Source organism: Sceloporus occidentalis, unplaced genomic scaffold (assembly GCF_023333645.1).
Source record: "Sceloporus occidentalis isolate IW3139 unplaced genomic scaffold, rSceOcc1.0.p SCAF_56, whole genome shotgun sequence".
Classification (NCBI taxonomy): domain Eukaryota; kingdom Metazoa; phylum Chordata; class Lepidosauria; order Squamata; family Phrynosomatidae; genus Sceloporus; species Sceloporus occidentalis.
Window position 1 is genome coordinate 1658289 of NW_028317036.1, and position 144179 is coordinate 1802467.

General features: G+C 36.2%; 1 protein-coding gene across 1 annotated transcript; it reads left to right on the forward strand.

Moving 5' to 3' along the window:
• The first annotated feature begins 920 nt into the window (after positions 1-920).
• Positions 921-102805, forward strand: LOC149287803 (cadherin-2A). The gene is made up of 17 exons (XM_089492416.1): positions 921-926; positions 2364-2423; positions 4069-4180; positions 67632-67858; positions 71232-71375; positions 71835-71990; positions 72362-72506; positions 73077-73249; positions 74896-75033; positions 84093-84278; positions 84419-84672; positions 86145-86287; positions 87606-87839; positions 88428-88661; positions 91265-91404; positions 94590-94754; positions 102599-102805. Exons 1-17 carry the CDS (start codon positions 921-923, stop codon positions 102803-102805), a joined length of 2724 nt encoding a protein of 907 aa, XP_089348542.1.
• Positions 102806-144179: the final 41374 nt, after the last annotated feature.

The window sequence follows — 144179 nt, forward strand, 5'->3', positions numbered from 1 at the left end:
GCACCATTGTTTAATTAAGATTTAAACAGATGCACTGCAAGGGAGTTATGCTCCATAGTTTAAGAACAAGAGGTAGATAATATGTGTAAGATATATATAAATATTGTATAACTATAATATAATATGATACTTTCTATTGACCATTGTCATTAACAGGTTTGTGGCGTTGCCTAATTGGCCATTAAAACAAGGGCACCTAGATTCTACAATCTCATGTAAATCATTTTAGGGCAGCACTTGTCACAGACTGTTCTGCAACATCCACAATAACTACTTTGGAATGGTTGTATGGTTGAATTATTTGGTTGCATGGGTTCCTTGCACATTAAGGCAATTATCTAAAAATACTACTAAGAGCTTGTAAGTTTGTGATCTCCGTTGGTTGTACTGAAATGGGGTTATGCATTTACTTTCAGGCTCACAGTTTGAATGTTAGGATCAATTCCATGGATTCATTATTTTTCAGTTTTGAATCTCCTTGAAGCAAGCCCGCTTCATCTTCATGATCTGCGGAAAATCCAGAAGGCAGCTCTTAAAATCTGCATTCATTTGTTTCAAAATAAACAAATGAGCCAAAGTAGACGTGTGTTTGGAAGCGTAGAGCTGTCTTTTGTGGCCCGGGTTGCTGAAGGCTTCCTTTTAGACATTGACTGCATCAGTAAATGTTAAATGCACTTTCCCTTTATTTGCGCTTTATTAGATTCCTAATGCTGTTGTGTAACCTTCAAATAAAATCCGTCTTATAGCACTTGTTTACCTTAATTTCCTCTAGGTTTCATGAGACTTGAAGTCAGGAAATGGGTAATACTTTCAGGAATCTGTCTCTTCTTTTTTTCAAACTTTCTTTCGGCTGGAGGAGCCTTAATGAGGGATTGTGCGAAGACTTAGTACTGTCTTTTGTTTTCTGAAAGCTTGAAGCAATGCCGGTATTAGGAATGAGGGAGAATTGTATTCATGCGCACAAGCTTTTGTTTTGGTGGCCATTGTCCAACCTAACAATGGTAGTTGTTTAGAATATAGTGGGGTGCAAATTTTGTTGCAAAGGAGAAAAATAGCTAAATACCCCACAAGGCTCCCATCCCAACTATGCCTAAATGAATGTGAATCAGCTTCCTAGATTAGGTACAGGTTTGTTTTTCCTGGATAATTTATTTGACATTTCTTACTTTGTCTCTTTTGCCTAAATCTGAAATCTGATAGGTTTGGATAAACAGTGGTTGTAGTTTAAAACAAAATATTAAAATACCTTGGTACAGATTGACTTTTATTTTTGTGCACCTTTATTAAACAGGCATGTGGTGATCACTTCAAGGTGCTGAAGTTCTTAACGAGATTTAATAAACCATATTCCATGTTAGAGTAGACAGGTGACCACATTTGATTTAACACATAATCCTGGTTGGACTTTTCCATGTACTGTAAACTGTTCTCAGCGTTAATCTAGTATTAGACAGCTTGTGTATCCATGTGGCAATATAACTTTTGTTTTATCCTTAGAATTTGCTCTTTGAAAGAGGGCCTCAAATTCCATGCTGGTGGAATTTAATCACCATGGTCCTATTTTTTTATGCATTCCCAGCGGGGAACCTAACATACTAGAGCCTCTCAAATCAACTTTGGCAGGAAGGAGACAATCCAGGCTGCAACCTGCCCTCTCCAGTTAACTAATTCCAAGGCTTTTTGTCCACTTTCACTAGTTATGAAGCATGACACAAAGGTCCTTTCTCAAGGCATGTTCCATAGAGAGAGATTTGTTCATGTGTGTCAAACATTTACATGAATAGTAATAGAAAAAATGATTGTCTATATCAATAACTACAGAGCACTAATGCACATTTCTGTGTATTTCTGTCTATAGTATTGTATCCATGGTACAAAACTGTGTGTTGAAATGCTTATTTCAATTAAAAACATAGGATTTATATTAACCAACTTTTTAATAAAAATCAATAAGTTCCCTTAAAAGACATGGAAATATTATCTTCTTATTGCACCAGATACATTTTTACTTAGAGTATTAATAAGTTTATATTTTCATCTAAAAATATTGTATACATATCAGTATTTTGACACCTAGTTTGGCAATTTCCCCCTACCCCATAACACCAGTTAATGTAATGGGGCAACAGATGCGGACTAAACCATTATCGCGGTATAGTAGTTGCGTTGTAAGATGTATCCATACGAATTCTGTGCATTTGGTTAGCATAATGCATGAAGTGGCTGACTATGTTTTTACTCCTACAAGAAGCAGACATTATTATCTGCTCATTTGTAGCCGAGAAGCCAATTTTAGGTTCAGTTCATGGCGATGATGTAGTAGGTAGTTTTAGGGTTAATTAAATGTTGCTTCTTTGTGACAGTACTGTGCTGTCTCAGCGATTTCCAGAGAAGCTGCTCATTTGAGTGGTGATATACAAAAGGTAAAGAGTTAGCTATTTGAGAAATATTTTCCTCTCGATCTAACCAGTTGATTGAAATACTGCAGTCTCGATATGCATATTCTACATACATGCTGTTTTTCATTTTTTTTCAGCGGTAGAACTATTTTGAAGATTAAAATAAAAACACAAATATGATATTCTTTCCAGTAATGCTGCCATGGCAGAAAATACACCTTTAAAACAATGATGCCTGGGCATGTGGAAATTATCTGCAAATACACTCAATACAATTTGTACTAGTATTTCTATTAAAGCTTTGTACTAAAGAATTAGCGGTCTCCATTTATGGTGTTCAAATGCAAAAGGGATAGAGTGGTTTGTGGCTTTGGCATGTAGGACCAGAAACAACCGGATTACGTTGAAGAAATCAGATGACAATGCGCAGTGATTACAGCCATCATCAAAACAATCTTGCGTCTGTGCTCTTCGTTCCGTTTACCGTCCCTCTCTTTCATTGGTATTACCTGCATTCCTATAAAAGTGAAAATGTGCAGATGGAGCTGTATTGTCTGCTGTCCCTGCAACAAAAAGCAATACTGTCCTCTAGTTTTCAGTGTGATTAATTCTGGAGAATCTTTTACATACCCAGCATTCTAACTCCTTACTTGTAACTTACCCTCCATAATCAATGACACTTTGAATACGTAGGTTAAGTTTTTTTTTTTCTAAAGTAGAAAATTGCCAGCTTGTTCTCATAAGGGCATCATCTACTGAATTACATTTTTATTGACAATGCTCACCACTGTGTTTCTATAGATCTTAAGCTCTTTTCATGGTGCATACATTCTTTTGTTGTAGTACATTGTTTATCCAATGAAAAAAAGAACCATTAAAAAGCTTTTACCATTTATTGCTGTTTTCACAACCCACTTTTCAAGGCCAACCTTCATTCCGCTATTTTCTGTATTATTACTTTGGAATGGCACAAGAAGCAAACGCATTGATTTTTGATCATTATTAACAACACAAAAGCATAGGTTTTTTGGTTTTTTTTACACTATAAAAGGCAAATGTTGCAAAAATAAAACAAAAAAGCCACAATGGGTTCACCTTGAAAATGTAATAGGGTTGAAATAACCCAGACAGTATGCTGGTATTCTTAATGCTTTCAAAATAATGTAGACCTTATCCAGAAGTGTTGCTGTAATGTGTTTTCTACAATTATCAAGTTTCATTTTGTCCTCTAGTTCATTACCTTTTATTGAGTCGAATTATTTTATTTTTTTTAAGTCGAATCTGTGTCCAGAGTCCTTGGCTGAGATATGACATTTCGAGAATCTTTGTCTGAAAATAAGAGATGGTGAAATGGTTTCTACTGCCTTTATCTCCTTAGAAAGGAATGTTTCTCTTCTCCCCAATGATTCCACTTAAGGCTCAACGACTGTTAAGTTCAATTGTTAAAAGAAGCAGTATTGTTTAGCGTTTAGCGCTTACCAGACAAGTGGGATTTGTTCCTTCCATTCCAGTTATCAAAAAAGTTTAACCCTTTGCCCTGACATTTCTAATTGTAAACATTTTAGAGACAAACAAGTTTCTTGTACTAGGTTGTTGGGAAAAAAGGGCTTGAGCCAAGTGAAATGTCGGTTGTTAGGAGTATAACAGACAATATTCTGTTGCATTTCAGGGACCAGCTGAAGCACTCGCGGGATCTAGATTATGCAAGACAGGATTTCTCCAGGATGTTTATCACGCCAGAATCTACAGAAGCATACATGAAGGGCAACCTCTCCTAAATGGTAAGGTGATTAAAACATGTGTGCACAAAAACATTCTAGAAAATTTACACTAAATTTGGATTGTACTTATATGATGGTGCTGGCCGCACTTTCAAAGTAATGGTAAGTGTCCAAAAGTCAATTCACAATGAAAAAAAGAATATTAAAATGCCTGGTATTTTCAATACATAACGTATAAATCATCAATAAAAGCTATGGGAACGCACTCATACATGTAATCAATTCATTTGAAATTAATTTACAATTTAAACATATTTTCTTCTTCTGTGACCTCATCATGAAGAACCACTGTATCAACTAAGTATGGCAGTTACAGATCCTATACAGCCATACGATGCTTTATTTATATACATTCTAACCATTGGTAGCACATTATTAGTATTGTAACATCTTTAAAAATATATTGTAATAAATACCAATGTAAAACAAAATCAAGTAGTTGGTCGAAAATTTCACTAGTCCTTGCAGCTCATGTCATTGTGTTAGGTTTATTCTTTATTACGCAAGCATATATTATGGTTATTTTGCTTGTGTCTAAGAATGTTGAAGCTTAATTAATTTAGATGTAGGTTAGATGATAAAAAAGGTTTGGTTTTTAGTACTTCAAAGTAGACTATAAGGACCAGTCTTCCGTCTTTAGTTTCCTATCTCACAAATAAATCTCAGTAGATGGATTGAGAAGGTGCCAGAGGAATGGATTTTTGAAACAAAAAGCTATAGACTTGATTTACCTTGACTGTGTATAGCTATAGCTCACAGTAATGATATTTTCACAGTGCATTTTGCATTTTTCATCTGTAATTGAAACTTAAATGCAGGAAGAAGTGATGAACGGAGATTCTGAATTAAGGTACTCAGTTCCTCCACTGCTTTAATCGCCTAATGCATACATTTATAAAAGGTGATGTGTTTAGTAAAAGAACAGGATTTAAAAAAAAACAAAACAATCTGTCAGTTTTTTGTAGAATTAAATGTAGTTAATTTAAACTTAATGCAACAGTCTGTCCTCGTTTTATTTTCACTTTATCCACATTAGTGGATAATACACAGTTGACTTTTACTAATTAGATGAAAGAATAGTATGTCGCTGAACTTGTTGGTAAGAACATTTGAAACAAGTATATTCTTCATCTGTTTTATTAAAGCATTTTTACTCTTTGGCAACATATACGTTAGCATTTGCACTTTAGTTTTATGAGTAGAGCAATTCTCAGGGGTTTAAAAGCAGTGCTAAGCAACAAGCAGATAACCAAATAATTAATTCATTTTTTAAATAGAAAGGCCACTGGCAACTTAATTTGAATGACGAAGGAAGAGTTCAACTACCGTACAGGCAATGCTACTCTCCCTCTATATATATTTGCATGCATTCACAACACATCTAGAAAGTGAAATAAATATATTTGCATATTCGGTATATATATATAATGATTTAATATAATTCATTTTAATTTTGAACATAATAAACATGGCTGGGTCGTAAGCAAATCACACAGCAAGTTGTTAGGTGCTACACTGACCATTGATGGACAGCAGATGTCTGATCTGCCATATGTGGCCTTTGAGGAACTTCGATGCGCCTCACCATTACTAGTACTTTAGCACACACTTTTTAAACCAAAAATAACCAAATTGAACTAAGTGAAATCATGACACGTGCCTTTACTCCTGCTTCAAATAAAAATGCGTATTTTTTTCTTAATAAACTGATAAAAATGGGGATATTAATCTGACGGAGTTGGAAATCAGCATTTTGTCTTGTCACTATTAGATGCATCCTCTATCCCTTACACTTTTTACATGAAAATCACCAAAACCCATAAAAAAAAACAATCTAGCAGTTGTATAGCACATACCATACTAGCAGAAAACCCTACAATGTTTTAAACATAATGTTTTAGTTGCTTTACAATGAAATAAAATATATAACAGAATATTTACATAAAATGTGACTATGAAGCCTGATGGTATAGCACACATATGTAAACTGTGTATTTCTTAACAAAACAGGATATGCATTTCAATGATTCACTCTACTATAGCACAGTTATTAGGATGAAGCTTCCTGTCTATACGAATCTGAAGACGCACTGACATATTTCACACTGTGCCATATGTTACATGCACATATACGTTCGACTCTGGGATACATTTCTGTTCTTTAGCAAGATTAAAAACGCATGGCAAAAGTTTTTCTTGAACTTCCTGTTACAAATAGTGCTTGGCTTCGGTGCAGTGATGTTCTTGTGAGAATTTTCTGTTGTGGTATTTGTACAGTAGCCTTAACTTCCCAAATATTTTTTTGACCCAAGGGAAATTGTTATGATGATTCAAGCTTTATGTGGGTAGAAAACCCCCCTGAAATATGAATATTTAAGATTTAATATTTAATGAATATTATTTAGTCATTCATAATGCATACATTTCTATAATATAAATATTCTTGATCAGGTCAGTCGTTGCCTTTTTTATTTTGTTTGGCTCCCATCTTTTTTTAATGTACAATGCTGCAGAAAATGCCAGAACTTTAGATATCAGAAATAGCTTACATTTCTTTCTATATGGTGCTGCTGAAGCATAAATATTGATTTTATCAAGCTTGGGTACGATCTTATTAAAGAAACAGTTCCATGTCCCTCACGTTTGCCGGGGGACTTTAATACACACTTTGGAAAGGTGTTTTTATCCCCTGGGCAATCTATGGAATGATCTAATAAGCAGGAACCTTTAGGTAGTTGCTATGGTTATATGACTCCTATGCACAAAATTACTTTTTATACAGACTAGTGAACTATAATATGGCGATATTGTTCCAGTTATAGGACTGCTGACGTACAACTGCCTCGTAGCTCACCATGCTTGGATATGACCCTTAGCTCACAAATTACAGTCTGCATTTTCTGCAGAAAATCTATTGTTTACTTAAATATAGCAGATATAGCATTCAGTATTAGCTGTACACATATATCAATAACGTATAGGATAGTGCAGTACAGCATAATTAAGGAAATGGGTCCACGTTTCTGTAAACTTCAGGTCCTGCACTTAGAGCCACCCTCTGTTACTTTTAGGCAAAGTAACAAACATAGGCCTAAAAATAACCATAAAATAAGAAATTCATATTGTTCAAACTTGTATAGGTGGCAATTATATTATTAGATACCATTTTCTGTTTATGGCTATGAATTCTTAGCATACAAGACCAGAATGCATTGTTTAATGGTGATTACTGGTCTGCTGGTGTGTACATGCGTAGTTATCTTGGGCATATCAAGCTTCATGTAAAAATACATATTAAACTATGTACTTTTTCAGCAATATGGCCAGCAAATATGTGCATGGGTTATTTTTCCTACATGTAGGAGACCTTGTCATCCACTAAATTGTAGATGAAAGGATTGGTGATTAATAAATCAAACAAAAATGAAAAACCAGATGAAAAGGTTTCCTTTTAAAGTAGATTTTAAAGAAGCAATGTTTTACGTCTCTTTTATGGCATTTGAAATTATAGTTGGGTTCCTCCCTGATTTTACCACCGCCAACTCATTCAACTTTTAAGTCTGTGGTCATATCAGTTCTATATCCTGTCATTTTAGCGGAGGATGGCAGTCTCTAAGTCTGAATTAAAAACCAAGAATGTTCTTTTCAAAAGGAATTAGAATTTACTTATGAAGAACCTATCACAGACAGTCACACATGGGGAAGGACACATGTAATTAGACATTTCCCCCTTATATGCCATTTGTAATGAGTTTGAAAAAGTGTAGATTAACATGCGAATCTTGAATCTTGATTAGTCATTTCCTTAGTACAAATAATTGAGATTGTCTAATAGTAGAAACTTTGACAATAATTAAGTTCATTTAATAAAACTGTCAATCAGATGTCTAGTTTTAAAGTTTATCTCAAGGAAGCTGAGCTGTTTGGCAGCCTGTGGCAGGGCCAGCATTATTGAATCAATTTCCTGCCCTGAAGTTATCGTCCTTCTCCTCACCCCGCCTTTCCCAAACCAATGAACAATAATCAGAAACTTAACAATATGGGGACTGATAACATTATAATCATTGTAATAATGTATAACCTAACAGGAAGTAATTGTAGCTGGATATATATATATATATATATATACTGAATATTGAACATTACTTTACTTCACACCTCGGAGGGTTAAGCCAGTTATACATTGTTCCGATGTTCATTCCCTCCAAGAATCTTAGAATCCAAATGCTCTAATCCAAAATGATTCATGTATTCCTCGGCCTGTCAGAAAGATATTTGCATACAGCCTGCCAGGTGAATTTCAGTTTGCATCTATAATCAACAGATACTGACAAACTGGTGGCAGAAAGCGTTATATAAAAAAAAAACAACGACTGAAGCTAAAAATAGGAATTAGTGTCAAATTGTATTGTGTATTGAGTTACAGTGGCATTATGGATAAAGACTAGTTGGAATAATACCCTGGCCTCTTGTAGACTCGGGGAAACTGGCAGTGATTTTGGTAGCTTTAATTAGCTTTTGTAATTAAGAAATAAAGTTGTGAATGTTCAAGACAAAAACAACACAATATGCCAATTTGCCTTTCATTTTTTTTTGATGAAATGTGTTGCAAGAGCTAATACATTTGAACATTTTAAGCATGAATTTTAGAGCAGCTGAAAGTGTTATCTCAATATTATTTCCTTCGTTCCTCTGTAGCTGACTCTGCAGCAAAAAGATATTTAGAAGATATTTAAAGGTTAGCTCTGTATGGAGGCTGTCAGGATACAGAGTCGTATATAAGATGGGGTAAGAAGACCAGATAAATGTAAGGTGTCTGGAAGGGAATTCTGGAGGATAGAAGCGATCGACCCCAGAAAGAATTATGGTGGCTTACAAGGTACAAAAACATTAAGGAGAATGCAGGAGATGGACCAATGAGGAGTAGAGGAGCTGGCAGAATGCAAAATCGTCTATGGAGAGACGATCCACATAGAACTGTAGGGAGAATGAGTAGATGTAGGAAAGCATAAGGGAACTCAGTATATAATAGAGAGGGTTGAGCGCACACAATGATTAAATGAGAAGGCATGGTGTATTTCTCAAAACAGTTCAACTTTTGACAACACCCACTCCTTAATTCTAAGACTTTTAATAAAATGTGTAAACGGCTGCAATGCTTTTTTATTACATAATTAATAATAAGCCAAAAATGTAAAGTCTGACACATTCTTTTTCATGGTGGGGACGCATTTATGCTTGTTTCATAACACTATGAAATATAACATCACATCACATGTTTTTAAGCTATTTTTATAGCAAACAGAAAAATGTTGGATTTTCACATACCTTTCGGCCAGTTTGTCTTGTGATATCTTCTCGCTGAAACTGAAATACCATTTCACTGGCAATGTTCTGCCAAGAATCTTACCGTGTGTCTTCTTATATTATTTTTACTATAAGTATAAAACATGGCAAAATATGTGTTATGTTTACAGGGAGACTTATTCTTTTGTTAACTCTTGGCATATTTCTTCTACTGAATGTTTTATTTGCATGTACTTTTTGATAGTGTATAACTCTAGGATACCTTGGAATATATTTTCTTCATTTTACAAATCTAATCACTCAAAAACTATTTTATCTATGTTGTGGGCAATACTTGATTGATAATACATTTATTATAATGAGTGCTGGACTTCAACAAAAGTTTCCCCACCTATACAAGGATTTGGAAAAGGGCAGATAGCATTAAGGTAGGAGGTTGGGGTGAACTTAATGATGTTAATTCTGGGTGACATATGCTCCAGATATATTTGGGCATGGAATGTTTTGTAAGTTAAACCCCGTGCTTGAAGCTTACTAAGGAGGAGTGATGTAAGTAAGACCTTGGTCTCTGGCACACTGAGGGTTCACACGAAGTGGAGGTTGTCACCCAGCCTCCAGACAATGACCCTGAAGTTTGTTGTCTGTTTGAATGAAATGTGGCTTAGCCATCAACCCTGACCTACATAAGCAAGTCATGAACAAGGCTCTTCCAGCATAAATGTTTGTCATTTTCATTACTTTCTATTGATCTCAGTTCATAAATTGGTTTTAGAATATTGATTATCATATCCCCTAATAAATCACCGCAACTTGATTTAAGTACTGCCAATAAATGATGGCTCTTCACAAACAGTGAAGCAAATTAGATGTAGCCGCTATTGGCAAGTACGGAGCTCTACACCAAGAAATCTGGAGCAAATGTTAATGATCAGGTCGATATGCAAAAGAAGAATGGAAAACTGTTTTTTTTATAAATGTGAACAACCATTGAAGCATTGTGAGCGCAACAAATAGACTGTCTTGATAAGGGCAGATCATTTTTGCGATCAAATATCAATTTTAACATAAATTATACAGTGTAGGACCATGCTTACTCTGTAGTCCACAGTCATATTGCAGTGCTAATTAGCCAGGGATGGAAAAAGGAATACCTTTTGTAAAAAAACAGGAGCTCATTGACCTCTAGATCAGTATGTTGTGCTTATCAGGCTTATTTAACGTTATTGCCTCTGTATCTATGTCTTTCATATTAAAGGTCAACATGTGCATGAAAATCCTGAGAAAATGCCTCCTACTTAAATGCTTTGTTCAGTGAAATTTTACATTTCAACATATCTTCTGAAAATAACTTTTTCCAGTAGGGAATTATTTGTATCTTGTTGGAATGTTTATTTTTTATTGAAATAAACCACATGTTTTCATAATTGTGTGTAGTGGTGTCTGTACTTCCCCTTATAACATCACCCAGTAATTTATTTAAAGGCTTGAATTGTATGGGTCATGGGTTAAGTAAACAAAACGTCAACTATTAATACTTTATTTAATGTTTAGTATTCAACTGTTGGTGTGGGTGGATTCCCTTCTCTAGTCTTTGTTCTAGAAATCCAGCATCTATGTGGAGACTATATTTAATGGAAAACTTAATTTTATGTGTTTTATGGTCTACATATTCCACTGCTCCTTAGCATGTTACATCTTAGTTACTGTATGTCGATATTATTAGGGCAGTATTTATACATTTTCTGTTAATTTCTTTTTTTTTTAAATGAAGTATCAAAGTTTAATTTGATTTCCCACTGCTAAGTATTTCAGGGACTAATGAGTTCCCTAGAAACACAAAGATAATGAAAGTATTAGATACAGTATGTCCAGACAAAATACTGTTAAAGGGACATTGCAGTTTAGTATACATTCTTTAACCCTTTAAAAAATAAGTTGCAGCTCCAGAGCTAGAGTGAAGGCCCCTTGTCCTGTTTCACTCCACTCATTTGCTGCCTGAAGTAGCCAATCAGTGGCAGGAAATCACTTTCATGGAAATCAGTGTTACGTAGTTAGATGCCCCTTCGGGAAACTCTCGTCAAGCCATCTTTGGCACTGACTGGTCAGTATAACACATGGGCATAGGTAGCAGGAGATATTTTTAGTTATCTCCTAAAACTCGAAATGCAAATTCATATGGTGGATTCTGCAGTATCCTCAATGCACTTGCAAAAAGAGAACACTGCAATGGTTGGAGTGTGCTTTTAACCTAGATATGATTTTGAACATACTTGTTATTATTAAGACTATTTCTATAGTACTTTGCAGCTTTAAATACTTCCTCAACTGTCTTTACCATCTGCCGTTCTCATACCTTTCCTTAGCAAAGTCTGATTTCCAATGACAGGATGTGGAAATGTGGTTTGGTTACACATTGTACTCACTAACGTTTGCAGCTGGTTTTATCTCTTCAAACTGTATCCAAACTATTTTGACACAGTTCCTTGTAGAATAACATTTCAGCACCGCTTCAAGTTGTTATCAGTAACATTCCAAACTTTCTTTCTCTCTTTCTTTCTCCCGTCTTTCTTTTCTTACCAGATTTCTAGAATTTCGCAATATAACACAATATACCGTAACACAACAAAAATTCATATAAAGATTTGAAAAAGCAAATGTTCTATGCTGAAATAAAGTAATAAATATCTATAAATATTATGTTTCTACATAATTTATTTTGTAATTGAATTAAATAAATGCTGCTAATATCCACTCTTAGATGACTATGAGTTCCAATTTAAGTGAATTAAAAAAATAAAGTTGGAGCTTTTTAGTGCATTTAAGTCTGCCTTTCATTGTATTCTGTGAGAGGATAGTGGAGTGATCATGAAAGCATGTACCATAATGCAGCTCTAATAACTATCACCTTTATTTCATTCTGCTTTTTGCTTTTATTTTAGACGTAATATTAAATAACTCAAAATTGAATGTTTTCTATGACCTTGTTGATACTATTCTCTCTATTAATGTTAACCTGCTCCATTATCTTAAGCCATGGGATCAAGTAATGTACTTGTTGGAACCCATTACCTGGGTTGTTCTGCTATAATTCATTATATGTTCTAAAATAACTGCTTTTGTTTTTTTGCAAATTGTTCTGTGCTGTTAATGCCAGTTCCTTTATATCAAATTAAAAGTGAAAACACATATAACGTCTTTTTAGGATCTATTAAAAGAGGCAAAGGCAAAAACATGATGCAAGGTGGTAATTAGGTGAGTGCTTGTACAACCACTGGTGTATTCATTCACATACATTGTTTTGTATTCTGCAATATCTTTAAAATGATTATAATTACAGTAGGTGAGGATTTTGCTTTACCTGCATAGATACCTGGTTGCAGACATGCTGCACCTTTATTTCTTTCATACTATAATAAAACATTGTGAATGCGTATTGTATTCATGCCCTTAAAATATATTATACTTGATCTTTGAGGGAATGTATTAACGTTCTACGGTGTCAGTGATATTATAAGAACAAAGGCAATGTAGGCGTCCCATAAAATATTGTTTTTTTTTTTATATAATGTGCTTATTAAATTTAAGATTCTAGTGTTCTAGGAAAATGGGAGTACATCTGTGATACATATTTTGATATCCCGTAATATTTCACTAGTTTCTGATGTTGCATTGCTTTCATTTCAATGTTATCTTCCACTAAAAGCTCCACTCTTGACAGTTGCTAAAAAATTTAGATTATGTAAATTTAAGGCTGCTAATAGGATTGAAAATAGACTAGGATAGCTCAGGCCTAGTGATTAATGCCAATTTCCATTTTGTTTTTAACCCCCGAAAACAGTATTTGGACTATATAAGCAAATTAAGAAAAGGTTTGAATAACATAGGCTGGATTTAAAAGTAACAATATAAATATTCTTTAGTATGTTTGAAACCACCTCTGGTAGAATTAGAATTGTAAAGATACAGAACTCTGCAAGGTGCCTACTCTACAGCCACTCTATAGATAATAGGCGACGCGGTAAGCTATCTACCCCACCCCCACAACCGATACCTAATCAATTTTCCAGACTGTCAGTTGCCAGCATGCCGCAGTCAACAGGGAGTCCTGTTGACTGCTGCAAGACCTCCCCAGGGCAAAGCATCCTGAACAATTTGATCTTTAGCATGTAGCTGCTTACAGTAGCAATAGCAATATTTTACATATTATATGCTTGTTGTTTAAGCGGATTTAACAAAGACGTATTACTACAGATGAAGCTCTATGCTACTGAATATTACTTTACATAGCACATTTACTTAAGGGTACATTTACTTAAGGCAGCCTACCACCAATTTCAACTCATTACACATGACTTGCCAAAAAGGGCTTTTGTAAGAACTAATCAATTGAATGTGAGCTCTTTGTTTGTCAGATCAATAATCTGTAATGAAGTATACGCTTCGCTTCCCTAGCTTGGATCGCTCCAAGGGACAGTGCTGTGTCCATGCAACTGATGAATATAAGGAGTTATGTTAAATATAACCAGTCCTCTCCTTACAACAACTCAATTTACTTTAACATAATCCTACATTATGTCCCTATGTGAGCCATATTGTCTTCTTCATCATGGTTTAAGAGCATATAAAGGGTAATACCTACACGCTCTATGCCATTTAAGCAACATCATCACAGTATGGACTTTCTCAGATAATTATACGGGGGTTTTTTTGTAAATCAGTGCCATTTAAATTTACTGTAGTGTTCAATGAATAGCATTATCTCTTATACTATTAATACAGAGGATTTAACACTGAATGGATGTTCAAAGTTCTTTAGGAAAATTATATAACACAGCTATGGCCAGTGAACATAACCTCTTGTATTATTGATTTCTATGTAAGTGTCATTATTAGCATCCTATTATCTGACATTGGCTAACTTAACCAGATGTAGTTTTTAAATACCCCCTTATCATGTTCACTGCATGTGATGAATTATTATACATGCAATTTACACTGTAATAGCGTTTAAAACTAGGATATTGTCAGCATTGCTTAGTTACCCTTTGGGTACATGTTTTGGGGCGCAACCGTATTCTGATATCATATCATGTTCTCTGTTTTTGCTATTATTTTGATAAACTTGCAGTTCAGTGATGGTATAAATTATATTTACTTAATAGACGGGTTGAAATGGAACACAATGAAGTACTATATACTCCAGCTGCATTTCTTGTGATATCTAAGGAACGTCTTCTTCTTTGTGTTCTTCACTGTAGACTCAGGATGCAGCGAGCACAGTTAATTTTGTTAGGTCACTTAGCTTCCCCAGAAAGAAAAGGGCATTAAGCAGCCGAGTTAGAATCAATTGAGACGCTAAACGGGTCACTGTTTGAAATAATGGGGAGGCACTCTGCATGTGTGCATTGCTTGTCTAACCTGCGTTCTTTCCCACTGTAATTTTTGTGTGAAATAAAAAGCACCAGAGCTTTCCTGGCTTGTCTGCTTTTGCTCAGAGATGATCCGTTACTAGTCAGCTATTGTTTCTAAAGCTTCTGATGAATGGTCTCTGCCGGCTTTTTAGCATTATGCCTGGAATGCTCTGATTTGCCTCAGTTCTTTGTGAAAAGCAGGTCATGTGAATAATAAAAAAAGAATGAGAAATCTAAGTGATTTATACAGGGTTGTTTGGCACTAGTGACGTCATCTCATTTTGTGTTGAACAGGCTTCATGTTTTGCTGAGTTTCCGAAAGTATCTGACAAAATGAAAAACGTCAATATGCGCATAGCATGTTCAGGGAAGGCCTAGATCCTTGATCTGTGCTGATGTCTTGTTTCAAGCAATGTTGTTTTATGTACTCTCTCTCTCTCTCTCTCTCTATTCATTTCATTTCAGCCATAGACCAAGTTTTGGGACCCTGCACATTAAGCTTGCTTAAGATGCTTAGCTTGTGCTCTTTTCTCATTGAATATTTATTCCATACCCAAAGTATCACATTTAAAAAGTTAACATATTTCACTCTCTCCCTGTTGGTAGAATCCTCTCTCTCGGGTCTGACAAAATGGACTGGCTTTCAGTATTGTTATAGTTTGGTGTCCCTGCTATAGGAAATTTACATTCAAGGGGCTATCAAGAATATGTTGTTTTTTTCTATTAATATGCATTTTAAAGCACTTGTGGCACGTTGCTATTTATAAAATCAATAAACAATTTACAAAAGAATTGCACTATAAAGAAAGTGTCCGGAGAAATGAGCAAACTATCTTCCATGTTCAATGATATTGACAAAAACTAGCACTGATCACCAATGAAGGAAAATAGTTTCAGAGTAAAAACCTTCCATTCAGTTGTTTTGTGTCACTTTGACCCTTAGTAGACAAAACATTTTATTGATCTGTTCAATCCAATATGTTCTATTGAAGGTCAATACTAATTGCCTATTCCTCTAGTTCAAAATGTTTAATGGAGTTTACAGAGTTTATAATCATATACATTATTTGGCTTGTTATCATGAGTATTTCGATGTTCTTGCTTTGGGTATCAGGAGGTTCTGAGTGCCATAATAAATTTACAGATTGTGGTTCATGCTCACACGATAATGAAAATACTGTTATTTTTAAGTAACATGTTCAGGACTGTTCTTTACTTCTCTCAATCTAAACACTTATGGACTAGACATGAGCTTATATTTAGACCTAGACTTTAATTTGATAATTATTGGTACTGTCCAATTTTTTCACCAGGGTATAGACCTTCTACAGTCATATACTGGGCACTGTGAACCTGTTAAAACAATGACATTACAGAATACTGGCTTACATTAGACAAAAGCCCATGTGTCTACACAAAGCTGGTCAGCCTGGAGCTAAATGATCTTGAAGAGGTGGAGGGCAAAGTATAGGATGTCCGCTGGATAAATGACCCTCTTCCGGCACTAAAACCAATTGCTGACAGTGAATGGCTAGCACTCATTTTAATGCCAGAATAAGAACTTTACGTTTATACAGTTCAGCGAGGCAAATTAGCATATGATTTGCTCTATCAATTGTTTTAAGTTCTAGTTGTAGAATGCATGCTTCCCGGACCTGAAACTGCAGGTTAGGTGGATGAACCTTGGGATTGCCCAAATTAGTTTTACCATTAAACCTAGCAAACACACCAATATATAATTTGCTATTATAAGAAATAACTGGAAAATAAAAAGAAATAGGGTTTACAAATAAGTTTTGAGCCTTACCTTTAGAAAATGTTTTAACCTTCAATCACAATGACCACCTAGATTTTAATACGATTGGAACGCAGAAGGCCAAACACCATAGGGCTTTTTGACATTTCCTCCTCACAGGTGTGAAAGTGCTGTGCTTATGCTTTTCAGATAACATAACAAGTTTGCAGGAACATTTCACGGCATACCATGGCTTACAGGTGTTCTCAACAATATCTTTTCTGACTTTGCTTGAATTAGCATAACTATTATTTTCTGTCACTTTCCGATTGTAAATTACTCACTGCAGGCCAAGTAACGGTGACATTAAGAATGAGTACTTTCATTCCCCGTGCTTAATTCAGTTTTCACGATGTATCTATGGTCAATCAGTTAACTAATGTGTTTTAAGACAAATGTTAAGAGTTGCGTTGGTGAGCCCTGACCTAAGTGATCGTTGTCGTGGAAACAAAGTATGTTCTGGGAACACCATAATAACTGGTTTTTAGGTTATTGTAGCGTATTAAACAACTGTATTTACCATGTGTTAAAAGTAATTATGAGCTGTTAAAGAGACTTTTCTTCCATAGCTTGTAACCTTTAAAACTAAATTCACTGCACATTTAGTTTCAAATAAGTGGGATACCAAAACTCTTTCCACTACAGCATAGTTATAAATAAATACATGTTATTAGGTCATAAACAAAACTGGTAGTTTCCATTACCCTATCAAAGTTCTAACTTGTTCCTCAAACAAATGAGAGGCTGAGAGACAAGTAACTAGTGGATATTCCATGTGTGAACAAGAACTATACTCTCACCCGCAATAAAGCAAACTCCGCTGGAGCATCGGTACTGACACTTGCAAAGACCAAAATCTTGACTTAGAGAAAGAGTTTGACGTGACTGGTGCTCATCATCTCCTCATGAGCCAGGCCAAGCCTGGTGTTACAACTCCTCGGCCAGATATGTTGTATTCAATGACTTACTGAGCAAAAAAACTGGGTATTGGTCACATTCAGAAAAGGCAAATGTATTCAAAAAGATAGGCCTTGGTATTTTTATTGAGACATCAACATTGAGCCACCGTAGGCCATACTGTACTGTGTTCAGAAGAGAACATTAAGTTGATACAAAATCCAAATTTCTTTGTTAAGCATGAGTGTTTATTGCAAGTAGGGTGTATTTATAGCGTTAGAAGGGTAAAGGCCCAAAACTACTGAAGAGGTGCCTGTTGTCTTCCCCTGATCTGACTGTTGTATTATGAATTATACACTTTGTTTCTACGCTGTGCTCTCCTCTGTACTATAACCAAAAATTAGAAATAATAGCCAGGTACAAATGTTCCATTTTATATTTTATGTATTTGGATAATTTATGATTGCATATAATTCTCAGGGATATTTAATTTCCACAATGTCGTGTATCCTGTTTACCATTTTTACCAGTGTAGAAATACATTAGACAGCCTTGGCAACAAGAAACCAATAAAATGAGAGATGGATTGCAATACATAATAAAGCAATACATCAGTAATCATTAGATTATATGGAGCTTGGATTTCATTAGGTACACTGTTTTGGTTTCCATTCCTCAAATTCTAGACACCGTAGAAATTGGCAGGAGATCATTTCTCTAACCAACCTGAAGTCAGCACAAAAATATTATCAAAGTTTTGAGGATAAATGGCAACAAAAAAAGATGCATTTTAATCACAAAGACATGACCTGTGTTATAAAGAAAATCCTCAAGTCCTTAAAACTTTCTAACAGCACAGAAGAGTGTTTGGAAATCTGTGCTATGACCTGGAAGAAGAGCTTGGTTGACCCCTTATTATGTACAATTCACTTGGTAATATTTCTTGCTTTAGCTAATCTTCCCCCATAATACTAAAAAGTTTATGTTTTCAACGTAAATTAAACGTGCCTGTGCACACAATGGACTGTTTAAAGGAGCCTCGTCATGTTGTTTACAGATGTCCTCTGCGAAAAAAGACATAGCTGGAGGATGTTTTAAGCCATTTGCTGTTTTAGCATTATTCTGGACATGTAATTCAGTAGAGTCATGAATTGACTATTCATGATTCACAACAATATGTCCTCTTTCTCAGATAATTTAGCAAGTCCAGTACTTTTGAGGTCACTGGCTCACTGCACAACCCCCATCTTCTCATGACCCAAAACCACTACTCAATACTGTCTGAGAGGTTACAAAAGAATTGTTGTAGGTCACAGCACACATATGTATGCAAAACACAGCGTTAAACACTGGTCGCTGAACCAAGAGACTTCATTTACTTCTGTTAAATAAATTGGTAATTTACATGCTGGATCGGGTAGTATAATTAGCTACCAAGGAAGAGATTTGTCATTTTCCTTGGAAACATGTATAATTTTTTTGGTGGCTGGGAGATAAGCTTGTAGACAAAAAAGTAAGACAATAATAAATATGTTATTTTAATATTTAAGGATCATAGAATATTTAATGCATTTTTTTAATAAAAAATAAATTTCATGTTTTTGGTACTCTTTATGCCTTATTTATCCCCTTGCTAGAAATAAAAAAATATTTCACCATCAGTAATTAAATTATTTTTTTAAATACAAAAAATTTACCCATTTGTGAATGAATAAAGCTCACAAGGCAGGAAAGTCATGATTTATCATAAAATATTTATTGAGGAGCAAAAGTTGTTTGTCAGTGGAATGCGAATAAAACATTTTATTTCACTGGTTTATTCATGCAGTACGAAGGGCCAACACAGTGAGTTAGATTTTCCTGCTAATGCGGCCATGCCGACCTAGAATAACACATGGTTAATGTGGTGAGACTGCCAGAATTTCATGTTACCTATTTAACTATCTTCCAAGCCTGGGTATTTTTGCAGGAGAAACCCACTGATGTAGTCCCTAACTAATGTACTAACATGCATATATCTGGCAGGCTATGAAATATTTCTTAAGCATTCGATGTGATTAATTTTTAAGGCCGAAAAAAAGGTTTAAAATAATAGGCTGTAAATAAACAAAATAACTATAATGAGAGTGCGGCGGGTTTGGTGCGCCATGGAGGCCGATATATATTTTAAATGGAATAGTATATTAACCTGACAAGGTAATTATGTTATATCAGAAGAAGCAACTACCGCAGTTTAAAAAGGCTAAACTATAAAGTACAGAAGGAACGCTGCCCCGCAGGAGACAATATGGCTACAAACCACAGTTCATTTGAAAAGGTCAGCAGGCTAGTCAGATAGTAGCCTCACTAATATTTTTTTTAATTGATTGTAAAACTGTGTATTAATCCGTCTTTATCGAAATTCAAGGTTTTGTTTTCCCGTTATAAATTTACAGTCAGATGCGTTAAATAAGAAGCCTTTTTCCATATACACAGCAGTTACATATGTAAGCTGCCTTAATGTTGTGTGTTTCTATTAGAAAATGTTTTATTCGTATTTCTTTGCCTTTATGCGTAAAATGATGTGTCTTGCTACCACACATTAAGTTCTAAATACTTTCTTTCAGTTGATTTTTGTCTGTAAAAATAACATTGGGTGTTAACTCCCTTCACTTGTAAATCCATTATGTCTTTAACACCCAAGTGTAACAGGATCGCTTCTTTGCTCTATTTGGAAGACTATGTACGCAATCTTTTTGTATAACCGTGTAAAAGAGGAATAAACAATTTAGGATCGTTCACAGTCAGCTGTCACTAAATTCCTGTTAATAATACCAAATGCCAGAAAATCAATTTCTATATAGGGAGAAAATACACTCGCACAGCCTGAGCCCCTGATGTCTATAGTAGTAGCATGCATCCGGATATATGAATCACTGTTTACTTTACAGTTGTTGGTTTGTAACGTTGCTATGTATTATTGATAAAATGTACATTATCGTTATTATTATCAATATTTATTAAGGGCTGATATATGCAGCAGTGCTGCCTAATTTAAAAATGGGGTGGTTAACAAATGCATAACAAATCTAAACTTACACATACAGATACAACAAGAGTTGAGAGCCCTGCCTGTGAGCTTGCCATCTATCCTGCAGCATTTAATGCCCTGCTCAAGGGCTTATAATCTAGAAGGTGTTAAATGGGTAATTGAGACATTTAGCTGTTTGTTCCATTAGTATGACATAACTTTTTTTTAGCAGGTAATAAAGCCTTTTCTTTTATTTCTCATGGAAAATTTGGAAGTTGTTCCCAGGGTTAAGACGGAAACGTTTCAAATGAGAAAAACAAAGGTTGTGCATTGCTTCCTTCTCAATGGGGGAGTGGAAAGGAGACAGCTTCAGTAAACAATGGCTGTTGCCATGGAAACATAGCATGGTAAATTAATGAGCCCTATGCTTCATTTCTGCGCCAGGCTTTCCAATAGGTGGATATCTCTTAGAGAAAGACATACTTTCCTAAACATACATGTCTGATTTTGATCTTTTTTACACGCACATCTTATCCGTCTAAAACAAATGTTAGACGTGATCGAGAAGTTGCTATATAATGAAGAGCTCTCACTGTATTTCATGCTTAACATGTTGTGAAGTATCACCCTTAATGATAATTGTCTTGTGGGCTGCTAAGTGGCCCTTCTGCTGGAAGTGAATGCCCTAGTTGGTACTTATGGTTGTGATCCATGTCAAAGGAAAGGTCACCGAACCTTAATCAATTGATTGTACAAACAAATATTTGAGACCCATAATGCGGTTTTTATTCTGTCATATCAAATAACAGTTTAGATTTGTGGCTTAGGTCACGGAAATAAACTACAAATCCAATGAAAGTAGGAATGCATTGCTGTTGGCCTTTTGTTTTACTCTCACAAAACTAATATAACAAAATGCATTGCCGTGTATGATGAAATATCAAAGACATAAAGAAAAATACTGTCATTTTCTTGCACATAATAAATGAATAAAGCCCTTTTAAATGTATTTCTATGTGCCTAGCACATTAAATCTGCACATTAATATAAAGGCTCTTTTTTTTATATACTCTTAGTTTATGACATCTAATGTGGTTACCCACTCACCAATCCATGACACAGCAGCCTTTGAGTTACCTTTAAAACGATTGCCCAAAGAAACACGTGTCAATAGCCATACAGCCACATTTCTTTGCAACTGCGAAATAAATTATTATTATAATCGGGGGGGGGGCATTAGGTCTTGGGTCAACCTGAGAGTCTCTAAAAGAATAATAATAAAATACTGTGTGCAGCAATTTACAAAGAAAATACTTATTGTCTAAATTGGGGAAGGACAACGTTTCAACTTAAAAACGTCTTCATCCGGGTCAGCCCAGGTAATCAATAAATATATTTATTATTTTACCTTTCTTTGCAATGGCATACAAGACTGGGACCTCTGCTTTCCTTTCTCTTGGATGTCGGTTGTTTTTTCATGGTAGGTAATGCTGTTTTCATGGCGTATAACCACAACTACTGTAGGGTTTATGATTCCAGCAGGAGATACGTCTGAGTGCTCGTTTAACCATAATTGCATTATGGCAACAGCATCGGCCCGTTCGGTATTTTATTCCAGCTGCAGTTTGATACATTTTCTTTTGAGGCTACAATCCAACTACTTTGTTTATTTGTTTGCTTTTTGCAGGGAGTTATATTTTCTGTGTATCTGTCATGTCTAAGAGTTCTTGGGCACTTCTGAGGTCACATCACTTGATTTTAAATCCATACCAGACACTGAACCACATGGATTTCAATTTGCTAAAACATTTACTAAAGACTGCAATCATATTTCAACTACCTACTAAGGAGCTAAGTTGTTTACTCGTACCATTCATTTATTTCCTGCATGGTAACTCTACTATTACCCTCTCATCCACCCTGCTGATGATCTTGGTAGCTGATATGATTACTTTACTGAGGGGTGGTAGATAAGCGGAATAGCCTCCCATCAGGGAATTGAAGCATGCTTGGGATAGGCATATGATCGTAAATCTAAGACAAACGCAAGGACTAATTAAAGTTCGAGTACTTACATTAGGAAAAATGGGCAGACCAGATGGGTCAAATGGTTCTTCTTTTCTGTCAAATTCGATGTTTCTATTAAAACAATATTTTTGTATTACCTTGAATTTTACGCGATTACAATGCTAATTGAGGTCTAACTGTTATATTGCATACATTGCGGTTTATTAAACAGGGTCTTTTTTGCACAGGTGCTATTTTTATTTTGTGATCAAAAAGCAAACAGCGTAAGTTTTGCTCCAGGCTCCTTCACTATTTTATATTTTATACAGTTGATTTGTGGTTTATATGAACCTGCTATTTTTTTCATAAATATGTATTAGTGAGCATATTTGAACGGAACACCAGTTTTTTTTTTATGAATATAGCTCTTGCTGGAGTTGAATTCCCCAGCTTGTGCCTTTAATCTTTTACTGGAGATTCTATTTAAATGGCACATGTTTATTTGTTCAATGATATTTTAAGGTGTATTCAATATGTTTTTGGTGTATTATTTTTAAATCCCGCCACTGATTCTGCTTTCTTTTTGTATATAGAATATACAGTAGGTTATTATGGACCAGTGTTTTTCATGCAAGACCCAGTACAAATAGAGAGTTTGAAACATGGTATGTCAAATTCCAACCTTTGAGGGCACCCAACAGGTCAGGAATTATGATATATCTGCTTTAGGTCTTGTGGCTTCTTAAAATGACAAAAACTGTCAAGCAGGGATATTCGGAAATCCTGGTTGATGTATGACATTTTGAGGCTTGGTCCTTGGAAATTATTAGAATTCGTTTGATGAATTAAGGCCTAATGGGAAGGAAATGCTATACTGGTTTATAAATTATATACTGGAAAGGTGCAGTATAAGTAGAGGTGAGACTGTAAGACTCATTCTTCAGGCATTCAGCATAAAGTAGATACATTTGTCATGTAGGTGTCTCAGATCTGAAGAATGCTTAATGTTCTACATTTACAAGGCCCCCACTGCTTTTGTGCCGGGGTCAGCAACTGCTTGGCTCCATGCTTTCTCTCTGCTATCTTCATGTGAAATTCTTTATGCATGGTTCAGTGAAGGCAAGCAGACGTTGTGCCCTGGCTAAACTCATAGTTGAGTGTTGAAATCATGAACTCCAGAGACGATAACGCTTGTGTAAGTGGTGGAATTCGACAGAGTTATCGGTGTGGCATGATTTTAGAAATACTTTAATGTAAAGATAATAAATGCACTTAAAGCCTTCCAAATTTATCGCGGCACTCTGGAATGTTAGATAGCTAAGTTCTAACCTTAATGCAGAATGTGATACGTATTAATTGTTTGCCTTTTATGTGTCCTCTATTCTTAAGTAAATTGAATAATGATTGAAAAATAAAAGACATAATTATTGCTGGTAAGCTTTCTTGTATTGCCTTTGAGTGAACCAATAAGAATCACCAATCAAAATGTACTTGTAAATAACGTGAATATTATTCATCAATATAAGATATTGCTATCTTAATTTGCTTTATTTTCCCTACAGTGCCTAACTGTTGTACTAAAAATGGTCACAATAAGCTTTATGGAGCTCTATGTGCATCATGGATTCTTGCTTGTTCAGCAGTCCAGCTTCATGGTAGCATGTGACTCTTTTAGCTGACTGCCTATTAAAGTGATACTGATTGATGTGACATAGCCATCCCTGGGGCTGTAGGGTGCAGCAAAGCAGACACAAAGGAAACAAAATAGTGACTGCTTCTCTTATGCAGAACACCACTGTTTGCCATATTTAAAGACAAAAGGAGCTGCAGCGTCATATAAGAACAGCTATGATAGTGAGTGGACGCTTGGAGATATTCTGAATGCTCTTGTCTAAGGAAAATCTACTTTCAATAGCTATAGAAACTAAAAGGGGGGGGGGTGGCTTGGGGAGATAAATGGAGTCCATTTCCATTGATGTTAGAGGACATTTTTTCCCCCCAATTCTTCTTCTGTTAAACAGTGCTACATTTCAGGAGTTGTAGTGACTACACAGACTTTATCAGGATATTAACCAATTTACAGTAACTGCTTGCGGAGTATAGGGAGCCAAGGAAAGAATAAATGTCTTGCAGTATGTTACTATTTTATCAGTTTTCTACAATTAGCAGTAAAGGAATACGTTCAGAAGGCGCATACATACATCTAGTCGGTCTCCAAAGAAACATTACCAGAGAAAGGGGAAGAATTCTGAATATGTACCGTAAGCTGTTTTTAGTGCACAAACATCCTGAATTATCTGTGTAAAAAAAAAAAATCTACATTTTCTGCAATGTTGATGTCTTGCTGGTCTCCATGGCAACACATTTTGCAATTTTGATTTTTTTCCCCCTAATCCTATGTAAAGGATATTCTGTCTGTGATCTTAATCCTTTTGAAATAGGGAGAAGGATTCTCCAGTCGAGGAAATGTTAAGGAACTACCTACATGCTTAGCACTCTAATAATGTTGAATATGTATGTTTTAGATATTGCATTGCTATTTCTAGGTTTCATATGAAGCCAATTTTGAAATTTCATGGCTTTGCCTATGCTAGATAAAACTAGTTCAGATTGATACTAAACATTCAAAAGTTGTTTGTATCTACTGCACAGAATGCATTTATTATTCCAGAATACTTATCAATACTGTACTGTGGAGCAGTAAATTAATTGATTGTATTAATGGAATATTACATACAAAAGAATAGCTTCTGTATGTATTCTGAGAAGAAAATCTTTCGTCTATGTGTATGAAGCATATTTTATTGTTTTCTTTTCTTTTTTGTTTAACGCTTATGCAGTCAATAAAAATAATTTTGACTTTATTAATTTTTACAGTAATAAACATAGTCTGGCAATAAAAAGAAACAAACGTGTTTTGTACAAAGAAAAACAGTTTTAGTCCAAGAGCTTAGAGCAATCTGGCTGAGATGTAATCATTTTATGAAAATAAATATATCAAATAAAAAATATTTTTTATTTGTAAAAAAAAATAAATCAACAAATAATAACCAAAAAAAATGATATTCGTTAGGACATTTTGCTTCCACAAGGATCACCCCAGCAAGGACACTTTAGGACAGATTCAATTTTTGGAGATAAATCTATAACAAATAACTGAATCTTCCTATAAATCTCAACAAACTGCACTGGGTAAATGTGGGATAAAACATATTGGGCTAGATACTTTAACAAAAATGAAATGTATCTCATTGTTTTTTATTACGTGGCAGTCTATGTTTAATTTCTTGTGAAACGATGTGTCGTTAGCAGCTAACATTGGATGTTTAAACCTCACAACACATAAGGTAAAACCTGGAAAATAGATGAAAGCAAATGGTTGTCATTTGCTGCTGGTCAGGGGCAAAACCTGCAAATTTGTTGACAAGTCCTTCCCTGTCCGCTGTGGGTTCTGCTCTCGCTCTAGATAATGGTAAGTGATAAAGTAATGCATAACAGAAGCAAACTAAGCCAGCTACAGTAGACAATTACCTCAGTTATTCATAAATAGACTCCTGGTTTATGTCAAGTAACAATTGATAACACCCAACCCTGTCAGTTTGAACTCACCGAGATACAACAAAAGGGAAATGAGGTCAAACAATTAACAGGACCCTAAAAAAACATTCAATTCACAAGTGCTGAGCTATACCATGTAACAGAATTAAGTCAACTTTAATGTCAAGTATTAGCATTTTGATGATCTTGTATGTGCAGCACTATGACCCTGCCAAGTATTGTCTGTAAAGAGGGACTATAACATTTACAACATATGACTGAAGCATCCACAATGTATATTTTACATTAAAGCGAAGTTTAAAGGGATACTCTAGCCATCATATGCAGTTTAATGCATATGATAACTGAGATTGTCCTTTAACTTTACTTGGTGTCCCTCTCGCAAACGCATGTTGAGGTTTTGCGGAGTTCCCTATACAAATTTGGCCTTTAGGCCTCCTCCATTGCCCTATTTCAGGAGATATGTTTGAATGAAAACATCCCCTGCCATGTGATACATTTACCACTGGTCAGCTCCTGTCGTTTTTTCTACATTAATGGAATAAGAGAAGCAAGTATTCAGAACCATTGTCAAGCAGAGCATATGACATTGGTACCTGCTCTGTGGACTACCTCGACACTGGTAACTCATGATTGATGTTCATGTGAATTCATTATAATTTGTTGGCTTGTGAGTTTAGTTGTTATTGGAAACAGCCTTCTCTTTCTTGGAGGTCAAGCTACAAGTTGTCATTTGCCATGCAGTTGAATTTATGACAGTACACGGGCACGTTTAATTTCGATAACTCATGTCTAGTCATACTGTTGCAATTAATGAGCTTTGGGTATGTCCTGAAGCAGCTGTACTTTCCAAATAAATAAATAAACACCAGTCTATCAGGATGTGTCCATACTGGCTCTGCACCAAATTTGTGTAATTACATTTCATCTGTACGCTACCTCGACAGCTGGACCTGTTAAGTTGGACACTTGCACAGTTTGTCCTTCAGCAGTGACAGAAAATTCCAGTGGCTTAGATTGCAATTAGTGGATACAGTTAATGAGGACATATGTTGCAAACTAGTAAACACTCAGAAAGGAGTTAATATTAACAGACCTGATGAGTCCCTGTTTGACCAGGTTGACCTTTCCTGTGGGACTATAAAAATAGTTTTTTAAGACCCCCCAACACCAAAATAAGACATCTAAATTTTAGACCATTATGACAAGGTATGTTTTTTCTTGTAACATGGAAGCGGCCAAAGAGTTTTCACTCGAATAGCCAAAACCTCCAGGAGGGAAAAACATATCTACAGTGCTGAACACACCAAGCTGTGCTAGTCCAAGCTGTTTCCACACTAATTGCTGATTCGGAGAAGAAATACCAGTGGAATGAAAAAGCAAAGTTTCTTTGAAGACAAATCTACTATTGAACTCTGGGAAGTAAGTGGAAGGTGCTATTTTTATAGCACTGGTGGGTTAAATCATTTTCTACTTAACGGGAAGAGTCATTCTCTCGAGATGGTGTTAATTGCCAACCATCTCCTGCTTCCTTTACCAAAAAGAGTACTAACATTTGTGTGTCTCTATTAACTGCTCTCTGGTAGTAAAGCAAAGATAACAGCTGGAACTCTCTTTCTTTTATGCCAAAGGTCAAGTGGACAAAGTCAGAGTTTTAGAAGTATTTTATTTTGAATGTTATTTTTTTTTCATGATATTCACAAGTGGCATTGCAAAATTACTTTTAAAGTCAGGTAAAATGATCTAAACTGTAAAATATGTTTTCACTGCAGTTTTGCATAAAGTTTTCAGACAGCTGCTCATTAGTTATTTTTACGTGTTCTAGCTTTGTTAACTTTGCTCAATGACAATGACAATGAATCATATTGCCTTATGGTAAATAGGATAGCTTGGTCTCAATCACCGAAACCTGAAACTCTGGCTAATTAAAATTTATGGAGAAAAGGATCTCATTCAGAAAGGTGGGCTTCTTGAGCATTGCTACAAAGACACCTCATTGTGGCTTTATAACAAGGGAAGGTCTCTCAAAATATCACATGGCTTCCTATAATGCCAGACTACAGCTCTTCAGATAGATAGAGTAAATGTTATTTCAACAAAAACATAAAACCACGTTTTCGGCAATGCTAAACTTTATTGCTTTATAGAGCATCACATTTTACAGTAATGCTCAAAGAAAATTATTTATATTTCCATGGGATGCCCCCCTTTAAGTACATCTAGTGGTGGTCCATAAAGGGGAATAATACCGTATTTTTCGCTCTATAAGACGCACCTGCTGATAAGACGCACCTAGATTTTAGAGGAGAAAAAAAAGGAAAAAATATTTTGAGCTAAAAAATGGGCTATAAAAAAAGGACATCATCCTCCCGTCATGCCTGCACAGAAAAAAGCTGGTCAGACATGATGGGAAGTGTAGTTGGACTACAAGCGCCGTACTGCGCATGCGCCGGCGCCATACGTGACACGGCGCTTGCGTCAAATCCCCCCGTCCTCTCCATCCAGTCCGCCCTTAGCCGTCGCAACGGACCAGAGAAGAGGAGAGGCGGCGACAGAGGCGGCGGTCTCCAGATGAAGACCTCCCCTGGACGGCGAAGCGAGACAGAGACTGTCCGGGACACTTTTGGTGAGTACCGTATTGGCTCGGATATAGGCCGCCCCCGTATATAGGCCGCACCCTAAAAGTTTGGTGCTTTTTTAAAGAAAAAGTTTTTTTCTTTAAAAAAGCACCAAAAAACATACTGCCACTCTGCCCCCCCCGCCCCCCGAGATATGCTACCACTGTCCTCCCTCCCCGAGATACGCTGCCACTGTCCTCCCTCCCCGAGATACGCTGCCACTGTCCTCCCTCCCCGAGATACGCTGCCACTGTCCTCCCTCCCCGAGATATGCTACCACTGTCCTCCCTCCCCGAGATACGCTGCCACTGTCCCCCTCTGCCCCCCCTCCCCAACTTACCGGAGCAGACTCCCGGGTGTCTTGCGGGGCCGGCGGGGGACATCTACGCAATACAACTTCCGGTGCGGCACATCCGGCACCGGAAGTTGTATTGCGTAGACGTCCCCCGCCGACCCCGCAAGACACCCGGGAGTCTGCTCCGGTAAGTCCGCGGGGGGTGCAGAGGTAAAACGCATCAGCACGATGCGCTTAGACAACCTCCCGTGCCGGCACCCCCCCCCCGTGGGAAGTGCTGGCAGGGGAGGCTGTCTGAGCGTATCGGGGAGTAGGATGCAGGTCCCCTGCACCGCTGCGGGGGATCTGTATCCTAACCCCGCTGCCTGCCCGGCGCCCGGGACTGCATGTCCCGGGCGTCGGGCGCTAGACCCCGAATATAGGCCGCACCCCCACTTTAAAGTCTTAAAGTGGGGGAAAAAAGTGCGGCCTAAGTGCCTGCATCTTCGCTCCATAAGACGCGGCTGATTTTTCATCCTACTTTGGGAGGAAAAAAACTGCGTCTTATGGAGCGAAAAATACGGTACATAAAATATGTTCTATTTAGTGAGGGAAACAAGTGTTTCTTATGAGGTGTAGGTTGCCGGCTGTGATGATGCAAATGTTATCTTTGCCTTAGATAAGCCTTCACCCTGCCTCTTCCTCCTTCCACCTCCATGTGATAGTGTCAGTCATCAGGAGGAAGTTGTGTTAATCATACCAAATTCCCCAGTGTAGTGTTTTTTTTTTTCTCTTTTCACAAAAGGGCCAGCTTGCACGTGCTATGTTTTCTAAAATCAACAATTTATTTTACCAATTCAAGAATATTTGAACCTTTAAGGTATAGGAAAAGTGCAAGGAAGACACTTACTGTATAATGTGTGAAGGACTTATTCCCCTCATTTACCTGCCGTCAAATTTCTAAGGTCTCGTTGTTCAGCATATGCTGTTGCTTTTTATGTGATCAAATAATTATATTATCTACCCAAGCATCATATTAAAATAATATTGGGAAATATAGTACGGCTATATATTTAAAGATACAAGACAATAGAAAAATCAGCTCTAACTAGCTCTGCTACGACTTTAAGACAAAGGGACATTGCAAACACACCTGACCCTATACCTACGTGCATTCATTGTACTTAAGCTAGTCTGGGCCTTAATGTAGGAAATGCAGAAACGTCGTATACTCTAAGAAATGGTAAATCAGGCACTCTTCTATTGTAAGATTAGCCGTACAATTGAAAGTGAACTTTTCACTATTTTGAACATCCATTAAACTGGACTTTAAAAAGGGTAGCCTGACTCTCAATTCATTATATATGTGAGTTTAGAAATATATATGATTCATTCTTGTTCATGTCCCCTCAACTTGTTAAAAAGAGATACAGACTAATTAAGATAATTGCTGTGAAGTCAGAACCGATTTCTCTTTTTTACTCAGATATTCCACTTTTTTAGTTCATGATTTGGAGATGACCACCGAGAGGCTTAAATTGTCGGCCTTGTGTTGTTAAGTTAGTGTATATCATGACACTTATGCTGAGGTTATCCTAATCTTTATGACCTTATTTTGTACTTTTGAGGTTGGAAGAGCCAAGTATCAATAAGGATACCCACAAGGACCAAAAAAATGTGATCGTAAGGAGTTTGGATTGGCGTGGTTTCCTCCACTCTTGGTGAACCATCTGAGTCAAGTGTAGGATTCAAGCCAACACCAGCTTGCATTGCTATAGTCAAATGCATATTTTATTTAATGGATAAATAAGCAGTTTGTTCAATGAGGAAGCACATCCTATAACCCTTCATATTATTAAAATCCTTATGCTGGTACATCAGTGAGCTAAAAAAAGAACTGCAAACTCTGTGACCATTATGCACATGACCGTTATTCAGCAATCAACAGTATTGGCATGACTCATTTTTCACAATATATAAATAAAACGAAAAGTTGTGTTTAGAACAATTTGAAACAAGAAAGCAAAAGTCAACAGTTAACTTTGGAACAAAAAAACAAAAATCCCGCAATGTACTAAAAACCACAGGGCTGCAACATAGTCCTCCACAAAGAGTTCTGTTATGCAAATAGCATTTATTGTCACTGAATTCACAATCGTAAGCACAAGGGGAAGCGTAAACATTAATTGGTGGGAAAGGAAATAGAAGGTGAAAGTGTCAGCAGCAGTAATGCCTCCTATTCCCATCAACATTTTTGATATGTCCTCGGGAAGCTCCAAGTGAAATCGAGCTGTTTAATGCAAAGCATCAAAACTATCTTTTAAATATATTTTAGTATTCATGGCAATGACCAATAATGTAGAGTTTATTTAAGAGAAGCAGTTGCTAGCTGGAAAATAATGGTCTCATGTTGTATGATGACAACTCCAGGGGAGATGGGGAAATGCGATCTACAAACAGGAGGTGGTAAAAACTTTGGTTAGGTCTCACGAAACAGTAAAAAAAAAATCATACCTGATATTGTAAGGCATCCATTGATTTATGATGTTACAAAGATGACATGGCATGGATTTTATTTCTGCCAGCTGTAAGTATGGAAGTAGATAATTAAACATGTTTTGAGATAATTAGGAAAGCATCAGACTAGGTAGTTTGAATGATTTTCAATTACCATAGAACTCACATTTTTTTTTCAAGTTTAAATCTGATATTGTTAATATTACATTGCCTCATTTATGTTGAAGTGTTTGCCTAGTAGAAGAGAAGTGTGTGTTTATTGCAGACCCTTAGGTGAGGTTGTCCCTTAGTTCAGGGAAGTGTGTCCATCCCCTGGGTCAGGTATAAAGCATCAACCACTATAGCCATGCATTGCCAGCACAGCTTAGCTCATTCACATGTTGGATTGGCCTAGGTTCCAAGAATACTTATTTTTTTTCTAATTGTTTATCTCATAATTTGAGATAGGGGTAAAACATGCCGTTCTAGTGAAAATAAATATGAAATAGACAGGATCTAAACCCCCCATTGTTGACTTTTTTTTAGAAACAATCAAAATTTCAAATTACACAAACTGAGATTGCTGTCCTAGTGCGTTATGTATGCGACCTGTATACATTACTGTTATTACCCTATAGATTGATTTATAAAGTGCCATCATATTCTGCTGTACAATGGGCATAAGAAGTACAATATAACATAACAATTTTAACTTACAGAAGAAAAGGTAAGAAGGGCCCATTTTCGCCGGTACATTTGGTGGGGTTCTGGATAACATGAAGGTAAAGGAAAAGTAGCTTACTGTGTTTAGAAATCCTTAGAGATTGTTTTGTGGGGCACATGAATGTAACATAGATTAGATTGCCCGGCTGGCTAGCTGATAGACAGGCATGTTGATTTAACCCAGCAGCTATCGGTTGTCTCTCCAAAATAAATAAAATGAACAAATATGTTAAAAAAAAGGTTTTGTTTTTCCATCAATTAAATCAGTTAAAGGCATAGTTGACTTTGAAAAACAAATACTGATTCTTTTTCACAAAAAAAGTATAGCGTATAGTTTGGATTGTGTGGTACTAATGATTGACAGATTAATGATTAAGTAAAAGCCTCTTTCTGCATCAAAATCTCAAGTGGCACAGAAATATTATAGACACGTTCTCACTGTAAACGTAGAAACTGACATTTGTCAGAAAACTGTTCTTATATTTTTAAGTTGAGTTTTTATGACAGTGATTGTACTTCTAGTGTGAACAAATAATGCAAATGTTGTTTTCACCAACATGACTATAATCCTAATGTTTAGAAGATTAGTAATTGGAAGGGGGTTAAGAGAAAGCAATACATATTGCATCACCCCAGTTACCATGACAACATGTATACACATCAGCTGCTTTATTGCTCCCTACCATCCTCCAAACCCACAGTGTGCAAGTATCCATGTTACTACTGACAAACATAAAGTTTGTAAGAACCATTTGGTCCATCTAGCCTGCCCATTTTTCCTGATGTAATGACTCAAACCTTAATCAGTCCTTGGTTTTGTCTGAGGATAGCTTTATGCCTACCCAAGGCAGACTTTACCATTGATCTACTACACTCTCAGTAAAGTAAAATGATTCCTGCAATCACCATGGAAATTGCACGGTTCCTGCTGTTTGCCGCATATTTAGCACTGCTATGCAGGATTCTGCATAAACATGGTACCAGTAGCATGCTAGATCTGATGAAGGGATGGGGGTGGAAATGTAATTGTCATGTGACACAAAAGCAGGCACCGATAGGTTGTTGCCATGGGATCTCAAAAAGCTTCCTAAAAAATGTCTGTGTTATTTTTATGTGCTTAAAACTTCAAAGCAAAGAATAAAAGGCAAACCTGCTTAAGATTATTTGCATAACATTCTATAGTATGCAGTTCATGTGATAAAGAATATTTCAAATGCATGTCTACTAAGACAAGAACATTTTTGGGACCTTTAGTATAAATCATCATCCTTTTTAGCTATATAATGCATTTTCAACAATTAAAGAAAGAATAACTAAGGGAAAATTTATTTTATTAACTTTTATATATTAAATAAACTTTAATGCGTATAATAATATCAGATAAGCTTGATATGTGGCATTGTTTGAGAAACTGTTATCTCCAAAATCTGAATTAGAAAAACGGTTCTACTGTTCATGTTGAGATGCTAGGAGTGTTTACTAGTTAATGACAAAAAAGTAGAGCGCCCAAACATAGGAAAAACACATCTGCATTTTTCTTTTTTATTTAGTTATTCCATCAAATTATGGCAAAATAAGCACAGTTTGTAGTGTTGTTATACAACATAGCTTAAACGAATTAGACAGTCATGTTCAGCCGATTACTCGGTAGGGTAATAGTTAGTTGCTGCATTAGTCATTTCCATAACTACATTATATATGGATAATTTGATTTGAAACAAAATGTGAAAAGCTGCATCTAAAACTATTCACATTGCGACAGCTAAACTTTTAGCTGATGCATCTCATGCTATCAGAAAGCGACTTTAAGGCTGCAACATACATTGACAGTTTATCTGCGGAAGACTTCAAGACATAAGGCAAGGACATTGCCATAAGAAGGACAAAACAATGTTCTCATCGTGAAAGTAAACACATCATAACTCTGAATCAAAGGAGTTCCAGCAAAAAGCTAAATGAAACTTGTTATCTCCTTGTTTAGGAATACAGCGTTCCTTTTTTACTTTGCAAACGAAAGTAGACGAAAGAGAATAGTAATTTTGTTTGTACAAGGCAGCCCTTTTGGCAAACGTGCCACCATGATTAAGTCATTGCATCTGATTTGTTCTTGCAGTAGATTAGGGCATCTGCAAGACAATACGTGAGCTCTCTTTAACCTTTACGACAAATTCTTGAATGAATGAAAAAACTGGGATGCATATATTTTTATACTGGTAACAAAGTATACATATAAATAAATATATATATATATATATATATATATATATATATATATATATATATATATATATATATATATATATATATACTTTTATTGGCATAGAAAAAAAAAATTATATACTTATTTTTGTTTCCATGCACAAGAAAGGCCAGGTAATATTTTGTCTTGTGTTTGGTAATATAACACATTCGGTTGGAAAATCTAATAGAAATTACACCTTTTACAGTGAAATGCATCTGGACTGTTTCAGGACGTTACTTAAAAAAGAAATATAGGTTATTTATATATTGTTCATAATTCTTCAGGGACAGTCACAGATCCTAAAATGAATCACCTGTGCTTGTACAGAGCTTGCAGAGAATTACAGTGTGTAATACAATATAACAGACACACAGGAGGAAAAACAGCTCCACGCACCATTTTCCCATTAAATTTCTGCAGACCTTGAAAATAACAGCATTCGCTTTACTTAAGGGAGGAAATATGCACTTGGATTGAAAAATAATGTACTCTGTGTTTGAGTGCCTTGGATAGGGGTCAAAACTAGGCCGTGCCTTTAGATCTCATAGATGGAGAATCTTAACCCTCCCTTATCACCCGTATTTTCATTACTCACTAAATAAAATGCCAAGATGCCCCAAACAGACATCATCAATTTTGCTCTGTAGGTTGTTGAATCTTAAAAAAAAAAGGAAAAATAAAAATCACTTGTGAATGTGCTATTCTACAATAGAACATAAACATGCATTAAGTAATTGAGAATGTTGTAATGAAGCAAAGTCACTTAAGACCCTCCTAATCAGAGGCATATTTACCTTGGTAACTGCTCTATGCCTGTCTAAGTGCAACTTCCCCAGCTGCCCCCCGCATGACCCTCATACACACTCCAGAGCACCTGGGTATCAATGTATATCCCAATGATATATGACTTTTAATGCAGTTCATGGAGGCTGTGCCAGCTCTGCTGTCGGCGTAACCCGGAATGTATCATTGCTCCCAAGCATGGATTTTAATGTTTTTTTTAGACCCCTGCTTTCCAACTACACCAAAACCAATGAACCAGTTTTACGCTTTGTTTGTATAAAAAAATGTTCCTATTGTGCGTGTAAATACTGTATATTATCTGCCAATGTTAAACTTAGATTTTTTTGATTCTGCTTTGGCTCTTCTTGAATGAAGTCAGATCACCAGGGCTCTTGCACTGCAAACTGACTACGATTTTATTAACTTACCTTCATTCAAGCATGGCTATCCATACGCCTGAATTGTTGATGAATCTTAGGACCAAAATGTTGACACTTTTGCACTAGACCATTAGGGGCAACCCCTCAAAACAGAAAGCTTAGAAGCTCTGCAACTTGGCTTCTCTACCAGCACGCGCATAAGCCACTAGCCAATTATACTACCACAAAAATATCTCGGAGCATATATGCTTCATACTGTTCTTTTTTGTCTATAAAACACAGCAAGCCTTCTTAATTACAAGAGGATAACACAACTAAAGGCTATTTTTTGTGGATCATGGAAGTGGACATGACACATTGCTCTAATACATGTAAAAAATAGGTGACGCATTGTGATTTTTGAAAGGATGTGTTTTAGCGCTATTCTGTTGCCTATGCCCCCACCCCAGTGCATGGAAAAATTGCTGGAAACCGAGGTTCGTCCCACTTCCATGACCTCTTGTTCAAACCAGTGTGAGGCAACCTTTTATACAATACGAGGTGCCTTCAAACCAACCTGCTAATTTGTGTAATGCGTAGTTTCACCTTTCTAACTACTCACTTTTAAATACCACGTTCCTGAAAGGTGAGAAAATCTCTCCACATCACGGCTAAACCCAGTGTGACTGACTTAACAAAATGTTTTCAGCTTCAGATCGAAAGACTTGGGCTTTTGTTGTTTGCTGATCTAGATTTTCTTGCAACAGGATTCAGGAAACCCTTTAAAATTTGGAATGTGCTTTTTTTTCTTTTCAGAGTAAGGTTCCTTTCTGCCCGCTGGTGCAACTAAGCTCAAATTATGCAAGCTGGCTAGCGCTGATCGATTTGACACAGTTTAAGGGCTTGATGATTAAAGAACGGGGGATGGGCAATGCTTTGTTAAACCCAAGGGATGTCACGCTGCAGAATCTCACCTTAAGTGTACTTTATTGGACAAGATTGTCTTACAGCATTTTATTTCCAGGTGGATGAATAAATGCCATGTAAGAAGATTTTATTTTCATGTCAGTTTATAAAATTCTAGATACAGACGGCTTTAGTGTCGGGAAGAATTGTATTATTTTACAAGTCAGTATTAACACAGCTACAGGTTGCATCAAATATAATATAAAGATGTGCTGCTTTTTTTAGTGATTTTCCTAAATAAAAAAGTATACAGTTGCTAAGGATGATAGATGTATGTTCCATGCACAGAATGTTGAAACGGATGGAAACAACTCTGATTTTAAGAAAGAATTGCACATTTTGATTTATAGGGAATTTATCCTTTTTAGTCCCACAAATAAGCATTGTACTGGTGTTTGGCACTGAACTGGTATATTTCTATGTTTTCTTTTCTTTTTACCTTGTAAAATGGTAAATCTAGCCACTTCGTGCCTCTGTGTTGATATATTATTATAAAAAATATGTTATGCCTTCTAATTGAAGGTATGTGTCCCGCATGCATTAATATGTAGCTATTTAGAAGCGGCTTAAACATACTTAAAGCTAGTTCTATTTCTCTCAGTCTCCTTAAAGTACATTCCATCACTTAGAAAATGGTAAAAAAGCACCCAGAAAATCTCATAATCTATATGTTGAAATAGATTTTTCCAAAATTATATTTTTACGACCGTGCTATTTTGTAATTTTCTGTTCAGTGCTAGCACCTGTTTTCATTCCAGTGTTCATTTTTTAGCTGTAGAAGGAAATTATCCATGTCATCCACTTGATGAATTTACCATTCTCTGCGCCTGAATATATCCCATTTGTAACACTCACTTGCATTATTGCAAAAAGAACCTCCCAATCATTGTTAGAGCTTTGGAAACGGCTTCTTCTGATGTAAGAGAATTACTCCATGGACCTGTGTTTGATACACACTTGCCTCTTTTACTGTTACCTTTACCTTGCTCACATAACTTAGTTGACTGTGAGATAATATCAAGTCCCAACTTGGTGTTTTATTTCAAAGCGTTGACAGATAATTGCCTTTTTAAAAGCAAAATTTATTCCCCCATGCAGGAATACCTCCAGGTACTGCCTGAGAATAGAACTTTAAGGAAGAAACAGAAAAAGAACGAATGCTAGAAGAAATAGTTCTTCTATGGAAAACTATAAATAATAAAGCTAGAACTGCAAGGACTACAATGTTTTACAAAGTACAAAATATTTTTCTTTGAAGCAGTCACTGTTTATACGTTTCATAAATTGCGAATGGTAACTTGTGTCGAATATGTTTGCCAGCACTAGAGGCATTACAGCAAAATAGGGATCAAAAATTAATTAAGTATACTTATTTTGGTTAATTTGCCGATTACTTATTTGCCAGTTAGTTTATTATTTAATGGTGTTGGTGCTGCGTGGTCTGACTATTTTAGAAATACTGCAGTCTGAAAATACACAAACTCTGTTTTTTCACAGCAGAATTTAACTTATTTTGTTATTGTTTCATTTGAAACATATTTTCGTATATACAAGTTTAGAGACATAAATTAGCTATCCCATTTTGGTTTAGAGTGGCAGAGAGGTGCTATTGACCTAAGCTGGAATCCAAAGAAAGCAGACAATAGCAAAATATTAACCAAGCTTCTCTTAAAAAGGTTGGTTATTAAACCAGATGGGAAACATACAACATGGGAACTGAAAATTCAACAAAACTTGTTTGATTCTTGTTGATCTTTAATTGTTTAGTTAAATGCACAAATGGAAGCATAGGGCAAGAGAGCGGAGGTGTTTATTTAAAGCCAATAAAATATTTATTGACATTTTCTGATGGCATTTCTCCTGTAATTGGTGACAGTTTAACAGGATCCCATTAAATAGCACGTTGCGTAGGTTCTGTGGAGCATGACAAGGATGAATGGAAAACACCATTGTAGGGTTATGAGGCTGTTTTTATAATAGATTAAAATACATGTTTATATCTTTGTTTATTTAGAGCAGGGTTTGGCACATTTCTGGAGAAGCGATAGATCATTTTTGCGACACAAAACAATGGTTTGTAGACTACCTTGTTCCTAAACAGTGCCCAATCTCTGCATCATTATCTACAGCTACCCTTGGAAAGTCAAGTAGCCATGAGTGGCCATTCTGCTTATCAAAATATCAATGAAGATTTTTTATTAAATATTCAAATCATCTAAAAGTCTCTAACTTTCCAAGCATTAGATCACCTGAAATACTGCATTTGTTTACTCCTTACACAGCTTAAACTGTATTCATACCGGTTGTACTCATAAATGTCTGTATGACCACTATATAACTGCACTTATTGTAGTATTTATTATAGTATAAACTGTAAAGTGCCAAGTACATTACTAAACACATAAAAAATATCCATACATAAAAAATGTGTTCTTATATATGCATTAAATAGAAGGACTTTGCTGATTTGTTAATTACCAGCTTAAGAAAAAAATATTGTTCCCCAAATTATAGTTATATTTTAAATAATAGTAAGTTTGAGGAAATTGATTTTTCCTGGCGAGAGCATATTCTGATTAGTTACTGAAATGTCAATTGATTTTCTAATTTTGCTTTATTGCTTTTGTATTCAGAATGCTGTTGCCCAAGAACATTTAAAATGTTCTACCCAGGAAGGGGGAGGCAGTCACATTTTTATTGTTTAGATTTAGTGTATCATTGTATTGACTCCAGGGTTTGAATTAAATATGTGGGTAGTTAATTTGGGTAGTTTGGTTAGAGACATTGTTATGTTAAGATATCTAGTTAAATGTATATCTGCTAAATGCTTCATAATATATAATTCATGACAATTAATTAGCAGCTATAAAAATTTCAGTGCTTTAAAATCATGTCTCATTAAATTCCACATCTTACTTTCTGATAGTCAGAAATGGATCCATTAAGTGGCAGCATTAAAAAAAAACTTTGAATAGGAATAGTCGATACCTTTTTTTTTATACAAATTGAATGTCAATTAATGTCTTTTCATGATTTTCCTGTTTTGAAAGAAAATGTTGGCCTTTTATTAACAGGTTTTGTTAATGATTTCCATTGGATAGGTAAAGAGGACAGTGATCTGACTTGGTCCTGATACTACAATAATGCCCAGAGGGTTCACTTGGTGGATATTATAAAGCACTGTATTTATTGCCCAAGGACACTAATATTTTTGCCTGGGGACTCTGTAATAAGCAAGGTATAGAGCAAAGCAAATTTATTCTCACCCAGGTTCAGTGCTCAGTAGTAAATAACGTGGAGCTGTAGCAAGTTAGGTTCGAGGCTAGGGAACAATTTGTAGATATTGGGGAGGTCCATCAGCTTTTATCATACAATTTTGCATGGCATAATAGGGTGTAATGAGAAAATGGATTGTCAGCGTAGGGGCTTTAATGATAACAAATGTTGTCAGGAGCAGCGCTCATTACATTAATTACAAAACTGTTGGGTTTACCGGTCTGAAGAGGAATAGAAGGAAGGAGGGAAGAAAATGAGTTACATTTGGTTTGTGGGAGTACAAACATTGAAACAACAAGAATTCATCTGGATTAGAAGATGTAGATAATGCAATTGCATAACCATCTTAAATGTGCTATTCACGAATGCAATCTCTGGTATGCTAAGCAAATCAGTCTTAACATTTCTGTCATTTTAGTCTTTCATCGGAAGGCTTAGTCACATAAAAACAACACAAAAATGTTAAGATTCCCTTTCGGTTTCTATGACAGCGACCAATCAGTGCCTGCTTGTGTGTCACATGACAGGTGTCACCAGAAAATAAATATGAATGAGGAACAATTTTACATAATTACAACAGAGGAAAAAAAAGGGGAGAAACCCGTGTATAGGGTCCATAGGTTTCATCACTAATTCCTTTTTAGAAATAGAAGAATAGCTATATAGTTGCCTATACTCTTGTCTGAGATGGACCCTCCTAAAAAAAAATTATTAGGGCCCTTATAAACCTAGAGCTGTATCAGTTTTAATAGACTGGGTAAAATGAGGTTACTGCCATAGCTGAAAGCAATATAATGTTAATATTTGTAACTATTTTTCCCCAATTACAAGGCATCTAATAGCGAAGGCTAGAACTTTGCCTAGAGGGAAGAAAATATTGAAAATTATTTTGACTTCCCAAGTGACACAAAATTTCCCATCACCTGGCACTCATAGTAATAATTATCCTAGATATAGGTTAAGGTGTACCAAACCTTAAATAAACACCATGGAATAGACATCCTATAGCAAGTCCTAAAATATTGAAATATATATAATGATATGCCTCATCCTGCTTTGTTTTCCCCATTAGTATCACATTATATTGTGTGTAGAAATATTTAATTTATGTTGAAGGGGAGTCATTTTGTGTTTGGTTATCTGTACATCATAATTTTATAATTTACCTAGGCCAGACGATGAGCGAACGTTTGATTGTAAGAAGAATACCCTGCCCGGTATCCTTTTAAAATTAAGGATACTATAATAGCTGCAGTGTTTATAAATCCAACACAAAAAGTAATGGTTTCTGACTTACTGCTGTCAACCTTCATATTTTGTCCGAGCGACCAATTTATGTAATTGTGTGTCAGAATTACTTTACATTTTGACAGATCCCGTGTGTCTTGTCTTTTAGTTTCCATTGTGTGGAGTCTACTCAATCTGTCCTCTCTGAAGGAAAGAACATTTTTCCCTAGCTCTGTTTGTCTTTGTCTCCCGCCCTCACAGCTGTCACCCTGTCCTCTACAACTCTACATAGACAGCTTAGTAAGGCTTCTTTTAATTCTCTGAATGCCAAAGCAATGCGCATGCTTTGCGGTGTGTTTTTATTCTGTTTGGTACATAGTGGGTTAAATCACCAATGGACTATGGCAGTAAGGGTGTCCGTTCGATGCTCAGTCTCCTGAGTTCACCAAAGTGAAGTTTACATCTGAGTTTGCTGAATATTCAATTTTCTGTTTTTTTTTCTGTTCTTCTGACAAGTTTCTCAGAGCAAACCCTGCATAATGCATAATTAAATGAGTGGAAAATCTCATTGATTTAACTATGCGTTATCCAGGACCCACTAAGTGAGCTTAAAATGCAACGGTCCTGTAGACTTACCTACCAGTTCCCTCGTTAATGAATAAAGCCCTAAGTCTAGAAAACTGCACAGTATATGCGTTATAGTTCCCTTTGCTTAATGCATTTTGGAAGACATTAATAAACCCCACGGCGTTTAGTAGTTCCAGGGAATTCACTAGTGGTGATCTATAAAGGTACCACTAATCACAATGCATTGTTCAGCACCATGGTATTTGAATGGTTAAAGGAGGAAACGCTAAGTGTTTTTCAGATCTTTTTGTCACAAAAGCGGTAAAAATGAAATGAAGAGTGCTGCATTGTACGTGTAATCATTTTGTTTGACATTTTCTTGTGATGCTGAAATTAACTGATATCCATCATGAAATTGGTTGTTTGTGAGATATTAAAGATACCGCTAAATTTGATATATTGTGTGCCAGCCCAGCAGTGAGAATGCACTGGTGTTTATTAAATTCCCTTTTGCAGTGAAGAATTAGAAATGTTTTACTACAAAAACAAGAATTAATTAAATGGGCCATGTGTCCTAAGCAGTACAATGCACCTGTATATATAATATACTATAAATACAGGCTTTATTGTAGTGTATAAATACACTATAGATTACTTTATATTCAAACATTAATGGGTAAACCTTTCATGCCTCTCTATGGTAGGTTAAAGGTAACTAATTATATAAACAAAAAGCTCCCACAAAGAAAAACTGAACAACACTAGAAGACAATTCCTTTGAATTTCGTGAATTTACATTGATGATTAAGTGATGATTAATTTTGAATGAATTGATGAATTTAGATTTATGGATCGTGGATACACATGTAGGCATGTTCTATTAGAACTCTTCCCAAATCGTACACTTCACCGATCTTTATTCTATATAAACCCATGTCTTGTTTCTATTTATAGTTTATATCCACAATGTAAATGTATTCAAAATCCACAATAAATGTCATCTTAACTTTTTATAAGATCAGCATGATTATAATTCCCGTTATCTTATATATGCCTTATTGGTTCAGGTAGCCTTTGCACAGATAGGTGAGAGAACCTCAGGACATGCAATTGATTAGATAGGGTGGTCTCTGCCCATCCTAGAGCTCAGCTTCCTGAGGTTAACATTTAAGCCAAATATCTTCAAACAAAAAAAAGCATACAATATTGTTTCATTAATGATTAATTCTATTATTATTAGTAAGCCTGAAACCTATTAGGGCAGCAATTCTTGTTTCCATTGAGTGGCATTATTATTTTGACTCTTAAGAAAATAATTAAGTAAAGTGAGGTCTGCAGAATTGCTTTCATTAAAAGAACTTAATTGCAGATACTGACTTCTGCCTGCTGTCTTATCCCTGGTATCCCTATTGTAAGCCAGTATCCACCAGTACATGAGCCGTGTCACTTATTCTGCAAATCTGGACAGGATTAAAAATATGATTCCCTTTGAAACTATTCACGGAGAGCATCTCCTAAATATATATTAAACATATTTCATCTTAATTTTGAATCATCTCTTTAAAAAAAAACGTGTCCTGGATAACAGGATGCTGTATGCAAGATAAACAAGGGGGTCTAGTGTTGGGTCGATAGTGGTTATGAGATGTCAAGTCTTAGCTATGGTTTCCTTAAATACTTTAACCTTAACCTGGCACCCTATTTAACTAATATTTTATGAATTATTTTATCCACAGCATGGCACCCCTATGACTATTAAAAGAGATTAGACTATTTATTGCAAGATGTGGTTTCCTAACCAAAAGGCTTTGCCGTTTTGCCATTACGTGCTCCTTTTTTTAAAATTTGCCTTAGCAGCAGAAATGCTTTGTCATGCTTTCCTTTACCAAGATGCAAAGTCCTTTCTGTGCTCTGACTTGTCTTTCATCTCGGCTTTTGTCTCTGCTGCATGGAAATTGATCCCTTATAAAGCATGATATCAAATTCACCGACAGGCAAAAGGATAGCATTTCAAAGGTACAGTAGGGGCTGTGGAGAAGACTCTGAAGGATGAGAAAAGTTGTCTTGCTGACTTAAACATAGCTGTTTAGCTGAAATATTAAAGCTTGATAGCATGCTGTTAAATCCTATTGTTCATCCTGTCTAAAGAATTTCACATTGTGGATAACCTCAAGACCTCTGACTGTATGCAAAGCAGGATGCCTCAATGACAGCATTGTGTTGCCAAAGCCTAAGAAGAACAGGAGTAAAAAGCCCAATCTTACTGGTTGTTTCAGACAGTAAAATGGGGTCTGAAAGAGAAAAGGTCTTTGTGAATCAGTTCCGTTAATTAGACCTAAATTACCATCCTTCGTGAATAAACACAAAAGATGGAAACTGGACCTCTGCAAGGCCACAGAAATCAAGAATTCTGATGTGATGAGAACATTTGTAGAGGAACTGAAACTAAATACTGCTAGCGCTGCCAATTGCCAGTGCCATAGATTTTTTTTTTTGTGCTAAGTGGTATACTATTTTTTTCTCTTTAAGGAAATAAAAAAACTGAAGTGTTTATTTCTTTTTTTAGATTGGTGCTCCACAGTAGAATCGAGGTTGTTCATTTTTCACTTAGTGTTACTTTCTTACTTTAATTACAATCACAAGGATTTTAACTGTTTTGTGGTTTGTGACAAACATAGGACTATGTGGTTTCGTTGAATAACACAGTGCCGTTTAGACAGTCAACCTTTTTTGGTAGAATTTGCCGGAAGGCCCTTTAATTTTGGCATCTATATTTCAGCATCTGTTAATAAAAATGCTTGAGGAAACAGTCAAAGACCACACGAGTGCTCAAGCAGACACTGCAAGCCTATAATATATTTGTGGGCAGGTATATATATATATATATATATATATATATATATATATATATATATACGTTATCTATCTGTTTATAGATACACATATAGATAGGATAGACACAATACAGGACCAGGCTAAACGCTTGACGCATTTCGCACTAGATATACTTATTTCAAAGCAGCCTGGCTATCTAATTATTCAGGCCGAATGCGTCAAGCGTCTATCCTGCTCTATATTTTATTGTCCAAGGATTGCTTTCTTGTCATCTTTCCTTGACATCTTGTTATTCCCGAAGTTACCGTTGGTGTTCCTTTTGCTTTTTTGGGGGTATGGATTTATGAAATCATGAAGTTGAGTGGGTCCCGCTACACTACAGCTCTGGGGAGGAGGTCATCATTTACATCATACACAAGTATTTTGAAGATTTGAGCTACTTGTTTTGTTTTTTTTTAGCTTTTTACACGCACAATAAAATATTTGACATGAGTATGAAGCAACTTCAGGAATCTTCATCCATTTATCTGCATAATAAACCCAGTCAATTTATGCTGGTGCATACACAGTCTCTGTTCATCCCCCTGTGTAGCATCGTTTAGCCAAGCAGGGCCTTATCTGCGTTTCTGGCGTAGGAAGACAAAGCCCTGCGTAGTGTTTTTTTTTTTATAGAAATATTGATTTCAAAGATTGCCCTGACCGATACCAAAAAAAATCTATATGATGAAAAAATGTGCAGCTTGCACTACACATAACATTTGAAAAATGTCACAGTATATCAATAATTAAGCTTTAATTACCAGATGCTTTGTCAAGAGGTTAAAACATACAACATATTATAACATATAAGACGTGGTCTGGCTGTAATTCTAATTTATTGACTTCGTCGGAGGGTTTTGTGTTACTGGCAGCATTTTAATGATGTTAGCATTTAGGTAGGAAGAGCAAATCTTTGGTACTAAACTCCCGCGAAGATTGAAAGGTGGTGTCTTCAGCACTATCTGAGTCTTATGTGTTTGCAGACTCCGCATGACAGTGGCGCATTGATTTAGCAGTGTGACAGCAATCTGCGGCTGCTGCAGAAAGGACAGCAACCTGGCATTCTCAAAAAAAATACCAAAGTCATCAAAAAAGTGACATTTCAAAATATGAATATCATAAGAAATGATCTTTAGGTATACCGTGGAATTTAAATGGCCCTTCTGTTTGTATTGATGTAAAACCAAACCGTGGCTTGTTAATATGCTTTTCAAAACCTGATTTCCTTAAATATTACATCAATAGAACATAAGGACAACAAGTATGCTAAACAAAAGGAAGCAATTTAGGTGTGTGGGTATTGACTGTGAGATCGTACTTGCCAGCTGTCATCATTTGGCCAGAACAGTCCCACTATTGGCACCTGTTTCATCACGGATCATCTGACGCAACAGTTGCAGTTGCCATGACTTGTGCTACGTGGATTACTCTCTCAGCATTCAGCAACAGAGCTGAACCCGTAAGCAAGCATATCTGCCCCTGTGTGCAATGGTTGTTCACATTGCCTCGTACTGTATCAAAGGGAAAAAATAAATAATAATAATAATAAAATGATATACTTGCCACCAGTCTGATCCGGAGCAGGCTCTGCAAAGGCTGCAGGTGAGGATCTAGTGAGCCCCCCGTGCACATGCGCAACACTCCCATTGATTTCAAAGGGACACCTTTCCTGACAACAATTTAGATTCTGTACATGCATATATTTTTTGCAGCCTGGTATTTGTACATAGGTTACATTGTTTCCCCAAAATCTGGATAAGAGTATTGTACAAAGAGAATATCCATAGCAACAAGGTACCGATAATTCCCATATAAACCGAGCATCGAGTCCTGCCTGTACTTGTTTGGCATGCAGATCATTTCGTAACCCGGTATGCCACATATATCTGTGATACATAATTTATGATTTTATATACTCAATTTCAAGCTCTGCTAAGTGAACAGATATCATAAACTTAAAAATTGACTTGTCTTTTAAAATTTGCATGTTTATGTGTATCTGTGATAAATTGCATGCTGACCTTCATATGAACCCTGCTCATATCGCCAGTAAGAATAGTAGTTTTTTATGTCTAGTTAGAGCAGAGCTGTATTATAATATGAATATTATCTGTTCGGTTTGATACTCACCATTGTTCTTCTTACTAAATTTGTTTACAAAAGTGAAATGTGATGATTTAACAATGATCTATGGGTCAGTGCATATAAAAAATCTATGGCTGGATGATAATATGTTTCCTTCGCTCTATATTTTGCTTATTAATATAATTTGAAGTTAAATGTAATATTAATGTTATAATATTTACCTTATATAATGTTTTTCACAGAGACACGTCTCCATGGAAACTAGCTGTACGCATTATAAATTAAAACCATGGCAAAGGCAGGAAACTGACCATCATAAAGGAAACCAGATTTAATCAGTAAACGATTATAATTCACTGACTGACGCTGCCTTTAGTAAAGGATATGCTAAGTAAGGTATAGGGAGCTATAGACTGAGGTCATAGCAACATCAAAATCAAAATTTATGGACCTTGCTTTGTGCACTGGGTCACATTCATGCTAGAATAAAAAAGGGTCTTCCCCAAACTGTTCCCACAAAGTTGGAAGCATAGCATTGGCCAAAGTGTCTTGGAATACTGAAGGGGACAAAATCTTGGGGAAAGCCTTTCCAGAAGAGTGAAAGCTGTTATTGCCACAAAAAGGGGCCAACTACACGTTAATGTATTTAGAATACAATGTCATAAAAGTCCCTGTTGGTGTAATGTCAGGTGTCCCGATACTTTTGTCCATATGGTGTATAAAATGATCTTATTTAAGCAAGGCCCTCACAACCCATTGTTTCACAAAGCGTATCTAATCTATAACTTAATATGCCTATTTTACAACATTATGATTGCTATATGTAAATCCTTAATGTATACTGTATATTATTATTTATCACTTGGGACCTATGGTAAGGCCAGCAATATGCATGTAGACACAACTAGTTATATCCTTTCAAAATTCTGTTGTTATACAAAGGAGGGGCGGTCATGTCTAATATTAGTTACAAAGGCAATAGGGATACTTGGTAATCATTTCCTGGGAGGTTAGTGCTACATTCTGTGATGGTCCGTTCTGGAAGTTAAGGAGTTTGTATTATGCTTTCAGGTTCTGTTAAAGCCAGTGAGAATGTTATAGTTCCCCTCTATGTCTATTCACTGCTGCCATCCGTTAATTAACAAGTCTGAGCTATAGCTCTTTGACTTCCTGGACCCCTGTTGTGTCTTTTATTTTTTAACTGATGAGAATGACTCGTGGAAATATATGCTTGCATTTTAATTTGTTAATGAAACGGTGTAATTGAATGTGATAAGTGGCACTGCATAAAAAAATGCACTACACATCACATGGGTAACTTGCAAATCCTTGCTGTATCTATATATAATAGCATGTGCTAAATGGAATAATAGAGTGAATTCATAGACATCATGTTTATAGTTTTACATTATAGGGGAAAAAGTGATCTGTCCATTTTTTTGTTACTATACAGAATATGTACACATCTGTCTGTATAAAGAATATATCGCTTTTCCCTAAATTGTATATGGGAAACCTTATTTGTCTTTTAAACCTGCAAAATATTAATTACTAAATGCTAAATGTTTACCGTTTTTGCCGTTTAAAACAATACCTTTTGATTTTATAGTAATTCTTCAATAGCTTTTGCAACAGTACTTTAAAGGATCTGTATGTCAAATAATAATGTAGATAGTCATTCACTGTAATTGTTTCTTCATCAGGGATCTTGTTTGAGTGCTGATTGCAGTTTATGACTTTATGCTCCTCTTTTCTGTGTTTTTTCCACTTAATCATGAGCTATACGTCTAAGCCTGCTTAACATCTAGGGTCCTCATATTTCGTATAAAATCATTATTTGTTAAGTCTTATCTCGAGTAACCACCAGCACTTATGGTATTCTGTAGAGGAGAGAGGCTTACAAATGTGTCTCTCTAGCAGTACATTTGTATTAAAGACACGGTTATGTCGTATTATTTAAGTTTATTTCAGGAGCGAGCACTCTTCAGGGGTATAAAGCCCTTCTTTACTAAAGATGGCACCCTGCTCTTTCTAGAATAATGTGTGCCAGAGGCACAGATGGAGCTTCACTGGGTTTATTATTGAACCTAACAACGGAGAGGGAGCTCCAAGTGCGCTTCTACATAGTAAGCTCATTTGAAACCTCTTGTTCCTATAAGTGAAATTGTTATGTTATATATTACTCGTTGTGTCCTGTTTACCCATTGTACGGCGCTGCAGAAAAAAACCAAATAAATAATGAACAATAAATAATAATAATACTTAGCCAGAGACTTAAGACTCCTAGCAGACAAGCAATAGGCGCTTGCCACCAGGTGATGTAAAAAGTTCTCACTGTCTGGATAGCAAACAGTGATTGAAAATAAGTAAAGCGAAAACATTCTGTTTGGCTGATGCCTCATATGATTCACTGATCCTAGTTGGCATTCTGTTATCATTTACTGGAATGGCATCAGCACACAAACATTTATTTTACTTACATTTTTTTTTTGGTATACAAAATGCATTAAAACGTACGATTTTACTTTATTATTATTCTGCTGCTGACTTCAGGAGTGTACATCCAGTCTGCAGAAATAGTTAGGAATTGAAAATAAATGAACAGGTTAAACTAGAACTGGATAGAAATGATTAGTTTTTTTAAAGGTAGATAAGAATGTCACAGATGACCTTTACTGGATACATATTCAATTACTGCTTTTATTGATACGACCTTAAAGAGCGCATTTACATTTAAATATATGTTTGAAATATAACGTGTGAACCACAGTTGCCAAAGACATTTTTCCTTTAAGTTGAGGACCTCAGAGTTAGTTCTTCTATAACATCCCTGCCGAGTTACCAAGTGAAAATATTTAACCCCTTAAGGACAACAGGTGGTCCTTAAACCCGTTAAGGACGATGCATTGTAAGCCCACACATGTACAGGCTTTGCAGTGAGGGGGTAGCAATAGAGCTGCCTTACCTTATTGTGGCAAATATATTTATTTTCTATCCGCTAATAACAGTAATATCCTGTATGAGCTAAATAACCTTTAATTTCCTATTTTGTATCCTACTCATTTCCTTTTGTCAATGATGTCACTGCTGCCTGCTTCTTCTATTTTTATATTAAATGATTTCAAGTAAGAATTTTCAAATGTCAATTTGTTAAATATTGATGACTGAATAATACTTGGGTGAACGGTGCATGGCATGAGGCATACACTGGTCATTGATGTTTGTAACAATTCTCCTGATTTTTTAGTAAAGGGTAAATATGTCCCATTATCCTCAGAGTCTTGGAAACATTGTTGACACCACAGGGTGCTGCCACCGTTTACAGTGAATTTATATTTGTAAGTCAATTATAACAGGGAAAGAAGACAGGAAACATGTGTATAGGCAGTTTGCTTAGCCATCTGTATAAAGAAAAAAGCTGAAAAGCTATGCCAAAAAGAACAACACGATTATTTTTCTTTAACCCCTTCGTGACAAAGGCTGATTTTACTTTTTGTACCCTTCGTGACAATGGCCGTTTTAACATTTCTGCGCTGCTCGTGTTTAGCTGTAATTTTCTTCTTTCCCGTTTACTGAACCCACACACATTAGATATTGTTTTTTTCAGGACAAGAAGGGCTTTCTTTAGATGACATTGTTTTGATTGTATCATATTATTTACTATTAAAAAAAGTATAAAATATGGTGAAAAATTTTGAAAAAAATGACTGTTTCTAACTTTTAGTTGAAAAATCTTTTACTCATCTATAAAAGGTAATAAAAAAACCTGCTAAATAGATTCTACTATTTGTCCTGAGTTTAGAAATACCCAATGTTTTTATGTTTTTTTGCTTTTTTCTGCACGTTATGGAGCAATAAGTACAGGTTGCGTTTTGCTATTTCAAAGCCATTTTTTCCAAATCTGGTAATTCTTCCCCCCATGTGCCATTTCGGGTATCTTTGAAGCCGGCCAATGCAATTTACCCCATCAAGTCATATATTTTTGAAAACTAGACAGCCCAGGGTATTCCAAATGCTGGTATTTTAACCCTTTCCAAGCACTTATTCTACCATCAGCCTTTGTCAAACTTTATGGTAGTAATTTTTTTGCATTTGTTTTTTCACACACATTTTACTTTAGGTATAAATAAACAGGTTCTGGTATATGTCACTATCAAAAAACACCCCAATATGTGTTCAGCAACATCTCCTGAGCGCAGTGATACCCCACATGAATGATTTTGCCTGGCTGTTCGGGGGCAAAAGAGCCACATTTGGGGCATGCACATTTTTCAATGTTGAACTTTGGCATTTGGGGATCCACTGCCCGTGCCCTATTTGGTACATCTTTGAGCTGGGCCATTTCAGTATGCCCAACAAAACCATATATTTTTGAAAACTAGACACCCCAGGGTATTTTAAATGCTGGTATTTTAACTCTTTCCATGCACCATATCTACCACCAGTCTTTGTCAAACTTTGTGATAGTCATTTTTTTCCATTTGTTTTGTCACACACATTTTACTTCAGGTATGAATTAAAAAGTTCTCGTATATGTCACTATCACAAAACACCCCAATATGTGTTCAGCAACATCTCCTGAGCGCAGTGATACCCCACATGAATGATTTTGCCTGGCTGTTCGGGGGCAAAAGAGCCACATTTGGGGCATGCACATTTTTCAATGTTGAACTTTGGCATTTGGGGATCCACTGCCCGTGCCCTATTTGGTACATCTTTGAGCTGGGCCATTTCAGTATGCCCAACAAAACCATATATTTTTGAAAACTAGACACCCCAGGGTATTTTAAATGCTGGTATTTTAACTCTTTGCATGCACACATTTTACCACCAGCATTTTTTTAAAGTTTGCAGTAGTATTTTTGTGTGTGTATTTTTCCCACACACACCTACTTTATGTATGAATTTACAGCTCCTGGTATATGCCGCTGTCACACGACACCCCAATATGTGTTCAGCAACATCTCCTGAGTACAGTGATACCCCACATGCATGGGTTTGTCATTTTTTGGGGGAACTAAAAGGCCACATTTGGTACGTGTGCATTTTTCTAATTGGAAATTAGATGTGTGGCCGTCCTTCCCCCCGTGTTAATTGGGACCTTGTTGAACCCGGCCAATTCAATTTACCCCATCAAATCATCCATTTTTTAAAAGTAGACACCCCATGGGCATTTAATATGCCAGTATTTTAACTCTTTCCATGCGAGAATTGTTTTAAGCTAATATGCTAATTTTAGGACTTGCTCACAAAAATATATTTTTTATATATATATATTTTTTTTTGCCTTTTTTTTTTTAACATTTTTTTTCAACTTGAAGGTTCCCCTGATAGTGACATCAGTGGGAAATTATTTTTACATTTTACTGTTTTTTTACTATTTTTTTTCTAATTATTATTAATTTTATTTTATTTTATTAATTTATTTTATTAATTTTATTTTATTTTATTTTTAATTTATTTTTTCTAATCACACTGTGATTAGAAAGCTGAGCTCCATTGACTTGCATGGTTGAATGCAGTACCTATATTCAACCTGCAAGTGGAGCCAGATTTCTCTAGAGGGTCTGGAGACCGTCTAGCGAACTTTTTAGACTTTATTGAATTTTCCCGGACCGCCGCCATCTTGCAGATGGCGAAGATCACCGGCAGCTGCGGCTGTGACCGCTCTCCGGAGCGGTCACAGCCCATCCAAAGGTAAGTGTTTGGTGTCGCTGGATGCCTCCTGATCGAGGCATTCCAGCGACACCATTTAAGTTTAGGAGGCGATCGTTGATCGCCTCCTAAACGCTTTTAAAACGGGCGTCCGCCGCCATACAAAGTATGGCGGATGTTGACGCCCCGGGGAGGGGCCAGAGATGGCCCCTTTGTGCCGATAATGGCGTTGCTGAATGCCTCGAGGTCGAGGCATTACAGCAACGCCGTTTCGGTGCAGAAAGCGAAAATAGATCGCTTTCTGCACCCGTTTAATGACGTGCCGGTCTTGGCACGTCATTTGTCGTTATCGACATGAATTTCCGTGACGTGCCCGGACCGGCAATTGTCATCAAGGGGTTAAAGGAAAGTTAAAACACCTTGAATCAAACAATATTGACATTATTGGAAAAAATGACATCTATTAGGGTGTATAGTTGATTAAATGGCATTCTCGACATTAAAATATTAAAAACCTTAAAACCATGGAATTCAGCAGCTGAAAGTCATACAAGCATAAAATCAATATTTTTTATCAACTAATATAACTTAAAACATATTTTTTCCCTTTTAATGTTTTGTAGAGCTTTTTATTATAAGCCATGAAAATAAAAAGAATCAGTAAATGATAAACTGTAGCAATAAAACAGCAATGCTATATAATTAATTTGTAAATAATTTAGAAGATAGTGAGAGTTGGAATGTTATGGACATACTCTAGCATTCTCCAAGTTCTTTTTATATTCACACTGTGTAATGTTAAGTGGCAATAAGGGTAACTACTAATTCCCACTATGTGTTACCAAGTCTATTAAGTGAGCTGCACAAATGATTCTGCCACTTCACCACTGGGCTAATATATATGTTTATTCAAGCCCAGAGGTTCACAAAGATGAATTGTGCCAAGGGGTCAATTTGAGGGTCAAAATGGAAATGGGATTCCATAGTCTTCTGAGGTCACACTCCCCAAGGGATATACAACCCATTTCCTCCCCTGCCCAAGTGCCTGCAGGAGGCCAGGTTCTTCTTCTTCCCTCTCCTAGTAGAAGACCCACCCAAAAGACTAGGGAAGGGGGTCACCACTAAAGGTTATCACTCCTCACCAACCAAAATAGAAGAATCTGGCTTCACCGTGCCCATGTCAGTGTACAAAGGTAAGTGGTTTGTATTCAATTCTTAAATAAAAAAATAAATCGCTTACGTGCACAGTGCAAAAAAACCCCCCAAAAGTGTATTGTGAGGGCAAAAACTAGAAAAACAAGTTCCTTTAAGGCCCCTGCCTTTTGGCTGGTGTCATAAACATTCTCTGCACTGCCATCCAACTAAAAGGCTAAGGCTAGTGACAGATAAAATAAAAAGTGCCATGAAGGGTCTGGAGGTGCATGGTGCTCTTACCAATGTGTCAAAACAAATCACTGCATCATGTAATCCGCACATTGCAACAAAGCAGCTTCAGGACTTTAGGCTCTCCAAGCCATAACGCCAGAAGACTATAAGGTACTCACTTGATCTTAGCCAAAAGGCAGAGGAACGATGTTGTATAAGTAGACACACTATACTTTCTAGTCCATATACATTTATACATCTATTTATACCCAGGGTATAAATAGAATAGTGCTTTGCCTGGTGCAGAACAGTTAAGGGGTGAATCTCAGAGCTTTGAATCTGAGACATCAGACAGGAACCTTCCACCAATCTGAGTGCTAACCTTAGCCTCCTGATCCTGGTTAAAAAAATGGACAACAAATATTTTCCATAGTCATTAATAATATTTAATTGTACACTTGTCACGATACAGATGAAATGCTTAATGTTAGAATATTTGACACGTGGGGTCAATTCTACTACACTTTTTAGCCTGTTACCTGGTTACCCGCATTTGTCATATCTCCAACTCTCCAACAGATGACAACTGACTGCCTGCGTATGAAACCGCTATCCAACTATAGTTGTATTGCTGGAAAAAAAGGTTAATTTATAAAAATTTATATTTGCTGTAGTGACTTCCCTAGCTACAGTTTTCAGACAATTAAATCTAATCTGAACAGGCCCCCTTCCCCTTTTGTTGCTGTAAATCCATCACATAGCACATCATATATGAAACCTATTGATGTTTATTTGAAAGTACAGTATCTTCATAACAAGCTTACTTATCCTACATTAGCATATGCAAAAATGTAGTCAAATTATGTGCTTTTTACACTCAATAAGATAAATATATGGGTACATACAGTGCAGTACATGACTTATGGTTTTTGTGACTTACTTGACTTGGAGGTAATCTTCTCAACTGGCCACCTATGGTTACTGATTCTATGTAAAAAAATGACCCTAAATGCCTATGCATAATTTAACATTGATAACCTATCACGCATTGCCAGTTTAGCTGAACAGTAAATCATTTGTTCTGTGTGCACATACTGTTATACTTAATCAGCTAATGCTATGAGCATACCATTTCTTAATTATCAAGACTTTGAGACATTAATTGTTTTTCTATTACCATTTACAACCACATTACCACAGCTAAGTGATAAAGTTCCATAATTTGATGGATTGTAATCATTTTGATATTTCGACTTTTAAACGTTAATATTTGATTATATTATGTAGAACCAAATCTGGCCAGTTTAAACTTTAATAAAAAATGCCATAAAGGCCCTGAAAGTATAACAGTATCTACCTGTACCTCCCTGTTATCTGAACATGGCAGTAACCGCTTTGAACATTTCACTTAGTAAAGCTCACCAATGTGAGAGAGGCAAACAGAGTCTTCTCAATTAAACACAAGGATAGATAAAAACTAAACAAACACAACAATCTACTAGTCCACTGTTGTGTTATGAGTCCAGAAATCTTGGGGAAATATCACTTTACTCTGTAAGTAAATCACTAGGAGCTCTTGCCCTCAGTGTTAACCAAGCCAAAGTGTGGCAATTCCGCGCAATCCCTCCATATATTTGCAAAAGCAACACCATGAGAATTTAAAGGGACCATACAGCTCCAATGAGCATTATTATTCCAACATACTGTCCAAATATATATATATATATATATCTTCATGAAGACCAGGGTCCACCTGTTTTCTACCAATGCGGAGCTGATGGCACTGCTGGACACTGGCACTTCTGATTGCGATGAGAAGTAAACATTATGTGTCTTTCATCTGCTGCAGTAAGTTTCCTTGGCTGACCACAATGTCCATGGTCCTCAGCATTTGGATTCTTGAAAGGGCCTTTGTTTGTGCATGGTTTATATATTCATCAATGATAATATTATTTCAATTAACTGAACTAAATTGACAGCCATAGTACATTTTACAATTTAAATTATATCCTTATTAATTGCATCGTTATTTCAGTACAGATAGACAGAATGATATCTATAGGTTAGTGTCATTTGGAATACACACCGATTTGCTCCAGCTCACAATGGTTTTTCCTTAGGGCAAGGTTAAAGCTGCAGCAAGCCTGAGGGCATGTACAACCAACTCCGGTTATGTATGGAAACCAGCATTTCTTATTTAGAGCCCAAAGAAATGGGAGCATTTCTCGCTCAGCGTCCACAACTGAGACTGAGTGAATTGCCAAAGCATTTCTTGGAGTGAGAAAAAAAGATATTACTCCCATAGCCCTATGACGTATTTCCACCATTTAATTAAAACAAACAATAAAAAAAGACAATATTTTCCAGTATAATGAAATATAGAGTGCAAAGTATCGGATACACTATGCATATTTTTAAATGTAAATATTATATTAAAATACACGTTTCTCCCTTCTTGAAAGCTGTTTTTGGCAGCTTCTTTCAGAAAACATTAATATTTATATCTTAAAGGAAATGTTTCGTAAGTCTACATGATAGATGACAATGTAAGGAGTTTGTTTTCAGAAGTTAACATTCATGATTGTTTTTAATATTTGTGGCATTTCCTGAAGTTATAGTGTGAAAATATCTTTAATTGTTCCCTACATCGCCCTGAATAGTGATAGACTTATTAGAGTCTATTTATGGGGGCAGTCTGTGCTAGTACTTCAGATTCTTAAAGCTTCTGCACAGAATATATTAAATGAATTCAAACAGCATTTGTGTTATAAACTTGCTGGGTTTGTTGACAGTATTGTGTTGAATGTCAGACATTATTCTTTGTAGTTAAAACTTTATTAGTTTACTGAAAATAATCTGACATATCTACCAATTCATATGATTTTACAAAATATCTAGTATGCCCCCGTCCGTTCATTAAACATAAAATCGCTATGCTTTAAGGCCAGGCACCCCTCCCCGGTAGCACTCTAGTCTGTTTGGTAGACAAATGTGGGTTGCAGTGTATTGCTTTATTGAATGTAAAGGATTTTCTTTTCTTTTAATCTTTGGCTTCTCTGATAGAAATGTTCAATTCCCTCTCTGAAAAACTCATAAAGAAGGCAAATCAAGATGAAGGTAGCAAAGCCTAATGAAATACTATATCTATATCATTCCTTATCTTTATATGTAATCAGACTCCCTTCCCTAGGTCCCATTTTGCAGGGGACCTAAGGTAGGGAATTGTTAATTCTAAATTCCTAAATGCCTAGTAGACCTGTGTTTTTGGATTCATCCAGATTGCAAATTTATAGAATTTTGGTAAATTTGGTAATCCGAACTAAGCCTCGAAAACAAGACCAGACCCCCACTCTTATTCTCGTTTACTTTTTTCTCTCATGCTCTGTAAATGTTTCCCTACATTCTCTGTCGACCACTTCCACTTCTGCTTTTTGCCAACCACTTCCACTTCTGCATCTTTTCCCTTCTCTTCTATCTTCATCTGCTATCTCCCTATCTTCCCTCCCTATAACCCAGTGAGAACTTGCGATGATGTCCTCTCCACAATCCTACAACTTTGGCAGAAGTTCCCGCTGGGCTATGTCCAAACAAAGAAAGAAGATAGCATACTGAAGATAGAAATAAAAAAAATAAAGATACAGTGGTGATTGGCAGTGAAGGTAGGGAAACACTTACAGAATGTGAGAGAACGAGAGTGAGTGTTAATATGTGCACACCAACTTTCAGCCAAACCGAACGGACAGGGAAGAAAATTTGTTGCCTGAAAAAGAAACAGTCAAAAGCAAACTAAAAAAATTGTCGGAATTGGCCCTTCTGCCTACTATAAGTAAAATATTCACAACCAAATCGGAGGTCCTAATGCACTCTGTGGAGCTTGGTATATATCAATTCACTCACTGCAAGAATAGTGACTAGAACACAGGTCATCTTGAATGGCAGCTTGTAAATTGCACAATTTGTTTTCTCAAAAGTTTTAGAGCATTTTAAAATTAATTAGTCTTCTCTTTTTATTGTGGGATTTCCATATTGACTGGTTCATGGCTTCTGTAAGCAATTCACTCCACCTTTCTCCTCCTTTCCTCAGCTTCATTTGTTATGCTTCCTTCATGTTGCTTTATACTCTTTCTACTTGACTGTCCCAATTCCTGAGGTGGACAAACATTTTTGATGAGCGAGTGCGTCGTGTTACCCTTCCTCGTTCTGAGCAAGTCACAGACTTATAGATATTTTTTCAGTGCCAATATGGAGGGCTTAGCAAACATGGGCATGCTTCTTCAATTTTGTGTTTAACTCTGTATGCATAGACAGGAGATCATTATACTCATTTCTTGTTTTTAATATAGAAATAAGTAAAATGTCATATTGAATTATTGGTAACCACTGAATGTTCTGTTTAGATAATAAGGTTTTATAACTTAATTCATCTACTGCAGTTTTTATTTGATTCTTAGCTCTATAATCCTGACATACTTGTGGGTTGTAATTACCAATTAACATACTACGCCTTGCCAATTCTGGCTGAATTATTGCGTTAAATATACAAAGTAAACTAGTTTCACATTTTCCTAGCATATAGCGAGTTCTATTTAATATATTTTCTCATTTGCTCACTAAAAAAATTACTGTACAAAAGTTGAGGTCAGTTGTTCAGAAATCTGAATACCTCCTTTAGCGAAAACTAGTTATTTACTTATACAACAATAATCTTTTCACATTTATTCTCTTTTAGTTCATAATATTGTGCCTGAGTATGCATATGATGGGTGTCTAAGGAGAAGAACCCTTACAAATGGATCACTTTAAACCTGGTAGAATAGCTGCAGGTGGTACCCAGTACTATAAGTACTATATACTATGCTGGACTGTTTAGCTATTACGTGTATGTAGAGATTCACCAACCGTGGCACAGTTTGTTGTATGAAAGTGACAATAGATTATTTTGTGTATTGTGTTGCTGGTGGGATCCTATGACCAGACTTTTGGCAGTGCCTCAATTTTGATGCCTCATTGATTTGTAGATTTTCAGTATATATCAAGAGACAATCTACATTAAACTTTAGCAACATCACTTATAAAGCAAATGAAGGCACAAAGCTAGTACCCTCAAAGCCATTTAACAAGAGAAGTTATTCTCTAGCTTCTGTTTGTGACCAACAAGTATCCTTGGACCTTTGAAAGTGCTTTTCAGGATGATGCATGGAAAAAATAGGATTTGCTTTTAAAGTTGGACTAATGTCAAGTGTTTTGTTTGTCTTGAATTAATAGCCTCTCAAGTTTTTTTGTCCCCTTTTGGAAGCTTTTACTGTTATATTTTAGCTGATAAGTCATTTTCTGTGCTACGTCATGGAGAACTAAAGATCTTACAGTCCACATCAAAACGTGTCATTAAGAAACAATAGAGGTTTACTGCCAACCTCACTGGCCGACTTCAGGAAACACATACAATTCTGTATGGTCTTTCATTTTACGAATTAGTTCCTGACAAATTTTAGCAGAATTTTTTTGGTTTCAAACTGCTATATGAGCGTGGAGATCTAGACAGGACCCTGGGTATGCTCCAGCATTAAAACTGTAGGAGCCATGAATATCCAAGTCTTGAAATTTGTCCAGCTGTGGCTGTCCACGATACAGCACACAGCAGAGGCTGCTAAACTATACCAATCACATAAACACCTCTATTTTAGGAAGGACCTTACGGGGGTGCTTAGCATTTTGTAGGAGCTTAGAATATTTGATGGGAGTGATTGTGTGATAGAATTTTACAGCTGTAGAAACCACTAATGTTAATGTGTATGTAAACAACAACAAATATTTATCTTTTAAATTGTGTAAGTATAAGAAGCTATGGAAATTATCAAAAAGGTAAGCTTTAGTAAAGCCTCCTCCCATAGATACACACCCTAAAATAAAATGTGTCCCTCTTTTGCCATTTAAAATGTTGGGGTGTATGTAGTTAGTCCTGCTGTTACAAAAGGGTAGTGCCTGTAGAGAAGAATTGTATTTATCTAGAAAAGAGGAAAAATGAACTATATTTGTGAGAAGGTGTGAGCAGAAAAGAAAAAATCTTAAATATAACTTTGCACTTTAATTAACTATAATATTTCATGTTTTTTGTTTATCATGGAGCACATTCTTAATTATTGCTGTTTAATTCTAAGTAATATGTCTAGCATGTTATAATTTACAGATACCATGAAATAGAAGCTTCAATAATTTACATTTTTTAATATGCGAAGATTAATGTGCTTTTTGTATTGTTAAAGAGTTTTTGAAATGTTTCTTTTAGCTACTTTCTTAAATTCTGTAGTCCATAAACATAGGCTGCATTCAGATTTAAATGAGATATATATTTTACAAACTTCCACAAAAGGCCCATTGTCATTTTAAGGTGCCCATTATTCATTGGAATGATTATTTTTCTTTCTTTTTTTTTGGATTCGATAATTGGTGGTTGATTCTTATCGGTTTTACAGACTGAAAGGAGATAAAAGAATAATCTTCTCTTTCCAAACATCTAACCCTATTTGACACGTTTTTGTTTGAGTTTTTAACATGCCATTTGTGACCAGTTTTGTGTCTTGGCTGATAAATAGCATACGTCATAAATCTCTCTCATTAGGAAAAACTATTTTTCTTTTGGACCCGAATCAAAATAAATTCCAGTTCATACACGTTATAGCTATAAAAATGTTTGTTTCTTAAATAGCTATTATTAAATCACATAATCCCAAGCGTACCTTAGTGGTGTACAGATTATAAATAGATATATTTTAAAAGAATTTTCTTTTCTTGAAGTTCTTTTTCTTTTACATGAACTTAGATTAAAGAAGTGACAAATCTTAAATTGTGTTTCTGTAGCCTTAATCTGTTTATTTCATCCACAGAGAGTTACTTTATTAGTTTATCCAGCCAACTTTTCTCAAAAGAATTTTATATCAAAGAATATTCTGTTTTGTTTTACTTCTCTCTAAAGTGCATTGCAAGCACCTTCCAAAAGCAAATAGGCTAAAATGCTGATCCGATACTATTTGTATGTAATATGGACACAAATATAGACAGAAACACAATATACACACATTTATATTTCTTCATAGGTGGTGAAACATCAAGATTGCTCCTAAATTTAGCCTAGATTTTTTTAGTCCAAAACGTCACAAAATATTAAATATAAATGAAGTTACACAACTAGTACAGCCAGTAAAAAGCAAATCCTCTAATAACACCCATAGTCATGGCTAAGCCTGGACAGCACAACTAACAATACAGTGAAATGATCATTATGCTACTCAAATTATCCACTTCCACTTCTACTTGATAATTTACTTGGCAAACCTTATAACAGGATGCAACAACTCAAAGTGTAGCTTTGAAATACTTTATATGTATTAGAGATATTGTATGAATTTATGAATGAATCACATTTTGTGTAACTAATTTTACTTTGTGCTATTTCCTATTTTTAATGGAGGTTATTAATCTAGTTATTATTAGGAGGGATAATATTATTTGTGTTATTCCTCTAACCAACCATTTCTTTTCCACCCCTATAAGATGTTTTAAAACTCTTTGGACACCAAAGGGCAAGTAAAACCTGCCATGTCTACTGTTAGCTACAAGAAGTATACAATTGGTTAATAGTGATCGTATCCCAAATCAATTACAATTTTGCACAATATCAGAAAGCAGTTTGCACAGTCATCTGTTAACACTGTCGCACTTGGTTACCAGTCACTTAGTCACAAACCATTGCTTCAAGTCACATTTTTACCAGCAATCCCATGAAATAACAGCTGATCTGTACTTTTGGGAAGAATAATCAGCACAAACAACATTGCCCATCAAGGACACAATAGAGGAACATGGGAAAAAAACGTATTGAGGTCAAGTGAAGATGCTGTACAAAGGGAATCAAAAGCGTTGAGGGTGGACAGTTAATACAGAAAATTAGGTCATACACTTTGGAAATAAAAGAGCAGGAATAGAAAAGTAAGCCAAAAGAGTAAACATTCTCTGAGTTAAATTTAATACCCCAGATGCATCAGAATCAATCATTTTGTTGTTTAACATGATTTAGAAAACATGGTCAAAGACATTGTCACTTGTCACATCTGAAGAAGCCATGACACTAGTGCATACCTAGGGAATATATGTGAGACAATGTATCCCTGACACGTATGTCTGCTTTTATTTGTTTAACCCGTATATTTTTAAAATAGCTATGTTATTTAACAGCTATGTTGTGTGCTGTCACTCATAATCTTATACATAATAGACTTGAGCATTCGGATTGGTATGAATTGCAAATACATACGAAATTTGTACGAATCTCTGAAAACATGGCAAACCCACCCTTAAAGCAAAACAAATGAAAATAAGCAAAACGCTCCCAATCGTCATTTTAATTTTTGGGGGTCATTCACTCCCACTCGCACACATTCCCTTACATTCTCATTCATTCTCTCACTCCCTCTAAATGTCTACATGCTTTTGCTGTAAGCGTGTAGGAATACATTTTCACATCAACATTTCAGCTGAATTACATAATGGAGAATAATTGCCTTTTTTGTCTTTTTATTGAAAACAACATTCCTTGAAACATGCTGAGTGGTGTAAAAGGCAAGGTAAAATCCACTATTGTTGTAGCAGGGTTGCCAAGAACCTGTCCGTTTCTATTTTACCAGTGGGCAAATTATGAAATTATCAAAAAAGGAAATTTATACCAGCAAACATATTGTGACAGTGACTTGTGGTGTAGTATGTGACGACAGACAAATGTGTCGCAATAAATTTGTTGTAATTCACTCTTTTTTCTCTTATGCATGCTTCCTATATATACTGTGAATAAAGCCCCTGGGTATACATTAGTGCCACTTGGCAAGTGTGTATGAGGTTTTATCCATGAAAAATCTAGTGGTATGCAATAGAAATCTGAAAAAATGCTAGTCCTCCTGTTTGTAAGATTTCTTTTTTTTCTGTTACAAAATAGCCCTTCCTATAAAAAAGAAACTTTTCATATATTTAATGTTGTTTCATGTAACTTTCAGTTGCCTAATAAGACACTGAAAAAAGTAGTTACACATTGACTTTTCTTCTAAGCAGGAATATCTACACCCGTCTTCTGTTACAGGAAATTGACCAAAAAGAACAGGGAAAAGGAATTTTTCATTTATTCTTATATTTATTTATTACCCCAATATCTATAGATATTGCATGAGTGAGTGACAGGGACAGAATTTAAAAGGGATCAGTGAATCAAATGTAATTTGGGCTCTGTTTGAGTCACCAAATCTGTGTTTTGCTGACGGGCAGAATTCATGTATGAAAAGCTGCATAGGCTTTTCCATTAAATAAGAGTAAAAAAAGTTTGGCTCAATTTTCATTACAGTCTCGCAGAAAGGAAACATTAAAGTGTTCCTTAATCCAACTCGTTCTGAATGTTAAAGGTATGCATTAATAAATAATACCATCTCTATATAAATATATACAGAGATGGAATTTCCCAGTAGTTGATTTAAGGAAATCTAACATTCAAGTAAAATATACTTTACCTGCTTCCTCCTGTCTACCTTACAAGACACTCTATATCCTGATGTCTTCTCTTTTGATGGTCAGTATTTTGATATAAGTTTTTAAAAGTTAAGGTAGAAATATATGGAATGGGCTGCATAGTAGCAGCTGGGGTCTTGAGTCTGTTTAATATCACCCTTCCCGCAGTGGGTCGATACGTTTTAGTGTCCATCATAAATAGGTACTCATCTTCTGGAAGACGAAAAACAATGCTTTTCCTATAGAATTATTTCTGAAATAGATTATTTTCAATTGTTATTAACAGTTTATTACATTTTCACCTAGGCACTGTAATACATTGGGAAACTGAAGATTGCTCAAATAGATTTTTAGCAACATATATATATATATATATATATATATATATATATATATATATATATATATATATATATATACGATGTAAAAAAATAGAGTATTGCAGAGTATGCGGTGATACCTTTTTTATTGGACTAACATAATATTAAAAAGACAAGCTTTCGAGAGTTATCCTCCCTTCATCAGGTCTGAAGCAATACTAATCAACATGATAGAGGTTACAACTTAAAACAAGTGATGGTATAAGAGGGGGGGGGATTGAGTGGGGTGTCGTAATACCATTTTATACCATCGTTGATCGTTGACCCCCCCCTTATACCATCACTTGTTTTAAGTTGTAACCTCTATCATGTTGATTAGTATTGCTTCAGACCTGATGAAGGGAGGATAACTCTCGAAAGCTTGTCTTTTTAATATTATGTTAGTCCAATAAAAAAGGTATCACCGCATACTCTGCAATACTCTATTTTTTGACATCGTGTCTACTGGACTAATACGGCTTCACCCTTTTACATATATATATATATATATATATATATATATATATATAACACATGTATGTACGCAAAAAAACCTTACTTAAAAATTCAATCAATCTTTTTTCCATTGAAAACAAAGCAGTGCAGAAATGCTCAGTATATTCAAACCTTATAATTTGTTTAATATTTTTTTGTATTTATTATACCCCATGAGCTGTGAAAAGCATTGCACAAATTGTTTATAAATAAATGAATCCCATAATATGAGATACATTCAGATGATGGGGTTTGTTTGTTTTTTTCATAGCAGTTTTTGAATCTGCTTCAAAAGAAATGAGCAGGAAGAACGTCTTTGTCCCTGCACACATACCATGGTAAATAGCTTATAAGATTTAAGTGCATTCTGCATCTACTATACCCGCAGGTGTAATGTGCTATAAACCTCGGGGGTGCTCTATGGGTTAATAAAAAAAAACTCCCGTTTCACTGAGAGAATACAAGAGCAATGGTTGCTGCACAACCTGTACTCTGTCAGAGTAATTTAATTATGGGTAGTTAGACTTCTGTGTAATTTGTTAATGGCCATTCCTTGCACAAAGAGCATAATTTTGCCAGGGCACCAGCAATTTGATGCATTTTTCGCAGGGTGCTGTCAAATGAAAGAGAGTTTTCATTGAATTTCATATTGTGCTTTAGCCTTGAGGGAGAATATCAATGAAGCAGTGAGCATTTCTCGTTTTTGGGCTTATTAGAATGCATGCTAGAGCGAATGGCATTAATCCCTCTATTTTTTAGAAGAGTCTGGTATGAAATTGGACATCTCAAATCATGACATCCAGATTTTTTTTTGTCTCTGATAAAAATGTTTTGTAGGCTTATTAGTTATTTGTTTTCTCTCTCCGGATCTATGTTCTTTATGCAGTTATATATATATTTTTTTTTATTTTTTTTTTTGTTTTTACTTCTTTGCTTCAAAACAGAAACAGTTTCATTGTCGCTTTTCTCCACTTCATTAGCTGCTGGCATTTCTGCTCAAAGCTGCTTCTTAGTTCTACATTATGCCTAACGGGCTTTATGTATTCCATGCTTAATGAACTGTTGTTTAAGGATTCTGAAGGGAAACATTCCAGGAAGCAAATAAAAGCAAACTCTTTTTAACATTCTTTAGCTCCTTCATCTACAAATGCAGGATTTTCTAGCCATCTTCATTGTGTATTTTATGTTTATTTTTTACATTTGTTTGCTGTTTTTTTTACCCACTTTTCATAAACACATTAGTTTTGGTTCACCCGTGTATAACCCCCATATATTCTTATCTTGCTTATATGAAAAAAGGCACCTATGTTTAAAGTAGGTTTGTTTGTTCTAGGAAAAGATGTAGATAAAACACAATGTAGAATGTGAACTTTTTTTTATTTTGTTTTTAATAAACAAAATAAATTTAATTTCAATCATTAGGTGACATATTGTTCTAAAAATACATAGCTTATTTCTATAGAAACATATGTAATTGATGGAAGGCTGTAATAGTACCAGCAATTATCCATGGCCCCTTGAAGATAAGGAGATATTATGTCACTCACAATAGTTTGTAACAGAACACGCAGAACGTGACATTTCAAAGCAGAGACCCTGCTCCGCAGACAGCATGTTGCCACCTGCCTTTAAGATTAGACAATACCCTCTCTTGTTAGCCTGTTTTTTTCTTTGCCCAAGGCATCCTGCTATGAATTTTAATTATTTTTATTTTATAATTTCTCGATACAGAGCTGTAATCCAAGTTGTGGCGCTGTTAAACCACATTTGACCTAGGTTCCCTAATCCAGTTGTCAACCCCCTTTAGCAGTTGTTTGGCTATTGCCATATTAACGTATATGAATGAGTAGATGACAGGACCATAGTCAGAAATAGTAACCTTTTCCATTTGGCTGCTTTTTGACAACCTATAGGGTTTCTTTAGGGTGCCCCGGGCGCATGCTTATGTATTCTAATAAAAATGTGGACCTTTTGTCAATGGCTAGTGTATATACCTGGGTACAGACAAATGATTGTTTCAAACAATGACTTCTGATGTTGAGAGGACAAGATAGTTTTTGTTGAGGGGCTCCATCTAAAGTGAGGACTTCATCTAACTGAACCGTTGATCCGCTGTATCATTTTGCAAATGCATTTTCCTTCTGGCTCGAAACAGCAAAAGGTTAATTCGTGGTATTCCATATGTTTCCTTACCCAGCTGCTGTATTTCAAAAACATACCCTTGACAAATGGGGTCATTGTGTAAGGTCACATTGTTAAGAGAATGGAAGCCACTGTCTGCAGTGTGACACATTTAACTGTCTCTTCCATTTTAATGTTTCCTTATAAGAACCCACTGTAGATTAAGCGCTCAAACTGCATTCATTTTCCAGCAGGGAGTTGATGAAGAGTTACTTAGGTTTCCTTACTGTAGCAAATCTTTTTTTTCTTTTTCTTTTTATCAATAAGAAGTCGTCTAGAAATGCACCGCAGCTTCTAGTTCCCATATTTAGAATGATAAGTAGTGGTAATATGTTGAAGTAGGCCATTTGGGTAAGTATCCCGGTGCTCATAAAGATCCCAGCTTTGTTTATATTGAAGTAATTTAGTTGAAGGTTCTTGTTTTGCTGTCCTCACAATGGTTCCTAATTCGATTAAAGCTTCTATTTCTTGTGATAGATCAGCTACAATCCTGCGTAGTTCAGAATTTCTATATAATACATACATACACGTTCTGAGAACTCTTTAACTGCTCATTGGAGAATATTTTCATATTCAAGAGAATGTCGCTCCATCCAACCCATTGAAAATATTTTAATTTTATAAGTGCAGGATTTATAGAAATGTATACACTGGTACTAGAATGATAATAGTTGAGCAATTATATTTCGTAGACTAAAGTATTTTTATCCTGAGCACTAGTATATTTTCTAGTTTACCATCTGAACAATGTTGTATTTTTTTAAATATAATTTTTATTGAAATATAAATATACAGGTATATAAAATGGGTACAAATTAAAAAAAATATATATATATATTCTCAAATACAGTTATTGTCTGTAAGACAGCAGCATAGGTATTGTATAATGTGTAGATTTTCACATTTATCTTGCTGCCAGTCATATGTATCATGGTTCCATGGACAGATCGCTAGAATTATTTTGTCAGGTTTAAAATGGAAACCTAGTATTTAATTATTATTTCATAGGTAACATGCATAGATTTATAATTTTTCTTGAACAATACCTTCAATGCTATTTTAATGTTTTATTTTTGAATGTATTTTTGAATGTATTTTAGTAACCCAACTAAATAAGAACCCAATGTGAACCGATCAGCTCATCAGTTGGCCCTCTTTAATTGAAACAGGATAAAAGAGGTGTCATACTGCCTAAACAGTGTCATTTCTCCAGAGAACACACTTTTTTAACAGCATAATCTGCAGTCTCAGAATTTGAATGTTTAATAACGTATTTATTATTTATTTAACGTATTTATAATTTAGAAGAGAAGCAGAATATTTGAAGCGATTAACTATTTATTGAGCTGACTTCTCTTCTGGTTCCTTTCTCCAGTGAAGTTCACAGACTGTGGTGCTGATCGGCGGATACAGTTTGAGACCAGCAACCCTTCAGATTTTCGGATCGATGGAGATGGGGTGATATTTGCCTCAAGAACCTTTGACATTTCTCCGGATCAGACCAGTTTTTTGGTGTATGCCCAAGACGAAGATACCAGGGAGATTTGGCACGTGACAGTGAAAATCGCATTAAGGCCACAACATGCACAAGAATTACTTCAGGTATGTTATAATCATTTATGCATGTGTTCATGGCTTGAGGATACTTTACCAAGTATTGTGTTGACAGATATTCTGTAACCATATACGCTGTAATAAAGTACAAATTTTCCTTTAGAAACATTGAGACATAACAAAGTTATACAAAAGTGCAATACAATGATGTAATGGTTGCTGAGTTTTTATCAAGTAGTCCTCTGGTAGGAAAATAAAAATCACACACATTCCATCAGAAATCATGAAATGGACATATTTTTGGCGGGAGAAGTGTTGAAGGCACGGCATTCACTAGCCAACTAGCATTAGCACTCGCAAAACATAATAAAATTGCCTGCAGAAGATGCAGCAATTATTTCGTGTTTTAATGTAGTGTGTTTTCATTTTGTGTGTTTAAACCAAGGGCATGCTAATTTACAACAGATTTCCTGGAGTTCAGTCGTAATGGTGTTGAGACTACTCCTTCAAAGGTACAATACTTTGGTCGTGGCATCAGGAGTACTGTCCTGTACATTATACAACCTCCAAACCCAGAGTTAAAATGTTATGAACATATATATTTCCATTTATGATTTTTAGTAAAACACATCAATCATTCCATTTGATTAGATTTAATCTATATATAATCTCTCCACCTAATGTATCGGTTTGTCTTAGTCTGTCAATTCTCGTCTTGTCAGACCCCTTGAATATATGTATTGTATTAAGCGCTGCGTAAATTGTTTTCACTATATAAATAAAAGATAATAATAATAATAATATCATACAAACTAGAGGCTATGGAATTGTAAACAGTTTGTGGGCTGTGGGAAGGCACTTGGCGTAACCTACTAGGCAGTTGCATAGCCGTACATTGTGCCGTAAATCTGACTTTGAGCATTATTGGCTATTACATACAGCAAAAATACCAAAGCCAACCAGCACCCTTTCAAGAAATAATGTAAGTGTTAATATGGCAAAGGCTCAAAGTGGAACTTATTAAATAAATCCTAAAGCGCACTGTTAGAACTGCCATGAATGTGTTAGGACTGTTGGCAAATATGTAATTTTTGAGTTCTACAGGGAAGGTAAATTGGAAATTATGGCTGGTAGTTTAAGGTTCCTGTTGGCTCAGTGGATGCCATCACATATCCTAATGGAACTGCTTTCAGAAACAGCCAAAACCAGGGAAAACAGCTAAACAAAGGAGGCAGAACTTTGTTCAAAGATAAAATACCTCAAAATAATAACTCATTAGCTTTTATAGTCTATAGAATTCTTAATCAATACATCTCAGTAAGAAAAATTGTAAATTAGATTCAGATACTATGATATTATACTCTGATAAAAACATGTTTAGCACATCTGAACATTGGTATTTTGGAACATATATTTAAAATGTACAATTGTAAAAATTTCAGTAGCATCTTACAATTTTTAAGGTACAGCAGGTGCCAGGATGCTGTCATTGCACAAACACACAATATGTCTATATAACTATATAACTATCTATCTATCTATCTATCTATCTATCTATTGATCTATCTCGCTACCTATTAATTTATCTATTTATCTGTCTACCGTATTCATAGCAGAAGAGCTAATATAATCTGACTATTTAAAAAAAGATCTCCTCCAATGCTGTATATCTTCAGTTTAATGCTGTTTAAAATCAGTGCTGAAATTTACAGATAAATCTGGCATCCTCTACTATTTGCATGCAAGGTTATCTTCAAGATTCGTGCAGTCTTGTCCAGTGAGCTATAGGAAATCCCTTCCTTAATTTTCAAAGTATTACAAATATATATTCCTTTCCTCTGGGCATGCATTCCATTTAAAATTGATTTTTTATTTCATTTTATTCTGAGACACTTCAGGGGAAAAAAATAACTGTATGACATAACAGCAATAGAAAAAAAGCACAAAAAGGGGATGACTCCTTAGAAAGATTAATTCTTGGCATGCAAAGTGGGTCATCCACAGCATCCATCAAGCCTGACACAGGTTTAAAATAATTACAGAGTTAATACTGTGGGATTTAATAGGGTCATAAATATTTGAGACATTCTTTACCAGTACATATTAAATGTGTCTTGGAACTCCTATGACATTTTAGCATACCCAAGAATCATTTTATCTCTTTGCTTGAACTCTGGGATCTCATCTTGGGCAGTAATATGACTCAAGAAAACAAATTCATTTTTTACAAGCTTAATAGACAAGTGTCTAACATTATAGTTGAGTATTTCAACATTATTTGAATAACTATGCCATAAACCATTTTTTTTCTCACAGCGCTTAATTATAATATCATTTACATATACCGTAGCTGGTTATATGCGGTTAGTAGGACCCAGCAACCGGGTTAAAGTATTCTTGTATGTTCAAAAGAGCTAAATCGGAAGTTATCCTGGTGTCAGATACTATGATATAATAACACGGAAATGTTTTGAAGTAGATTTTTTAATTATTCTAATGTATGTTCTCTAACCCTGGCATCAACCAAAGCCATAGTCATTGAATTAGAGTCGCAACAACTAACGTGATTTAAGAGTTCACATATACCTTAGTCAGAGTAACACATGAAGCAAGTCCATTTCTATTGCTGGACGCTACAGCACTTTATTTTCCTTGTATTAGCAAAAACATATATACATTGTAGCAGAGCTGTTCAAATATGTTTTAAGCCCTGTAGGTGCCAATTGTGCCCTTAATCCATCAGGATTTTCAGAAATGTGTTTTAACAGACCTGTCATCCATATGGTTGTGTGCTTCTGGTAGAGCATTATATAAAATCTGTACCTATTTGCTTTTGGATGGGATAGATGAAACTATGCCCTTTCCTTGCCACCATACAATGAATAAATGTAATGCAATGTAAATACTTGCATTATCTCCAGCAAGATGGAAATTCTCTTTCTTTAAAATGCACCCATTATATTTTGCATAAGAGATAAAAAAGTCACGTCAAATTTTATTTTATTTGTAATAAAAAGCAGGGGCCCCATCATTTACTCCACTAAAGAACTGCCTTTATATTAGGAACCTTTACAGACACAATTCTTTATGATCAAACCCCATTCGTTAATGTGGGCACCCTGGGCTTTCTCCAACATGGACAAGTCAGTGAAATGGGAAGAAAACCAAAAATCACATGTAATCATTTACTATTGCAGCCATCAAGCAAACTAATGCAACAATCAAATACATTTAAGTATGACTACACTTACTGCAGATATTTCCCATATCCCAATGGTATGGCCCCAGGATTCAACTATAAACAGAGGCCACGCTTAGTAAATAAATTCTAGGCGGACCAGATCTTATGTATAAATGTTCTCATGGACCCAAGAAAAAGTGAAATGTTGATCATTGTTTTTTATTATTTTGACTATTATAGGTTTCACATAAAGTTAAAGAAATTAAATTCCCTCCACAACGTAAGCACAATGGAAGTCTACGAAGACAGAAGAGGGATTGGGTCATCCCACCGATTAATGTGCCAGAAAACTCAAGGGGAACTTTTCCTCAGGAATTAGTTAGAGTAAGTATTGAATATGAATACAAGGAATGCTTTTACCCCAAGGTGTCTGCATACCATGGAGTTAAAGGCTTATATATATATCTGTAAAGCCTTTTTTTGTACACTGTACAGTATTTTCTAAGCCCACGTCCATTGTAGGCAAACTGGTTTCATCCTTTTCTTTACAAATGATTGTTATAGAAATGATACGCTAAGATTCAACATAAAGTTTTTTTATGATCTTCCTGTGGTCCTTTATTTTCCTTGATTTTGTTTGTAACTGCTTCATACCTGGTAACTGCTGGTCTGCAGAGAACCGTATCTCTACTCCCCGCGGCAGGGCAAACATTCCATATACGCAGGCTTTCTTACTTCAGCAGTACTCCACATGGTTCTTGTTTTGAATATATTTATTGGCTTTCAGACAGTAACGCTGAAATATTTCCATTTGGTTTAACGTTGTTTCCTTTTGGCATATAGATCAGGTCTGACCGTGATAAAAGCCTATCTCTGCGGTACAGCGTTACTGGTCCAGGAGCTGACCAACCTCCAATCGGCGTCTTTATTATCAATCCAATCTCAGGACAGCTCTCAGTGACAAAGCCTTTGGATCGGGAACAAATTGCAACTTTTCATGTAAGTTATCATTTGAATTATATAACAAGAAACTATCCTTTTCGTATTCCCTAATGCTGTTTCATTGCCGTCACGTGGAGCCGACTTTTGCACTTCAAATAAAACATAATGTTTGCTCATACTGAACACAGAATGGCAATGCAGGAGAGCACCGGTTTAAATAAATGAAGGCTGTGCCAAGAACATCTGTTATACGGGGCTGTAACAACTGTGGCTGAATCGACAAAAGGTTCAGTGGTGTTTCTAAATAACTCATCAGGGCCGGGATACCGCAGTGTATCACTTGTGACTGCGCCGTACCATACAGTACAAACTGATCTGCTGCCTCATATTTCTACTGAAAACTGTCATATAAAACTTTGCTTTTGCAGCTGAGGGCACACGCGGTCGATGTAAATGGGAACCAGGTAGAAAATCCCATAGACATCGTGATCAATGTAATAGATATGAATGACAACCGACCAGAATTCTTGCACCAGGTCTGGAATGGGACAATTCCTGAAGGCTCGAAGCCAGGTAAAACAATCCCCTGTATAGTCATGAAAAATGGTTATCCAAAAAAAAGATCACATTAACAGAATCCCTTATTTTCATTACTAGCCTGTACACAACTAATGTGTGGCTCACAGATTCAGTAGCACTTGGGTCTTTCAGTCATATGTAGCAGGTGTTAACATTTAAAGGGTTAACAGATGTATCCCTGAATTTTCAATAAGCAATAAACTGTCAGTAGGCTTTGGCTTTTTTTCTTATCTTGTTCGTCAGCAGACCATAGAAAATATATCAGGCTACCTGCTCCATCACTTATACTTTATTACTTTCACAGAAAAAAAAAATCACTTCTTCTCTGGAAGAAGATTGATCTTATGCCTTATGCATGTTTCCTACGAATTACAAAACACTAACAAGAGCTAAGTTTGTTGGGGTTACTGATCTGGATCAATTTGTTGTCATTGCGGAGGGATTGGAAAGTGTTTACTGAAGGAAGCAAATGTTTTGGGAAACAGCGTGACATGCTGGTGTTGATACAGGAGACCCTAACTAATGTGATTAAGGTGTTTGCTTTACACTTTGTTGTGTTCCTAGGAACCTATGTAATGACTGTCACGGCTATTGATGGGGATGATCCTAGACAACCAAATGGGATGTTGCGCTACAAAATTCTGTCCCAGGCTCCAAACAGCCCGAGTGACACCATGTTTACAATCAACAATGAAACTGGTGATATAATCACCTTGGCAGCTGGGCTAGACAGAGAGGTAATGTGTTGTTTTTTTTTCTTTTGTAAAAACTATGAGATCTGCATGTGTCAAAATAAATCAAACAATGGATTGTCTTGTTACTGTTGTAGTCATCCAGACCACAAGCCAGCAGACAGTGTTAAAGGAGATCAATCTCTCTTTTTTTTTAATAATTATATTTGGCAGCCCATTACTAAGAAATGTTATGCCTGAACAAGAGCACTAGATAGCCTTAGAAGGTTGCAATCTGTTCTACATCCGTTAGCCAATAAATGTACCAATGTACATTTTATCAAGAAGCATTGTAACAAAGTGCATCTTCTCCATTTTTTTATTGTCCTCTTACTTATCGTAAGAAGTGTAACTCATTCCAGAACTGTAATATACTTGTTTTATTAAACCTCCTGACCTATGCATTGTAGCTAAATGTTGATATAAGCATTGAACGATTAAGGGCTTGGCACAAAGCAAGATATATTTGTTTTACTTGTGGACAGAAATCATATCAAAACAGTAAATTCATTAAAATAGTTTTTAACTGAACTGGTACGATCAGACATGTAAATGTACCAGACAAGCTGAGGTTTCACTCTGTAGAACAAACTAGCACGTCAGTGACTGCCATTCTTGTTTACTTGGCAAAATCTGTTCATGGTCACCATAGGTTCTGAGACACATGAAACCTGAATTAATTTATTTTCAGTGTCAGATGAGGCTGTATTGTTACACTGACAATTAGAACGTGTGAAATATTTTATTATGTCATAAATCCAGTGCAGCTCACAGATGTGTATTGCTAAAACTCATTTTGATGCTTTCAATGGGATGACATCCAAGGGAGATTAATACAATAGTTTCCTAACATCACATTGCTGTTTTCCAAACTAATGACATGAAATACGTATGACAACAGCAAGAAAATAATTGAAAAATAATTCAATAAAATCCCCAACCATCTTTATTATTACATTATTTTATTTCTCCATTGTCTTCTTTCCATGTTGCAAGTTGAAGCTAAGCGTTAAAAAAAAACTTTCTTCCTAAAAAGTACATTAATATTAATGCAGTTTAAAAAATTGTATTGATTGCAGCTGATACTTTTATATAGTTGCAGACAGATCTCAGAAATGCATCTGCTATATTCCTTTCCCGAATGCCTATAACTAGAAGGCCGTTTTCATAAATGCTGGCTAGAATATTATCCTATAAAAATGGCTAATTTAGGAAAGTGACTCGACACAGTGTAATTTTAATTGGAAGTTGCTTAATCGGCAAACCTAAAATTTGTAGGTTATCACTTTTGTAATTCCTGAAAAGTGCTATTTAAGTTCTTGTTGTGTCCTTTACAAATGCCCTTCATCAGTCACAAGCCTTAGTGTCAATTAATATTAGCCTGTGCCCCACCAACAAAGAATGCATATTAAAGTAGTTAATATACATATTTTATCTGTAGCAAAGAAATGAAGGATCATGATTTTATGAGGATCATGATAGAATAGAAGGGCATGATGTTTCTTATCTGCTTTCAAACTGTTTCTATGTGATATGTCTGTCTCTTAACACCAGAGCTGAACTGGATAATGCCTCATTTAACTAAAATGTACTGCTGTTCTGTAGTCTTGTGTATGTCCCCAAACAAATATTAATGCAATTTTGTCTTCTAGAAAGTACAACGCTATACATTAATAATTCAAGCTACAGACATGGAAGGAAACCCAACATATGGCCTCTCAAATACAGCAACCGCCGTCATTTCGGTGACAGATATCAATGACAACTCTCCTCTCTTCACAGCCGCAACTGTAAGTACAATTTGAGATTAGGTATACATACCATCTGATTTAATCTGATTCTTCTTGTTAGGTGTTTTTTAATGAAACTTTGCATTACCAAATAAAAAATAAATAAATTATATATACATTAGTACCTTGCTTGCTTATTTATTTTACAGGAGAGTGATAGGAAATCATGCTTAAATACAAGAGAGATATTTGGGGAAATTGTGTTTTTTTCATTCTTTTTTTTACAATAAATAATAAAACAGAAAAACAGAAAATACTTTATATCGGATTCCAATGTAGTAATTTGGGGTTTGGGTGAGAAACTGCAAAAAGTCAAAGTACCTCACGTGCCATAGGTAAAGAGATATTAGGTATATCAGGTATACCCATAGGATAGGTATCATATATCATTTTTAAAAAGAAAGAAACGGAAGGATGGTGAAACAGTAATCTGTGTGTTATGAATACGTGTAGCTGCTTGGTAATAAATGCAATAACCCTGAATGGGCTGGAAGAAGCTTACTGAATAGTGCAAATTCATCTAAAAACAACTAGACACTGTAGAATTGTGAAATCTACCCTTTATATTATTGTGAGTCTTATTTCTTGTTTGTTTAAAACCTGTGCTCTCCCCCCCCCTAAATATTATTTAGGGCTGCAACTAACGATTATTTTGATAATTAGTTTCATAATTAGTAGTTAGTAAATTTTCATTTATTTAAAATAACTAAATAAAGCAACTTAGGATGTTAAAAACAAATGGCAGAATAAAAAAACTGATAAAAATGCATTTCTTGTTTTTATTTCCCAACCTGCCCCCCCAGTTATGCACATTTGAGCCCAAGTTTGCCACATGCCTTCCAGATATGCCACTCCGCCCTCCCCACATATGCCACTGTGCCCCCTGATATGCCTTATACCCCAGTATACCTTATACCCCCAGATATGTCGCTCTGCCCTCCCCAGGTATGCCTGTTTCATGCTAGGAGGGCAGTGAAAACGGTTGGATTACTTTGTGGCACACGCCAAGAGGATAAGAACATTTGGAGTAGCATACTTCATGAAGTGAAGTCATGATACCATACTACTGACATTTTATATGTGTTAATATCGCATCTGCTCATTACCTGCAGCCTGTGGAGGAGGCATGCATTCAGAGAGCGTTATGTTGAAATTCTTCCAGCCTTCCCAAGTCTGGGCAAAGAAGACCCAGAGAAAAGGGCTAGATCTACCTGCTCTCTTAATGTTCATTTTACCAGTGCACTTTTATGATGTTCCTTAAATGTTTCTTGAATTTGCAGCTTTGTGCTGTGCCATCACAGTGGCAAGTCCACTTTTTTATGACAGCAAATCCATTCTTATTTGTTCATTTGCCAGTGCCCCAAAACAATCATAGCTCTTACTGCAAACATCTCTAAGCAAAACAAAGCATTTTTTCCAATGTTGAGTCTTGGAGAGGTCACTGGACAATATGCCTCCAGTGAATGGTAACTCCATTACTATTTTTGTTTAAACCAACGTTCCCACAAAAAAAATAAAAAATAAAAAAAAAATATATATATATTCTAGTTTTAAATGTAACATTCCATGCACTAGGTTACTGAATTATCGCAGGGCAAATACAGTTATACTTGTATATTTTTATATAAGTATTATTATATATTAACTTTCCACAGGTCCACTGATCTTGTTTGTACACTGTAAGTGTTGAGGCAGCAGACTTTAGTTGAAGTTACTGTACCTCCCGTGAAGAAAAATTAGATTTATGTGATCTGAAGACTGACGCCAGGGCTGTTATACTAGGGAACCTTAGCATCCCTAACGTACATGTACACTTTCAATTGGTTGCTTTGCAAGCATCTAGCTTGGATCGTGCGTTAACATTAGATAGAACCTATTATGTGATACTTACAGCGAGACAGGCATCATTTGTGAGTGAATATCACATTTCTGTCTCCGACAGTAGCATCGACCAAGGAAGGATATTCTGACAAGCAACTGAATTGTACTGTATCTCGATCAATCTATTTCTCTTATTTATTCATCGGTCAATCCATATATCTTTTGTCTAGATACAATATATCTATCTAGATATACCCTTTAATTAACGTAGTTATTTCGACTTCTGTGTGGCTTCTGGCAAACACTATATTTTTTGAATTGAGCTTCTGGAATCCAAGACTAATTAGCCTGAAATCTGCTTTAAAGTATATTGATTACAGGATGAAATATACTTTAGTAAAGCCAGCACTTTTTGTGAATCTCATTTACAAAAGAAATGTATTGAATTATCTTTAGGTGGCTCCTCCGGCTGTCGATTCACATTAAATCGAATTAGCAAAAGCGATATCCCTCTTCCCATATGTTTGCAAAATACCTGTCATATTCACCTCCCTCGTGCGTATTAAGTGCACCCCCCCACTGCACCGCCCATAATGTTTTACAGACTGAAATAGACATTGAGATCCCATGCGAGTCTTGCTTTTTTGTCTTTAATAAAAGAAGAATCCCTCAATCAATAAACCACATCTAATCTGTCTGATCTCTGAGGCAGCCAAACTGAAGGAGACGGACGGGAGCCTACCTTCTCTTACCTCCGCTTTCAAACTTGTTTTCTGCTCTTACATTCAAAAGCATCCACAGCTGGTCCACTTCAGGGTCACCTCCATTTAAGCAGCTAAGATGTGCATGTTTGATCTTACAACACAATCTGCTTTCATCCACCTCTGTGTTAGAAGTACGGTTAGGTCTCTCAAAGACGGTTATTATATCTGCCTTTTATACGTCACTGGCTTTTTAACCTGAATTGTATTTAGAATTTTCAGGCACAAGATGCACATAATAAGAAAAATGGATATTGTCACATTAGTTCAAGAGAAAATATAGTCTTCAGTTAAAGGTGATGCCTTTTTGGGCCAACGTAGATAGAAAAAGATGTAAAGTTACATAAGCTTTCAGCACCTCAGAGGTCTTTTCTTCAGATGGAATTCACCAGAAGAGGCGTCTGAGGTCCTGAATGTTAGTATAACGCTAAACCACTTTTTACATTAGCCCAATAAAAGCTATCAACTTTTTTGATCCAGAAGAACCTACTTCTTAGCAATTCATTATAATGCTCCAGTATGCTGAGGAAACGTGCGCAATGGTGACATATACTTAACTGTATATAGATATATTACCATTTTATTCTTTCAATTTCAGTCAGAAGGTTTAGTCACATATAAACAGCGCAACATATCTACAGCTTTCCCTTTTCTGTGGCAACAACCTAGCAGTGCTTGCTTTGTCACGTGACAATGTTTTTAGCGAAAAAGTATGAATATAACTTAAACAATGTTGTTTCTACTTTTGTGTTTAGAAAAGTGTTAAATGTAGCCATGTATGAACACCTTTAATACCCTTTTTAATACCTCTTAAGAGGATATTTACATTTTTAATTTCTGAAGCTGTCCCTTCATTTCCTGTTGACAATGCATACATGGAATAGATCCATTGAAAAGGCATTTGGTAGAAATTGTTTGGTAGTAGACCTATGAAAATAATTTCAGTTACTCTGCGTCTTTATATTAAAAAACTACCTTCTTCTGCAGATTCCTAGAATGCAGAAAGCTTTATATCTGCTCTCTTAGTTTCCCGCCATTCTGTTATACAGATCAGTAGCTTCACTGGTACTGTCTTTGGCACAAAACTACAGGCACATTCAAAGTATCGGTTTGACAGATTGCTAGAGGTCACCTCTGGAGCAAGATCAGCAGATCCAGTAGGTTGTTGAGTTGAAGCTTAGACCTAAAACTACCTGTTGAAACCGTCAGACATATTCCAGAGCCAAGCACCGCTATAAAGTGCTTGTGAGATACGTGATAGGGGAGGTAAGAAATATTATCTTCTTGTTGCTATCAGAAGCAACAGATAATTTGTAAAAAAAAAAAAAGAGAAATGCCTGCGGAAAGCTTTCTGTAACAAGAGCTTTGATTCATTTAAAGTGTTCTACGTAAAGGGGAACTTCCACCATAATGTCCCATAAGTTTCTTATTGTCCTGTAGTCGTAAGGAATATGTATGTAATTTTTGCCACATAAGTAGACATGGCTTGAAATGTCCTCACACAATCGTCGCAAAATAGGAAAATATGTCTCTATTTGTGACAATACTCTGGCTATGTACAGAACTTCTGGGTACTATCGACCCTAAATGTCCAAAGGTAAAACATAGCTGTAGCTAACACTGGTTATGTTGCATGTAAATCACATTGGGAAAAACAGTTTAAGATCATCCATGCAAAGCTTTACATTTGCTTTTCTTCTCTTCTACTTCAAGTAACAAAAAACTACTTAGCACACATTACTACTTATTCTTCTAACATGCATATGCCACATACCTCATTTTATTTAGCTTTTTTTAATATGCTTACTAGTAGGATTTTAGGGTTAAGTCCTTGAAGATTAGCTCAGGTAAATCCCAGAATTTTTGTAATCATGGCGGATTTCATATTTTCTCAGGAAATGCCTGATTCTAGTCTGAATGTGACTAGAGGAGATGCTGCTTATAAACATTGTAGCAAAATAAGCTGCATAATAGTTTTTATGTTGGTTTTTTATGTGTTTAATATGAGGGATTTTTTCTATAAAAATGCATATTTTTTCAAGCACCCAATTAACACTTTACATAAGTGAAAGGCTAGGTTTCCACTTGGGTTTTTTTTTGCTAAAAACGCCCATAAAAACGCCAATTCAGCCACACAGCGTTTTTTTTGTGAAAAAACGCTGCGGCCAGATGTTAGCTGTTCTTCAATAGGAAATCGCACAATGCCATATCCACTTGGCGTTTTTCAGTTTGGCGTTTTTTCAGTCCTCTTTGGCGTTTTTCTGCTTTTTTGGGCTCTGTGGCAGTTTTTCAGAATCGCAGCATGTTGACACTCTGGCGTTTTTTGCAAGGAAATCTTGGCGTTTTTCTCCAATAGAAGTCTATGGGAGAGAAAAAAACGCCATGAAAACTCCATGTGGGTTTTGCCTTGGCGTTTTTTATGGCGTTTTTTCCACAGTTACAATGCAGAGGATGGACCCAGTATCTGTGTGTCCTACGAGAAATAGGCTGGAAACAAACAGTTTCACACAAAACAAAGTTCATATTGAATTTGACACCATTTGGAACAAACATGCCATTACAAACAAACATACCCAACTGGACCCTGCGTGCCAAAAGCACCATCATTTGGGGCCAATCTTCCTAGAGGAGCAGACATTCGGAATAAAGCATGCCTTACAAACCACAGAAAAGAGACAAAAGGGTCCGCCGGGGCGTGTTTAAGTAGAACTCTACCAAGGAAATTACATCAGGAGGGGGCAGATACTTGCCATTTATCCTAATCCCTTTTAGCTGGGTGAAAATTCCAACATGTAAAGGCTGGAAAAACTGCCTAAGGTCAAAAAACTATTTCCACAGAAAGGCTAAAACGCCAGAAAAAATGCAGTGGCAGTTTGCTTGGCGTTTTTTCTGGCGTTTTTCATCAAGAAAAAAACGCAGGACAAAAACCCAAGTGGAAACCTAGCCAAATAGTGCCTTTAGGGGCTGTTACCTTTGGGAGAACAGCTAAAGTAGGGAGTAATGATATTTTTGGTATAAACCCATAGAAACATGAGAGTTATTTATAAAGAGCATTTCTGATGCAAAGGATTGAACATTTATTTTCCTCATAGCTAACACCTGTATAGTCCTACACATTGGGCCATCTAATTGGTTGCCAAATTAAGAACCGTTTGGGCTATCTGGTCTTCCCATATAAAGTTAGACAGATACAGAGTGTTTGTCATGGTTTATTCATTATATAACAAATGCTTATCTTCTCTCCTCTTGAAACCTCTCTCAGCTGTTAAACGCAATAACCAGCTTTTCCACATTTACCTTCACTCATGTTTAGAATTTTAAGACTGTATATCTATCGGGACTTTGACACAGCCAGAAGAAATTGCTTTTATGCTCCATTTTATGGACATGTAACATAATTCTTAAGGTTACGTGTTTTTGTTTACTGTAAAAAAAAACAAACAAGGATAGGGTTTGTAATCATGTTTGCAAGACAATAAAAGGTCAATCTGTTCTGTATAATCCAGAGTTTTTTTGAGTGAAAAAGACATAACATGTGAGCAACTGTTTGGATAAGTGTGGACAATGTCTTACATACTCATTCATGGCTGCAGACCCAAACCAAAACGTGGGTGCTGATGTTGTCCATTAGTGTTGCTCGGTCCACATGAGTACCACTCTACCTACACTCATACAAGTGATTGTGTTGTAATTATCACTTGATGGACGCATGTCTTTTTTCAGCCTATGTATGTAACTATGTAACTTCTCATTGGGTCTTTGGCCAGTGATATCCCTGAGAAAGCACCACATTTCTTCCATAGCAGATGAGATCATGTAGATAAAAAGCGATTTAAAAAAAAACACTGCTAAGGAGTTTAATTTCCTCATACTAGGCATTAAATTATTTATAGAGAAATACAATTTAACACTTACATCACATTAACAAATTGTAATTAATTCCAATCCAATGTATATACAAAAACGGTTTCTAAAACTGGTTTAAAATGAAAACATTTTGTGAACATTTAGCACTAAATAGCATCACTAAAGTGCTAAATGAATTTCAAGATTAATGTAAAATGTATTTATTAATAGAGAGTCACTGAAATATAGATCACTGAAATATGAAATAACTGCCCCCAAGCAGTATGTTGTTATTTAAGGTTTTAAGTGCTTCAAAACAGATTAATGTTCCGCTATTACATTTCAATGAGATGAAACAAACAGCTTTCGTGTATAAATGTCTTTTTAGGCTGCTAAACTTAAAATTCAATTCCGTGTACATATGTAAGACAAGTTTGTGAACCAAAATAACGCAAATTACCATGGATAATTTCTTTCTCCTTCCTTTCTCTCATCTCCTTTTTTTCATCTTTTCTCTCATCCTTTATCTTTTTTCTGCTCTACTTTCTCTCTTTTCTCTTGTCTCACTTGCCTTTTCTCCCAACTGTGCATTTTCCAGCATACATCATACTGCTCAAATTGCACATTGTCAGTTTTCATGGTGGATCTTGAATGTAAAACATTCAATGCCCATAATCTAAAAAGTTGTAATTTAGACTAAATAAAAATAAATGTTATATATATATATATATATATATATATATACACACCGTATTTGCTCGATTATAAGACGAGGTTTTTTCCAGAGCAAATGCTCTGAAAAATACCCCTCGTCTTATAATCGGGGCCGTCTTATAATCAGACCTCAAATAGGTCTGACTATGAGACTAAGATCCAGATCCCCCGCAGCGATGCAGGGGACCTGGATCCTCCTGTGTTATGCCCCCCCCAACTTACCGGTGCTTCTGAGTCCCTGGTGCTTAGTCCGGGCAGCGTGTAGAGCTCTACTCGATTCGCGTAGAGCTCTACACGCTGCCCAGACTAAGCACCGGGGACTCAGATGCAGGGGACATGGATCCTCCTGTGCTATGCCCCCCGCCCTCAACTTAGCGGTGCTTCAGATTCCCCGGTGCTTAGTCCGGGCAGCGTGTATAGCTCTATGCGATTCGCGTAGAGCGGAAGTTGTGTACGGGAATCGCGTAGAGTTCTACAAGCTGCCCGGACTAAGCACCGGGGACTCAGATGCAGGGGACCTGGATCATCCTTTGTTATCCTCCCCCCCCCAACTTACCGGTGCTTCTGAGTCCCCGGTGCTTAGTCCGGGCAGCGTGTAGAGCTCTACGCGAATCGCGTAGAGATCTACACGCTGCCCGGACTAAGCACCGGGGGACTCAGAAGCTCCGGTAAATTTGGAGGAGGGAGGGGGAGGGAGTGTTAAATGGGGGGCATAAGGCATTTCTGGAGGCAGAGTGCTCTGTGAAATGCCCTTTAACCCCAATTAATGCCATTCTGCCGCCAGAAATGCCTTTTACCCTCTATATGCCACTCTGCCTCCTGAAATGCCCTATACCTCCCTATATGCCACTCTACCCCATAATATGCCTTTTAACCCCCCTAAATGCCAGAGTGGCATATAGGGGTATAAGGCATTTCTGGAGGCAGAGTGGCACATAGGGGGTCAAAAGGCATCTCATGGGGCACAGTGGCATATAGAGGGTTAAAAGGTGTATCATGGGGCACAGTGGCATTTAGAGGGTTAAAAGGCATATCATGGGGCACAGTGGCATATATATATATGGGGGCAGATGTGCATAACTGGGGGGGCAGGTTGAAAAAAAGGAAATAAAAACAAAATATTTTTCTCAATCATAGCTATTATTAACAAACAATTGTTCACATAGTTTACATGAATTAACATTTACTGGTAAAACTTTTCCTGTAGGGTCGTCTTATATTCAGGCTTTTTCTTTTTTTCATAAATTAATATTCAGCTTTTGCGGGGTCGTCTTATAATCGAGCAAATACGGTGTGTATATATATATATATATATATATATATATATATATATATATAAATATATATATATATATAATGTGATATAGGCATATATTGTGTCAGAGCTCATACCGCTACATTTTGGCAGTCCAAGCTGGGCAGAAAAAGTATTGTTTGTTCTAAAAGCGTCAGCTTCAGAAAATTGAAACTCAGTGTGCATCACTTTGTTTTCACGGGTGTCTCTTTCATCTTAAACTCTTAGATGTTTATATTCTGCGCACAATATTAATAAATGATCTGAAATGGTGGCTCATTTCATGACTTATTTAAACATTTGTGATGGTTAGTACTTTTTTTCACTCTGCATTATTACGCATAATAATCTCCGCAAAATAGTGCATTACCTGCAAGTTAATACTGTGCCGAATGCGATAAGTGAGGCATTAGGCACAGACAATGCAGTGTTCTGAGCAGATAAGCGTCTATGACTATACTATGCAGAGGCAGTCAATTAATACTCTTTTCCATGGTGATTATCATTGAGCATTTAGTGTATCACCCTGGTATGTGTTTATATACTGTGTCAGTTTTAACTGCACGGGCCGTCTGTGTAAATATTCATACAGATCTGTTGTTTTCTTTTCTCTCTTCTTCCAGTTTCATGGTGACCTGCCTGAAAATAGAGTTGATATTGTGGTAGCAAACTTAACGGTTACGGATATGGATCAGCCGCACACTGGTGCATGGAACGCCGTATATAAAATAATCCATGGAGATCCTAATGGGAAATTCATCATTAAGACAGACCCAAACACCAACGATGGTTTAGTCACTGTAGTGAAAGTAAGTTTGTTTTGTCTTTGTAAAAGTATTTGATAGAAGTAGAAATATGGTCTAGAGAAGGCCAGTGGAAAATATGTTGTATATACTGTGGAAGTATACGTGAAATTTTGTACTATGTATAATTGTTTCCTGTTTTTTAGCCTATTGATTATGAAAGCATGGTGAAGGTTTCGCTGACAGTAGTTGCTGAAAATCAAGTTCCTTTAATCAAAGGTATTCCTCAGCCTCCTGCATCAACAGCGACAGTCAGTATTACAATCATTGATGTGAATGAGAGCCCTTATTTTATTCCAAATCCCAATATTCTACGTCAAGAAGAAGGCCTGCTACCTGGAAACAAGTTGACAGTTTTTACTGCGCAGGATCCAGACCGATACATGAAACAGACCATTAGGTAAATACTTATACGATTATTTTGTTTGTGGTAGTGCAGGCAGAATTGTTCCTTACATAGGCCAGATTGCGGCAGACACCCATGCCCTGCTCTCAAGTGGGACTCACACTCCCTATGTACATCAGATCCGCCATGAGAAAAGTGCTTTTCATGACTTTCTCTCAAGTCAGTTTTACGGATTTAAGCAAATCATGCTACGAAAAAATGGTGGACATGTTTGGGATATGTACAAAGCATTTAGGCAGAGAAAAGAGTAAAGAAAAAAACCATACTTGATGGTCTTTGTTCTTTACTTGTTGTAAATACTAACTGAAGTGCATATAAATACAGCATCAAATTAGCTTTCACAAAACTGAAAAAGAAACATTTGATGTCTCGAAAGTGTTCTTGATCTTACTAATCCTATGAGTATGTATGTATTTAAAGTATATCACAAACTGAAGCACTTGCTCTGGGATCAGTTCAGCTATATCCATATCCTTTTTAGCAACATTAGCCTTTCCTCAATTTCCAGGTATGACCTACTGTCCCTTTTGTAGTCCAAACATTTCCTGAATGATCATTTGTAAAAAGACTACATACAAAAGAATTACATCCACTTGAAGCGAGCATCTTTCTGATGAAAGCAAACCTACTTGTCTCTAATATTCTGTTACAACTCAGACCTTTCATCTATGAACTTCAACACAAGTACCACCAAACCCAATGGATATTTTAAGGAGTTTGTTTTTTCCCTTTTCTAAGCTTGGCGATACTTGCTCCAGTGTTTTGGGGAATGATTGTATTTTACTAGCCTATCTGTGGATGTAACTGTAAGGTCAACTAACACTATATCCTGGTTATTTTTGTTTCTAAAAGACATCTTGTATAGAAATGCTTACTAACTTTCAGAACCAACCAAATGTATGCTAGATGGCTAGAAGTAGCAGAAGTGCCGTTTTCCTCTTGGTCACAATTCTCGCAGGTGTTACAATGTCAAACAGTTATGTTATGAAAATGTTCAGTACTGCTTGTACAATACAATGTCAAACAGGTATCTACAGATTTATTTCAATTAGGTGGCCAAATAAACATACAGATAGATAGATAGATAGATAGATAGATAGATAGATAGATAGATAGATAATCCAATCAGACATTCACCTGTGGCCTATTCTCCCTTTGTTTCAATATGGTGAAGCATGCTTTGTCACTGATGATGGCACAATGGCACAGTATAAATTTCTACTTTACAAATAAATTCATGATATTGTTCTTCATTTATTCACCTGAAATGTACTGATTAAGACTTTAGCAAACAATACAGCTAATTAGTAATTATTCTGCAATATGACCTACAGTGAATACACTGGACTTTAACACTTAATGTTTGCAACCTGGAACAGTGTTGCCTTGGTCTACATTGACAGATAAGTATAGACAATTAAGTATGTATTTTTAATATATGTCATTGTCTTTTTTCGATGAATTAGGTATTCAAAGCTGTCTGATCCTGGTAACTGGCTTAAGATCGATCCAATAAATGGACAGATAACCACTATGGCTATTCTGGACAGAGAATCCATGTATGTGAAAAACAATATGTACAATGCTACGTTCCTGGCTACAGACAGTGGTATGTATTGGTACAGATACTAACTTTTTTTTTGTCTATGCCTACGCTTTACATAATGAAATTACCATAGATGATTTATAGTTTTATGGCCACTGTCAGAGCATGACCCCTGTAAAAAAAATCACACACACTGTCACTATGTGGAGCCTTGAAGCTTTTCAGAGTTGTGCATAATCTAAATAAATGACTTTTCAAGCAAGAAAATCGAATATACATATTTCACAAACAAGATGCTACTATTTTTCACTGTCATTCATAAACTGTCACATTCTAGGGTAGATGTTAAAAATGTATAAATATATATATATATATATATATATATATATATAGCCGGTTGAATCACTTTTTAACGGTTGTATGTGTATATATATACATATATATATATATGTGCAACTTTATTCAAAGAAGAATAAGATTTTGTACCGTTTCCATGGTAATCAAAGACCTTACTACTTGTGTATAATACCTCTAATTAGAGAGCTTGTTAATCTGTCTTTAAATCTTTGTTTCATTTGTTATTATATTTTTTTCTTCAGAACGGATGTGTGCCTCACTCTCAAAATAATAATTTCATAAGAATACCTTCTAAATACACAAAATAGACAAAAGAATATATTATATCACACATGCTTTCTTCACAGTTACTGCATTTCTTAGGAACATTTTATAAGTTAGGGCAAAGGTTAAAATCCCAAAATGTTTTCAAATGCATATTTATCAGAAACCCCTCGCATATTTTGTAATGACATGCTAGATGATTCTGCTTTGAAAAAATCATTTCAAAATTCCGAATAATGTGAGAAGGTCCTGTTTATTAATGGATCATAAAGTCCAACTGGTTGGCTTAGGATTTATACTGCCTGTGCTCTTCAAAAGAAAACTGACTGCAGATGACAGTATATTAATCAAACGAGAATATATATATATATATATATATAATGTGCAAGCAATTTATATAAACTGGAAGTAAGAGGTTAACGCAAAGTTAGAATAAACGCAAAATAGCCAATGCATGTAAGAATACATTTGTAACAAAAAAAAGCTCCACCTTGATAGTAATACTGAAAATGTTGTACCGAATAAATCTTCCTTTCAGGCAAATACTACAAACTTACAACTTGAAAAATCAATGCAGTATTATTATTTTTAGATCATTTTATTTATGAAATAGAAACACATTCTTATTAGTTTATTTTATTTCTTTTGTTTACAGTAAAAGAGAACTATAGTTCTATCAGAGGTAGAATTATGTAGATAATTAAATCTGCTGATCGTCTTTGATTTTTTTTTAAACTGTTTTTTTTTTTGCTTTTTTCAGGCATTCCTCCAATGAGTGGCACTGGCACATTACAAATTTATTTACTGGATGTAAATGATAATGCGCCTCATGTTTTCCCTCGAGAAGTGGAGATCTGTGAAAGGCCAGACCCGAATGCAATTAACATTACAGCTGTTGACGCTGACATAAGTCCCAATGCAGGACCTTTTATTTTTGAACTACCTTACAGCCCTATGGATATCAAAAAGAACTGGACAATCACGCGCATTAACGGTAAATAATCAGATTTCAGGGTATAGTGCCGTTAATTATTATTAGTGGTGGCTTAGTTATCAAGTGCAAGCATACCTTACCAGCACTTTACAACATGAAGGCTTAGTTGTATAACACATGAAATAAAATAGAAGCTATCCTCAGCCTAGGGGAAGACATCTGCTAATTTTTAGCCTTCTAAATGTACCAGCTGAAAAATGAAATAAACAGATTATTCACAGCTCCTTGTTATATGATGACTCTGAATATCTCCTTGGAGCATAAGAATGTGAACTGAGGGAATTGTTGTTAATCAAGCAATCACTTATAACCTGGCATTAATAGATATTCATGATAGACTTTTATCTCTTTTACCTACGGTGACAGCTGCATGAACGACAAGTGTTCAACATTTTGTATCCTTAAAATAGCCTATTGTTTTGGTTCATTTATTTATTTGTGCATGGCATTAGGTATAATAGTGACCTGGTGAATGTGCACAGCACAAAACCTTTAAACATATTTAGTTGAGACAGTATCAGGAATGCACTTCTACAATGTTCATTTATGTTACAGAGTCTTGTTGCTAAAAGATATCTGCCTCCCCAGGTGACCATGCTCAGCTCAGTTTGAAGATTGGATCACTTGATGATGGCATCTATAACATTCCGATACAGATCACAGATTCCGGAAATCCTGCCATGTCAAACACCTCCTTCCTCCGAGTTAAAGTTTGCTCTTGCGACATGAATGGATACTGCAGCGGCGTGGCTCCAATAGTTGGAACTGGTCTTGGCACAGGAGCCATCATTGCAATTCTTCTTTGCATCATAATTTTGCTTAGTAAGTTTAGTTATTTTTTTCATCTCAGTGCAACCCTGATGGGAAAGGCATACATCTTCTAAAGAATAATCAAACACAACAACAAATATTAAAAGAAAGATAGATTGATAGATTGTGCCAAGGTAGTTGTGACTGCAAGGTAAGGTAGCCTTAAACTCTCGTGGACTTACAACTAGATATTCACTTATTAATAGCCGCTTCAGTCTAACATTGTCTCTCCACCAGTGAATGTGCCAGGTCTGTTTATAGCCCTCCTGTATGTAGGCATTTACCCCTGTGGTTTTCTGTGCTTTGAGCACTAATGGCAAATTAGGACATATTTCTGAGAGTGTTTTAAAATTCATTCTACAAGAGATTGCATTAACTAATTGTATAGTAATACTGATTGATACTAAACTGATGTATGGCAAACACATAGATGGTTGAGGTTGTAGTTGCATTCTTCATTAGACTTTGTAAGAAAAAATATTTAAACATAATTATTATTAATTATGATAAGTGCTGTCTACCAGCAAGAAGTAAAAATAATTGCTTCAACGTAATTTAAACATAGCATATAATATTCTAAATATCTCATGCTCCATGGCATCATGTGCAGTAAATGGTTAAGTGTATATATATATATATATATATATATATATATATATATATACACATAACCATTTACTGCACATGATGATCTGGAGCATGAGATATTTGATGATCATTATGTGCAGTAAATGATGATCATTTTGCTATGATGCTCCATGGCATCATGTGCAGTAAATGGTTATGTGTATATATATATATATATATATATATATATATATATATTGTGAGCTGGGATCATGTAACCACACAGTCTTAAGGTTTGAAATACCACATAAGGCTGAATTATTTTTAGAATTGTAGTCCTTTTTATTAAAAGGTCTGTAAACAAACATAAATAAAACAAACAAAAAGAAAAGCCTTGCTCTCTGAGCACTTACTGACAAACAAAAAAACTAACTATCGTTGGACGGCTTACCCGCTACCAACAAAAAACATTTAGCACAGACCTTTTTCGTTTAGGAACCGTTCAGCAGATTTGTTTAGGAGAAAATGCAGTCTCACTCACTGCTTGTATGTTTCTCACCTGACTAACTTACAGGGCTCCTTTTTGTAGCAGCCCCCTGCTGCTCATTGGTAACAGGTGAGTAAATCTCTGAACCAGAACTCCTGGACTGGCTGCATCACCTGCTGCAAGTAAACTGTGGAGTGGAGCACTGGCCCTCCCTTCTCTCCAAATGCTCCACCCCAGGGACCCAAACATAACTACAACATTACCATTACTTTGCTGGTAACAAAACATTCTCCCTGGGGTTATCGAATACATTGCACTGCAGTATTTTGTGGGAAATGTACATGTTATCCACCACAATGCCCTGTTCCCTGTCACAATATATATATATATATATATATATATATATATATATATATATATTGCAAAATTCTCTATCATAAAGAAGAATCATTCTTGCTATGATATAATTTCCTGTGGCCCGTGGGTGTCAGAAATGCTGCCTCTGCACACTGTGCTGTCAAAAATTCCAGGGTTGCATTTGTTTATTCATTTAGCTTCAGATGCTGCAATTTTATTACATCTTCTACTCAGTGTTACCTGTAATGAAATTATCATTCCTAGGGCAAAAAAAACACTTTTCGGGAGCCTTCTGGTTCTTATTAAAGCAAAGGTGTGATTCTGAGGCATGCACTGGGGACCTAGTGCCATCTTAAGTCATCTCAAGCCTCCAAAGGTCTAGTCTTAACTGTCTATGGACCAGTATACTATGCTGTAGCGCACTAGCTAGCTCGGTTGTTCAAAAATTAGTTCTCATTGGCAATCAAATCCCCAAGATTTTAGGAACACTCAGTAATATTCCAGTAAGGATATAGGCAAAACTAGTTTTTACTGGACTTGACTGCCACTAGTAGCCCAGATCTCACTTAACTATGCAGGAGGAGGGTTTGATACATCATTGGTGAGGAACAAATAAGCTGAAAGGTAGTGCCAATTAACGTCGTCTGACAATAAAGATTAGTTTACTGATGAACAATAAACAAATGTTTTAGCTGTGTTTGGAATGAAATAATTGACACATAGTGTTAAATCCGCAAGTGCCATTTAAGCAAAGCACTGATTTCATAAAACAGAAACAAACAATTTACATTCATAACCGTAAGAGCTGAGTTACGGCATTTAAAAGGCACATTTTAGAGAGTCCATATTAAAAGGCTATGTAAAACAGAATTGTTTTGTAGAATAACATGATGTGGAAAGCAAATTGATTTACTTGTTCAAGTTAAAGTGTATTAATATTTTAAAGCTTTAGTTAAAATAATTGCCTTACTTAATTTGCCTACCAGGGAAATCAGATATGTTTAACGCCAGATTTGGAAATAATTGGGTGAAAATTCCATTATGGGCCCAAGCCAAATATCACATTACTATTAGTCTTCCTTTGTACTGCATTAACGATTCTGCTGGTGCTTAAGCAAACTGCAACCTGTAAATAAATTAATTTAACCATCAATGTGTTCATTTCTTCCATAACCTTTTTATTATTTGTTTATTCAATCTACAGCTTTAGTTTTGATGTTTGTGGTATGGATGAAGCGTCGCGACAAAGAGCGCCAGGCCAAACAGCTTCTTATTGACCCAGAAGATGATGTCAGAGACAACATTTTGAAGTATGATGAAGAAGGCGGTGGAGAAGAAGACCAGGTAATAATATTACAATTTATCTATCTGTATTACTCAAGAGCTCCTACTTGCCATGCAAGAGACGCATTTTTTTTCTTAAATGGCAAGAAGACATTACTGTACTTCCATTTTTTTAATCATTGATCAGCAAAAGTAAGGACATTATTTATTTTTTAATGCCTACAAGCGTGATTCTCCATTAATCATTTCAATGGTTTTTCTTACATTTGCCACTGTATCACTAAAGTAATAGAAACAAATGTTCAGTGATGCATGTGCCATAATATTTTTGTAGCTTGTAGCACTAGAGTCATTGCCACTTCTGGTTCCAGTTTCATCAATCTGCTGTAATGCAACAGATACAGCACCCAGTTCATTTTCACTCACTGATAATGATCTGTTTTGTATAAAGTTCCACTGGTTTGATGGACTTAAAGGTAACCTAAAAAATAATAAAATGATCGCTTCTTCTAACATTTGATTACATCAAGCCACCAGAACACAACCACCTGTACCTTAGCATACCCCTCAGGATCATGCTGCAGAGTATGAAGCTCCAGAGAAATGTTTCTCTCCAGAGGATTGTGGTGAACATCTGCCGGTACCATTGTTTTTGAGGTCCATGACAGCAGTGCCCTGGACATTTACTAATTACCCACTACGCACGGCATGTTACTATTGCATATGCTAGTACTGAACATATTTAGATATTGCCTCTGCGGGTATGTCAGTCCCATCTCATTATGTGTGTGCAAGTGAAAAGGTAGAAGTAGAACACGTTTGTGGATTTTCCAGAAACCTACATTAATTAAGGAATTGTCTCGTCTGATGTGGGTTTCTGTTTTTCATCAGGTTAAATAGGAGATGCTGCAATATAATCAGTAACAACCATAGATGTGTAAGACCTCCCATTGTACTGCTTTGAAGCATATGGTGGTACTATATACATCAATTAATAATTATCAATAAGAAAAACATAGATGAGAGAGTGTTATTTTATTATATCTACGGGCACAAGGGTACAGGTGCCAATACTTTAGAGACACGGCTGCAGACTATAAGACATATCAGCCAGACTTATTAGGATAATAATTTGGGATATTTGGCAACTGCGTGCCACTGCAGAGGTTCCAAGGCATCCTTATCCCACCTTAGTCAAAGGGACCTACCATCATTTCTTTTACCAGTGATTATAATAAGACATGAATTACCTTTCTATCTCAAGTCTGTCTCAGACAAAGAACATAAAAGTCCAGGGTATAATCCATTTGTATAACTGTAGTTTATTTTATGCAGGTGACCACAACAGCGATATTTTTGGTTTCCAGAAACGAATTAAGCAAAGGAACCTAATGAACAGCTACATTTTTGTTGCATATTTTATACTTGCAAAACTGTGACCATTCATTTTTTTTGTTTTTTTTTTTTTATGTAAAAAGAAATCTCCCAAGTTTAGAAATGACTTAAGTGCTGGTAGATACAGCTCTGTGCATTAATTGCTTCCAGACCATTACTGTTGTCAGTTTAATGTATTCAGAAGGATTGGATTGCTCACAATACTGGCACTCACAGAAAAATTGCCATCAAAAAAGGTTATAATCCCATTTACCATTAAATGGAGCCTTATCATTTTTTATATTGCTATTTACGTTAATAGAAGGACAGTTTATTATCAACAAATACTTTGTGTGCTTTGCAGATTTCAAAGCGCATACCAATTAGAGGCTCTGGGCTAATTCCTTTAAAAATGTCATTGAACTGAAATCCTCCTTGTGCTAGAAATTTTTCTTCTGAAAATAGGAGTTTAGGTTACTTCTGGTGATATTTGTTACTCAATTAAATCTATGGCTTGTTTTCTGAAACCTAGCGATCTTCAGATTAATTCTCTAATGTCTAATGTGATTAGTGTTATCAGTGCCACATATTGTTTGGTAAAGTCATCTTGCAGAAGGATTACTGGAGAGAAAATAATCGACAAGTGAATTACGTAGAGATTGATTCCAAAAATAGAGCTGTCAAAACATAGGGCTGTGTGCAAATTAAGTTCTGTGTGAAACAAAATTACCACCTTGTTACAAGATATTTTAATTAAATGAATAGTGGCAAGAAATGTACCATGGCATGTCCCCGAGACAGGAGTGAAGTGTGTTTTGAATAGATTATGTATTAATACTTGTTTAGGTAGCCTTGTTCTAGGACATGTATCATCGATAGGAACGAGTACAAGTTACTGCAATAAGATGGCAGGAAAATGCTTAGTTTTTCCTACTGATATAAAACATACAATGTCCTATTTCCTCTACACTGCAAAAACATAGAAACACATCATTTGACTGCAGATAAGGACCATTCCGCACACCAAGTCTCCACTTCCTAGTGTAAAGACTCAAATCTTAGTCCTTGGTCTTAATGCCTATCCCATGCTTGTTTAAAATCCTTTACTGTTTATCTACCACCCTCTCAGTAACCTAAAACTTCCTACCATTACATCTAAACCTCTCACCCTCCTATGACTTGTTTTAACATTTTTATATCATTGAGGAGAAATGATACCCCTTTTTTTATGTGAGCGCATCCATTTAAAGACATGTATGTATATATATTTTTTTTTTTCATTTATCATGCTACATATGCAAATAGTGGACATGAAAGTAACAAGCAAATGCTTGTTCAAGGTGCCTCCATCCATAATATTTAAAGCTAAATTAAACCATCTGTCTATTATGAATTTCAAATCCAGATAAAACTTGTTCAAAATGAAACAATCCTAAATGCACCATGTACAGATGAGCTGTTGAATTTAGGAACATCTGTGACCTTCTCAGCAATTTGTTACAGGTTTGCTAATTTTCACTTCCAAATGTGGCATATTGGGTTACATTCTACCTCCCTAAGCTGCAAAGCACAGCTTCCTAGTTCACACATCGTGAGTTAGTTATAACATTTAAAAAGAAAAGGTGTCGATTGCGTCATGAACTTCAGAGGTGTCGTGGCACCTTCATTTACACCTTACGTGCACTGAATTTTAATATTATTATTATTATTTCTGGTCTCATTTTTCTCGTAACAAAAGATTTAAACGTAAGCTTTTTAAAACATGTTTTTTTCCTAGGAAGACTAGTGTTCCTTGCCTCCATTTAGCAGGCCATGTTTATGTTAATACCACATTCACCGTGGCATAATATTCTCATTGTCTTATTCCCCAGGACTACGATTTAAGCCAGTTGCAACAACCTGATACCATGGAACCAGATACAATCAAACCAAGTGGAATACGACGTATGGATGAAAGGCCAATCCACGCAGAACCTCAGTACCCTGTTCGGTCAGCTGCTCCCCACCCTGGTGATATCGGCGACTTCATTAATGAGGTAAACTTAAAAAGCTATTTATGTTTACTTAATTTTGTTTTTTTAATTGTGTTTTTAGATAATTGTTCTTTCAGACCTTAGTATATAATAAGAGCATGAGAAGGAAGAAAACTTTGGTGTATAACAGTTATACCAATCTATTCTTTGCAACAATCTAGTTAAATGAATGTTGTAGTATTGTGTTGTTTGGTCTATTTGAAGATTGATTTTTGAAATGTAAATTCCATTATTACATTATATTGTTTAAATTAATGATATATTCTACAGTGCATTTGTGTTACAGAGGCAGTAGGTGGTTGAAAAGGTCCTTACTCAAAAGTGTGTTATAGCTCTGCACCCATTTCAGGGTAACACACTGATCACTTTCTCTGCTATCTTGCAATCCACATGAGATTTAAGTGTAATGACATCATATATACCGCTCCCTTGTGGGAATGTGAGTGTGTGGGTATTAGGAGATATAGATCTTTACTTCATCATACTAAATCAGTACATAAGGACTCCACAATCTTGTATGTTAATGTATCCAACCTATAACTGGGTGGAAGAACAAAGGGTACACATTGCTCCATTATTCCAATTCTACATGAAACATACATTGCATGTAAAAAAATGTTATGTCTCCATGCTAGTAGAGAATGTCACCTTAATGTACAAAACCAATCAATATTCTGTAATTGTGTATTTGTAATGTGTGAACACTTTTATTTACGGTACAATGTCTGGATGGATATGGCACCCACTCCAGTGAGTGGAAACCCTCCAGCCCCGGTATTATGCCACAAACCCTGGGCAAAGATGTTTCCAACATGCATAATAAACAGCCCAAATGATCAGCTTGGCTTCCACAAGAAAGATCATTTTGCCATAGATTATCTCGTAATATAGTAGATGAAGAGGAATTGTTAATGTTTCACAACATAAGGATGAGAAAAACAATAGAATAATAATTACCCAAAACTTTATTTGGACTGCAGTCTGCAACATACCCTTATAGAAAAGTTGATATTTTGATCCATGTATCCTCTATTGTAACGCCTTGTTTTAAAGTAAACCATAACTACAGTTTCTAAGCAAAGCCATGCGTAGGAAATAATTAAGATGATTCTGTTTCATCCCTGCCTTATTTTTAAGTTGATAGTTGTTGGTTTTGTTCAAGAAGCCTTTGTACGGATGGGTGAGGCAAAATAAGAGAACTTAAGGACATAAAGTTAATTAGATAATACAGTTTGTGCCGCAAGCTTCTACCAGTTTCAGGCTCCTTGGAACGAAACATCTACAATTGGAATACACTGACTGACAAGAAAAAACAGTTCTGGTTAAAAAATGATCCTCTGTGTTCCCATTTGTAGCTTTATTGATAAACAGTGTATGCATCAATAGGTTTGCTTAACCCCTTCGTGACAATGGCTGATTTTACTTTTTGTACCCTTCTTGACAATGGCCGTTTTAACATTTCTGCACTGCTCGTGTTTAGCTGTAATTTTCTTCTTTCCCGTTTACTGAAACCACACACATTAGATATTGTTTTTTTCAGGACAAGAAGGGCTTTCTTTAGATGACATTGTTTTGATTGTATCATATTATTTACTATTAAAAAAAGTATAAAATATGGTAAAAAATTTAGAAAAAGTTTCTAACTTTTAGTTGAAAAATCTTTTACTCATCTATAAAAGGTAATGAAAAAACCTGATAAATAGATTCTACTATTTGTCCTGAGTTTAGAAATACCCAATGTTTATGTTTTTTTGCTTTTTTCTACACATTATGGGGCAATAAGTACAGGTTGCGTTTTGCTATTTCAAAGCCATTTTTTCCAAATCTGGTAATTCTTCCCCCCATGTGCCATTTCAGGTATATTTGAAGCCGGCCAATGCAATTTACCCCATCAAGTCATATATTTTTGAAAACTAGACAGCCCAGGGTATTCCAAATGCTAGTATTTTAACCCTTTCCAAGCACTAATTCTACCATCAGCCTTTATCAAACTTTATGGTAGTATTTTTTTTTTGCATTTGTTTTTTCACACACATTTTACTTCAGGTATGAATTAAAAGGTTCTCGTATATGTCACTATCATAAAACACCCCAATATGTGTTCAGCAACATCTCCTGAGCACAGCGATTCCTCACATGAATGATTTTGCCTGGCTGTTTGGGGGCAAAAGGGCCACATTTGGGGCATGCGCATTTTTCAATGTTGAACTTTGGCATTTGGGGATCCACTGCCCATGCCCTATTTGGTACAGCCGGGCCATTTCAGTGTGCCCAACAAAACCGTATATTTTTGAAAACTAGACACCCCAGGATATTTTAAATGCTGGTATTTTAACTCTTTGCATGCACACATTTTACCACCAGAATTTTTTCAAAGTTTGCAGTAGTATTTTTTTGTGTGTATTTTTCCCCCACACACCTATGTTATGTATGAATTTACAGCTCCTGGTATATGCCGCTGTCACACGACACCCCAATATGTGTTCAGCAACATCTCCTGAGTACCCCACATGCATGGGTTTGTCATTTTTTGGGGGAACTAAAATGCCACATTTGGTATGTGTGCATTTTTCTAATTGGAAATTAGATGTGTGGCCATCCTTCCGCCCGTGTTAATTGGGACATTGTTGAACCCGGCCAATTCAATTTACCCCATCAAATCATACATTTTTTTAAAAGTAGACACCCCATGGGCATTTAATATGCCAGTATTTTAACTCTTTCCAAGCAAGAATTGTTTTAAGCTAATATGCTAATTTTAGAACTTGCTCACAAAAATATATTTTTTCTATATATAATTTATTTTTTTTGCCTTTTTTTAAAAAAAAAATTGAACATTTTTTTCAACTTGAAGGTTCTCCTGACATCAGTGGGAAATTATTTTTACATTTTACTGTTTTTTTTACTATTTTTTTCTAATTATTATTAATTTTATTTTATTTTTTTATTTATTTTTACTAATCACACTGTGATTAGAAAGCTGGGCTCCATTGACTTGCATGGTCAAATGCAGTACCTGTATTCAACCTGCAAGTGGAGCCAGAGTTCTCTAGAGGGTCTGGAGACCATCTAGCGAACTTTTTCATCTTTATTGGTTTTTTTCCCGGGCCGCCGCCATCTTGCTGATGGTGAAGATCACCGGAGCGGTCACAGTCCATCCTGGGGTAAGTGTTTGGTGTCGCTAGATGCCTCCTGATCGAGGCATTCCAGCGACACCGTTTAAGTTTAGGAGATGATCGTTGATCGCCTCCTAAACGCTTTTAAAACGGGCGTCCGCCGCCATACAATATGGCGGATGTTGACGCCCCGGGGAGGGGCCAGAGATGGCCCCTAGTGCCGATCGTGGCGTTGCTGAATGCCTCGAGGTCGAGGCATTACAGCAACGCCGTTTGGGTGCAGAAAGCGAAAGTAGATCGCCTTCTGCACCTGTTTAAAGATGTGCCGGTCCTGGCACGTCAATTGTGTTTTTCCGTGACGTGCCTGGACTGGCAATTGTCATCAAGGGGTTAAACCCTTTCAGTGCCAACCACATACAATAAGTCACTAAAAAGCAAACAAAAAATAAAACAACCATTCTGTTGATGGAAAGACTGTTTAGTGCATATATATGTATATATATATATATATATATATACATATATATATATATATATATATATATATATATGCTTTGTGTGTGGTTCCATAGGTAAAATGTAAGGTGGTTCCTTGTATATAACTATAGCAAAGCAACAAAAATTGCCCTGGCTTCTGCAGTAAAGAAAGTGGCCCAACTCCCAGCACTTAAAGGGGTTAATCAGGGCATACAGTGGCTCATTATGTTTCTCTTCAGCCATCTCTTTTTATTTTTGATAAAAATTATTATTATTTGTAGTAATCTGGTAAACTGGTCACTGAAAGTCTTTCCTGACAATATACATACAATGAAAATAGCATCTTTATTTTAAAGACTTGGCCTAAGTATAGTCCATTTAAAAACCCTTTCTAGAAGATTAGTTTAAGAATACACAGGACAGATTCATTTGGTTTACACATAATTGGCATTGTAACTTAAATTCATTTATAAAACAAATTTAATAATAGTTAATTTTAATTTCCCTCACGTATCACCCTTTTCAGATGGTGCGAATGGTTGAAATTCAATACCTTTATAATTACCAAGAGTTGTCTCGAATAGGATTAGTGTATAGAGCAGCCAAATTAAATCAATTATGTAAGTGCTTTATACACTTGTCTTTTGAAGCATTTTAACAGCTTGTTTGTTAGTTTGCAAGTTATTCAGGCACGCAAGGTATTTCTTTTACACAATATAATGGTGAAGGACACAAATGTCTACCTTCATTTTGTTGCAAGCTTTCTTTCTGTTCTTTTTTGTCACTGAGGTGCAAAACTCCTGACATAACGCTGAAATGTTCACTGTCACATTCACAGAGGGAACGTGTCTATTTTACAGAGTAATTATGACTTTTTCAAAAATTAAATTGGATGGTTATGCAGATCCACGAGCACAATTTGCAGGGCACAATGAATGCCATAGTCAATGTGAATACCACAACCCTTTCATCATGTCAGATGTAATTAGCGGTGAGATCACAGATCTTTAAAAATTCTTTTTTTTTTTCAGAATGTTTTTTTTTCAGTATTAAATCAAAGTACTGTAACTAATTCCACATTCAGAATTTTCTGTGGCAGAAGGATACAATACATAATGTAGATATAACCAATAATTTAAGAAAGCATTATTCATAATAAAATCCATCAATATTTTTGGCCCCAGGAATTACATGTTCTATAAAGATATTATATACTTTATACAAGATAATTCATAAAAGATACACATATGCACACATTTATATATAGAGAGAGAGAGAGCAAATCTAGCAAGTATCCACTATATTTATAAAGGTTTTGTTTAATGCTAATTAATATAATGTGGTAAATATTAAAGTATATTTAAATGCATTATATTAATTACCATTTGATTTGTATTATGACTACAAAGTATATTTACCAATGAGAGAGTGATAATAACACATCCTGATTAAACGTGCAAGTAACGTTTTACAATTCCGTTAACACTGCAGCAGCAAAAGAACCGTGTGAAACTATTCAGACAGCAACGTGATCTGATTTCCGAGATAAACTATGCTGTTTGTAGAACATTGAAAATAAAAGCTGTTTGAAAGCGCTCCACTCACAGAAGAAGAAACTGCAGGGGAGGAATACAATGGACTATTCCAGTAGCTCTGACTTGGCCATAAGTGATGTCATGCAATGATCTGCCCTCATGAGGACAGCTGTCACATCACAAGTGGGATTTACCAAGAGCAGATATGTGGTGGGGGTGCAGAGAAGAATAGTGATAAAATCGTATAATCTCCTTGGTATTATACAAAAAAAAGCAACAACATTTTTTCCAAAATATACATATTAATTATATATACATATGATGCATATTTATCTCTACAGTCTATTGCACATTGCCTTCTTTTTAATCAATATTATGCATTCTGGAATACCTATTAGGCTAAATGGCTAAAGACCAAAATATAATGTATTATTAATATTTATTGTTTTATATAGCGCCGTCAGATTCTGCAGCACTGTACAAAAGGTAGACAGGACATAACATTTAGTATATAACATAACAAGATGACTTACAGAGACAACAGATGGGCCCTGCTCAAACAAGCTTACAATCTAGAGGGAGTAAGGCTGTGTTACATAAGAGGTAAACGTGCTGTTAGGGAGGGACCAGCCGCACTAGTATAAGTATTGCAAGAAAAAGGAACATGGGAGGAAGAGTGTTAAGCGTAAGTTCGTAGGCGTCCTTCAAAAGTGGGTCTTAAGGGATATTTTGAAGGACAGAAGGCAGGGGAAAGGACTGATAGAGCAGGAAAGGGCATTCCAGAGGATAGGGGTAGCCATTGAGAAGTGTGCATTAGAAATCAGGACAGACGGGAAAATTGGATGAGTGGAGAGACCGGTTAGGAGTGAATTGAGGAGTGAGAAGATGTAAGTGGGGCAACCGCTATGAAGAGCTTTTAAAGTAAGATTTTGAAATGAATCCAGAAGTGTGCAGGCCGACTGACAGAAAGGAGAGGTGTTAGTAAAATGGTGAGAGAGAAGGATAAGTCTGGCTCCAACATTCAATAACCTTTCAATTTCGGTTAAAACTGTGAGCTGCTAAAAATGCATACATACCTTTTACTGTATTTTCACTATTCATTATTTGCAACAACTCAGCAGTTGATCATATAAGCAGTATTTTTCATTATTTTTGTCTGTGAATCTATGCATCTACCACACACTTAAATTATGACTGTACACAACACATCTTTTGCAAAATGAATTTGAAAGTACCTTTGACATCATAGTTTCAGCATAAAGAACCTTAAAGAAGTTTGCTGTTCCACTGAGATAAAAACATTAATTCTAATATGCTAAACATATAAACCATAGATTTGTAACTGCTTTTCTTTCTGTGGTCATAACAGTGTTTCCAGCAAATATTGACTAATTTGGCTAGGGCATTTACCAGTGCTTAGAATCATATTTCCAATGCTGCATTTAGTTGCAAACATGTTAAATTAAGCATAATAGGTGGAACAGCATCTTTAATTTAAAATAGAAGGCTAACATAACAGACCCACATTTCCAGTAATGTTCCTGAATTTGATATTTCATATCTTATTATAGCGAGTTTAAACAGTAAAACAATGCAGTGAAGCTAAGCCAGTATTCCCCTCTTACTGACACAGGAGGCAACAATAGAATTCTGATTACATACAGGTAGATTGATATGATTGAGTATATTTTAGTAAAGCTTTGCACAGAGTACAATGGGGCAAAAAGTGGATCGGTTATCACCATTTTCTATAAACAATTGAGTTAGCTTCTTAAAAACTTTGAATGTAATTCTGACATGTTCGGATACCAACATGACACTGAAATTCGTAATGGTACCTTGTTAGCTTATAATGTCAGAAACTAGACACATTGTTCTCCTTCTACAGTTCTCCCCACAGCTTCATTTGCCTCTATATCATCTGCCATCCAACATCATTCTCACTGCCTTGGGGTCAACTTACTGTAGAATTAATCTAACATAGTACTGTTGTTTTCACCTAAGCTCTTGCAAGATAGAATAGATCCATAACAAGAGCCTGTTCTCTATGTTTGTTATGTCTCAGTAAAAGAACACATATATTTCCTTAATATTTAGCCCTCTAGTCATCTCACTCCACTCTATAGAAAGGTGACAGCAAATTTAGCCTTTATGCCAGTTCAATGAAAACATTCTTCCACTTGCTTTACAGGGAAAGAGAGGAATAATGGAGGTAGCAAAAGAACACAGGGGAAACATAGTCAAAATGGTTTCGTGTTCTTATATAAACATTTCTGCCCTGCATAACAGCTTTTATATCCAAATATTCACTATCCGTTTCTCCTAGGAGTGATCCATATTCTTATTCATTTTTATGAAATGTATATTGTATGGTTTTCATGGTCTTTGCAATCAAATCTATGCCTGTTCCCATTTATATATTACCTATGTATTAAACTCAGAGTTGGTGTAAACCTGTTAAAAATCAATAAATGTGTGTATCATTGTCCGGACTTGCTAGGACATGGCATGGGATAGATCTAAGTGGATCCAGGTGGTCTAATGGGACATGAGAGTTCAGTATTACATGACCCTGTAGTAATGGGAGCACGTAGCATAAGGGGCAGCACTTGGATTTAGTTGCCACTAGACCAAAAGGCACAAGCCCCCCCGATGCTAATAGCCTTTTTTGTAATTATTTATCTCAATATGTTTCTTCACTTTTTTCTTTTTTTTTTAGGGACTGAAAGCAGCAGACAATGATCCCACCGCCCCACCCTATGACTCTCTTTTAGTTTTTGATTATGAGGGTAGCGGCTCTACTGCTGGATCACTGAGCTCCTTGAATTCATCAAGTAGTGGAGGAGAGCAAGATTATGATTACCTAAATGACTGGGGCCCTCGCTTCAAGAAACTTGCCGATATGTATGGTGGAGGAGATGACTGAACTTCAAACTGAACTTTTATTTTTGTGGACAAGAACAAACATTTGAACTGATATTCCCAAAAAGCATAAAGAAGCTTGGCTTTAACTTTGTAGTCTACTAGCACAAGTGCTTGATTGAAGGCTTTGGCATAGGCTGCAAACCAATTTGGGCTCAGTGGGAATATCAGTAATCCAATATTGTTTGGAAAAAAATTGATTGAGCTCAGTTACACTTGAATTTTACAGTACAGAAGCACTGGGATTTTATGTGCCTTTTTGTACCTTTTTCAGATCGGATTTAATTTTATGTTCAACGCTTTAATGGTACTGATTCCTGAAAGGGTGAAAAGACAAGGTATGTTGTGGGTGGGGTGGCATAAGTAATCAAAATATCCTTCACTTTTTTTTTACACTGCGTTGCTTTCGTTCAAATCTGAAGTAGAGAAGACATTTCTTTAGAGTTATTTTATTAGCTGAAAACAGAACATGTGAGTGACATGTACAGTGCATTATATCTAGTTCTAGAAGTTAGAGTTTTTCATTGAAATTCTCCAGTTATTTGCAGTTGGATGCAGATGAAGGGAGCTATCATATCACCAATTTTTAGCATATTTGGCTTTTCTGTAGCAGGATTGATTTTTTTCCCTTTTCCACATGATATAGATTATAGGCACATTTTGGTCTTAATCAATGTACAATTTTATGTTTGGGTCTTTTTTCACTTCACTGTAAAAACCGTATGTGTACATAATGTTTTATCAGCATAGTCTATAAAGAAGTTTAAAAGCTTCAGAACATGTGTATGTATTATTTGGACTATGAATCAGGTTTTGCATGTTTATATCTTTCGTTATGGATAAAGTATTTACAAAACAGGTTAAAACACAATTTTGTTCAAACTGTAGAATGAATTCACAATTTTTTTTTTTAATTATTATTATTGATTTGGGAGGGTAAAACAATTCTTAGCACAAATATTTTACATAATTTGTACCAAAAAAAACAGGGGTAACCTGACACTGGTGGCACTACTAATACATGTTTAAGGGGGGTGGGAAGGTTTTAAACTAAAGAGACTTTGACAGCAGCTTTGCCTCTGTATTGTGTACCAGAATATGAATGATGCACCTCTGACCCCAACGTTCTGAATAAAATGCTAATTTTGGATCTGGTGACTGGGTTGAATTTTTTTCTTTTACACTTCAGCAATTTTGAATGTTGTAAAGAATCCCAAGATACTAGAAATTCAATGAGAAAAATGAGAGAGTGTATTACGTGTGCTTTCAATATCTTCAAGTTACCCCTTCTGTACTCCGTACCAAAAAGAAGTCTGATTTCCCTTTTGAATATTGGAGCAGGAAAGAATATGGTACATTTGAGTGATCCTCTAGTTTCATGGGAATCAAAGCCCCACAAGTACAATGATTGAAGGATACATTGCATACCCTTTCATGTCCAGTTTGTTGAAGAAGATTTGTTAACTTTAAAAAAAAAGTAAATCTGGCATTTTGGAACAGAAAACAGTCATCTGCGTACTTTATAATTGGATATAAAACAACTACCCCAGCGTGCCGTAATTTAGAATAATTAAAAGCTGTCTTTTCTATCAAGTCAATTTGAATGAAAATAGGATACATAAAGCAGTGTCAGAACTTCCATTTGCCTGTCGTTCTCAAAGACAATCTCTCGCTCTCCTAATGATTGCTTTTCTAGTCATTAAGTGGCAGCGTATACCTGGGGGATTCCACTAATGGATCTTTACATTTGCCCTTTCCATGTCCTGGAGTTCAGGCGAAGAAATAAATTCCTCTGATTGGAAAAACATACCCTGACTTGTCTGGCTTAATTGTCAAAATATAATTTCATCCTTTATCAGCATTTTAACATTTCAAAAGTTAAACGTCTGCTTTTATTATTATGTCGTATATATATTGCAAATTGCTCCTGATTTACCATTATCATATTCTGAAAAGCATAAAACATTTCTAACATTAAAAATACGATTTATTGATATCCCGTAACGTTGATAGATTGCAAGTCCAGTTCTGTATCATGTACACTTGGGTATGTTAATTCTAATGTTAATAACTGTGTAAAAAGGTACTTGTTTATCATGATTTCTAAACACAGTTATTCTCTGGATGTAGTTGACATGTTAATAAGTACAAAATTTAGCATATGTTGTCCTTCATGAATATACATTATTATCCTGTAGGCAACATTGTGCAATGAACTTGCTATAATTGGGTACAATTTGCAAGGCAACCATTTCATGAATTAATTTAATTACAGGAAGGCTATATAACATCCTTACAAGGGCCATCAAACAGAAGTCAATTCTTGGTAGGTTTTATAGGGAAAAACATTTGTTTATGTAGATTATGAAGTAATCAGAACCACTCAGTGCTTTTATGGTGAAAGTATATAAAATTATATGGAGCAGTGTTAAAAGCTTACAATAAATATTGATGTACTTTGGATTGGTAGCTTTTGCTATTTTAGGTTGGATAACATAGACATTTTGTGTATGACCAAATTATAATGTGAATCAGTTATTGTTAAGACAGGAATATGTCTTTCTTTTATTAACACAAACGTTATAACTTATAAGAGACGGTTTATCCACAAGCAATTAGGAAGACTTCTTAAAAATCCTGGAAACTGAAGGAACTTTACTCAGGAAAGAGAGTGGTAATACAAAGACATATTTGAAAACCCTATATCTTTGGAGCCGTATGTCTTTATTATATTGAGAAAGTGTCACATGCTTGTTGTAATAGATTAACTTATGCATAGACAAGAGCTGATAACCAATAAAAAGTGGACATCATTCTCCAACACACCAGGTTTCAAAAACAATTTGTTAGAAATGCCCAGTGATGCACAATAAAATACAACTCTAAAAAGATTGTGTTTCTTGCGGAATGAGTATTCCTTAATGGTAGTCCTGGCAGGTATTTGGTTTTAAAGAAGGGCTTTTGATAGCAGTCTAACAAGAGATGACTTTTGGGGGTTCTGCTTTGCTGATATATACGCCAAGAGTCATAAAAATATATATAGGCAACATTCATTATTTCCTTTTGAAACATACACACTCTTCTATGACCTTTTTTCTTTTCTTTTCAAATCAAACAAAATCATTAGTTGTCTCGACTGTAAGCAAACTAAAAAAGTTATTCCACCAACCCTACATCTTAAGCACCTTTTACGTTCAGTTCTTCCACATAAGGAATCCTCATCAATCGTTTTGTTGGAGGAAGGTAGAGTACACACTACTGAGAAATTTGTAACTTGCAGAATGCATCTTTCTAACAAAATTTTTGGCTTCAGTTTTTTTTTGCTGGAAATAGTCATAGTTACCGTATTTGTTCAATTATAAGACGACCCTGATTATAAGACGACCCCCCAAAATCTGAATATTAATTTATGAAAAAAAGAAAAAGCCTGAATATAAGACGACCCTATAGGAAAAAAGTTTTACCAGTAAATGTTAATTCATGTAAACTGTGAACAATTTTTTTTTAATAAAAACTATGAGAAAAATATTTTGTTTTTATTTCCTTCCCCCCCACAGTTATGCACAGAAATGTGCATAATGCCCCCCAGAAATGCCTTATACCCCCCTATATGCCACTGTGCCCCATGATATGCCTTTTAACCCTCTAAATGCCACTGTGCCCCATGATATGCCTTTTGACCCCCTATGTGCCACTCTGCCTCCAGAATTGCCTTATACCCCTATATGCCACTCTGACATTTAGGGGTTTCAAAGGCATATTATGGGGCAGAGTGGCATATAGGGAGGTAAAAGGCATTTCACAGAGCACTCTGCCTCCAGAAATGCCTTATGCCCCCCATTTAACACTCCCTCCCTCCTCCAAACTTACCGGAGCTTCTGAGTCCCCGGTGCGTAGTCCGGGCAGCGTGTAGAGCGCTACTCTGATCTCTTACAGCCGGGGAAGGTCTGCGCGATGGACGCAGACAACCCCCGCTGCTAACCGCGCCTCCTCCCGGCTGCGGCGGAAGTTGTGTACGCGAATCGCGTAGAGCTCTACACGCTGCCCGGACCAAGCACCGGGGACTCAGAAGTATCGGTAAGTTGGGGTGGGGGGCAGGAGGATCCAGGTCCCCTGCATCGCTGCGGGGGATCTGGATCTTAATCTCATAGTCAGACCTAGTTGAGGTCTGACTATAAGATGACCCCGATTATAAGACGAGGGGTATTTTTCAGAGCATTTGCTCTGGAAAAAAACCTTGTCTTATAATCGAGCAAATTGACATTTCAAAAAACAGGTGCTAGTTGCTTGATAGCGAGGTTAACAAAAAAGGGGATAAATCAATCAAATGTTTGTAAGATACTTTAGTTATGTAAATTCAAAATATATAAAACAACCTTATTTATCTCCCAGAACTGTTCACAATTATGCAAAACTAAAGGATGAGATGGTGCATTAAGGGTTTTTTTACTACTGGACAGTATAACTTCCAATATTTTCATATTTTAGGCATTATATTACCACCAATGTGTTCTGAGCTCTACTAAAGGGCTTCATAATATCTAAATACAACACCTCCCCACGTTGTGAAATTGACAGATTTCAAAGTTTGCAAAGTACTGCACTCAGGGCAGGTGATGCCCTTTTGTTTTTTTCTTTGGACATTCAATATTGTGTTGTATATGGTGATGTAGTATAGCACTGAATGAAGCATTTTTTTATTTCACAGACAACTCTTGAGGTCATTTCACTAAATGGAGAGCTGATGGGAGGGAGGGTTTAGAGGAGAGTTATGGTTTCAATTGTTTGACTTCATTATGAAGGCCCAACCTCAGCTGAGATTTCTTTGAAAGTCTTCTCATACATTGAATTATGCATTGTACCAGGACCAGCTCAGCCCTTCTAGTTGGAGAAACATGTTAAACAAGTCTTGCCTATCCAATGAAATCTTTTTCTCCATAGACTTTTATTAGGTAAAGGGCCATGTTGAGTTATTAATGGTGTCCATAAGGACTTGATGTATTGTGTTGTAAGCTGGGCTAACGTAACAATGCATTCCCTACATGAATTGATTTGCCCTCCAGTATCAGTATGGTTTAATATAAGGACCGATGTTACGTTGCACCTCACTTAAACCAATATTGGTCTTTTTAAAATGGATATGTAGGTTAGTCTTGAAATAGAGTCCAGGAGAAATCAAAATGTTTAGGAGATGTTCTGCTAAGGCAGCAGAACTATGTATTAAACTTGTTGGTAAGATTAAAAAAAAAAAGGAAACCACAGATGTGCCACTGGTATTGAAGGAGAAAAGAGTAGCATTTATGAACTGAGCAAACGCAGAACATGACACCAAATATAAAGCTAAGCTTAAGGTAGCAAAATGCATTATTAGATGTAAAAAATGAGAAAACCTTTTAGATATTTATATAAAAGTGAAATAGAAAAAGTAAAGAAGGAATAATTCGTTTAAGCCTAATGTAGGGAGTTATATAAATGATGAGAAATATCTAGCAGATGTGTATTTACAGAGGAAGAATTTCTACTTGAACTCTTAAACTCTTGAACTTAAGTAAAAACAAATCCATGGGACCCAATGGGATACACTCAAAGTTATTTAAAGAGCTTTGGATTGTCTTTGCAAAACAGTTGACAGACTTGTTTAACCAGTCACTATTTATGGGAGTAGTTCCAGAAAATTGGAAGTTGGCATTTGTAGTGCCACTTCACAAAGAAAGGTAGCATTGAAGATTTGGCAAATTACAGACTAGTAAATTTGACAACATTAGTTGGGCATTAATGGAAACCATGCTAAATGAAAAAAGATTGTTAAGTATCTGGATGCAAATGGCTTGCAAGATCAGAAACAGCATTGGTTTACTGCAGGGACATCGTTAAATTAACTTTAATTATTTGACTGGGCAACTAAAATAATATAACAAGGATTTTAGATGTTAAAATAGTTGAATGGTAATGGCCATGGTTGAGTGATAGGAGACAGAAGGTTGTAGTTAATGGTGAATATTCCAATGAAGGTCTTGTTACTAGTGGGGTACATTAAGGATCTGTATTGGGACCAATGCTTTTTAATATTTTTATAAGTAATTTTACAAAAGTTCTTAATGGTAAAGTATGCCCTTTTGCAGATAATACAAAGGTCGTAGGGTAGACATTCCTGGTGGAACAAGCCAAATGATAAGTAATTTAAATAAATCAGAAGAATGGTCAAGAGATTAGCTGCTGCAGTTTAATGTTAATAAATGTAAAATAATACGCTTAGGATGTTAAAAAACCCAAGACAGATATATCAAGACAGATATATAGCACTGGGGGCATCATCGTTCTGTCAAAACAGAAGCGATGGATTTGAGAGTCATTTCTGAGGATTTAAAGGTAAGCAAGCAAGCAATGCAATAAAGCATTAAAAAAGAAAGCAGGGAGTTGGGTTGTATAGAGAGAGGCATTAGTAGCAGAAAGGGGAAGGTGGTTCTGCCCATTTACAGATTTCTGATCAGACCTCGCCTAGAGTATTGAGAGGTTCTGGAGGCCTTTCTCTCCAAAAGAATATTGACTTATTGGAGAGAGTTTAGAGGAGGGCTACAAAAATTATAAATGGTTTCCAGGGTAAAAAGTATCAGGAAGTGTAAGGGATATTAATATGTATAGCTTGTAGGAAAAAAAGAGAGAAGGGCAATCTTTTTAGGAACATCTACATACTGAAGCTGATTTAACAAAGCAGAGGAGGGAAGTTTATTTCAAAGAAGACTTCCTTGAGGGTCAGAGTCTTAAATATAATTATTATTACCATTATCTTTTATTTATATAGCGCCAACAGTTTACGCAGAGATATGACAAGACAAGAACTGACAGACTAAGACAAACCCATACATTTGATGGAGAGAGCCCTGCTCGCAAGCTTACAATCTAGAGGATGTAGGCAAATTTGACTGAGAGGGTAGTAGATAAATGGATCAGCTTACCATCAGCAGTGGTAGAAGCTAATCGAGTGAAAAATGTAAACACAAATAAGATAGGTTGAAAGCTATCCACATACCTGGGAACTCTCCGGGTTTGACCCAGAGATTGCCGGGTGAGCGCTGCTCCTCCGGTTCTCCGGGTCAAGACCCGAATCCTCCGGGTCTCAAGAGCGGAGTCTTGACACGCCCCACTCCCCGACCATTTTTCCTTTAAGTGGGGGTGGTTCCCGCTGCCGCAGCGGGAACGCCCCCTACGTCAGTGGGAACGCCGCCGACGTCAGTGGGTCCTCCCACCAATGTCAGCGGGACACGCCGGCGTCAGTGTACAGACCTGGCCGCGCCCCGCAAGGGAAGTCTCCGGGTAGCTAGAGCCCAGAAGTTCCCAGCAGGGGCATAGGAACTTGGGGGATAGATCCCCCCAGTAAATGATGCGGGGGGACCGATTATGAAGAAATCCCCCAGGGCCGTAGGAACCCCCCCAATTGAAACGCCCTACAGCACCCAGGAGGAGAGAGGGGCGCCGAGCGGACGTCATATGCCGGCACTGAGAAGTGAAGCCACACGCACCGTGGCAGAGCAGCGAGATAGAGGCCTTGCGCTCCCACCAGAGGACTGCAACACGGTAAGGGAACTACAAAGGGAGGTACGGAGAGCATGAGAAGAGGGGGGGTAGACAGCGTGAGAAGGGGGAGCGGGTTGATAGTATGAGAAGGGGGAGAGGGGGTACATAGCGTGAGAAGGGGGGACAGAAAGTAAGAAAGGGGGTAGTCAGAATATTGAAATAAAGAGTGAGAATTAATTAATTAATATGTGGATGAATTGTGTGAAGGCGTAAGAGAATGAATTAATGTATGCATGAATTGTGTGAATAAGTGAAAGAATGAATTAATGTGGATGAACTGCTTGAATTATTTGTGAGAATGCATTAATGAATATGTATATCATGGATGTGATTAAGTGAAAGGCAAAGATGGCTCAAGCAGGGTGTTTGAGCCTTGGCGACCAAGATGGCACAGACAGGGTGTTTATGGGACAAAGATGGCTCATGCTGGGCTGTTTGGGGACAAAGTTGGCTCACGCTGGGCTGTTTGGGGACAAAGTTGGCTCACACTGGGCTGTTTGGGGACAAAGTTGGCGCATACTGGGCTGTTTGGGGACAAAGTTGGCTCACTATGGACTGTAATCTGTTTGTGTAATCTGGGGAATGTGGATGCCAGGGCTGGCCTTTGGGGTGTGCAACTTGTGATCTATGCCTGTAATTCAGGGTGTTTCTATCTTTACCTTTAAATTACTATATAAGAAATGATACTTACTATATATATATATATATATATATATATATATATATATATATACTCTATGTTTAGAGTAAATAATGGAGAATGATTTATTGATTTATCTCAGTCACTTAAATTCTTTACACAAAATACAGAGCTGTATTTTTTGCATAAACAATATTTTTAGGTAATTTTAAAAGAAAAAAGTCAATAAAAACCTAGCAACCTATGTCAATGGACCTAATTTATGGCTAGTTCACAAGATCACCTAAAATCTTTAAAATATAATTTAAAATTGATTACTACTATGATAGACAGTGTCTAGAGAGATAATAAGGCAGGCTTATTTTACCATGCCCAATTTAATTTATTCTAAGATTATATCAGAAAGAAAAAGGTGGGTCCAATTCTACTCGTTATTTTTTTATGTCTTTGATCTTATTTAGGACAGCAGCTTATTTTACTGTGTCACTAAATCAGTAACAGACGTAGGCAGCTTTAAGCGCTGTCATAGGTTATGACACCCTTTCATGGACTATAAAAAGTTATTTTCATAGATTGAGTTGTAATACACAGAGCTCTTGAAAACTCATCTCTCATGCTTTATGTATTTGGTTTTGTTCAGGATGACCCTATTTTATTTTGTGAAATGATGGGATTATTATAGCAGAATTTAACATGACCTCTGCAGAGGACAACAGATTCCTCATACGTATAGTAATTGAAGGTGAATTTTCTGTAGCTGTTCACTATAAATTCAACTACAGCATCTCTTTAGGTCTAGGTCAACACTGTATTATTTAATATTTTGAAAAAAACCTTTTACAAGTAGATGTTTGATATATATGCGTGCGTGTTTATAAAATAATAAACTATATTAAATTATTATTTTAACAACAAATATATTTAAAATATATCTTTAAGGCAAGACCAATAAAAAACCAGTCACCATGATCAACCTGGGAGCAAAAGAAAAAAATAACATTAAAACCACGCACCTAATTTTATATATTTTATATATTTGCTGCATATATTTTTGTCGGTTATGTTTTTTTACTAGTCCTGGTACTAAAATACTTCATGAAATGGAACGATTAAAATTGTGTATGGTATCCTTGGGAATGTGTTTTTTTTATAAACATTAATCAATAAAGGCAGCAAGATTTAGTGGACCACGACAAATTTTAATTAAGAAGAAATGTATTTGGTTACATAATGTGCAGTATAGGACATATGCCTAATTTTACTCAACCATGTAAAAATTTACACAGCTGTTTATTTTACCAACCTTATGACTAATGTAACTTTGTTGTAGGAACTTTGAAATAAATGGTATATAGCATAATAAAAGGACATTTAATCCATAAGTATGTTATAGGGCTATATCGTCAAAGTAAATATTGATTACTGAAAAAATAAGATTAGTAGGGATTTTCAAAAGCAGCATAATATACAGCTGGATTATCAAATCCAGAACTGAGACAAGAACCAAGTGCCTAAAATGGAAACTGGGTGACCATATAGCAAGTCCAAGCAAATCTTGGCCTGAATCCCAGTTGCCACTAAATCCTGAAAAAGAAAAGCAAAGAGAGGATGGGTTGAAGAAATTGTAACATTTTCTAGCATCCAGTTGCAACAAAGGCACAAAGTCAGAAGTATTGGAAACATGTTAAAGAGGCTTACAATTTATGATATTAGATATGCTAATAAAATAGATATAATATACTTAAATATGTATTTTGTAGCCTTGGGAACACATTTTTTCATTATGTTTCACTTCTTGTTGTATCTCATGGTTACAAAGTGTTCTCAAGAGCAATGGTAAATTAAACCTATTACGTCAAAGGTCCACTTGAAAACAAGGAAAATTACAGGTTGTTCTCATGCCATCAAGAAAGGAACAGATACAAACTTTATATATTTTTGACTTATAAATGGAAGAGATTCATTTTACAGTTTGGTTTTTTTTTCCTCTCTAGATATATACTATATGACCAAAAGTATGTGGACACCTGGCCGCGAAACCAATATGAGCTTGTTGGACACCGCATTCTATGGGCTCTGCTTTGTGCACAGGTTAGGCTGGAACAGGGAAGGACCTTCCCCAAACTGGTGTCACAAAGTTGGAAGTATATAATTGTCTAGAATGTATTTGTGCTGTAGCATGAACATTACCCTTCACTGGAACTAAGTGGCCTAGTCCAAACCATATCCTTCCATCACCAGACTTTACAGTAGGCACTATGCATTCCAGTAGGTAGTGTTCTCCAGAGAACACTATTCCATTGCTCCAGAGTCTAGTAGTGGATTTCATTATACCCCTCTAGCCAATGCTTGGCATTGCTTGTAGACACCTTCAGCTTGAGTGAAGCTACTCAGCCGTGAAAACCCATTTCATGAAGCGTACAATTATTTTACACGATACATGCACTCAGGGGCCCCACTTTGTGAGTGTGTGGTCTACTGCTTTATAGCTGAGCTGTTGTTACCCCACTTCCACTTCACAATACTAGCACTTTGTCAGACACCAGCAAGTGTCTGTGTTAGCAGGGTAGAAGGAGCCCAGAATGCAGGACTACTGGAGGTAACCGGAATAGTCCAGAGTAGTAGAGATAGGACGCAGTAGAAAACTCAGGTAGAGGCAGTACTCAAAATAGCATAGACAGGTAACAGGCCAGGGTCAGGTCCAGGCAGCAAAGTAGCGAAAACAGGTCACAGGCAAGGGTCAGGTCCAGGCGGCAAAGTAGCGTAAACAGGTCACAGGCAAGGGTCAGGTCCAGGCGGCAAGGTAGCATAAACGGGTCACAGGCAAGGGTCAGGTAACAGATCAAATCAGGAGACAAATGGGTAAAGGAGCACAGTACAGGAGACGCTGTGTAGGGCACAGAGCGTCTCAGAATATCTGAGCGCCGACATAAGGGAGCTTGAGGGTTTTATTGAGATCCCAGACGTGGCGTCTGACGTCACGTCTGGATCTCCGCCCTCGGTTCCGCCCCCAACCCTCTCTCTCCTGTGAGACGGCACCAGAGGTGCCGCCCCTCCAGGGGAAGCCTCTCTCTCCACTCCTCCCCCTCCCCCCTGCATACTGTTAGCAGGAGGAGAGGAACTTAGAGCGGCGTGCTGGAGCGCCGCCCCCTCCGTGGGGACCAGAGCCGCGTCGCCGGCGTGTTCCCCAACTCCCCGCGTGGACGCGGGGAGTGAAGAACAGACTGCCCGAGCCGGCGACAGGGACCGGGAGCCTGTCACGAGCAGACGCGGTCTGCCACGGGAGGTAAGTCCCGGACCTTGAATGGCACGTACTGTACGCCGGGCGGTACGTGCCTTACACACTTACAGTTTACTATGGCACATCTAGCACTACAAAAATTTCATGACCTGGCTTGTTGCACATTTTAAGTCTCTGAGCTTTTCAGTACGAGCCATTCTACTGACAGTATTTGTTTCTGGAGATGGCATGCCTATGTGCTTGATTTTTGACAACTATTAACAATGGGTGTGGCTAAAAATCAGGAATGGTGTATACATACTTTGGTTGTATATCTGGCTCATTCGTTCATTTAGCAAGATATCACTGCAAACAACTAATTTGATAATGTAATTTCACTTTCCATAGTTTGTATTTGTTGAAAATAAACAAGTAGTGTGAGGTACAGGCTGCCATAAGATATCAGTAGCAGAGGAAGCTACAAAGTGTGTGTCTTAGAAACATCCATTTGCACACTGCTGTTGAGCTTCACAGAATGACCACAAGCGAACACACTTTACAAATTGTTCCCATTAATAGTGGGGTATCAGACAGGTCAAGTTTAGATCTTCTGCCTTCTAACTACTTATGTTATTGTCCTACAAGATCTGTGTATATTGCAGAGTGAGTATATTAAATTGTGGGACTGGCACATAAGGTTCAACATTGATAAATAAAAAGCCATGCATTAGGTTATCAAATGTACATGTTTTAAGTGAATAATACATTAAGTAAATAAAGTAAGATTGTGGAATCATTGGTTCAGAAAAATTTGGGGTACAAGCAGGGCCGGCCTTTGGGGTGTGCGACCTGTGCGACCGCACAGGGCGCCACACTCCAGGGGGCGCCGCTGCCGCCAGCAGCGTACCTAGCGGCGGGGGGGGGCGAGCGGCACCCGGTGCCGCTCATCAGGGGGGCACCCGGCACCCCTCCAGAGACGGACAGTAATGTCCGCCGCTGGAGGAGCAGGCTCGCAAGGGAGCGATATCGGAGGTCTTTAACAGACCTCCGGCTCCCTTGAGTGACTTTAAGCCGGTTCAAGGATCTCCCTTGAACCCGGCTTAACATCACTCAAGGGAGCCGGAGGTCTGTTAAAGACCTCCGATACCGCTCCCTTGTGATCCGCGCGGCAACAGCTGCTGTGCGCCCGGGTTTGTTGTCAGATCCCGGCGCACAACACTGAAGCCGTGCCCACCGCCGTCCGTGCCCTCTGAACCGGAAGAAGACAGAAGAACTGAAGAAGAAGAACGAAGAGGAGGAAAAGGAGCTGTAAGGAGAAAAGAGGAAAGGTAGGAAAGCATTCAGTGAGAGTGGATTGGTATGTGTGTGGATTGGTATATATGTGTGGATTAGTGTATATGTGTGGATTGGTATATATGTGTGGATTGGTATATATGTGTGGATTGGTATACGTGTGGATTGGTATACGTGTGGATTGGTATACGTGTGGATTGGTATATATGTGGATTGGTGTATATGTGTGGATTGGTATGTGTGTGGATTGGTGTATGTGTGGATTGGTGTATATGTGTGGATTGGTATATATGTGTGGATTGGTATATATGTGTGGATTGGTATACGTGTGCATTGGTATACGTGTGGATTGGTATACGTGTGGATTGGTATATATGTGTGGATTGGTATATATGTGTGGATTGGTATATATGTGTGGATTGGTGTATACGTGTGGATTGGTGTATACGCGTGGATTGGTGTATACGCGTGGATTGGTGTATACGCGTGGATTGGTGTATACGCGTGGATTGGTGTATACGTGTGGATTGGTATATACGTGTGGATTGGTATATACGTGTGGATTGGTATATATGTGTGGATTAGTGTATACGTGTGGATTAGTGTATACGTGTGGATTGGTATGCGTGTGAATTGGTATGCGTGTGGATTGGTAAATGTGTGAGAGTGATGGGTGTTATGCTGTACCATTTCCAATGTCTTTTTCATGATCTAATTATGCTCTAAAAGTACATCATAACTCCCATCATTCTATACTGTTCCATACAGTGGCAGAGCTGGGAGGCAGAGGCCTTGCACCCCCACCGCAGGACTCCTGAAAGGTAAGTGAACTTCAAAGAGGGAGAGGGTAGATAGTTAGGAGGGGGTAGATAGTTAGGAGGGCGTATATAGGGAGAAGGGAGTGAGACAGGGGAAAGGAGGTAGATAGGGAGAAGGGAGTGAGAAGGGGTAGATAGGGCAAATCATACTCCTATCATGCCAAGTCTGCGAGTAAATCCTGGAATCTGGGTATGCCTGGGCATGATAGGAATGTGATTGCTGTTAATCATATATATATATGATATATATAGACTTGAAAACCGAAGTTGTTTGTGTGGTTATTTGGAAAGTCCCTGGAGTGCCGGTAACTATTTTTGGACTTTATATATATATATATATATATATATATATATATATATATATATATATATATATATATATATATATAATATTATTTAATTGTTTTCTCCTATTTTGGTGTGTTACTTACTTTAAATAAAAGTGTTAGATTTTTTATGGTGTTGGGGGGTCATATTCGGTTTTGGCCAGGTAAATGCTGCACTTTCGGTTTCAGTCCAGAATTCGTTTCGGTGCATCCCTACTACTAAGCCAGACAATTAAGTGGTAGGCCTAGACCACATCAATGTTTGGCGTAGTATATGGTGATTGGGGTTTTGTTACAAGTTTTGTTACAAGTTTTTATTCCTTTCTTTTTTTGGGATGGGGGGGCGCCAGAGGAGTAGTCCGCACAGGGCGCCAGAACACCTAAGGCCGGCTCTGGGTACAAGCTGACTCCAAAATTAGCACATATCAGGGAGCAGAATCAAAAGCTAACAATTTACAAAGAGTATCAGTACAAGAGCAGAGCACATTATGCCCCTTTGCAAATCATTTGTTAGGCCTCAGAAAATTAATTTCAGTGAAGTAAGAACACAGAGCCTGGCCATTAAATAAATCCAAAACAGCATATATCTTTATCATTTGTAAAATTAGTAATAGGAATGATCCTACCTTGGTTAACAAAAACAGTATGCCATGAATGATCCAGAGGTGGTTCTGTAGTTGTTAACCTACAGCTCTTGTGGTCTACCAGCAGTCTGTATCTTATACAATAGCTATGATTAGTCTCTGCCTATTAACTATTTGCAGTTAAATCACATATCTAGTTAGTTGTAGCAGAGGTTTCATTGAGGATATATCATGTTTTCTCCATGGTAATCAAATTGAGGTGCTGAAATGTTAAAAGAGGAGATGGGAAAGAAGTTGTTAAGTTATGAAAGGTGGAAAATGAAAATGCTAATTTTAGCCTTTTCAATGTTTATTTATCATGTTTGAGTCAACATTAAATTAATAATTTAACATATTTTATATACAACCATAACTGATGAATTATCCATATAATACTGCCAGATATTCAGTTATAAGCCCCAGCACTGAAATTTGTCACATACAGAGAACGCAGGTACGTTTTAAGTATGTTTTCTTAAAGGAGAATTCTCACCAAATTTTTCTACTACTGGTATCAGATTCAAAATAAGTTTTCAAAAATATTGTGCTGTTTTCTTTTTCAAGATAATTGTAATTTTTGCATAATGTACTGTAATGTCTTTGGCAGTTGAACATGACAGTAGCCATTTGTGTGTGTTCTAGCTCGGTTAGCTTGGCAAAGCCTGCTAGACAAACACCCTGACTCCTTATCATACTGCCTGTGGTAAACAATAGAATTCCTGAGTCTTAATCTCCCAGATAGACACTTATTAGCATTGCCATGAAGTCACCACCAGGTCTGCAGATAAAGGAAGTGTATTGGAACAAAATGTGATGAAACCAGGTGTTTGTCAATACCAACCTATATCACTGTAGTTTAAATTCAAGCATATTTTTTTCTTCCCATTTAACTATTTCAGTCACTCTAGTAAACAAACTGTTTAGTCAATGATTCCATTTTGTTCATATATGTATCTAATTAAATGCAACAGACGCCTTCACTGTAAAGTATGTGTCTTCTATAGAAATTACAGCAGACAATCATTATGATTCCCTGTGTAGACACCGTGAAAAAAATTGGTGATTTTTTCCCTGTAAATCTATAAGAATTTTTGCTAAAAAGCTATGTGTTACAAGGGCTTTTGAAAGGCAAATGCGAACACAACACTCAATAATTTTGATTTTACATGCAATACATATAAAAACAATCAATGAGTAGTGAATTATTGTTCAGGTCACATTCAATAGAATCTTCCATATATTATAGTGGCAAACGAATAAATTAGTCTGTGACCCAGACGGAGGCCTTCCCGTTATACAGGCATTCATTTTACACCGTATTAACACATTTTATTGTATATTGTTTGAATCTGCTGTATGTGCAATTAACAGAATTCGAAAGGCACAGAGACCAGAAACTAAACAATATATACCTCTTTTTTTTTAAAATGGCCATAACGGAATAAAAACACATACTGAAAGTTTAATTATGTATTGTGTAATAAAATGAAATATCTTCCTGAAAAATGCACTGCAGAGAGCCTGCATAATATCGTCCACTGTATTCTAGTTCTTAGAAGTACAGTATTAGGAATAGGATAATTATTCTGCCAGTTTGAGGATTTGTCTAGTGCCAGCAAATCTGTGCTTTAGGAAATCCTGCAGTAGCTTTGCAGTATTGCAGCATAGAAGGGACTGGCAGCCATCCACAGAAACAAACGAACACATGGAAGGGGATGAAAAAAGGAGAGGGTGTGAGGGCCCTTATCCAATAGATGTACTGTTCGTTGGACGACATCTTGCCTAGTTAATTCAGTGTTTTTAGAATTCATCAATGACTATTCTGTTCTTTTTTTATACGGCAGTAGTAAGAATAGTAGTTTTCCTTGGGATTAATATAACCAAGCAAAAAACTGGATATGTCATTTGTATATACAAAAATCCAAGATTATCTAATAGCAAACAAATGGTTGATAGGATTGCTTTAAAATAAAAAATGGTGCATAGATCAAAAATATCAATTAAACAGGGCATGCTTTCTGCATACCATAATTATTTTTGATAATTATAACTATCCGATATCTCAAAACTGACCTTTACTTCAGCATTTTCTTTAAATCTTTCAAGACGGTCATTTGGATTACAAATAATTATTGTTATCTTTTATTTATATAGCGCCAACAATTTACGCAGTGCTTCTTTATATATACATAGGGTATGACAAGCTTAGAATTGGCAGACTAGGACAAACCGATACATTAGGTAAAGAGGGCCCTGCTCGCAAGTTTACAATCTAGAGGTACATTTACAAATTGTTTTGCTAGTAAGAGAGCAAAATGGGGTGTATAAAAAGATCTGATATTTGCTTATAGGAAAACTCAATGTTGTATATCCATTTACAATTGAAAAAGCATTTCCACGAATGTCAACTTTAAAACTCCTAGATAGATTGATTCCTCAGGGAATTTGCAGTACGCAGAGCTTATGTTGTTATTCTAAGTGTGTTCTGCTATAGTGTACATAACTACGGTGTCTCTGGCAGCCTGCAATTCCTGCTAACACCGTAGACCTTTCGCAGTAACTAACCGTAATGGCCTAGTTAAGCTGCTGGCATAGGGTTGTAGCATTAAACCTTTTTTTCACACAAAAATTATGCAAATATTTTCGGTTTTTCCCACATTTAGGGGTGCATTTGTTATACTGAGGATACTGAGCGTGATTTGGTTTCTCTAAAGTAATATATTGATGTGCAATATACTATTTGTATGAAATATTTTATTCTGTTGTTGGTGAGCATGAAGCTCATTGTGAGGAAGGGTATTGCTTACCAATCTGCTAATAGAAATTAGTTATGTACAGCATGGATGTTCACAACAGGGTTTTAGGTAAAAAATTGATTTTGATAGCCTTGATGTTTTTTCTTTCATGCAGCAATTCATTTGGTAGTCAAATATATTGTCCTGCTTTCTCATTAAAGATCCACATTAAGATGCTGCTTTATAGGACTGTATTAAACGCCTTTCATTCAAGCTTTATTATCCCCCTGGGAAGTGCATAATCTCTCGCAACAATCTCATACATAGAAGAACATTAGGTTAACAGCAATCAAGTCATCTTTTAGATGGTAAGAGTTATTCCAATGTTTTAACTGTCAACTATAGACATCCTAAGAAATTACAATGATTAAAAAAAGAAAAAGCATTGCAAATAATAAATTATTTTATATGCGTAAGTTGCAGATCTTTATTTTTTAAAGATTTTTATTTGTGTAATATATGTGTATTGAGGCTCTGCATTGAACAGCATAGCAATTCATCATATGTATAACTGATAATAGCACATGAGTAAGTATAGTACATGGCATGTGATGACAAGTACATGTATTTTATCACCACAGAACCTCATAAACTGGTTAAGGGGTCACAAGATAGCAAACAAAAAGTACCACATAAAAGCGAGGACATCAAGCGCTGCGTAAACTGTTGGCGCTATATAAATAAAGGATAATAATAATAATAATAGAGGGTATCCTCTAAGAAAGAGAGAAGCTCAGGGGAGTGAGGGAGTGGGGAAGAAGGCCGGGAAGGTGCCCTGGTATATTGTGTTTCGACCAAGTGATGGTGGCTCTTTTTTTTTGACTGGAGATGCTGTCTCACTACATTTAGCAGTGCCAACTCTATTTCAATAAAGTTGTAACTGTGTTCTACAAGAATGAAAGATAATATAAAAACAGGGTACTTAGATTTTAACCCTTCTATTCATTCATCGGAACACATATGTGGTAGCTTCCCCAAGGACTCTTCCTTCAAAAAGCCCCTTACAACAGATATATGGGAAAAAAACAGAACAAATTCTGGGGATACAGCTTTAAAAGTACTCTGTAAAAAGAATAAAAACCACAAATGGTGCAATAACGTTTAAAAGGTTTAAAACAGCTCCCACTAGTTGTGCCACACTCACAAGATTGTAGTAGGTACTGCGCCTTTAAGATAGCCTGTATCTTAGGAATCCTGGAGGTTTGCTGGAACTTTTAAAACCACCTCAAAGTTTTAAAAACCGGTCATCTGCTGGATACAAACAAATGGCAGGCAGAGTATCTTCCAAAAGCTCTTTGTTTACAATAGCCCATTAAAAATGCTTAATGCTTTAACCCCTTAATGACTAAGGCCGTACATGTACGGCTCAAAATGCATTGTTTTCAAAGGGTTTTGGGACCACCCATTGTCCTTAAGGGGTTAAGAAACTAAGTCCAACGCATTTCGTCATATGCTGACTTCATCAGGGACTAGTTATAATGCCGGAGGAAGCCGATGATCCATCGGCGAAACGCGTTGAGAGACAATAAATTGGAGAGATTTGTTACAGTATACCGGATTATTTATTTTAACACGCTTATGCACATTACTCTTTGAGTTGTGCTACATCTTAATCGTAAGTGTATTTTGATCTTTTAAGATCAGCTTATAGAAGATACTGCACCATCCTGGTTTATTTTTGCTTTTACAGAATACTGATTTTAGAAGCTTCTGTTGAATTTTGATGAGCCTGCCTTATCCAGCCCATTTGTGAGTGGATCTTACACCACATTAAATTCTCTATTCCTTGATATATTACACTATTGGTTTTGTTTTGGTTTTCTTCCCCCATGTATATGCGCTCCATCATTTCCTGTTCGTTTCTGTGTACACTTTGAGGAAGAGTGTAATTTGGTAGCTGCTTTCATTGTGGGGAAGTATCCATTTATATTTATTTTCATTTTATTACACATGGAATTTTTGTTTTTTTCACTTTCGTTCACTAGTTATAATGCATCAAGAAACATAAGCTAACAAAAAATAAACAACTGTATTTCACCAGAGACCTGTCTTGGTTTCATTGTATAGGATGTTCGGCATCTCCCAGGGAGCTCCACTGTGTCACCCCTTTTCTAGTTTCATCACTGTGTCCTGTGGACTGTTGACGATCCGACAGTTGTGGGGCGCAATGACGCTGTGTCAAAGTTCAAGTTGTGGCCTGTGACTTGACCATTTTCTTCACCTTCAAGGGGAGGATGATGACCTATAGAGGCAGCAGGTCCATCTTCTACAACACACTGTAGACTATCTTGCTGCAATCCCTTTGCCAGTATATCCATCTGAGCACCCATTTGCTGTTCAGCCCTCAGAAAATTTAGTATATCCACTGAGGGTCTCCTGACACTTTACACACTTGAGGAAAAATGCCCTTCATCTGCCGCCTCTGGTGCTACCTGGTCGGCAGCTCTGAAACGTTTCTTGCACTGTAGCCTTGGTAACCATGGTGGTTAGTAAGAGCAGGGAGAGTTAGGACCTCTGTGGATATTATGTCAGGTACTGTAGGTGCCTCAAGATTTAGTGCTTCACAGAATATGCGCACATCTTTTGTGAAAGAGACCTTGAGCATCTGGTCATCCCTCTGTACAGTTAAAGAGAGTGGAACTCCCTAGTGAAATGTTAGCCTGTTTTAGGAGGTATGTAAGGGGCCACAACTATTTCCATGCTTGCAGTGTCGCCCAGGCTGCAAAATCTGCCCTGGTACATCAGAGGCTAATGTAGCATATTATGTCTCTGGGGATGGTTGAACACTCACCCCAGGACTGCTGTGACCGCCCAAAGAGCGGTCACAACCGCCACTGCGAAAGATGGAGGCATGCCCTCCTGAGAACTCTGGCTCCCCTTGCAGGTAAAAAGGTATCAAATGTATGTATGATTGGAAAAGTTTTTGAAACTTGTGTTCAGGACCCATTCCAGAGACAACTTGTTCGGGTAGAGGTATGAATGGTCCCTGAAAAAGCACCTTGTTAAAGATATTATTGTTTTAAAGAATACCTGACACTGGTGAATAGCTTCACCAAAACACTGGAAACAAATGATATAGGTTTGCCTAGGTAAAGTATATGCTGTCTCTAAGGTTGTCATCTAACTAAAACAAAAATACAAATATTGGCCCTGCCTTCCAGTACTCAAATGGTTAATACTGTTTAGTAAACAATGCGGATTTTCCTTCTGCACTGGTTTGGTCCTATGCATTTTACCTTTTTTACTTTTTTCGCAGGCAACATTAGCATATATTATCTTCAGCACTGTAAGAAGGTTTTTCTGTAGCCTTCACTTCCATTCAGACAGTACACTTTAGAAAAAAAAAGCAAAACAAAAATGAAAATACACATACTAAAGTTTGGGGTTTTATGTTAAGTAGTAGTTGTAGTAGTGCTACTTAATAGTATACATTGCAGTTACTTTGTAGGTAGACTCAAAATATGACTTTTGTTATCATTCATTGAGTTCAGTCTGAAGTCTGAATGAGTGAATACGCTGTCCTACAATGCATTATCACTTTTTCACATTAATAAATTCATGAGTGGTCACAAAACATATGTTAACCATGAACATCATTAAATAGTTATGTCCATAGTAACCTACCTCCCTCCTCCATTACATGATTGCGACATATATGGTGGAAAACTAAGAACTAAGAGGGGATAGGGAGCAGATCCTGTCCAAGGACCTAATAACTAATTCATTCAATATTCATCAGCCACCATCTTCAACAACTTTGGAGCCACACTCCAAAGAAAATCCTTGAATAATTAATGTGTAGATTACTGACTCCAGATATCCTGACCTTTATGACATGCACTTACTCATAATATAACTGTTTATCTTGATTATATCACTAGATAACACAGTACATAGTAATAGGTTAGTGCCATATGTAAAAATGCTATGGGATCACTATTATTATGTATATTACTGCCAGCTTGTATTGTCCAGTGAATTAAGGTTTTTTTAAAAGTTTACTGCTTTGGGAATAATGTTACTAATGGATTATTTTCCAAACTGTTAATGGTCTTATATTAGTTGAAAAACAATTCTAGTAAGACATTTCCCAACTCATACAAATTAACATAATATGTTTGTACTAAAAGGGACAAAATAGAAAAACACGAGCAAGCACACAGAATGCATATTCACAATGCCCCCCTATTCCGTGTATTAAGTAAAGTATAGTAAGAACATGAAAGTCCAGACTATGGTACTGTGTATAAGGTCCAATATAATCCTGGTTCAGCTCTGGTACATTGTACTTGCCTCTTTAAATAAATAAATACATTCTTCACTGCAAACATAGTTAAACGCCCAGAGGAAATCACATATGACTGAATATTTGTTTGATGTGAAACATATTTTGAAATGACTTATGCTATAGAAGCTGACCCCTGGTCATGCCTGTTTTTCTTATCATTACCTACCAGAGAGCTCAATTTCTGATCATTTGCAGAGGTTAGTGTAGGAGAAGGTTTTTTAAATATATCCTGTAAATTGTTTTTATTTCATTCAAACCAAGTAGGGAGTGCATCTGGAAAGAAATAGGAGATGCATACAACTGGCATAATTAAAGAATGTTGTCCCATGAAATATACAGCTGGAGTCAATGCAATTCAGCATAAATAAAATATTACCTGCTTCTTCAAAATCATGTATTCTAGACGAAAACGATTTCCGCTGCAATTTAAATTCTGAAATAGCTGTAATAATTTTCCCCCTATTTTGGGTATAACAAATATAAAATGGTTGTGTTGTTACTTGCGAGTGGAAAAAAACTATTTAGATTACATTTTGTATATGCAATGATAAGATAAGGAAAAGCATCTCTGTGTATTTTCTGGTCCAATAAATAGATTCACAATAACAAAGACATATTATCTGTTATATGGTGCATGCTAAGCAGAATAATACCTAGCACATAAATAGAAAACCATAGACAATTGTTGATCAGAGAATAAAAATATGACCTTTTTATTAGATCAAAAGGTCTTTCCTAAGTCAAACTCCTAAATAAAATAAAATTACTGGTGTGATCTTATTCTCCTGTGCATAGAAAACTCCCGTCAACATGCTGCTCTAAATAAATTCAGAGGTTGACATTCTGCTGAAACTTAGAACTGATATATTATGGAGACTAAATTGCCTCTCACTTTCTGTATGGATGGTCCCTCCAGGCTAAGATTGATGTCCATGATGGAACAGTAGTGAGGAAGCGTGCTGTGCTGCCTGTCTTTATTGCATCTGAACTGAGCTAAAAAAATTTATTAGGCAACATTTACAGAAATGGAAAAAGGGGTTTTATTTCAGTCTGATCTTTTACTACCATAAAAGAAAATCTGTATATGCTTTGTAGTATCCACAAACCGTACTTTTTTAACATTATAGGAATTTCAGTTGTAGACTGCAACTGTTTTGATATGAGTAAAATGTTACATGCTCTAGTGCTCCAGTTTAAGTCATTTCTGTACATGTTGATTACAAATACATGGATTTCAAGTAATCTTTGTTTCAAACATGATTATCTTCTTTCTCTTCTGGGTGTTTCAAAATCCTTTAAGGTGTTTTGAGTTTCATCGAGGAGGTATTATCTCTGGTTAAGGAGGTGAGGAATAGATATATTTATTATGTTCATCGTCGATGGTTTGGTCTCCAATCGTAATGTTCATAATTAAAGATAATGTTTGTATTAGTAGACTTTGTAGAAATTCTCAGTCTCAGTCAGGTGTTGCCATGGTAAGTAGTGTAGCAATGTAACAAAAAGGGAATAAGAGCAGGAGAATAGAATGGCAATATAAAAATCGCCAGTTTCAACTCATTATCAACATTCAGTAAACTCTGGAGTATTGAGTTACATGAAAGTCATGTGAAAGACATAACAGAACTGAAAGGTATTCAGAGGTAGGCACATTTATCGGACTCACGAAAGTTTAAAAAAATGTTTTCCTAACTCTTTAGAGCAGATTTAGAGCAGGGCTGCACAACTCTGGTCCTCGAGGGCCGCAAACAGGACATGGTTTTTACATATCTACGCTTGAGCATAGGTATCTCGATTACAAATTAATTAAACTACTTGTGTTTCAGGCAATTGATATGTAGAATTCCTGGGCTGCTTGGAGTCCTCGAGGATCGGAGACGTGCAACCATGATTTAGAGGCACCGATGAGGGCATTGACTGCCATATACAAGCATATCCAAGGGTAATATACAGATGTTCTTCCCTTTATGCATAGTGCTTTACAGAATAATTTCATATTTTTTGTTTGAAGATCTCATATATAAGGTTGCTAAATAAAGAAAGTCAAAGCCATCTGCTTGGTTATAAAATAACGAACTGAAGGCTTTTTTCATATTGTGTGATCAAGTTGCCATGTACAATGTAAGTTTGAAACTGGCGTGATGAATACAGAGTTCAATTATGGATTAGCAGTAGAGAATATGTACCCTGATGGTTTTTGCTTTTGAACTTGCTACATCATGTACAACAGGGACATCTATTGTATGGGGCAAATTAGGGCAGTTGCCCCTGGCCCTGCGCTCAGGAGGGTCCCACGCTACCGCCAGTCTTGCTTTAGACACCTCGGCAGGATAACATAACATGCAGAAGAAACGCAACAGCTCACACAGACAGTGTGTGAGTTGCATGAAGAAAGAAGGTAAGGGGTAAAGGGGTGGCAAAGCAGTGAGAGAGATAAAGAGAATGAGAGTTATGAGAGAGGGATAGATGAGGGAGAATGAGGGCTGTGAGAGCAGGAGACAGAGAAATGTGAAATGGGAAATACAGAGAAGGTTTCTGTATATGTTAAAGTGTATGCCGTTAGTGACATGTGTTAGTATAAGTGTGTGTGTGTGGAGTTATACTGTCTGCGTGTGTGTGTGCGTTACTATATTGTCTTAAATTATGTTTGTTATTGTAGGTGTGACTATGTGTGTGTCACATTGTTTGTATGTTAGTGTACTATGTTACCATGTGTGTCTGAGTAAATACTGTTAGTATGTGTTTGCATGTTACTGCTTAGAGTATGTGTGTTAATGTATGGTGTATGTGTCAGCATATGGTGAGTATACGTTTGTGTATGATGTTGGCATTAGTGTGGGTCAGCATATGGTGCTGAAGTGTCAGCTGTAAGCCTAGGGTTAGTGGAGCCCAGGAGAGGAGAAGAGAGAGAGAGAGAGTGTTTGTGTGTGTATGCATGTATAGTGCTATAGTGTCAGTTATACATGTTAGAATCAGTATGTGTTAGTGTGTGGTGTTAGAGTGAATGGATGTTACTAAGGCGCAACTAATGACTAATGTGTAGGAGGGAGCATATTTCTCTTCCCTCTTGCACTGGATAGTGTAATGACATGTTCACCTGGGTACTCCTGCAGGCTGTTCATGATATGAGTGACCTCGCTTTGGTATGAGAAGAAAAGCCACATGCACGTAAGCAAAAAAAAAAAAAGGAATGAGAAGTGTATACCTATATTGTAGACTATAGTATTAGCTAGACATAAAGCCCCATATAAATAAAGCCTTTAAAATATATATCCATAAATAGCACCACATTTTATATAATTGCAATATTACACTATATTTTCTATTTTTCTATTTTATGTATACTTCAGATTTGGAATTTTGACTGCATATGATTCAAAGGTTACTATATATATGTTATATATTGTGTTTCACTGAGCGCATGAGTAACAATTGTTCTGTTTTTATGTTAATATATTTTACCTAATCTGCCTCCCAGTGGCACCTAGTTGCAATACACCTAGTAATTTACGTTTTTAAGCTCTTCTGTTTCTCCTGCTGATGATCCTCTGCAAATAAACTTTTTATTTGGAAATAAACAAATAAAATAAACATTTTATTTGGAATAGCCATGCAGATCTGGTATATATGTATTGAGAAGGCAGCTTTATTTGGAATTGCACCCATACTATCTCTGTGTGTGCCATGTGATCTATATATACACAATAAAAAGAAAAAAGAGCTTGCCAGAAGGTTGACAACAAAACAAAAGTACATACTGTTTATAATTTCATAGTAAACAAAAAAAAAAGCTTGACAATTAGTCACAGCTAGAAGTTAAAAGATATTTTATTAGTTACTTACTCCACCACTGATAAGTGAGATACACTTGTTGTAAAGGAGAGCTGTTGTTCTTTTATTCACAAATGTTTCTATAGGTTTTATGTGGTCTTTTATATGAGGGTGGGACGTATGGCAAGGTTAAAGGATAGAAGTGATGGTAAAATAGACAGTAGTTAGAATTTGAACAGGTGAGGTTGCCTATTGTGAAAGGCCAACATAGGTGGTGAGGGGTAACACTTCATGGGCAGCAAGGGAAATGGATCATTGATGAGAATGTTCCTCTGCTATCTCCACACATGATTTGTGTGGGGACAGTAGAGGAGAGAAAGTGAGAAAAGAAGCAAAGTGATCAATATATTAAAATGTAGAACCAGATATTTGGTATATTAACAATGTCACTTGCATGGGGGAAGAACCAAAATAGTAAAACTTAAAGAAAGAGAAGGTGGCAGATGAAAGAGCATGAGAAGAAAAAGAGCCAGAACATAAGAGATACGCTCCAGTAATAGTGATGTGGTTAAAAATAAATAAGCAATGGAAGAAGCCATGGAGAACCTATGGATAAAAAGATGAAAAATAGCAATATTAGAGCAAATTTCAGCAGAACAAAGTGCTTTTGTCCAGCTCATGACATATATATACAGGATTAGTGGACACAGTACTTGATAAAGAAGAGCTGAACTAATGCATTTTAAAATAAGTGTGTGTGTGGGGGGGGGGGTTCTTGAATTGTTTATTGTCATTATCTCTCCTTATAAATACACTTACTGGCTACTTTATTAAGTACACCTTGTTAATACTGGGTTGGACCCCCTTTTGCCATCAGAACTGCCTTCATTCGTCGTGGCATACTTTCCACAATGTGCTAGAAACATTTCTCAGAGATTTTGGTCCATATTGACATGATGGCATCAAGCAGTTGCTGCAGATTTGTAGGCTGCAGATCCATGATGTGAATCTCCCATTCCACCACATCCCAAAGGTGCTCTACTGGATTGAGATCTGGTGACTGTGGAGGCCATTGGAGTGGTCTTAAAGGGATGGACATGGTCAGCAACAATACTCAGATAGGCTGTCCTGTTTAAACAATGCCCAAAGTGTGCCAAGAAAATGTCCCCCACACCATTAAACCACCACCACCAGCCTGAACCATTGATAAAAGGTCTGACTCTGCCATCTGAATGTCGTAGCTGGAATTGAGACTCATCATACCAGGCAACATTTTGCCTGTCCTCCATTGTCCAATTTTGATGAGCCTGTTCAAATTATAGCCTTTAGTTCCCTGTTTTTAGATGACAGGAGTGGCACCCTGTGTGGTCTTCAAGGTTCAAAGTGTTGTGCGTTCAGAGATGGTATTCTGCATACCTTGGTTGTAACAAGTGGTTATTTGAGTTACTGTTGCCTTTCTTTCATCTCGAACCAGTCTACCCATTCTCCTTTGACCTCTGACATCAACAAGACATCCAGATAACTGCCGCTCATTGGATATTTTCTCTTTTTCAGACCATTCTCTGTAAACCCTAGAAATGGTTGTGCGTGAAAATCCCATTAGATCAGCAATTTCTAAAATACTCCGTATGGCACCAACAACAATGCCACATTCAAAGTCACTTAAATCCCCTTTCTTCCCCATTCTGATGCTCAGTTTAATCTTCAGAAAGTTGTCTTGACCATGTCTACATGCCTGAATGCTGCCATGTGATTGGCTGCTTAGCTATTTGTGTTAACAAGCAATTGAACAGGTGTAGCTAATAGAGTGGACAGTAAGTGTAGGTTAAATACCGTCAATACACACATGTAAATTTGCAACTATAATTATAGTGCAATGATTCACACATACACATATGAGCAGCATGCTTTAAAAAGCTGAAATGGTCTAAAGTAAAAAGTTTCTTTGTCAGGACAACTTTAAGCTGGGATACATTTAATATTGCAATATGTCATATGAAAAACAATAGTATTATACAATAGTAGTTTGTCATGTAATGTGTAGATAAATATATAAATCAGTCAATGCTACTGTGCCTCAATAAAAGAAAATCATTCATGAGCAAATACATTGTACATCTCTTGAAAATAAGCATTGCCAGTTTCAGTTGCTACAACAGAAAACATGTCCTTCGTATTGTACTACACAAAGATAATCTAATACAAAATGGATATTGCACTATTGGTCCTTAAGAAGATTCATAGAGTAAAATTCAAAAAGTAAGATGCAGTCAAAGCATTTGAGACCACAGGGTTACTTTACATTTGAAAAAGATACTTGTGACAAATGAAAAGCTTCCTTTATATGATATTATTATAAGTAATGGGTGGTATCAGAAGTGAAATGTCATTTCTGCTAAAACTAGTGTTTATGTCAGGAATTATAGGATTTTGTGCTTTTCATATGCCAAGTGGCCTAGGAATGCTAAAAGTGTACCAATTCTTCTTTGACCCTGAGGTTTGAAAAGGAAAATAATATATTTTTCCTTGGAAATTAAATACATGGTTACACATACTGTATTTTAATTTTGTTTTACAGAACAGTGGGGTTCATTTATGTTTTCTTCTGTGAACTTCTTTTATTTGCAGGCCTGTAGATCACGGTTGTAGGCGGTTAGTTGATATTTTGGTGACATAGGCTTATCAAACTCCATACTAGACTTGAATGGGTTTTATTTTTAATTAATTTTGTTGAGTTTAACAAAACAAATAAAAACCAAGGCAAAGGTTCGCAATTTTGTTTGCAATTGATTGGTTCGTTTGAGAGAAAGTTGGAGAGAAATGTGTGCCTACCTGAAGTTTTGGTCTGTGTGTTTCTTGCCTGAGGGCTTCATGGGAGAATTGTGTTTGGTGAAAAAAAAAAATTCTCTCTCACTTCCTCTAAAGGGTGGAGTCTTTTCAAACACCATAGTGACAACCTCTTTGCCGTTCCTCCAAACACACAGGAATAAATTAGCAATGTAGTAAATCATAGGACGGGAGGCAGTAAAACTGTAACAGACAGAGGTTGGTACAATTTGTCCTCTCCCTCCCACCTCCACTACTGGTCCAACTGGTCTGTTTCAGTATTGCTCAAATCCACTCCCTTCAGAGTGTTTCCTCATTGCAGAGGCAGTGGCATTTTCAAGAAGGAATGCCCAGGAAAGAAGCAGGCCTTTTGCACACAACTGTGAGCTGATTGACCTATTGTGCGATCAGGCTCCTTGGTGCTCTTCTGCTCAATGGGCTTGTTGCAGGAGAAATTTACACTATGGAGGACTTTGCTGAGCCAGCAGAACCACCATAGTGTGCTGAAACCAACTTGCATCCTTAAAAGGTGAAGTGCTGGATTATAATGCCATCCCAATGCTCAACACTAAGGGCAACAGAGAGATGCTCAACAGAGGGGGCAGCTGGGGTGGGCCTACTTTGGTCAAGGCATTTCTTCACTTTACCCAATAATGGAGACCACTTTCCCATTAAGAAAATGTCTGTCAATATTAATTAAGGCAAAGACTGTCACATAGCTAAGAAGATGGTCATGGTCAAGATGGTGCCCCTTTAAATCCATGAGATAAATTTAACTTTTATGATAACTGTAAAAAAAATACAGGACAAAATCCCTGCACTCCTTTGTCTTTTGTGTCTCACAACCTTTTCTACTTTCCGTGTTACTGCTCTGAGGATGTAGCTTTTAAGCCAATTAATTCCAATGTCTACTGAAAACTTTAAGGACATATTAAAGTTGTTATCCAACATCACATAAAACCTAAATTTCAGGAATGAGTTTTAAAGAACTATGAAAAAAACTACTATTTAATACAATTATTTATACACTTCTAGATACATTTTAAAAATAATTTTTTTCAAGATGGTTCATGTTCAAAAATAATGTGAAGACATGTGCAATAATAATTTTAACTCAACATCAATTAAATTGCTTGTATGCTTAAAAAAAAATGAATTCCTTAAAATATTTAACAAATAAAAGAAATAACTTACACGAAGAAATATAGATATCTGCGTCTTTTTATATAACTTTTTATATGAAAAGGATTGGAAAACCAAAATAATAAAAAAAATAGTTAACAAGGATGTTTACATTTATGATTTAGGATTTTTATTTCTGTGTACTAGCTGATTGCCATCCATTTCATAGTTGTTATATTGAGGCTACTTTTCTTTTCTTCAATATATGGCCATACTGTGCTATTACAGTTTGTAGAGGGACAAACAGCCTTTGTTTTTTTCTCTAAAGTTATAGGTTTTGTTTTGCCTTTTTGTTTTATATTTTATTCATACTAAATGAATGACTATACAAACCATTATAAAGAGAAAGCCCTATCTGCCCTTAAAAAACCCCAAAAAACAATATATAATTTGTGTGGTTACACTAAACATAAAAAAGGGAATCGTGATTGAGCAACAATATGGTAAAAAGGCAAAAAGCTTTGGTTAGCTAGAGGAGTAAAATCCCTAGTCGTGAAGAGGTTAATTCACATTTGGAACTAGAACCTGTATGAAATAAAATAATACTTTATATTAGTTGTATGGTTAAATAGGCAATTCAAAACTTTGCCACTTCAAAGATTTACTTCCATATAAAGCAACAGACATCTACATTATTCATCCATCCATCCCTAGGCACATGATTACACAGAGATTTGTTTACAATGATTATGCTTTTATCTAATACAACATTTTTATAGCTCCACTGAGTATTACCTTGATTTACTTTTACATTTTGTTTGCCAAATAGGTATGATGATTCAAATATCAGTGTGTAAATTACAGAATGACAGAGAGAAGCATCCCAAACATTGTTAATCCTTAGCTATAAACATATCTGGGAAATATCATGGTTTGACCCTGCTTCTCAGGGTTTTTGCCCCAATCTAAGGACTATGGTGAAGGGGCAGATTCTTTGGATCACACAATCTGGAACTGAATCTTTACTATTCTACACTGTATGTTATGGTTGACATCCCTGTTTGAATGCAGGTAGCACAATTAAGTGTATCTTTAAATAATGACAAGTCAAGGTTTCCATTAGGATCGGTATTAGTAATTTGGTTAATACATATAATCTTTGTGATTGGCTATTAAAGGGTTAATATTTCATGAGTCTCAGGCCCAGCTCATTTAGAAAGCTCTTCTGTTTGACTATGAATCTAGTCTAACCAAGTGTTTACTAAAATTACCATCATACCAGGGAACTTGAGAGGCTAAGGTACCCCAAACTTTCCCTTTTTTGAGGAAGTGGCTTCATGAAGGGTCAGGGTTAAACATGCATGATGGCAGTCCTAGTCATTCAAGGGTGTGGTTAACTGTGTGTGGGAACGAGCCATGGGCAAGGGCATGGTTAACCCCAGATAGCATTAAATAGTTCAGAAGTGGGAGAAGAATTGGGCAGGGTATGTGCGTGGCTATACACTCCCCTGGAGAAGGAGAAGAGACCCCAGCACTCTGGATCTAACAGAGAGTTCCCAGGTGTGATTACCATAGAGTCTTAAGTTGAGGTTATAGCTTTATTGTACCAACATATAAAAATATCTAGAGGTTCATTTTTCAAACGTTATTACTTTCCAGTTCTAACTACCCAGGATTCAACTTTTTTTTGAATTTCATTGAATCATTGAATATGTATCATGTGACCCATCTTTCTTCTTTCTACCTTTTGATTTTGCACTATTATTAGCAGTCATTTCTAAAATGTTCAGATTTCTAGAAAGAGTTCTAGAAAGAGATAATGTGAATAGTTATTTTAGCAAGCTGTAAGTTTAGCTAATGAATATTTGTTATTTTACCAGAGAACTGCGCATTAGTTGTCACTGTACAAGTTTTCCACTCCATTGAATGTAATACCCAGTAAACTACAGGTTATGAAACACAAAATTTTGCAGGTAAAAAAATCCAGAAAACACTTGGAGTGCCAGCAATCTCTCCAGAATTACCCCAATACATAGAAGTTGGTCTAGATCCTGATAGGTGCACAGCAGCAGTCTCCACAATACATGTTGGAGATGCACAAGTGGTCTACGCCTACATTGGCACTCTAAATGTATATATAAAAAATACATTGTATGTGTGCATATCTGGCAACAAAAGGGCTTTTTGTTCAAGGACTGGCCCTGTTAAAATGAAAAATGTCAATTTTCAATAAAAAGACATTAAGAAAAGTGAGTCACCACTCACTTGTAAATAGATGGTAAAGATGGATTAAAATGATGAAGTAAATTGTCAAACATCAGGATACAAACCACTTTACACAGGCAGATTAATTTAAAGGTTTACCAAGTTTTAGCTCAAATGTAAAAATAATAATAAAAAAATATATATATACTGTATATGTATAAAAATATAAAAATCAAATAAGTACCCCTTTGTGTTTTTTTTTAAAGTAACATATATACCATAAAAAGACTGTGTTCGCACCTGTTTATGTGTCACATGACAGTTAAGTGGTTGGGATTTGGCAAAAATGCCAGAGGATTAATTCATTTTTTCTAGAAAAGGTTTGGGCATTCAATGCTATTAGGAATAATGTTTCTAATACTGCATTTTGTTACAAACATGTTGCATTCTGCAGAATAGGTGCTAGTAGGTGGTAGATTCAGACTTTTTTTCGTAAGGTGAAACAAAGTAGACAGAAAAAAGGATTTCCTGTTCAGAAATAATATTTATCAAATGCTACGCTTCATCTTTAATTTATTTTTAATTAATTAACAGTTTCATTTTCATGTCATATGTCTCTTTAATGAGGAAAGTGGACATAGCTTTATTGAGGAAAAAGAGTCTTCAGTCAATGATGATAACTTTGAGTCACAAATAGAGTCACATACACTTTTGGGACATCAGAAATCTCTTGTTTTAATAAAAATCCAAACTTCTTGGAGGTCCTGAAATCTTCTACAAACATCAGTGCTCACCAAAGAGAAGGTACCATCATTTTTCTTATGGCATCTACGTAACTGGGGCGTAACCAATATTTGTTTAAGAGATGTATAAATATCTTGCCAGTTTCAAGTGCTTACATTATAATAGAAAAACTGTTCACAAAATATTCCAATATTTATTAAACATTTCTTTAAAGTGAATACTTATGTATTTATTTTTGAAGTCTTTGGTGTTCTTATCAATCTCTATCTGTTTTGTTTGGAAGTTATTATGTGTGAGTGGCTAACTCAGGGATTAATGATACTTCTTGGAAATTTCAACATAACAGCAGGCAGCTGTTCAGTATTTCCCTTGAATACATAGCTGTGCATAGTATATTCCTCATTGTCTGGTGCCCTTCAGCAATAATTGTTTGATGAACTATTCCTCTCAGAGCAGCACCGTGGAAAAAAAATAACATGAAATGTAAAAATGTGAGTATGTTTGAGGTTTGATATTTTATAACATTTTAGAAACATAATCAGTTTCATCCATCTAAGACTCTAATATCAATATGATACTTTTATTAAAATGTAGTTCATAAGAGGTATGACATTTGTTTACATAAATTGTTAATTTCAAGATGTTTTCAGCCTAAATAGTGTCCTTCCATACTTATAAACTTACATTGCAGATACCTCCATGAGGGCAAAGAATAGTACACACACTATTTTATTGGCATTACAAAATTGATTACAGAACCTATACTAAACATGACAAAAGATTAGATAGTAGAGAGGAATGTCCAAAAATACACTAGAATATCCTGTGATGGTACACTACCAGAGTGTGTAGAGTGTGTAGAGTGCCTCTGCATTTTAAGCTAGTGTCCCACCAATTTAGTAATTTTGATTGGGGTTACTTTCACCAGTACTGCACCATTGTAAGTTAGTTTAGTTTGTGGTGTAGTTTTAGTGGAAGTGTAGCCTATTTGGTACCATTCTACCATGAGTGCCTATCCTATCATATCTGCAGGTTTTGCTCAAGGAGGCTGAGCACCTCATGATGTGGCTCAGCAGTTAAAAGGTAATATTAATAAAATGATGTACCACTATCAGTGTCTGACTTAGTATATAGTGATAGAAGTTATGATGTATCACCATCAATGTCTGGGGTCCTATAAAGTGATGCGAAGTTTGCTATACAACCGTCTTGCTATATAATGCTATATATATGCTATATAATGCGCCACCCTCAGTATCTGGATCACTATATTATGATAGCAGCTATACGGTTGTGGTTGTGGTGATGGGAGTTGTGGTATACCACTCTCAGGCTTCGTATACATTGACAGGAGGTATACTGTAAAACTGTCAAGCTCAGTATATATTGATGCTATACCACCCTTAGTGACAAAATGTGAATAAATCACTGGGTTTGAGGAATTTTTTTAATATTATTTTTTAAAATCTCTGCAGTTCTAATATTAGGAATTTCTTTGTTATTTTTGCTCAGAATAACCCCTGTAAAAAGGACATAGCTATGGGTTTGTTCCTCTCGCTTGGCGGCTTCTTTCAAGTAAAAGTGCCAAATGCCACTGACCTATTCAGTGTAATGTTGTTTGGTGGACAAAGATGTCACTGAAGACCTGTTTGGGCCCAAAAATAGAAATGAGAAGCTGTTTGGGCGCAAAGAAGGCACTTAAAATCTGTTTAGGGACAAAGATGGTATTGTCAAGGTTGGGACAAAGATGGCACTGACAAGCTTGAATGACAAAGAGGGCACTAGTGAGTTTTTTGGGTGCAGAGATGGCACTGGTAAGTTGTTTGGGGACAAACATGGCATTGTGGCAAGTGAGTGAGATGTAACATGGTAAAGTCTGGGGCTCCAAAGATAGAAAATTAGTTTGGTTAGAGGGGTGATGTTTGTTAAGGGGGGGGGGTTAACAATATAGCCACACCCACCTAGGGGGACCCAGGCATCAGTGAGCCTATTCATCAGAAGTAAAAACAACTAGTATTAGTCAACTGTTAAAAATCAGACTTCTACAAATACCCAGGCATCAGTAACTAATTGACATCTATAATAAAATGTACCCCATGTATAAGACGCACCTTTTGTAGAAAAATTTGGGGTCTAAAAATTGGTGCGTCTTATACAGTGGTGGTAGATATATATATATATTATTTTTTTACTAAAAAGGGGACCTGCTGCTTACCTGTTTTGCTCAGCAGCGTCTCTTGATCCGCCACAGCACATCACATCACATGACTCAGTTCCTGTTCCTACTCAAACAAGGCAGGGGGGAAACAGCGGCCCCCACGGAAGTCTGCGAGCGGCAGCAGAAGATCTGCAGTTCAGGTAAGGTGGGGAGTAAATTAATGTATGTATGTGTGTGTGTGTGTGTTAGCATGGATCTGTGTGTAGGGGGCACAGGGAGGGGGCACAGGGAGGTTGAAAGTGATGTGCATGTACTGGCTGCCTGAGCATGATAGGAGTGCTATTGCTAACAATTCCTAGCAGCTAACATCAATCACACTCATATCATGCCCAGGCAGCCAGTACAATAACTTTATGTAATATTTATTTTTTTATTTCGGCCCCCAAAATTAAGGTGCATCTTATACAAGGGAGCATCTTATACTTGGGGAAATACGGTATTTATATATTTATTTTCATATAATATATGGGTGTATTAACTGAAGGATTTTTAAGATTGTCAAATACTAATAAAAAAAAGCAAAGAACATACCTTGGGTTTAGACTGTATAAAAAGAAACTCTATGAAAGATAAATCATAAAGAAGGAACTGATACTTCCACAGCACAAAATAACTAGATACTTGCAATGTAAGGTCACTTCAAAAGTGGACTCACCTAGACCTGCTGTGAAACCAAGCATAGTCTAAACACAATGAACCAGAAATTCTTTGGAAAAAAATCCAAAGAATTTGACAACAGGAAGACAACAGGTTATTACCATCTTAGAGATGATTGTACCTGCAAAAGTACAAAGGAAAGTACTTCTCCTATGAAGATTTTTGATAATAGTAGACTTGTACATTCCAATTTATATGGATTTAAATTTCAATGAAATTTGGTAATTTCATCAAATCGTGCAAATGTCAAAACGGGGATGGACCACCAAGAAAACTAAACTGAAAAAGAGCACCACATTCTTGTTTTACTCTCTCTCACCCTTACTCATGGTCTCTCACACACTCTTTCTCACTTTAATCAAGCTGTCTCTCAATGCCTCGTAATTTGCTGTCTAAAAACAAATAGACCGGTAACAAAATGAAAAATTTGTCAAAATCATTTTGATACATTTGCACAAATCTACAGAAACATACTATAACTAGCTAACAATTACTGGGAAGAATCATCATTAGCAATTACTCATTAGTTGTAAGCTGTATCCTTGGTGATTGAACAGGTTATAATAATCTTCTACTATGCATAACAACACAGAGGTTATAATTAGTGGGAAAAGTATTTGTCGCATTCCCCGTTTCTTCTATTTTTGCTGGTCACATTTAAATGTTGCAGATCATCAAACTTAATTTTAATATAAGACAAAGACAACGTGAGTAAACATAAAATGTAGTTTTTAAATAAACATTTCAATTATTGAAGGTAAATAGTTAATCAAAACCTACTGTATACCATCCATGTGAAAAAGTAATTGCCCCCAACTGCAATCAAACATTTGCAATAATTGGCAAATAGTGTTTTATATTGCTGTGGAGGAACTTTGGCCCATTTTGTGCTTTTTAAGCATGAACTGCCTTTTTAGGATCATACCACAGCATCTCAATCAGATTCAAGTCAGGACTAGGCCACTACAAAATCTTAATTTTGTTTCTTTTGAGCCACTTACAGATGGACTTGCTTGTATACTTTGGATCATTCTACTTCTGCATAACCCATCTGTTCTTGAGATTTAAGTCATGAACTAATTCCTAAAAAGACACAATCTACTCTTTCTAGTTTTTCAATTGTCATTGTTTTTGTTGATCTTGATGTTGTTGTCTCATCTTGATACCGGATGAAGTGTTCAAATAAGCATTCCAGAGAATACCTGTAAGAGAGGAAGATATGGTGGAGATTAAGTATTGCTAGATGAGTAATGTGAGGAAAATGTGAAGACCAGGGATAGATTGATAACCCAGTGTAACTCCTATCATCTGTTCACTTATGAAAAGTCCTCTTGGGATGAAGCCATTGCAGCTACATTTCAAATATGGTGTTAAAAAAGTTTAAATATAGTTTTGACCAAGGTGGGATAATGTAAAACTACCTGCCACACCTACCAGGTGGGACAGGACTGATAGGACAGGAGCATACTTTGGGTGGCAGTAGCCTCCATTCACTTGGCCATGCATTAGTCATGTAAATATGTGCGTTAATTTATATGAGTGAAAAATGTGCATTAGTGAACATGCAAGTTAGACTTTAGGGCGTTGGGCATGCAGTTGCTGCTTAATGAATATACATATTTAACTGGTGGATAAAACTAGAAATAGTGCCCCATGTACCCAATCATCATTAATTTTCACAACATGTAGGTTAAAATATTCTATTACAAATTTTATTAAATTCCATTTGATTTATAAATATAGTTGGCATATAGCATAACATAGCATAGCATTATAAACATAGCTCACCTCAGAGGTCCTAGTGCTTGAGGCAGACATGATGCTCTCCTCTTGCATGCGCTTGCTTGCTAACATATAGGACTAGGACTAGATATAGGACTAGTGGCACCATTACCAGCACAGTTCCCTAAGCATTTGCATTTTCATTCACTATTTTAATAAATATTCTAAACAACTATTTATTTGTGACTTTTTACTACTGGGTTTAATCGTTAAAAAGTTGTGTCAAAGGGTCACATAGACAACACAGCTTGAGTGTTGTGAGCTTCGACTCCTCACTATAGGGGGTAACCATAAATATACCCCAAAAAGCAGCTCAACCCCTTGGAAGTATAGGACTCTATCCTTTTGCAGAATTGGGCATGGTTTCTCATTATTGGAAGGTATGAGAACAGAAACAGAAAACAATGAAGGGCAGATAGATAAATACACAGCCCTAGCCTATATTGCGCAATGAATTATATTTTTTGAGAATATTTTACTGATAGTTTCCACCATACAGCCCTTTCTCACTGTTAACTTTTTTGCCTGCTTAGTTTTTCATTTTTATAATGCGGCTGCAGACTTCTGACCACCATAGATCAATATCTTTATGACCTTAACAAGAATTAAACTAGTTATCTCACTTTTGCAGTCTGTTCTCCCAAAGCCATCAATTCACTAAATCGTTCTGACTTTTATTGTAAGTTCAGATGAAATATTGGCTTGTTTTACTTTGACTTCATGATCAATGTTTTGTTTCAAACTCCCCCCCAATATGTATTCAATAAATAAACTAAATAAAATAACCTTTAGCTTGTGTTTTAGCTGGTATTGTAATTCTTAACATTTAAGATTATTTGATTGATTATTCAACAGCAGTATTGCTCAGCAGTATTGATTTATTATATTTATTCTGCCATCTGACATTTTTGCAGTGTCTTGGTAAATGTAGTTTTATTGTTATGATAAAAATGTTTTAATACATTTATATTCCACAATACGGAACATTCAGCATAACCTTCTCAATTCTTGACTTTTTCTGCTGAACCTATTCCTTTACCCACTTAGTGACCATTCACTGCTATATAATATTTCTAAAGTGCATCCAAGTAAACGCAAGTTTGCAGCAAAAACTCACATGAGTTGGTATAAAGGCATGTTTCCAGAATCAATATTGCCAAATTACGTTTCCACACGCAAAATAACACTCATCTTGAATCCACTCAACTACAGAGTTAAGATAAATTGAAAAAAATTGCAACATATTGATTACATAATCCACAAGTTGCTTGCAAGTTAGTCCCAACTCACATTACATCTTGCATCCTCACAGTATGCTTTGACTAATGGACACCTACTGCTTCCATCTAATTCAGTAGAGGATGCCCTCTAAAGCAATTCCCTGGTCTGCATCACAAAAAAAAAATAAGATTGCTGTCACGCAAATGTACTTTATAACAATACATATATTAGTGACTAGTGAGCAATGGCATGCAACCTCAGCTAAATCTGTTCAGCTGAGATATCCCTTAGCATTCTTATTAACAGTTATGATACGAAGTTCTGTCCCTCTTGTGCCCACACTGTATCACATCAGTATGATAGATTCTCCAAGTTCATTAGCCATCTTTAAAGAATACAACTCATCAGTGCCAATGGCTAAATTTGCAATCTTGACCACACAGGTAATCCATCTTAAACTGTTAAGGCTAAGGTCAGAAATGTTTGAGTATCAAAAAAGAGAGATAAAGAAAATGCCATAATTGGAAGTGTAGAACTAATTGTTTCACATTATATAAGAATATTTAATGGTATTATGTATTAGTCTGTCTAACTCAAAATTAATTGCGTGTTTTTTAATTCTGTTTTACTGATCATGCTAATTTATCAGGAAGTTCTAAGATGCAAAACCTTGGCAGTGTATTATTGAAAGCAAAAAACAGAAAATGGAATATGAAGGATATATGGTGTGCCATCATCTTCTCTGCAAACATTAAATTGGGTGCCTTTCTCCCCTCCAATGAGTCCATGTAATGCCACTTTAGATATTCATCCTCATCTCTGCTATCATTTTTTCTCGATGCCATGAAATGATGTCATATATTAGTATTCTGACTTTTAAGGGCACCAATTAAATTACAGAAACTGAAAATCAGTGCTTCCCTTCTAACCAGCCCACTGGCAGTATAGCTACAGGTAGTCTGATCACCCAATAGTTGGCCTAGGTCTGATTATACCTCTGTATGGGATAAAAGCGACATTGCACACATTTTGTTGCACCATGTAACAAATGAAAAACAGAGGGACACAGAGGGACACGGTACCTCATAACACTAAGTAACAGCTCATACGGATGTGACATGTAACCTTTAACGTTAGCAGACAACTTGAGACTGACTTTTGCATTTCTTTTTCTTGATATTTGAAGAACAAAGCAGTAAATGCTTGGGGGATTTTCTTGCAAGATCTAGTCCCAATGCTTTTAAAAACTCTTGAGGGTGTCTTAGTGTAACCTACAGTTACATGTTGTAATAGCCCAATTAATGACGAATTAGATACAGAATATATCGACAATTAAGATCACAGGGTGTCTTTTTTATGTAGGAACATTTGACCTCCAAATTTATGTACATGACCATTTTACAGGACTGATTATTAATTAATTAATTAATTTGAATACTCTAAAGCATTAGCATCATCAGAATTGTTGAGCTCATTACTAATTACCTGCATTTTCCACAGGCTTTCTTTTATAATTAGAAAATTAGAAAATCCTACATTTAATTTTGAATAACCTTGCATGATTTCTTCTCTTGCTACCTTGCTGGAGTGTGTCTCAAAATATAATTGTTTAATATTTTCAAACTATTTTAATTGTCTTCTTTGATTTCTCTATAGTGTACTTGAAGGACTGTTTTGGTACTGTTTTGTACACATCAAATAAGCTGAACCCGTTATTTATAATTTATATTGTTTCTGAAACTGTAACTTGATTGTTCAAGTTATTTGATATAAGAGAAACATATCTTGATGATGTATCGCAAAATAAATACTGATGCTAAAGAAAATACATATAAAGATTTCCATAAGTTGGCAGGAACTGTTCCAGCTTTATCTTAACCCCTTAAGGACAATGGGCAGTCCCTAAACCCATTGAAAACAATGCATTTTGAGCCCGTACATGTACGGGCTTTGTCATTAAGGGGTTAATATATAATGTAAATCAACAAAATATTGTTTGGGAAAAAAAATAACAAGTATGAGTTTATGGGAAACAACCAGAATTTTAAAAAGGTGACCAAAATGTTATGTTCTTCACATAAATTGCCTAGTACATCTGTATTTCTAGTTTCTTAAGGATTACAAATTAGAATATATGAATAACATAAGTGCTCATGGTACAGGATGCTTAAAGGTATTGTTTCACCAATTCTGTTCAACACTAAATACGGCATTAGAAACATAATTCCTAGTACTGTTTAATTCTTAAACTATTCTTGCTAATAAAGTAAAATTTTACTGCATTTATAATTTTTGCTAGGAACAATTGGCATGTAATACAAATGTAGGCATTGGTATGTAGTTGTTTGAAAACTCTTCTTAAAAATGTATCTTGTTTTTATGTAAGTATACCTTAAACGGAAAGAATAAAATAACTGATTTTACTTATTTGTTCAGCATACTAAATCATACGCTTAATGTTTTGTCTCTGTAGAACTGCACCTTTAACCCCTTCGAGACAAAGGCTGATTTTACTTTTTGTACCCTTTGTGACAATGGCCTTTTTAACATTTCTGCGCTGCTTGTGTTTAGCTGTAATTTTCTTCTTTCCCGTTTACTGAACCCACACACATTAGATATTGTTTTTTTCAGGACAAGAAGGGCTTTCTTTAGATGACATTGTTTTGATTGTATCATATTATTTACTATTAAAAAAATTATAAAATATGGTGAAAAATTTAGAAAAAAATGACTGTTTCTAACTTTTAGTTGAAAAATCTTTTACTCATCTATAAAAGGTAATGAAAAAACCTGCTAAATAGATTCTACTATTTGTCCTGAGTTTAGAAATACCCAATGTTTTTATGTTTTTTTGCTTTTTTCTACCCATTATGGGGCAATAAGTACAGGTAGCGTTTTGCTATTTCAAAGCCATTTTTTCCAAATCTGGTAATTCTTCCCCCCATGTGCCATTTCGGGTATCTTTGAACCCGGCCAATGCAATTTACCCCATCAAGTCATATATTTTTGAAAACTAGACAGCCCAGGGTATTCCAAATGCTAGTATTTTAACTCTTTCCATGCACCATATCTACCACCAGTCTTTGTCAAACTTTATGGTAGTCATTTTTTTGCATTTGTTTTGTCATACACATTTTACTTCAGGTATGAATTAAAATGTTCTAGTTTATGTCACTATCACAAAACACCCCAATATGTGTTCAGCAACATCTCCTGAGCGCAGCGATACCCCACATGAATGATTTTGCCTGGCTGTT

Bases quoted from the DNA above. Each gene is read 5' to 3' on its own strand.
- LOC149287803 (XM_089492416.1), top strand. The intron at 91,405-94,589 runs GTAATAATATTA...CTTATTCCCCAG, and splicing joins GCGGTGGAGAAGAAGACCAG to GACTACGATTTAAGCCAGTT. The intron at 94,755-102,598 runs GTAAACTTAAAA...TTTTTTTTTTAG, and splicing joins TCGGCGACTTCATTAATGAG to GGACTGAAAGCAGCAGACAA.